Consider the following 144,179-nt stretch of genomic DNA (forward strand, 5'->3'; position numbering starts at 1 on the left):
TAATGAATTTTAATTACCTTTTTTCTTATGATATCTGAAAAGAAACAGGAATTTTAAGCACAACATATTAGGCAACACTAATAATAAATCAAAAAGCATAAAAATAAACAAGCTTTTGGCAGCTTTATAGATATTTCAAAATTATGATGCTATGATGCTAGATGTTAACATTATTTTGCCCAAGTCCTGTATATATGTATACATACATACATACATGTATATATATATGTATGTATGTATGTATGTATGTATGTGTGTGTATTTACTTATATACACATGTATATGTGTAGATATAGATACGTATATGTACATACACACATACATATTTATGCATAAAAATATATTTCGTCTCTAGTTATGAGACCTTTATTGTAACATACTGTGATATATGCTTAATGTTTATATGTATGTGTGTGTATGTATGCATGTAGGTACGTATATCGATATAAGCATTTCTTATATTTTCATGTATTATATACATGCATATTTATATTAAATTATTTTAGTGTATAATATAACCTATAATATCATATCATATACAAACTATATAATATTCATACATGTATGTACGTATGAATGTACGTACGTATGTATGTATGTATGTATGTATGTATGTATGTATGTGTGGGTATATATGTATGTATGTATGTATGTGTGTGTATGTATGTATGTATGCGTGTGTATGTATGTATGCATAATTTATTTTAGATTGTGCTTCCTTATTAATAAAAAAAATTTGTTATTCATATGCTGCGGGGTGAATGTTGGTAGAAATTTTATTTATGAATAACGATTTCTGTCAAAGAGAACCCGATATCAATAACACTGAATATTGTATATTTGAAAAATTTATTGCGGTTGAATCTGTATTTGTCCATCTTTCCTTCCCCTATTTCTCTTTTCATGTAACTAATGCCTACTCTCCACTGTCCCCACTGTTTTAATTATTTGACCGCTTTCAGTTTCTCAGCGAAAACTTTGCCAGTTCAAGTTTTTCACTTTCTTGCAGTCTATCTTCCACTATTTCTCATTCTCCATTTTCGTTTCTTTTTTCATTCTCACTATTTTACTGTTCTCTCTCTCTCTCTCTCTCTCTCTCTCTCTCTCTCTCTCTCTCTCTCTCTCTCTCTCTCTCTCTCTGTAATCTATTTCCCCCACCCTCTCTCTCTGGTATATATTTTCTTTTTCCTTATTTCCTACGCTTTTGCCCCACTTGCTTCCTTTTTCTTCCCTCTCCCAGTAGAAATCACTGCAAGTTAACCGTTTTACAGTTCTAGTGTAGAGCTGCTACTGATTATACCAGAATCAACTCAGTACAGACAACGAAGAAGATGCAATTATAACCAGAATTTCACTCATACAACACAACCCTTTCTATTTAGAGGACTACATTATCCAGTGCACTTCATGTCAATCAATTAATCCCACGAGTTAACATTGGCAGCTGCTGGACAACATCTCAGGAATACAACTAAGCTAATGACCAATTTTATGTAGGATACTAAAAAATAGTTGATAACACTATAAGCGTTGCATAGCTATGTGATAATATGGTAATGTTGCTAAGGTTCTGAGAGACAAAGATCAAAATTCATATAAGCTAAGGTTGATCGTAACTCTTATAGGATTTTTTTTTAGTCACAGAATCTATTGTAGTTCTATAAATTTAATGTGGGTGTTTCTTCCGCTTACCACACGTTACTCTTTACTCTTTACTCTTTTACTTGTTTCAGTCATTTGACTGCGGCCATGCTGGAGCACCGCCTTTAGTCGAACAAATCGACCCCAGGACTTATTCTTTGTAAGCCTAGTACTTATTCTATCGGTATCTGTTGCTGAACCGCTAAGTTACGGGGACGTAAACACACCAGCATCGGTTGCCAAGCGATGTTAGGGAGGGGGGAGACAAACACAGACACACAAACACACATATACATATACATATATACGACGGGCTTCTTTCAGTTTCCGTCTACCAAATCCACTCACAAGGCTTTGGTTGGCTCGAGGCTATAGTTGAAGACACTTGCTCAAGGTGCCACGCAGTGGGACTGAACCCGGAACCATGTGGTTGGTAAGCAAGCTACTTACCACACAGCCACAATAATTTCATTTTTCAGCGTGGTTTAACACTCGACAGTGCGCTTTTTATAAATTATCTTAAGAATGAAAGTACTTCAAGTATTTCTAGAATAAAAGAAAATATATTCAATGATAGATTTGAATAAAATAAAACTGCTTTCATAACTATTTAACCATGTGAACTTATTGTATATGCTCCATTTAGATAGTCATTCATTTAATTAAATTACAAAATAAATTACAAATATTGTGGAGGCGCGTGGCTTAGTGGTTAGGGTGTCAGCATCATGATCGTAAGATTGTAGTTTCGATTCCCGGACCGGGCGACGCGTTGTGTTCTTGAGCAAAACACTTCATTTCACGTTGCTCCAGTCCACTCAGCTGGCAAAAATGAGTAACGCTGCTATGGACTGGCGTCCCGTCCAGCTGCGGAACATATACGCCATTGAAACCAGGAAACCGGGCCCATGAGCCTCGCTAGGCTTTAAAAGGGCGCATTTATTTATTATTACAAATATTAGTTTCAAATTTTGGTACAAGGCTAGCAATGACAGTGTAAGGGTTAAGTCAGTTACTCAACTGATATTTATTATATCGACCCCGAAAGGATGAAAGACAAAGTCATCAACCTCAGTGCTTCATTGCTACTTACTTTACCAACACCAAAAGGATGAAAGGCAAAGTCGATCGCAACGGAATTTGAACATAAAGAGTGTAAAGAATCTAAAGAGACAGAAGAAATGGGGCCAAGTATTTTTTTCCTGCTCTCTTACGATTATACTTTTATTAAGAACAATTCTGCACTCTTTCTACCTACGTTTCAACTGAGGCAACGCCGGGTATCCTGATAGTACATCATATACACATCTAATTATATATTCATAAAATTGGCACACCTTCCTGTCTGAAATTTGTGATTGTTATAAATTGAAGAATTACATATTATGAAGTATTTTGTTCTGTACACATATTTACTGATCTGCAGCACCCTAGTATTATTTTAAAAGATGAAGCAAAATATATTCCATGAATTTTTTTCACAGAATATTATATGTCGGTTGCCATACAGACATTATTTGGTCTCTGCTTAATTGTATTGCACTATTCTCTTTGTAACATAACACATATGCTTAAAGTACATGTAATATCTAGATTTTAATGTATTTCATATACGTGTGTGGGCAAGCATGTGCATATGTCTGTAAATACATATTATATGGAGGCGCAATGGCCCAGTGGTTAGAGCAGCGGACTCACGGTCATAGGATCGCGATTTCGATTCCCAGACCGGGCGTTGTGAGTGTTTATTGAGCGAAAACACCTAAAGCTCCACGAGGCTCCGGCAGGGGATGGTGGCGAACCCTGCTGTACTCTTTCACTATAACTTTCTCTCACTCTTACTTCCTGTTTTCTGTTGTGCCTGTAATTCAAAGGACAACATTTTTTTCACAAACAAGGTATTCACTTAGCATTTTAATGGAACGAGAAAGTGTCTAACATTTCGGGTCTAAGTTTTTTATCTGGAGAAAGAGATGGACAGAAAAATTTGTCAGTGAAAAGAGAGCGGGCAAAGGTATAGAAACTAAGTTGGATGGGGGACTGTTTTATGAAGAAGGAAGGAAGGAAGCGGTGTGTAGATGCAAGTATAAGAGAATATACACATCTTCAAGCGGACATGGTGGAAGTAATGAGTGTGTGCAATGTGGTGTATGGATAAGTATAGAATTATGCAATCCTTGAAGTATAGGAGCGTCAATTTAACGGGTGCATCGGTGTGTGTGTGTGTGTAAGTATGTGAGGAAGTGTGTGTGTGTGTGTGTAGCCGTTAGGCGAGCAGTGTCAAACTGTTTATATAAGGTAGGAAAGAGGAGGTGAGGGAATAAAGATATTGGTGAAGTAAATGAGATGGCAAAAGTAATGTAAAAGATGTCATTGGTGGACGCGCAAGTTGTAATAAAAGTAAACGGGGGGGGGGCGGAAATGTTTTTCAACCATACAGGAAGGATTAAATCAAAATATGATAAAAGAGGAAACCTTCTGGGAAGAGAGGAAAAGTGAAATAATTGGTGAATATTACACTACAAAGTAAATGGTCATTTATATGTGTATGTATGTATGTATGTATACATGTACACTGTGTGTGTGTGTGTGTGTGTGTGTGTGTGTGTGTGTGTGTGTGTGTGTGTGTGTGTGTGTGTGTGTGTGTGCATTTGGCAAAACTGGCTGTAATGGATCCATGATAGTGTATACTTTGATTAATATATATGTAGTGAGTATGTATGTGTATATAGGCGCAGAAGTGGCTGTGTGATAAGTAGCTTGCTTACCAGCCACATGGTTCTAGGTTCAGTCCCACTGCGTGGCACCTTGGGCTAGTGTCTTCTACTATAGCCTCGGGCCGACACAAAGCCTTGTGAGTGGAAACTGAAAGAAGCCCGTCGTATATATATATATATATATATATATATATATATATATATATATATATATATATATATGTGTGTGTGTGTGTGTGTGTGTGTGTGTGTGTGTGTGTGTGTGTGTGTGTATGTGTGTGTGTGTGTTTGTGTGTCTGTGTTTGTCCTCCCCTAACTTCACTTGATAACCGATGCTGGTGTGTTTACGTCCCCGTAACTTAGCGGTTCGGAGAAAAGACCGATAGAATAAGTACCAGGCTTACAAAGAATAAGTCCTGGGGTCGATTTGCTCGATTAAAGGCGGTGCTCCAGCATGGCCGCAGTCAGATGACTGAAACAAGTAAAAGAGTAAAAGAGTAATATTTATCAGAGGCGACGCCAGGTCATCTGTGTCACTCGAGCTCATCACAGATTTCGCATAAGACACATACCTGCTCGAAGAATTTCACGTTTTTCCGCAATATTTCTAGCCCCAGATAGCTTTTTCTTTTTTATATCTAGCACTATGTATTTCTCCATTTCTAAGTTTAGGGTAAATATAAAGCAACTCTGAGAAACACAACTGATCTTTACACACAGATGCACAGAAAAACCACAATCAAATAACGACAGCGAAGTGCACAAGAAACTGTCGCCTGTACTCTTGCAAGAGATACCAGGCCCGTTCGTCTTCGCCCAAGTTGCTGGATAATTTTTCGTTCCTTTTAGAATATTGTAGAAGGGAAACTTTTCATAGATTGGAATTTAAATTCTAATCTCTATAGAAATTTATTGCTTCAAGAAACATTGAATTTGAATTATTCTAAATTTTTACGATTAACTTCTGAGCTAGAGTCAGGTGCGTGTGAACATTGTGGAGAGAGCGTCTGCTACAAATGATATTTTTTGACACAGGGCACCTCTAAGACGACCGGCAGACGCTGGACTAAAATAAATGAATTGCAACCAGTCACAATAAAAGGAGCCCGAGTTATTGGCTGCAATTACATACTTGAAGTCAGTGTTGGCAAAAATTAAATCAGCTTGCAAATACACATTCACTTTACTAAATTTATGTTCGGGCTAAGCCTGAACAGCCCGAGTGCCGGAGTCGCCACTGGTATATATGTACAGCCTTGGCCAAAAGTATTAGGCTACCCCAGTATTTTGGGGTTCTGCTTTTGGACAAGGCTGTATATATCGTTGCATACATGTATGTATGTATGTATGTATGTATGTATGTGTGTGTGTATTTATTGATATGTATATATATATATATATATATATATATATATATTCATGACGTCATACCAATAATCCCTTAAGTCCTTGAACATCAGCACTTTTAACTGGAGACAACTAGCTCTGAGTAGAAGCGTAATAGTGGCCTATGACTGGGAAGAAAAGTCTCTAGTTTAACAATAAAACACCGGATTTCCTATCGAATTGTGAAATGTATTGTTTGAAAAGCAAAGGCTTTAAATTCTCTGGGTTCAAAGACAATCTCGTCAGCAGTATTAGTGGTTACATTACACTTTCAAAAGTCAAACTTGTCATTTATGAAAGGTCAGTTATCGGGAGACCAATTCAGGAAGCTTATTGGTATGTTTGTTTTTTTTTTTTTATCAGAGTCTAAAGGAAGAGACCGTGCCTACTCGGAATGAGACAATTGGGCACAGCTGCTTTGGCGCTAGTGATTTGCCACAGCTAACTGGACGTTTCACCTGTTTTGGTAACAGTAGGTTTTGGCACCGGAAACAAATGCACACACACACACACACACACACAAACACACAGATAAACAAACAAACACATACACACACATACAGATAGAAAGACTGAGAGTGGGCAAAGAGAAGGAGAGCGTGTGGATTGAGGGGAGAGAGAAGGAGAGGAGTCGAGAAAGACCTAGGGAGAGAGAAAGCCCTAGGAAGAGAGAAAGGCTTAGGGAGAGAGAGAAAGGGAAAGAGAGATATTACAATCTACTGATTGAACACGACCGATAAACACTTTCTGACTACTCAAACACATAAAGGGAAATATATTCACACGCACAAACAGAGAGGGTGATGGAGGGAGGGAGAAGGCATGAGAAATATATAAATGTCTGATGTCAAAAAAGTCAGCGTCGAATGAGCAACATTAAATAAGCATCACCAGAACTGCTGTGCCAAGAAATCTCAAAGCCTTGAAGGAAACGATTCCAGCAAGAATGTTCCCAGTGTCTTTGTTATAAGGCAATATTAAAATGTTAGTTTACAGCTCACTGTATTGAGTGAAACTTTTAGGATGATTTTCGATAAACAGCAGCAAGTTAAGTAAGTCTGAGGTAAACGAAAGACTGAAAAAAAAAAACCAGAAAAAATATGCTAAGATGAAGAAAGGAGAAAAATATCTGCAACTGAATACGAAAGTGACAAAAGAATTTTCTGTTTATATTTTTAATGAATTAGGAAAAGACATGTTCAATGAGTTGAGAAAATAATGGGGAAAATAGAGAAAAACTGAAACGTGGAAAAATAAACATAATAACGATATAAATATAAATAGAATAATAAAACAAATTAACGACGAGAAAACTCGCATAGAAAATATTAAAAAACAGTTAGTTAGAAATAGTCAACGCTAGCAGATTTCGAAAATCGCAAAACATGCGAAACCACATTTTTTTTTCCAGCAGCATTAACTTAAAATACAATAAAAGTAAAGAAAAGAAACTATTATCAAATACAAACATTATAGAAACTCTTTTATTTTTTTTATTAAAAACATAAAAGGAAAATAAAGATTTTCAACATTCAGGGAAGCGACCTAGATTTTTTGAAATTTCTAAAGAACATAATAAAGTCAACGCATTAGTATCCGTCATTTTCGTTTTATTATCGTTTGTTTGTTTGTTTATTTCTTGTCTCTGCTGTTTTTTATTTTTTTGTTTATTTATTTATTGTACAGGACGCATTATAGAAAATAATTTAACAGTTATCGTGTTCAGGAATATCTTTTATCGAATTAAGAAAAAAAGTATATTATAAATTCATGAATACAAAAAAAAAATTAAATAAAAAATGAAGATGCGCTAATGGGAACATTTTGTTATTTTTTTATGTAGTTATTTAGCTATTGACTTATTTATTTATTTATTTTTGGATTGTGCTATATTTTACTCATTAAAAAGATATAATTCCTTTAATATTTCTTTTTGTGTATCCAATTGGATTTAACGGCCTTAATACTGAAATCGAAACATATATTTATCGATTTTCCTTCTTTTGTTCTTTAAGACATTTTGTTTTGCATAAATGTTTATATATTTTCTTGCCATGCTTTTTAATTTTATTCTTTAATACAGAAAAAGAGGGAGAGAGAGAGAGAGAGAGAGAGAGAGAGAGAGAGAGAGAGAGAGAGAGAGAGAGACAATCTGGTCGCTTTCTTTTCCTTTATGGTCTAGAGGGGATTTATTAATAATATAAAAGCCTTTTTTAACGCAGACACCGGTCTGGAAATCCTTTATTAATTTGTTTATTTATCCAACTAGCTATTTATTATTTTTTAAATTCTTGTCGAGGATACAGTAATCTTTTTCGATCCACTACGTGAATAATCCTTTCTGTTATAGGCACAAGAGCTGAAGTTTTGGCAAGGGCTCTTTTCGGTTACATCGGCCACACTGCTTCAGTGGAATTTATTTCATCGACTCCGAAAGTCGACCTCGACAGAATTTGATCTTAGAACGCCTCATCCCGAAGAAATGTCTAAGTATATTGTACAATGTGATAACGATACTGCAAGCTCGCCGCTTTCCACTATGGGAATAATATTATTTCTTTTGCCCCAAGAGAGATGAAAGGAATAGTCGCCCTTGATAGGACCTGAACTCTAGACGCAAAAAAGCAAATCATAATAAATACCACGTGGTATTTTGTCAGTTGCTTCGCTGATTTTATTCCGAGCAAACTGCTACATTTTATTGGATTCAGAGATTAGTCGAAGATTAAGGATTTTCTTTATCTGTTGGGTCGGATAGCGAAATCTGGAAGTCAATCTATGGCCAAAACCTTTCCTTATGAAAATAAACTCCGCAGTTTATATTATTTATTGAGTGCGTTTTTAACTGAAGTTTGGTTGCCTTTCTGTACATTTATGCGCGCGCGCACACACGCACAGACACACACACACACACACACACACATATATATATATTCTTTTACTCTTTTACTTGTTTCAGTCATTTGACTGCGGCCATGCTGAAGCACCGCCATTTAGTCGAGCAAATCGACCTCAGGACTTATTCTTTGTAAACCTAGTACTTATTCTAATCGGTCTCTGTTGCTGAACCGCTAAATTACGGGGACGTAAACACACCAGCATTGGTTGTCAAGCGATGTTAGGGGGGACAAACACAGACACACAAATATATACGCACACACATACATATATACGACGGGCTTCTTTCAGTTTCCATCTACCAAATCCACTCACAAGGCTTTGGTCGACCCGAGGCTATAGTGGAAGACACTTGCCCAAGGTGCCACGCAGTGGGACTGAATCCGGAACTATGTGGTTCGTAGGCAAGCTACCTACCACACAGTCACTCCTACGCAATAAGTCCCCCCGTGTCCCTCCCCCGTTATATAAGCGCAGGAGTGGCTGTGTGGTAAAAAGCTTGCTTCTCAACCACATTGTTCCTGGTTCAATCCGACTGCATGGCACCTTGGGAAAGTGTCTTCTACTATAGCCTCGGGTCGGCCAAAACCTTGTGAGTGGATTTGGTAGACGGAAACTGAAAGAAGCCCGTCATATATACTAGCAGTACTACCTGCTGTTGATCGAGTAATTACTTCTACTTTTTCTCGGGAGCCACATTCAATGTGTTATTATATAAATATATAGATTTACTCCTCCCGTATGTGTGTATTTTATAAGAAAAAATATGTAATAATTGAAGTAGGAAAAAGATCAATTTCATACACGAACTTTTGTTTGTTTATTATATGATAATAATGAGCTGTGTTATTTTATATATCAATACAATAATGGCGATTATATAATACACAAGGTTTTGGTCGACACGGTGCTGTAATGAAAGAGAATTATCCAACGTGTCGCACAGTGGGACTGAACGCAAGGCGACATGGTTGGAAAGCAAGCTTCTCAACAACACAGCCACGCCTATAAATGAGAAATACATTTTGGATAATATACTCCTTGATATAATATGCTTCACAAAAAGATGGGATGTTTTCGGCAAGAAGACATTTAATTTTAATATTTACTAGAGCAACACAAGGACTAACAACGCTACACCATACAGGGTGTTCCAGAATTAACTATCTGTTTGAATGAAATTGGGCAAATTTTTAAAAAATACTGACGGAATTTTATGTTTATTACCAAAACAAATAGATTTATAAATCTTACGACAAACTTTTATTGAAAATTTTCAACATGTCTGTATATCTGCATACTTCAAATCTCTCCTTAGCGTTGTGAAACACATTTTGAAGCATTTCAGGAGTTAGATCCTGCACTGCTAACTGAATGTGTTCTTTAAGCTCAGCTAAACGATTGCTCCACCATAGGATGGAGGTAAAGAAAATGATTGCTGCCAAATTAAAAAAAAAAAACTGTCATGGACAAATAAGAGGGGTCCAACTGGAATGAAAATAAAATTATTTACAAAATTCAAAATTTATACACTTTTAACACATATTAAATATAACATAAATAAAAGTGAGTTTTTTTTTTAAATGCATCCGATTTCACTCAAATCCTCATTAATTCTGGGACACCCTGTAATTACTCGTCCGACTAAACGGGGGAGGGACACGGGGGGGGGGCCTAATTGCAAGTGGTGAGCGTGGCTTCTGGAAGTGATCACCCGGTCAAACTTGAATGGCTGTGAGCCACAACAGTTAGCAGTTTGTGTTTTTGTATGAACATTTTGCATTATATAATTCAGACACCGATGACATAGAAAGCAGACATGCAGCCGGGCCATGCTGCGTTGCGCAGGATTGGAAACGTGAAACAGCAACAGGGCACTTCTGGAGAATGGATAAATGGGTTTGCTGTGCCTTTATCCAGCTACACACACACGTACATAGCCTGGTGGTGCGTGGGATGGTAACATGAAGCATTAACAGGGCGCTGACAAAACTTTTAATATTCTTCTCATTCCCTCTGCTAAATTGCCAAGAGTTTCCATGAAATATTATACGCTACTTATAATGCATGAGTAGTGTCAATATTTTATCGTCGGAAAATGGCCTAAAACAAAGAATAAACCCAGTGCAGAATACTTAAATCGGATTAATCTGCATTTCGGGGTGGGGGACATAGTCGGTGTCAGAAATTTGTTTTAGTCAACAGCAATTCGAGGAGCTTGATTAATGTTTGTTGCAAATTTGGAGGAAAGCGACTGGATACTATTCAAGTTACAGGCCTTAACGCTAAGAAAATGCTTTAAAATGCAGGTTATCTGCTCCTGAGCCTACATTAGGCAAAAAGTTGAATATCATTTTGACCAATGATACTCCAGGGACCCTATGTAATGCATGTATAAAATTTCATTAAAATCGGTTTGGTGGATCTCGAGTTTTAACGACATGACAAACACACAAACAGACACACATATATAGACATATATGTATGTATTTGTGTGTCTGTGTTTGTCTCCCATCATCGCTTTACAACCGGTGTTGGTGTGTTTACGTCCCGTAAGTTAGTGGTTCGGCAAAAGACCTTAATAGAATAACTGTTACGCTTACAAAGAATAAGTCTTGGGGTCAATTTATTCGACTAAAGGCAGTGCTCCACCACGGCCGCTGTCAAATGACTAAAACAAAATAAAAGAGTAAAAGAATATATGTGTCTGTAGGTATATATATATAATTTCCAGGATTCAAGAGAATCAGGTACTCAAATAATAAAGCACCAACTCTCTGGCCGAATTTGGGTCGCTCGAGTCAAATTCTTCTGTTCATCAATAAAAGAAAACACGTCTGAAACAGCTGTAGTGAACCACAATCCATCTGTTGTTATTTGTTTATATGTATGTATATATGTATGTATGTATGCTAGGAATATCATTGCAAGAGCATATCCGAAATGAAATAATTCGAGAAGAGAACGGAGTGGGTGACGTGATTGCAGAATACTCAAAGCCCAGTTCCTTTGAGCCGGTCATGTCACATGGTTAACTGACAACAGGTGGATCCGTACAGTTGCCGAGTGATAGACAAGAGATAGCAAGAGGCCTCTTGGAAGGCCTCTACGACGATGGGAATACAATTTAATTAAACTATTTGGACCAAGATGGAAAGAAATAGACCAATAAAAAAAAAATTGGAACCGCATCGTGACCAGCGATGAATAATATCACTCGATAATCTGGTTGAATTAGGTTATCAGATTTTCATAACATCATAATTACATATAATCTTTACGTGTGTTTCATTGGAGATTACTTGTATGTTTTGCAGTAATCATTACGTAGACATTTGCATAATCATATTGAAACGCCGGATCCTCAGTATATATATATGTGTGTATTTACATATAATAGGTAAACGTACACAAGCACACACACGCACAAACGAAAGAAGAAACACTCAACACATGTTTTGAGAGTTACATGCATTGATTAAAACAGTCTGATTCGGGTTCCGTTGTACTTAAAGTTTCAAGGCCCCAAACGGAAATGCCTCCTGTTAGGGGCTTTGAAACTTTATGCAGCACGGAACCCGAATTAAACTGTTTTGAACAGTATATATATATATATATATATATATATATATATATATATACAGTTCAAAATATATACATATAGGCGTAGGAGTGGCTGTGTGGTAAGTAGTTCCGGGTTCAATCCCACTGCATGGTACCTTGGGCAAGTGTCTTCTATTATAGCCTCGGGCCGACCGAGGCCTTGTGAGTGGATTTGGTAGACAGAAACTGAAAGAAGGCCGTCGTATATATGTATATATGTATGTGTGTGTATATGTTTGTGTGTCTGTGTTTGTCCTCTCAACATCACTTGACAACCGATGCTGATATGTTTACGTCCCCGTAACTTGGCGGTTCGGCAAAAGAGACCGATAGAATAAGTACTAGGCCTACAAAGAATAAATCCTGTGGTCAATTTACTCGACTGAAGGTGGTGCTCCAGCATGGCTACAGTCAAATGATTGAAACAAGTAAAAGAGTAAAAGAGTAAAAGAGATATATATACGTACATGCATGCGTAACTACATATACATAAATATATGTATATACGTGTTTTCAGTTTGTATGTTTGTGTGTATGCATGCATGTACGTATATATCTCTGTAAACTAGTGTGAACACATTATCTGAAGCATGCTGCATCCAGCTGTGAGATTACACTTTATAAATAGTGGTTAATAAAAGATGTACTTTTTAAATGTTTGTGTATCTTTAACGTTTTTTATTAGTAACACAGCTATGTTCCAGTTTAATTGCATAAGAAAGTGTTTTTTTTTTCTATAAGACTTGAGCAGTTTGTTTGGAACAATATATTTCTAAATTCATTTTTTGTCGACATTCTTAAACTTATCATTAGGATAAAGAGTGGTGTTGATTTCTATAATGCTTCTTTCATAGCAAGCGATATTAATTTCTTTTTACGTAGACTTTTCCCACCAGATTTAGAACGTTAAATTTCCACATTACCAGCCATATTTTTTTACTATCAAAATTGCGTATCTGTAGTCACGTGCTTATGCTGTTTGTGACGCGTGTATTTTCCATACACATTGTTTTAGCTCTTTGTTTTAGCATCGTGTTGTACTTCACGATGAGTCTACGAGAGAGAGTATATGTATTATGCCCTTATGGCCAATATAATATCATAAATGACATTGTTTATTTGTTGCTTGTTCTCGGGTTTACATGCGTGTTGTATATTGTTAATAATGAGACTTTAGATTTTTATGTTTTCGTAATGTACTAAATGTCAGTTTATAACTCAGTGTTATACGCTTAGTGTTTCATTTTATGAGATTTCTGATGCGTTCGTCTGTTCTATGCATTTAGTTCACATCATACAGTTAAGTAATTTGTCTATTTTAGTAGTAGTAACACATGGTATGATTGGTGCACAGCATTTTTGTCTATATTCATCAGCAACTTGATGACTGGTTTATAAGAATATTCGTTGTTAATTAGTGTTTAGTTCTATTCTGTATGTTCCTTTATCTAATGGTTCATATGTGAAAGAGAATCTAATTGCTCTCCTAAATAGCGATTTTACTTATAAGTGCATTCGCTATCTCCAAGTAGATATATGCATTTATTTGTGTTTTTGATGTATATTGACGTAATAGAAATTGGTTTGAAATTTTAGAACAAATCCAGCAGTTTCGGGATTTGGAGTAAGTCTATTACATGGACGCCAGATCACAACTGGTACGTATTTTATCGATCCCGACAAGATGAAATGCAATGTCGACCTCGACGGAATTTGTTCTCTTAGCATAAAGATGGACAAATTGCCACAATGCATTTTACCCGGCGGGGCTAACGATTCTGCCAGCTCGCCGCCTATTGCCGTAATACATATTGACTTATAGGGCGGCGAGCTGGCAGAATGGTTAGCACGCTGGGCAAAATGCTGAGCGGTATTTCGTCTGCCGTTACGTTCAGAGTTCAAATTCCGCCGAGGTCGATTTGGCTTTCATCCTTTCTCAGTCGATTAAATAAGTACCAGTTACGCACTGGGGTCGATGTAAGCGACTTAATTCCTTTGTCTGTCCTTGCTTGTCCCCTCTATTTTTAGCCCATTGTGGGCAACAACGAAATAAATATATATTGATTTATGATATGTAAATCTTACGGTTTAATTACGGGCCTCGTAGCTTCAGCGCTAATCTTCAAAAATCCTAATTGCAAAGTCTGCATGAAAAAAAAAAAACTGCTTACTATGAAAGACGTAGTGCAGATGCCAACGCTCATTCATATTCTGATTGGGTGTTTTGAGATAATTTAAAAGCATTGATTAAAATGCAGCAAATAAGTTGCGACGGTTTTATACGGATATATGAAAAAAAAAATTATAAAATTATTTAACTTGAATGCACTCAAGTTTATAATTTAAAAAAATGTCTAAAAGAAAAGCTGCTAGGCATGTGCACACACACACACACACACACACACACACACACATACACACACACATTTTAAAACCGGTAGTCAGGATGGCCACGTGGCCTAATGGATAAGGCGTCTGACTTCGAATCAGAAGATGGCGAGATCGTGTCTTGTTGTGGTCGGCCAATTTCTTTTATTGCAGAATATCTGATTAATTTGGTAATTAGATTACTGTTATATGTTGCACGTCTATAATTACTTTCTATTTTTGTTCTGCGAACCATAAGAAGATTTTCTGAGCTTGGAACCAGCTATTCCGAAGACAAATTTGTTGTCATTGTTTTTACCGATTAGCCGTATACTAATTTTGATTGTGAAGAATTGTGATCAAAATCTTTCGCTATGTCCAACATGACTTTTGTTCCGACGGTTTATCTTTGATTATATTACTCAACCTATTTAAATTATTTTATTTTAAAAGATAAACTAAGATGATACGTCGATTTGGTTGCTTAGAGATATCTACAGCAAGGATGAACGACACCACTGAAGGTCTCTCAATGATATGAAATACCACCATTGTGACAAGGCTCGTGACCAAGATTATAAAGGTTGGGGGTTAAATTCCTGAATTGGGCGGCGCGTTATGACCTTCATTAAAGCAGTTCATTTCCTGTTGCTCCAATTTATTCAGCTGTAGCCTACAAGCCAAGTACTGATACAGCCGTTTCTTACTCCAACTGTCACATCCTTAATATTTCACAGGATCAAGAGTGGGAGGAGCAAGATGGTATCTATGTATGGCCACAACAAAATAGTCCCATAAAATGATGAGCAAAAGTACTGTACATATTATGGAACTATAGTGGGTCGAGAGTGAACTTTCGCGGTACCACTTCAGCGAGTAGTTAAAAAGAAAGACAAAAAAATGACTCGATCACGGCGAGACTCGAGCTTTCAATCTACTCATTCGAAGTTAGACGCCTTATCCATTGGGCTAAGCGGCAGACATATTTGCACTTTAGCCTGTAGCCTACAAGTCAAGTACTGATGCGGCCGTTCTACAACTGTCACATCCTTAATGTTCCACAAGGTCAAGGGCGAGCGGATGGAGATGGTGTCTATGAATGGCCACAATTAAATAGGCTGCTAACAGGATGAGCGGAGGTACCGTAGTACCACTTTAGCGAGAGGTTTATAAAACAAGAAGAATTTCGACCACGACGAGACTCGAACTCGCAATCTTCTGATTCGAAGTCAGACGCCTTATCCATTAGGCCACGCGGCCGTCGGTATTAGCAGGTCTAGAATAATATATATATTTCATAAAATAAATTACGCATGTGGGCGTGTTTGTTGCTTGAGGAGTAACTGAGAGAAGTACTCCGCTTGTGAAAGGTTCCAAATGTTTCGGACGCTATACACTTAGTAGACACTAGTCACAGACTCGGGTCTCTACCGAGTGTTTTCTCCGCTGGACAAAGTTACAATTCTTTTCCCATAACAGGAAAAGTCACTACCATATCACCGATCAATATGCCAAACTCGGCTGACACCAGTCTCGTTCGGCAGCATTGATGTGTTGTGTTGAGCTGAGATCCAACAAAGAAAACTCCCTTTTCAAGCTTAGATTACATGTAATTGGTGGCGTGACTAAACGTTCATCTCTAGCACCGTATACCAACTAATTTCATTCTTTCTTCTTACCACTAAATCCATTAACATCAGGATTTACACACTACAAATTTATCGCTATCTACCTTTGTCTAAACTTTATAAAGCCAACAACCGTGACTGTTCTCTCGTCCTCGCTGGTATTACCATACACAACTCTTATCTGTTTGCTTTCACCCACGCTAGAGACGTAGCTAGAGTGTCTGGCACGTGAGGCAGGCTTGATCCCATTTCCTCCTCGACTAGAGGCTTATACATGAGACCCAGAACGGTTGACCTTATAAAAGCGTCGCTCGGTGTGGACCACCCCTCTGACTTCACTACAACGGTATTACTGGCTTTTATATCCTATTTGGTCATTGTCCCCTTTCCTATGTCTCTGACACCAACAATGTATTTTGCTTATTGTTATTGCCCTCCAATTGCTTTCAAACCCGCCTGTAGTCCTACATAGTCAACCATTTTAACGATGAATTCCAGATTCTACAATTTTTTCTTCATTGAAGTACCATATTAGAACTTTTGACCCTTATGTCTCTGCATCTCACTGACCTGATCCCTCGCCTCCATTGCTTTTCTTTTTCCGATGAATTACACCATCTGATCACTTAGTTATAAGCAACTCAATTCTTTCAACTTCTACATTATCTACAAACGTTGATTAAAATGTAGCAAATAAGTTGCGGAATGCACTCACGGTTTTAATTTTAATAAAATGTCTAAAAGAAAAGCTTCTCCACATGTGCACAAACACACACACACACACACACACACACACACACACACACACACACACACACACACACACACACACATTGTAAAACAGGTAGTCAGGCTGGCCACGTGGCCTAATGGATAGGGCGTCTGACTTCGAATCAAAAGATAGCGAGATTGTGTCTCGTCGTGGTCGGACAATTTCTTTTATTGCAGAATCTCTGATTAATTTGGTAATTAGATTACTGTTATATGTTGCACGTCTATAATTACTTTCTATTTTTGTTCTGCAAACCATGAGAAGATCTTCTAATCTTGGGACCAGCTCTTCCGAAGACGAATTTGTTGTCATTGTTTTTACCGATTAGCCGTATACTAACTTTGATTGTGAAGAATTGTGATCAAAATCTTTCGCTATGTCCAACATGACTTTTGTTCCGACGGTTTATCTTTGATTATATTACTCAACCTATTTAAATTATTTTATTTTAAAAGATAAACTAAGATGATACGTCGAGTTGGTTGCTTAGAGATATCTACAGCAATCATGAACGACACCATTGAAGGTCTCTCAATGATATGAAATGCCACCTTTGTGACAAGGCTCGTGACCAAGATTAAAAAGGTTGGGGGTTAAATTCCTGAATTGGGCGGCGCGTTGTGACCTTCATTAAAGCAGTTCATTTCCTGTTGCTCCAAGTTATTCAGCTGTAGCCTACAAGCCAAGTACTGATACAGCCGTTTCTTACTCCAACTGTCACATCCTTAATATTTCGCAGGATCAAAAGTGGGAGGACGAAGATGGTATCTATGTATAGCCATAACTAAATAGTCCCCTAACATTATGAGCAAAATTACTGTACATATTATGAAACTATAGTCGGTCGAGAGTGAACTTTCGAGGTACCACTTCAGCGAGACTCGAGCTTTCAATCTACTCATTCGAAGTTAGACGCCTTATCTATTGGGCTAAGCGGCAGACATATTTGCACTTTAGCCTACAAGTCAAGTACTGATGCGGCCGTTCTACAACTGTTACATCCTTAATGCTCCACAAGGTCTAGGGCGAGCGGACGGAGATGGTGTCTATGAATGGCCACAACTAAATAGGCCCCTAACAGGATGAGCGGAGGTACCGTAGTACCACTTTAGCGAAAGGTTTATAAAAGTAAAAGAATTTCGACCACGACGAGACTCGAACTCGCAATCTTCTGATTCGAAGTCAGACGCCTTATCCATTAGGCCACCCGGCCGTCTGTATTAACAAGTTTAGAATAATACATATATTTCATAAAATAAATTACGCATGTGGGCGTGTTTGTTGCTTGAGGAGTAACTGAGAGAAGTACTCCGCTTGTGAAAGGTTCCAAATGTTTCGGCCGCTATACACTTAGTAGACACTAGGCACAGACACGGGTCTCTACCGAGTGTTTTCTCCGCTGGACAAAGTTACAATTCTTTTCCCATAACAGGAAAAGTCACTACCATATCACCGATCAATATGCCAAACTCGGCTGACACCAGTCTCGTTCGGCAGCATTGATGTGTTGTGTTGAGCTGAGATCCAACAAAGAAAACTCCCTTTTCAAGCTTAGATTACATGTAATTGGTGGCGTGACTAAACGTTCATCTCTAGCACCGTATACCAACTAATTTCATTCATTCTTCTTACCACTAAATCCATTAACATCAGGATTTAGACACTACAAATCTATCGCTATCTACCGTTGTCTAAACTTTATAAAGCCAACAACCATGACTGTTCTCTCGTCCTCGCTGGTATTACCATACACAACTCTTATCTGTTTGATTTCACCCACGCTAGAGACGTAGCTAGAGTGTCTGGCACGTGAGGCAGGCTTGATCCCATTTCCTCCTCGACTAGAGGCTTATACATGAGACCCAGAACGGTTGACCTTATAAAAGCGTCGCTCGGTGTGGACCACCCCTCTGACTTCACTACAACGGTATTACTGGCCTTTATATCCTATTTGGTCATTGTCCACTTTCCTATGTCTCTGACACCAACAATGTCTTTTGCTTATTGTTATTGCCCTCCAATTGCTTTCAAACCCGCCTGTAGTCCTACATAGTCAACCATTTTAACGATGAATTCCAGATTCTACAATTCTTTCTTCATTGAAGTACCATATTAGAACTTTTGACCCTTATGTCTCTGCATCTCACTGACCTGATCCCTCGCCTCCATTGCTTTTCTTTTTCCGATGAATAACACCATCTGATCACTTAGTTATAAGCAACTCACTTCTTTCAACTTCTACATTATCTACAAACGTTGATTAAAATGCAGCAAATAAGTTGCGGAATGCACTCACGGTTTTAATTTTAATAAAATGTCTAAAAGAAAAGCTTCTCCGCATGTGCACAAACACACACACACACACACATTTTAAAACAGGTAGTTAAGCTGGCCACGTGGCCTAATGGATAGGGCGTCTGACTTCGAATCAAAAGATGGCGAGGTCGTGTCTCGTCGTGGTCGGCCAATTTCTTTTATTGCAGAATCTCTGATTAATTTGGTAATTAGATTACTGTTATATGTTGCACGTCTATAATTACTTTCTATTTTAGTTCTGCAAACCATGAGAAGATTTTCTAATCTTGGGACCAGCTATTCCGAAGACGAATTTGTTGTCATTGTTTTTACCGATTAGCCGTATACTAAATTTGATTGTGAAGAATTGTGATCAAAATCTTTCGCTATGTCCAACATGACTTTTGTTCCGACGGTTTATCTTTGATTATATTACTCAACCTATTTAAATTATTTTATTTTAAAAGATAAACTAAGATGATACGTCGATTTGGTTGCTTAGAGATATCTACAGCAAGGATGAACGACACCATAGAAGGTCTCTCAATGATATGAAATACCACCTTTGTGACAAGGCTCGTGACCAAGATTATAAAGGTTGGGGGTTAAATTCCTGAATTGGGCGGCGCGTTGTGACCTTCATTAAAGCAGTTCATTTCCTGTTGCTCCAAGTTATTCAGCTGTAGCCTACAAGCCAAGTACTGATACAGCCGTTTCTTACTCCAACTGTCACATCCTTAATATTTCGCAGGATCAAAAGTGGGAGGACGAAGATGGTATCTATGTATAGCCATAACTAAATAGTCCCCTAACATTATGAGCAAAAGTACTGTACATATTATGAAACTATAGTGGGTCGAGAGTGAACTTTCGAGGTACCACTTCAGCGAGTAGTTAAAAAGAAAGAAAAAATGACTCGATCACGGCGAGACTCGAGCTTTCAATCTACTCATTCGAAGTTAGACGCCTTATCTATTGGGCTAAGCGGCAGACATATTTGCACTTTAGCCTGTAGTCTACAAGTCAAGTACTGATGCGGCCGTTCTACAACTGTTACATCCTTAATGCTCCACAAGGTCAAGGGCGAGCGGACGGAGATGGTGTCTATGAATGGCCACAACTAAATAGGCCCCTAACAGGATGAGCGGAGGTACCGTAGTACCACTTTAGCGAAAGGTTTATAAAAGAAAAAGAATTTCGACCACGACGAGACTCGAACTCGCAATCTTCTGATTCGAAGTCAGACGCCTTATCCATTAGGCCACGCGGCCGTCGGTGTCAGCAGGTTTAGAATAATATATATATTTCATAAAATAAATTACGCATGTGGGCGTGTTTGTTGCTTGAGGAGTAACTGAGAGAAGTACTCCGCTTGTGAAATATTCCAAATGTTTCGGCCGCTATACACTTAGTAGACACTAGTCACAGACTCGGGTCTCTACCGAGTGTTTTCTCCGCTGGACAAAGTTACAATTCTTTTCCCATAACAGGAAAAGTCACTACCATATCACCGATCAATATGCCAAACTCGGCTGACACCAGTCTCGTTCGGCAGCATTGATGTGTTGTGTTGAGCTGAGATCCAACAAAGAAAACTCCCTTTTCAAGCTTAGATTACATGTAATTGGTGGCGTGACTAAACGTTCATCTCTAGCACCGTATACCAACTAATTTCATTCTTTCTTCTTACCACTAAATCCATTAACATCAAGATTTACACACTACAAATCTATCGCTATCTACCTTTGTCTAAACTTTATAAAGCCAACAACCATGACTGTTCTCTCGTCCTCGCTGGTATTACCATACACAACTCTTATCTGTTTGCTTTCACCCACGCTAGAGACGTAGCTAGAGTGTCTGGCACGTGAGGCAGGCTTGATCCCATTTCCTCCTCGACTAGAGGCTTATACATGAGACCCAGAACGGTTGACCTTATAAAAGCGTCGCTCGGTGTGGACCACCCCTCTGACTTCACTACAACGGTATTACTGGCCTTTATATCCTATTTGGTCATTGTCCACTTTCCTATGCCTCTGACACCAACAATGTCTTTTGCTTATTGTTATTGCCCTCCAATTGCTTTCAAACCCGCCTGTAGTCCTACATAGTCAACCATTTTAACGATGAATTCCACATTCTACAATTCTTTCTTCATTGAAGTACCATATTAGAACTTTTGACCCTTATGTCTCTGCATCTCACTGACCTGATCCCTCGCCTCCATTGCTTTTCTTTTTCCGATGAATTACACCATCTGATCACTTAGTTATAAGCAACTCACTTCTTTCAACTTCTACATTATCTACAAACGTTGATTAAAATGCAGCAAATAAGTTGCGGAATGCACTCACGGTTTTAATTTTAATAAAATGTCTAAAAGAAAAGCTTCTCCGCATGTGCACAAACACACACACACACACACACACACACACACACACACACACACACACACACACACACACGCACACACACATTTTAAAACAGGTAGTTAAGCTGGCCACGTGGCCTAATGGATAGGGCGTCTGGCTTCGAATCAAAAGATGGCGAGGTCGTGTCTCGTCGTGGTCGGCCAATTTCTTTTATTGCAGAATCTCTGATTAATTTGGTAATTAGATTACTGTTATATGTTGCACGTCTATAATTACTTTCTATTTTAGTTCTGCAAACCATGAGAAGATTTTCTAATCTTGGGACCAGCTATTCCGAAGACGAATTTGTTGTCATTGTTTTTACCGATTAGCCGTATACTAAATTTGATTGTGAAGAATTGTGATCAAAATCTTTCGCTATGTCCAACATGACTTTTGTTCCGACGGTTTATCTTTGATTATATTACTCAACCTATTTAAATTATTTTATTTTAAAAGATAAACTAAGATGATACGTCGATTTGGTTGCTTAGAGATATCTACAGCAAGGATGAACGACACCATAGAAGGTCTCTCAATGATATGAAATACCACCTTTGTGACAAGGCTCGTGACCAAGATTATAAAGGTTGGGGGTTAAATTCCTGAATTGGGCGGCGCGTTGTGACCTTCATTAAAGCAGTTCATTTCCTGTTGCTCCAAGTTATTCAGCTGTAGCCTACAAGCCAAGTACTGATACAGCCGTTTCTTACTCCAACTGTCACATCCTTAATATTTCGCAGGATCAAAAGTGGGAGGACGAAGATGGTATCTATGTATAGCCATAACTAAATAGTCCCCTAACATTATGAGCAAAAGTACTGTACATATTATGAAACTATAGTGGGTCGAGAGTGAACTTTCGAGGTACCACTTCAGCGAGTAGTTAAAAAGAAAGAAAAAATGACTCGATCACGGCGAGACTCGAGCTTTCAATCTACTCATTCGAAGTTAGACGCCTTATCTATTGGGCTAAGCGGCAGACATATTTGCACTTTAGCCTGTAGCCTACAAGTCAAGTACTGATGCGGCCGTTCTACAACTGTTACATCCTTAATGCTCCACAAGGTCTAGGGCGAGCGGACGGAGATGGTGTCTATGAATGGCCACAACTAAATAGGCCCCTAACAGGATGAGCGGAGGTACCGTAGTACCACTTTAGCGAAAGGTTTATAAAAGAAAAAGAATTTCGACCACGACGAGACTCGAACTCGCAATCTTCTGATTCGAAGTCAGACGCCTTATCCATTAGGCCACCCGGCCGTCTGTATTAACAAGTTTAGAATAATACATATATTTCATAAAATAAATTACGCATGTGGGCGTGTTTGTTGCTTGAGGAGTAACTGAGAGAAGTACTCCGCTTGTGAAAGGTTCCAAATGTTTCGGCCGCTATACACTTAGTAGACACTAGGCACAGACACGGGTCTCTACCGAGTGTTTTCTCCGCTGGACAAAGTTACAATTCTTTTCCCATAACAGGAAAAGTCACTACCATATCACCGATCAATATGCCAAACTCGGCTGACACCAGTCTCGTTCGGCAGCATTGATGTGTTGTGTTGAGCTGAGATCCAACAAAGAAAACTCCCTTTTCAAGCTTAGATTACATGTAATTGGTGGCGTGACTAAACGTTCATCTCTAGCACCGTATACCAACTAATTTCATTCATTCTTCTTACCACTAAATCCATTAACATCAGGATTTAGACACTACAAATCTATCGCTATCTACCGTTGTCTAAACTTTATAAAGCCAACAACCATGACTGTTCTCTCGTCCTCGCTGGTATTACCATACACAACTCTTATCTGTTTGATTTCACCCACGCTAGAGACGTAGCTAGAGTGTCTGGCACGTGAGGCAGGCTTGATCCCATTTCCTCCTCGACTAGAGGCTTATACATGAGACCCAGAACGGTTGACCTTATAAAAGCGTCGCTCGGTGTGGACCACCCCTCTGACTTCACTACAACGGTATTACTGGCCTTTATATCCTATTTGGTCATTGTCCACTTTCCTATGTCTCTGACACCAACAATGTCTTTTGCTTATTGTTATTGCCCTCCAATTGCTTTCAAACCCGCCTGTAGTCCTACATAGTCAACCATTTTAACGATGAATTCCAGATTCTACAATTCTTTCTTCATTGAAGTACCATATTAGAACTTTTGACCCTTATGTCTCTGCATCTCACTGACCTGATCCCTCGCCTCCATTGCTTTTCTTTTTCCGATGAATAACACCATCTGATCACTTAGTTATAAGCAACTCACTTCTTTCAACTTCTACATTATCTACAAACGTTGATTAAAATGCAGCAAATAAGTTGCGGAATGCACTCACGGTTTTAATTTTAATAAAATGTCTAAAAGAAAAGCTTCTCCGCATGTGCACAAACACACACACACACACACATTTTAAAACAGGTAGTTAAGCTGGCCACGTGGCCTAATGGATAGGGCGTCTGACTTCGAATCAAAAGATGGCGAGGTCGTGTCTCGTCGTGGTCGGCCAATTTCTTTTATTGCAGAATCTCTGATTAATTTGGTAATTAGATTACTGTTATATGTTGCACGTCTATAATTACTTTCTATTTTAGTTCTGCAAACCATGAGAAGATTTTCTAATCTTGGGACCAGCTATTCCGAAGACGAATTTGTTGTCATTGTTTTTACCGATTAGCCGTATACTAAATTTGATTGTGAAGAATTGTGATCAAAATCTTTCGCTATGTCCAACATGACTTTTGTTCCGACGGTTTATCTTTGATTATATTACTCAACCTATTTAAATTATTTTATTTTAAAAGATAAACTAAGATGATACGTCGATTTGGTTGCTTAGAGATATCTACAGCAAGGATGAACGACACCATAGAAGGTCTCTCAATGATATGAAATACCACCTTTGTGACAAGGCTCGTGACCAAGATTATAAAGGTTGGGGGTTAAATTCCTGAATTGGGCGGCGCGTTGTGACCTTCATTAAAGCAGTTCATTTCCTGTTGCTCCAAGTTATTCAGCTGTAGCCTACAAGCCAAGTACTGATACAGCCGTTTCTTACTCCAACTGTCACATCCTTAATATTTCGCAGGATCAAAAGTGGGAGGACGAAGATGGTATCTATGTATAGCCATAACTAAATAGTCCCCTAACATTATGAGCAAAAGTACTGTACATATTATGAAACTATAGTGGGTCGAGAGTGAACTTTCGAGGTACCACTTCAGCGAGTAGTTAAAAAGAAAGAAAAAATGACTCGATCACGGCGAGACTCGAGCTTTCAATCTACTCATTCGAAGTTAGACGCCTTATCTATTGGGCTAAGCGGCAGACATATTTGCACTTTAGCCTGTAGTCTACAAGTCAAGTACTGATGCGGCCGTTCTACAACTGTTACATCCTTAATGCTCCACAAGGTCAAGGGCGAGCGGACGGAGATGGTGTCTATGAATGGCCACAACTAAATAGGCCCCTAACAGGATGAGCGGAGGTACCGTAGTACCACTTTAGCGAAAGGTTTATAAAAGAAAAAGAATTTCGACCACGACGAGACTCGAACTCGCAATCTTCTGATTCGAAGTCAGACGCCTTATCCATTAGGCCACGCGGCCGTCGGTGTCAGCAGGTTTAGAATAATATATATATTTCATAAAATAAATTACGCATGTGGGCGTGTTTGTTGCTTGAGGAGTAACTGAGAGAAGTACTCCGCTTGTGAAATATTCCAAATGTTTCGGCCGCTATACACTTAGTAGACACTAGTCACAGACTCGGGTCTCTACCGAGTGTTTTCTCCGCTGGACAAAGTTACAATTCTTTTCCCATAACAGGAAAAGTCACTACCATATCACCGATCAATATGCCAAACTCGGCTGACACCAGTCTCGTTCGGCAGCATTGATGTGTTGTGTTGAGCTGAGATCCAACAAAGAAAACTCCCTTTTCAAGCTTAGATTACATGTAATTGGTGGCGTGACTAAACGTTCATCTCTAGCACCGTATACCAACTAATTTCATTCTTTCTTCTTACCACTAAATCCATTAACATCAAGATTTACACACTACAAATCTATCGCTATCTACCTTTGTCTAAACTTTATAAAGCCAACAACCATGACTGTTCTCTCGTCCTCGCTGGTATTACCATACACAACTCTTATCTGTTTGCTTTCACCCACGCTAGAGACGTAGCTAGAGTGTCTGGCACGTGAGGCAGGCTTGATCCCATTTCCTCCTCGACTAGAGGCTTATACATGAGACCCAGAACGGTTGACCTTATAAAAGCGTCGCTCGGTGTGGACCACCCCTCTGACTTCACTACAACGGTATTACTGGCCTTTATATCCTATTTGGTCATTGTCCACTTTCCTATGTCTCTGACACCAACAATGTCTTTTGCTTATTGTTATTGCCCTCCAATTGCTTTCAAACCCGCCTGTAGTCCTACATAGTCAACCATTTTAACGATGAATTCCACATTCTACAATTCTTTCTTCATTGAAGTACCATATTAGAACTTTTGACCCTTATGTCTCTGCATCTCACTGACCTGATCCCTCGCCTCCATTGCTTTTCTTTTTCCGATGAATTACACCATCTGATCACTTAGTTATAAGCAACTCACTTCTTTCAACTTCTACATTATCTACAAACGTTGATTAAAATGCAGCAAATAAGTTGCGGAATGCACTCACGGTTTTAATTTTAATAAAATGTCTAAAAGAAAAGCTTCTCCGCATGTGCACAAACACACACACACACACACACACACACACACACACACACACACACACACACACACACACACACACACACACACACATTTTAAAACAGGTAGTTAAGCTGGCCACGTGGCCTAATGGATAGGGCGTCTGGCTTCGAATCAAAAGATGGCGAGGTCGTGTCTCGTCGTGGTCGGCCAATTTCTTTTATTGCAGAATCTCTGATTAATTTGGTAATTAGATTACTGTTATATGTTGCACGTCTATAATTACTTTCTATTTTAGTTCTGCAAACCATGAGAAGATTTTCTAATCTTGGGACCAGCTATTCCGAAGACGAATTTGTTGTCATTGTTTTTACCGATTAGCCGTATACTAAATTTGATTGTGAAGAATTGTGATCAAAATCTTTCGCTATGTCCAACATGACTTTTGTTCCGACGGTTTATCTTTGATTATATTACTCAACCTATTTAAATTATTTTATTTTAAAAGATAAACTAAGATGATACGTCGATTTGGTTGCTTAGAGATATCTACAGCAAGGATGAACGACACCATAGAAGGTCTCTCAATGATATGAAATACCACCTTTGTGACAAGGCTCGTGACCAAGATTATAAAGGTTGGGGGTTAAATTCCTGAATTGGGCGGCGCGTTGTGACCTTCATTAAAGCAGTTCATTTCCTGTTGCTCCAAGTTATTCAGCTGTAGCCTACAAGCCAAGTACTGATACAGCCGTTTCTTACTCCAACTGTCACATCCTTAATATTTCGCAGGATCAAAAGTGGGAGGACGAAGATGGTATCTATGTATAGCCATAACTAAATAGTCCCCTAACATTATGAGCAAAAGTACTGTACATATTATGAAACTATAGTGGGTCGAGAGTGAACTTTCGAGGTACCACTTCAGCGAGTAGTTAAAAAGAAAGAAAAAATGACTCGATCACGGCGAGACTCGAGCTTTCAATCTACTCATTCGAAGTAAGACGCCTTATCTATTGGGCTAAGCGGCAGACATATTTGCACTTTAGCCTGTAGCCTACAAGTCAAGTACTGATGCGGCCGTTCTACAACTGTTACATCCTTAATGCTCCACAAGGTCAAGGGCGAGCGGACGGAGATGGTGTCTATGAATGGCCACAACTAAATAGGCCCCTAACAGGATGAGCGGTGGTACCGTAGTACCACTTTAGCGAAAGGTTTATAAAAGAAAAAGACTTTCGACCACGACGAGACTCGAACTCGCAATCTTCTGATTCGAAGTCAGACGCCTTATCCATTAGGCCACGCGGCCGTCGGTATGCGCAGGTTTAGAATAATATATATATTTCATAAAATAAATTACGCATGTGGGCGTGTTTGTTGCTTGAGGAGTAACTGAGAGAAGTACTCCGCTTGTGAAAGGTTCCAAATGTTTCGGCCGCTATACACTTAGTAGACACTAGTCACAGACTCGGGTCTCTACCGAGTGTTTTCTCCGCTGGACAAAGTTACAATTCTTTTCCCATAACAGGAAAAGTCACTACCATATCACCGATCAATATGCCAAACTCGGCTGACACCAGTCTCGTTCGGCAGCATTGATGTGTTGTGTTGAGCTGAGATCCAACAAAGAAAACTCCCTTTTCAAGCTTAGATTACATGTAATTGGTGGCGTGACTAAACGTTCATCTCTAGCACCGTATACCAACTAATTTCATTCTTTCTTCTTACCACTAAATCCATTAACATCAAGATTTACACACTACAAATCTATCGCTATCTACCTTTGTCTAAACTTTATAAAGCCAACAACCATGACTGTTCTCTCGCCCTCGCTGGTATTACCATACACAACTCTTATCTGTTTGCTTTCACCCACGCTAGAGACGTAGCTAGAGTGTCTGGCACGTGAGGCAGGCTTGATCCCATTTCCTCCTCGACTAGAGGCTTATACATGAGACCCAGAACGGTTGACCTTATAAAAGCGTCGCTCGGTGTGGACCACCCCTCTGACTTCACTACAACGGTATTACTGGCCTTTATATCCTATTTGGTCATTGTCCACTTTCCTATGTCTCTGACACCAACAATGACTTTTGCTTATTGTTATTGCCCTCCAATTGCTTTCAAACCCGCCTGTAGTCCTACATAGTCAACCATTTTAACGATGAATTCCAGATTCTACAATTCTTTCTTCATTGAAGTACCATATTAGAACTTTTGACCCTTATGTCTCTGCATCTCACTGAACTGATCCCTCGCCTCCATTGCTTTTCTTTTTCCGATGAATTACACCATCTGATCACTTAGTTATGAGCAACTCACTTCTTTCAACTTCTACATTATCTACAAACGTTGATTAAAATGCAGCAAATAAGTTGCAGAATGCACTCACGGTTTTAATTTTAATAAAATGTCTAAAAGAAAAGCTTCTCCGCATGTGCACAAACACACACACACACACACACACATTGTAAAACAGGTAGTCAGGCTGGCCACGTGGCCTAATGGATAGGGCGTCTGACTTCGAATCAAAAGATGGCGCGATTGTGTCTCGTCGTGGTCGGCCAATTTCTTTTATTGCAGAATCTCTGATTAATTTGGTAATTAGATTACTGTTATATGTTGCACGTCTATAATTACTTTCCATTTTTGTTCTGCAAACCGTGAGAAGATCTTCTAATCTTGGGACCAGCTCTTCCGAAAACGAATTTGTTGTCATTGTTTTTACCGATTAGCCGTATACTAACTTTGATTGTGAAGAATTGTGATCAAAATCTTTCGCTATGTCCAACATGACTTTTGTTCCGACGGTTTATCTTTGATTATATTACTCAACCTATTTAAATTATTTTATTTTAAAAGATAAACTAAGATGATACGTCGATTTGGTTGCTTAGAGATATCTACAGCAATCATGAACGACACCATTGAAGGTCTCTCAATGATATGAAATGCCACCTTTGTGACAAGGCTCGTGACCAAGATTATAAAGGTTGGGGGTTAAATTCCTGAATTGGGCGGCGCGTTGTGACCTTCATTAAAGCAGTTCATTTCCTGTTGCTCCAAGTTATTCAGCTGTAGCCTACAAGCCAAGTACTGATACAGCCGTTTCTTACTCCAACTGTCACATCCTTAATATTTCGCAGGATCAAAAGTGGGAGGACGAAGATGGTATCTATGTATAGCCATAACTAAATAGTCCCCTAACATTATGAGCAAAAGTTCTGTACATATTATGAAACTATAGTGGGTCGAGAGTGAACTTTCGAGGTACCACTTCAGCGAGTAGTTAAAAAGAAAGAAAAAATGACTCGATCACGGCGAGACTCGAGCTTTCAATCTACTCATTCGAAGTTAGACGCCTTATCTATTGGGCTAAGCGGCAGACATATTTGCACTTTAGCCTGTAGCCTACAAGTCAAGTACTGATGCGGCCGTTCTACAACTGTTACATCCTTAATGCTCCACAAGGTCAAGGGCGAGCGGACGGAGATGGTGTCTATGAATGGCCACAACTAAATAGGCCCCTAACAGGATGAGCGGAGGTACCGTAGTACCACTTTAGCGAAAGGTTTATAAAAGAACAAGAATTTCGACCACGACGAGACTCGAACTCGCAATCTTCTGATTCGAAGTCAGACGCCTTATCCATTAGGCCACACGGCCGTCTGTATTTACATGTTTAGAATAATATATATATTTCATAAAATAAATTACGTATGTCCGTGTTTGTTGCTTGAGGAGTAACTGAGAGAAGTACTCCGCTTGTGAAAGGTTCCAAATGTTTCGGCCGCTATACACTTAGTAGACACTAGTCACAGACTCGGGTCTCTACCGAGTGTTTTCTCCGCTGGACAAAGTTACAATTCTTTTCCCATAACAGGAAAAGTCACTACCATATCACCGATCAATATGCCAAACTCGGCTGACACCAGTCTCGTTCGGCAGCATTGATGTGTTGTGTTGAGCTGAGATCCAACAAAGAAAACTCCCTTTTCAAGCTTAGATTACATGTAATTGGTGGCGTGACTAAACGTTCATCTCTAGCACCGTATACCAACTAATTTCATTCTTTCTTCTTACCACTAAATCCATTAACATCAAGATTTACACACTACAAATCTATCGCTATCTACCTCACGTCTAAACTTTATAAAGCCAACAACCATGACTGTTCTCTCGTCCTCGCTGTTATTACCTCACAAAACTCTTATCTGTTTACTTTCACCCACGCTAGGGACGTAGCTAGAGTGTCTGGCACGTGAGGCAGGCTTGATCCCATTTCCTCCTCGACTAGAGGCTTATACATGAGACCCAGAACGGTTGACCTTATAAAAGCGTCGCTCGGTGTGGACCACCCCTCTGACTTCACTACAACGGCATTACTGGCCTTTATATCCTATTTGGTCATTGTCCACTTTCCTATGTCTCTGACACCAACAATGTCTTTTGCTTATTGTTATTGCCCTCCAATTGCTTTCAAACCCGTCTGTAGCCCTACATAGTCAACCATTTTAACGATGAATTCCAGATTCTACAATTCTTTCTTCATTGAAGTACCATATTAGAACTTTTGACCCTTATGTCTCTGCATCTCACTGAACTGATCCCTCGCCTCCATTGCTTTTCTTTTTCCGATGAATTACACCATCTGATCACTTAGTTATAAGCAACTCACTTCTTTCAACTTCTACATTATCTACAAACGTTGATTAAAATGCAGCAAATAAGTTGCGAAATGCACTCACGGTTTTAATTTTAATAAAATGTCTAAAAGAAAAGCTTCTCCGCATGTGCACAAACACACACACACACACACACACACACACACACACACACACACACACACACACACATTTTAAAACAGGTAGTAAAGCTGGCCACGTGGCCTAATGGATAGGGCGTCTGACTTCGAATCAAAAGATGGCGAGGTCGTGTCTCGTCGTGGTCGGCCAATTTCTTTTATTGCAGAATCTCTGATTAATTTGGTAATTAGATTACTGTTATATGTTGCACGTCTATAATTACTTTCTATTTTTGTTCTGCAAACCATGAGAAGATTTTCTAATCTTGGGACCAGCTATTCCGAAGACGAATTTGTTGTCATTGTTTTTACCGATTAGCCGTATACTAACTTTGATTGTGAAGAATTGTGATCAAAATCTTTCGCTATGTCCAACATGACTTTTGTTCCGACGGTTTATCTTTTATTATATTACTCAACCTATTTAAATTATTTTATTTTAAAAGATAAACTAAGATGATACGTCGATTTGGTTGCTTAGAGATATCTACAGCAAGGATGAACGACACCATAGAAGGTCTCTCAATGATATGAAATACCACCTTTGTGACAAGGCTCGTGACCAAGATTATAAAGGTTGGGGGTTAAATTCCTGAATTGGGCGGCGCGTTGTGACCTTCATTAAAGCAGTTCATTTCCTGTTGCTCCAAATTATTCAGCTGTAGCCTACAAGCCAAGTACTGATACAGCCGTTTCTTACTCCAACTGTCACATCCTTAATATTTCGCAGGATCAAAAGTGGGAGGACGAAGATGGTATCTATGTATAGCCATAACTAAATAGTCCCCTAACATTATGAGCAAAAGTTCTGTACATATTATGAAACTATAGTGGGTCGAGAGTGAACTTTCGAGGTACCACTTCAGCGAGTAGTTAAAAAGAATGAAAAAATGACTCGATCACGGCGAGACTCGAGCTTTCAATCTACTCATTCGAAGTTAGACGCCTTATCTATTGGGCTAAGCGGCAGACATATTTGCACTTTAGCCTGTAGCCTACAAGTCAAGTACTGATGCGGCCGTTCTACAACTGTTACATCCTTAATGCTCCACAAGGTCAAGGGCGAGCGGACGGAGATGGTGTCTATGAATGGCCACAACTAAATAGGCCCCTAACAGGATGAGCGGAGGTACCGTAGTACCACTTTAGCGAAAGGTTTATAAAAGAAAAAGAATTTCGACCACGACGAGACTCGAACTCGCAATCTTCTGATTCGAAGTCAGACGCCTTAACCATTAGGCCACGCGGCCGTCTGTATTAACAGGTTTAGAATAATATATATATTTCATAAAATAAATTACGCGTGTGGGCGTGTTTGTTGCTTGAGGAGTAACTGAGAGAAGTACTCCGCTTGTGAAAGGTTCCAGTCTCGTTCGGCAGCATTGATGTGTTGTGTTGAGCTGAGATCCAACAAAGAAAACTCCCTTTTCAAGCTTAGATTACATGTAATTGGTGGCGTGACTAAACGTTCATCTCTAGCACCGTATACCAACTAATTTCATTCTTTCTTCTTACCACTAAATCCATTAACATCAAGATTTACACACTACAAATCTATCGCTATCTACCTTTGTCTAAACTTTATAAAGCCAACATCCATGACTGTTCTCTCGTCCTCGCTGGTATTACCATACACAACTCTTATCTGTTTGCTTTCACCCACGCTAGAGACGTAGCTAGAGTGTCTGGCACGTGAGGCAGGCTTGATCCCATTTCCTCCTCGACTAGAGGCTTATACATGAGACCCAGAACGGTTGACCTTATAAAAGCGTCGCTCGGTGTGGACCACCCCTCTGACTTCACTACAACGGTATTACTGGCCTTTATATCCTATTTGGTCATTGTCCACTTTCCTATGTCTCTGACACCAACAATGTCTTTTGCTTATTGTTATTGCCCTCCAATTGCTTTCAAACCCGCCTGTAGTCCTACATAGTCAACCATTTTAACGATGAATTCCAGATTCTACAATTCTTTCTTCATTGAAGTACCATATTAGAACTTTTGACCCTTATGTCTCTGCATCTCACTGACCTGATCCCTCGCCTCCATTGCTTTTCTTTTTCCGATGAATTACACCATCTGATCACTTAGTTATAAGCAACTCAATTCTTTCAACTTCTACATTATCTACAAACGTTGATTAAAATGCAGCAAATAAGTTGCGGAATGCATTCACGTTTTTAATTTTAATAAAATGTCTAAAAGAAAAGCTTCTCCGCATGTGCACAAACACACACACACACACACACACACACACACACACACACACACACAACTCTTATCTGTTTGCTTTCACCCACGCTAGAGACGTAGCTAGAGTGTCTGGCACGTGAGGCAGGCTTGATCCCATTTCCTCCTCGACTAGAGGCTTATACATGAGACCCAGAACGGTTGACCTTATAAAAGCGTCGCTCGGTGTGGACCACCCCTCTGACTTCACTACAACGGTATTACTGGCCTTTATATCCTATTTGGTCATTGTCCACTTTCCTATGTCTCTGACACCAACAATGTCTTTTGCTTATTGTTATTGCCCTCCAATTGCTTTCAAACCCGCCTGTAGTCCTACATAGTCAACCATTTTAACGATGAATTCCAGATTCTACAATTCTTTCTTCATTGAAGTACCATATTAGAACTTTTGACCCTTATGTCTCTGCATCTCACTGACCTGATCCCTCGCCTCCATTGCTTTTCTTTTTCCGATGAATTACACCATCTGATCACTTAGTTATAAGCAACTCACTTCTTTCAACTTCTACATTATCTACAAACGTTGATTAAAATGCAGCAAATAAGTTGCGGAATGCACTCACGGTTTTAATTTTAATAAAATGTCTAAAAGAAAAGCTTCTCCGCATGTGCACAAACACACACACACACACACACACACACACACACGCACACACACACACACACACATTTTAAAACAGGTAGTAAAGCTGGCCACGTGGCCTAATGGATAGGGCGTCTGACTTCGAATCAAAAGATGGCGAGGTCGTGTCTCGTCGTGGTCGGCCAATTTCTTTTATTGCAGAATCTCTGATTAATTTGGTAATTAGATTACTGTTATATGTTGCACGTCTATAATTACTTTCTATTTTTGTTCTGCAAACCATGAGAAGATTTTCTAATCTTGGGACCAGCTATTCCGAAGACGAATTTGTTGTCATTGTTTTTACCGATTAGCCGTATACTAACTTTGATTGTGAAGAATTGTGATCAAAATCTTTCGCTATGTCCAACATGACTTTTGTTCCGACGGTTTATCTTTTATTATATTACTCAACCTATTTAAATTATTTTATTTTAAAAGATAAACTAAGATGATACGTCGATTTGGTTGCTTAGAGATATCTACAGCAAGGATGAACGACACCATAGAAGGTCTCTCAATGATATGAAATACCACCTTTGTGACAAGGCTCGTGACCAAGATTATAAAGGTTGGGGGTTAAATTCCTGAATTGGGCGGCGCGTTGTGACCTTCATTAAAGCAGTTCATTTCCTGTTGCTCCAAGTTATTCAGCTGTAGCCTACAAGCCAAGTACTGATACAGCCGTTTCTTACTCCAACTGTCACATCCTTAATATTTCGCAGGATCAAAAGTGGGAGGACGAAGATGGTATCTATGTATAGCCATAACTAAATAGTCCCCTAACATTATGAGCAAAAGTTCTGTACATATTATGAAACTATAGTGGGTCGAGAGTGAACTTTCGAGGTACCACTTCAGCGAGTAGTTAAAAAGAATGAAAAAATGACTCGATCACGGCGAGACTCGAGCTTTCAATCTACTCATTCGAAGTTAGACGCCTTATCTATTGGGCTAAGCGGCAGACATATTTGCACTTTAGCCTGTAGCCTACAAGTCAAGTACTGATGCGGCCGTTCTACAAGTGTTACATCCTTAATGCCCCACAAGGTCAAGTGCGAGCGGACGGAGATGGTGTCTATGAATGGCCACAACTAAATAGGCCCCTAACAGGATGAGCGGAGGTACCGTAGTACCACTTTAGCGAAAGGTTTATAAAAGAAAAAGAATTTCGACCACGACGAGACTCGAACTCGCAATCTTCTGATTCGAAGTCAGACGCCTTATCCATTAGGCCACGCGGCCGTCGGTGTCAGCAGGTTTAGAATAATATATATATTTCATAAAATAAATTACGCATGTGGGCGTGTTTGTTGCTTGAGGAGTAACTGAGAGAAGTACTCCGCTTGTGAAATATTCCAAATGTTTCGGCCGCTATACACTTAGTAGACACTAGTCACAGACTCGGGTCTCTACCGAGTGTTTTCTCCGCTGGACAAAGTTACAATTCTTTTCCCATAACAGGAAAAGTCACTACCATATCACCGATCAATATGCCAAACTCGGCTGACACCAGTCTCGTTCGGCAGCATTGATGTGTTGTGTTGAGCTGAGATCCAACAAAGAAAACTCCCTTTTCAAGCTTAGATTACATGTAATTGGTGGCGTGACTAAACGTTCATCTCTAGCACCGTATACCAACTAATTTCATTCTTTCTTCTTACCACTAAATCCATTAACATCAAGATTTACACACTACAAATCTATCGCTATCTACCTCACGTCTAAACTTTATAAAGCCAACAACCATGACTTTTCTCTCGTCCTCGCTGTTATTACCTCACAAAACTCTTATCTGTTTACTTTCACCCACGCTAGGGACGTAGCTAGAGTGTCTGGCACGTGAGGCAGGCTTGATCCCATTTCCTCCTCGACTAGAGGCTTATACATGAGACCCAGAACGGTTGACCTTATAAAAGCGTCTCTCGGTGTGGACCACCCCTCTGACTTCACTACAACGACATTACTGGCCTTTATATCCTATTTGGTCATTGTCCACTTTCCTATGTCTCTGACACCAACAATGTCTTTTGCTTATTGTTATTGCCCTCCAATTGCTTTCAAACCCGCCTGTAGTCCTACATAGTCAACCATTTTAACGATGAATTCCAGATTCTACAATTCTTTCTTCATTGAAGTACCATATTAGAAATTTTGACCCTTATGTCTCTGCATCTCACTGACCTGATCCCTCGCCTCCATTGCTTTTCTTTTTCCGATGAATTACACCATCTGATCACTTAGTTATAAGCAACTCACTTCTTTCAACTTCTACATTATCTACAAACGTTGATTAAAATGCAGCAAATAAGTTGCGGAATGCACTCACGTTTTTAATTTTAATAAAATGTCTAAAAGAAAAGCTTCTCCGCATGTGCACAAACACACACACACACACACACACACACACACACACACACACACACACATTGTAAAACAGGTAGTCAGGCTGGCCACGTGGCCTAATGGATAGGGCGTCTGACTTCGAATCAAAAGATGGCGCGATTGTGTCTCGTCGTGGTCGGCCAATTTCTTTTATTGCAGAATCTCTGATTAATTTGGTAATTAGATTACTGTTATATGTTGCACGTCTATAATTACTTTCTATTTTTGTTCTGCAAACCGTGAGAAGATCTTCTAATCTTGGGACCAGCTCTTCCGAAGACGAATTTGTTGTCATTGTTTTTACCGATTAGCCGTATACTAACTTTGATTGTGAAGAATTGTGATCAAAATCTTTCGCTATGTCCAACATGACTTTTGTTCCGACGGTTTATCTTTGATTATATTACTCAACCTATTTAAATTATTTTATTTTAAAAGATAAACTAAGATGATACGTCGATTTGGTTGCTTAGAGATATCTACAGCAATCATGAACGACACCATTGAAGGTCTCTCAATGATATGAAATGCCACCTTTGTGACAAGGCTCGTGACCAAGATTATAAAGGTTGGGGGTTAAATTCCTGAATTGGGCGGCGCGTTGTGACCTTCATTAAAGCAGTTCATTTCCTGTTGCTCCAAGTTATTCAGCTGTAGCCTACAAGCCAAGTACTGATACAGCCGTTTCTTACTCCAACTGTCACATCCTTAATATTTCGCAGGATCAAAAGTGGGAGGACGAAGATGGTATCTATGTATAGCCATAACTAAATAGTCCCCTAACATTATGAGCAAAAGTTCTGTACATATTATGAAACTATAGTGGGTCGAGAGTGAACTTTCGAGGTACCACTTCAGCGAGTAGTTAAAAAGAAAGAAAAAATGACTCGATCACGGCGAGACTCGAGCTTTCAATCTACTCATTCGAAGTTAGACGCCTTATCTATTGGGCTAAGCGGCAGACATATTTGCACTTTAGCCTGTAGCCTACAAGTCAAGTACTGATGCGGCCGTTCTACAACTGTTACATCCTTAATGCTCCACAAGGTCAAGGGCGAGCGGACGGAGATGGTGTCTATGAATGGCCACAACTAAATAAGCCCCTAACAGGATGAGCGGAGGTACCGTAGTACCACTTTAGCGAAAGGTTTATAAAAGAAAAAGAATTTCGACCACGACGAGACTCGAACTCGCAATCTTCTGATTCGAAGTCAGACGCCTTATCCATTAGGCCACGCGGCCGTCTGTATTTACAGGTTTAGAATAATATATATATTTCATAAAATAAATTACGCGTGTGGGCGTGTTTGTTGCTTGAGGAGTAACTGAGAGAAGTACTCCGCTTGTGAAAGGTTCCAGTCTCGTTCGGCAGCATTGATGTGTTGTGTTGAGCTGAGATCCAACAAAGAAAACTCCCTTTTCAAGCTTAGATTACATGTAATTGGTGGCGTGACTAAACGTTCATCTCTAGCACCGTATACCAACTAATTTCATTCTTTCTTCTTACCACTAAATCCATTAACATCAAGATTTACACACTACAAATCTATCGCTATCTACCTTTGTCTAAACTTTATAAAGCCAACATCCATGACTGTTCTCTCGTCCTCGCTGGTATTACCATACACAACTCTTATCTGTTTGCTTTCACCCACGCTAGAGACGTAGCTAGAGTGTCTGGCACGTGAGGCAGGCTTGATCCCATTTCCTCCTCGACTAGAGGCTTATACATGAGACCCAGAACGGTTGACCTTATAAAAGCGTCGCTCGGTGTGGACCACCCCTCTGACTTCACTACAACGGTATTACTGGCCTTTATATCCTATTTGGTCATTGTCCACTTTCCTATGTCTCTGACACCAACAATGTCTTTTGCTTATTGTTATTGCCCTCCAATTGCTTTCAAACCCGCCTGTAGTCCTACATAGTCAACCATTTTAACGATGAATTCCAGATTCTACAATTCTTTCTTCATTGAAGTACCATATTAGAACTTTTGACCCTTATGTCTCTGCATCTCACTGGCCTGATCCCTCGCCTCCATTGCTTTTCTTTTTCCGATGAATTACACCATCTGATCACTTAGTTATAAGCAACTCAATTCTTTCAACTTCTACATTATCTACAAACGTTGATTAAAATGCAGCAAATAAGTTGCGGAATGCACTCACGGTTTTAATTTTAATAAAATGTCTAAAAGAAAAGCTTCTCCGCATGTGCACAAACACACACACACACACACACACACACGCACACACACACACACACACACACACACACACACACACACACACATTTTAAAACAGGTAGTAAAAAGAAAGAAAAAATGACTCGATCACGGCGAGACTCGAGCTTTCAATCTACTCATTCGAAGTTAGACGCCTTATCTATTGGGCTAAGCGGCAGACATATTTGCACTTTAGCCTGTAGCCTACAAGTCAAGTACTGATGCGGCCGTTCTACAACTGTTACATCCTTAATGCTCCACAAGGTCAAGGGCGAGCGGACGGAGATGGTGTCTATGAATGGCCACAACTAACTAGGCCCCTAACAGGATGAGTGGAGGTACCGTAGTACCACTTTAGCGAAAGGTTTATAAAAGAAAAAGAATTTCGACCACGACGAGACTCGAACTCGCAATCTTCTGATTCGAAGTCAGACGCCTTATCCATTAGGCCACGCGGCCGTCTGTATTTACATGTTTAGAATAATATATATATTTCATAAAATAAATTACGTATGTCCGTGTTTGTTGCTTGAGGAGTAACTGAGAGAAGTACTCCGCTTGTGAAAGGTTCCGAATGTTTCGGCCGCTATACACTTAGTAGACACTAGTCACAGACTCGGGTCTCTACCGAGTGTTTTCTCCGCTGGACAAAGTTACAATTCTTTTCCCATAACAGGAAAAGTCACTACCATATCACCGATCAATATGCCAAACTCGGCTGACACCAGTCTCGTTCGGCAGCATTGATGTGTTGTGTTGAGCTGAGATCCAACAAAGAAAACTCCCTTTTCAAGCTTAGATTACATGTAATTGGTGGCGTGACTAAACGTTCATCTCTAGCACCGTATACCAACTAATTTCATTCTTTCTTCTTACCACTAAATCCATTAACATCAAGATTTACACACTACAAATCTATCGCTATCTACCTCACGTCTAAACTTTATAAAGCCAACAACCATGACTGTTCTCTCGTCCTCGCTGTTATTACCTCACAAAACTCTTATCTGTTTACTTTCACCCACGCTAGGGACGTAGCTAGAGTGTCTGGCACGTGAGGCAGGCTTGATCCCATTTCCTCCTCGACTAGAGGCTTATACATGAGACCCAGAACGGTTGACCTTATAAAAGCGTCGCTCGGTGTGGACCACCCCTCTGACTTCACTACAACGGTATTACTGGCCTTTATATCCTATTTGGTCATTGTCCACTTTCCTATGTCTCTGACACCAACAATGTCTTTTGCTTATTGTTATTGCCCTCCAATTGCTTTCAAACCCGCCTGTAGTCCTACATAGTCAACCATTTTAACGATGAATTCCAGATTCTACAATTCTTTCTTCATTGAAGTACCATATTAGAACTTTTGACCCTTATGTCTCTGCATCTCACTGACCTGATCCCTCGCCTCCATTGCTTTTCTTTTTCCGATGAATTACACCATCTGATCACTTAGTTATAAGCAACTCACTTCTTTCAACTTCTACATTATCTACAAACGTTGATTAAAATGCAGCAAATAAGTTGCGGAATGCACTCACGGTTTTAATTTTAATAAAATGTATAAAAGAAAAGCTTCTCCGCATGTGCACAAACACACACACACACACACACACACACACACACGCACACACACACACACACACATTTTAAAACAGGTAGTAAAGCTGGCCACGTGGCCTAATGGATAGGGCGTCTGACTTCGAATCAAAAGATGGCGAGGTCGTGTCTCGTCGTGGTCGGCCAATTTCTTTTATTGCAGAATCTCTGATTAATTTGGTAATTAGATTACTGTTATATGTTGCACGTCTATAATTACTTTCTATTTTTGTTCTGCAAACCATGAGAAGATTTTCTAATCTTGGGACCAGCTATTCCGAAGACGAATTTGTTGTCATTGTTTTTACCGATTAGCCGTATACTAACTTTGATTGTGAAGAATTGTGATCAAAATCTTTCGCTATGTCCAACAAGACTTTTGTTCCGACGGTTTATCTTTTATTATATTACTCAACCTATTTAAATTATTTTATTTTAAAAGATAAACTAAGATGATACGTCGATTTGGTTGCTTAGAGATATCTACAGCAAGGATGAACGACACCATAGAAGGTCTCTCAATGATATGAAATACCACCTTTGTGACAAGGCTCGTGACCAAGATTATAAAGGTTGGGGGTTAAATTCCTGAATTGGGCGGCGCGTTGTGACCTTCATTAAAGCAGTTCATTTCCTGTTGCTCCAAGTTATTCAGCTGTAGCCTACAAGCCAAGTACTGATACAGCCGTTTCTTACTCCAACTGTCACATCCTTAATATTTCGCAGGATCAAAAGTGGGAGGACGAAGATGGTATCTATGTATAGCCATAACTAAATAGTCCCCTAACATTATGAGCAAAAGTTCTGTACATATTATGAAACTATAGTGGGTCGAGAGTGAACTTTCGAGGTACCACTTCAGCGAGTAGTTAAAAAGAATGAAAAAATGACTCGATCACGGCGAGACTCGAGCTTTCAATCTACTCATTCGAAGTTAGACGCCTTATCTATTGGGCTAAGCGGCAGACATATTTGCACTTTAGCCTGTAGCCTACAAGTCAAGTACTGATGCGGCCGTTCTACAAGTGTTACATCCTTAATGCCCCACAAGGTCAAGTGCGAGCGGACGGAGATGGTGTCTATGAATGGCCACAACTAAATAGGCCCCTAACAGGATGAGCGGAGGTACCGTAGTACCACTTTAGCGAAAGGTTTATAAAAGAAAAAGAATTTCGACCACGACGAGACTCGAACTCGCAATCTTCTGATTCGAAGTCAGACGCCTTATCCATTAGGCCACGCGGCCGTCGGTGTCAGCAGGTTTAGAATAATATATATATTTCATAAAATAAATTACGCATGTGGGCGTGTTTGTTGCTTGAGGAGTAACTGAGAGAAGTACTCCGCTTGTGAAATATTCCAAATGTTTCGGCCGCTATACACTTAGTAGACACTAGTCACAGACTCGGGTCTCTACCGAGTGTTTTCTCCGCTGGACAAAGTTACAATTCTTTTCCCATAACAGGAAAAGTCACTACCATATCACCGATCAATATGCCAAACTCGGCTGACACCAGTCTCGTTCGGCAGCATTGATGTGTTGTGTTGAGCTGAGATCCAACAAAGAAAACTCCCTTTTCAAGCTTAGATTACATGTAATTGGTGGCGTGACTAAACGTTCATCTCTAGCACCGTATACCAACTAATTTCATTCTTTCTTCTTACCACTAAATCCATTAACATCAAGATTTACACACTACAAATCTATCGCTATCTACCTCACGTCTAAACTTTATAAAGCCAACAACCATGACTGTTCTCTCGTCCTCGCTGTTATTACCTCACAAAACTCTTATCTGTTTACTTTCACCCACGCTAGGGACGTAGCTAGAGTGTCTGGCACGTGAGGCAGGCTTGATCCCATTTCCTCCTCGACTAGAGGCTTATACATGAGACCCAGAACGGTTGACCTTATAAAAGCGTCTCTCGGTGTGGACCACCCCTCTGACTTCACTACAACGACATTACTGGCCTTTATATCCTATTTGGTCATTGTCCACTTTCCTATGTCTCTGACACCAACAATGTCTTTTGCTTATTGTTATTGCCCTCCAATTGCTTTCAAACCCGCCTGTAGTCCTACATAGTCAACCATTTTAACGATGAATTCCAGATTCTACAATTCTTTCTTCATTGAAGTACCATATTAGAAATTTTGACCCTTATGTCTCTGCATCTCACTGACCTGATCCCTCGCCTCCATTGCTTTTCTTTTTCCGATGAATTACACCATCTGATCACTTAGTTATAAGCAACTCACTTCTTTCAACTTCTACATTATCTACAAACGTTGATTAAAATGCAGCAAATAAGTTGCGGAATGCACTCACGTTTTTAATTTTAATAAAATGTCTAAAAGAAAAGCTTCTCCGCATGTGCACAAACACACACACACACACACACACACACACACACACACACACACACACACACATTGTAAAACAGGTAGTCAGGCTGGCCACGTGGCCTAATGGATAGGGCGTCTGACTTCGAATCAAAAGATGGCGCGATTGTGTCTCGTCGTGGTCGGCCAATTTCTTTTATTGCAGAATCTCTGATTAATTTGGTAATTAGATTACTGTTATATGTTGCACGTCTATAATTACTTTCTATTTTTGTTCTGCAAACCGTGAGAAGATCTTCTAATCTTGGGACCAGCTCTTCCGAAGACGAATTTGTTGTCATTGTTTTTACCGATTAGCCGTATACTAACTTTGATTGTGAAGAATTGTGATCAAAATCTTTCGCTATGTCCAACATGACTTTTGTTCCGACGGTTTATCTTTGATTATATTACTCAACCTATTTAAATTATTTTATTTTAAAAGATAAACTAAGATGATACGTCGATTTGGTTGCTTAGAGATATCTACAGCAATCATGAACGACACCATTGAAGGTCTCTCAATGATATGAAATGCCACCTTTGTGACAAGGCTCGTGACCAAGATTATAAAGGTTGGGGGTTAAATTCCTGAATTGGGCGGCGCGTTGTGACCTTCATTAAAGCAGTTCATTTCCTGTTGCTCCAAGTTATTCAGCTGTAGCCTACAAGCCAAGTACTGATACAGCCGTTTCTTACTCCAACTGTCACATCCTTAATATTTCGCAGGATCAAAAGTGGGAGGACGAAGATGGTATCTATGTATAGCCATAACTAAATAGTCCCCTAACATTATGAGCAAAAGTTCTGTACATATTATGAAACTATAGTGGGTCGAGAGTGAACTTTCGAGGTACCACTTCAGCGAGTAGTTAAAAAGAAAGAAAAAATGACTCGATCACGGCGAGACTCGAGCTTTCAATCTACTCATTCGAAGTTAGACGCCTTATCTATTGGGCTAAGCGGCAGACATATTTGCACTTTAGCCTGTAGCCTACAAGTCAAGTACTGATGCGGCCGTTCTACAACTGTTACATCCTTAATGCTCCACAAGGTCAAGGGCGAGCGGACGGAGATGGTGTCTATGAATGGCCACAACTAAATAAGCCCCTAACAGGATGAGCGGAGGTACCGTAGTACCACTTTAGCGAAAGGTTTATAAAAGAAAAAGAATTTCGACCACGACGAGACTCGAACTCGCAATCTTCTGATTCGAAGTCAGACGCCTTATCCATTAGGCCACGCGGCCGTCTGTATTAACAGGTTTAGAATAATATATATATTTCATAAAATAAATTACGCGTGTGGGCGTGTTTGTTGCTTGAGGAGTAACTGAGAGAAGTACTCCGCTTGTGAAAGGTTCCAGTCTCGTTCGGCAGCATTGATGTGTTGTGTTGAGCTGAGATCCAACAAAGAAAACTCCCTTTTCAAGCTTAGATTACATGTAATTGGTGGCGTGACTAAACGTTCATCTCTAGCACCGTATACCAACTAATTTCATTCTTTCTTCTTACCACTAAATCCATTAACATCAAGATTTACACACTACAAATCTATCGCTATCTACCTTTGTCTAAACTTTATAAAGCCAACATCCATGACTGTTCTCTCGTCCTCGCTGGTATTACCATACACAACTCTTATCTGTTTGCTTTCACCCACGCTAGAGACGTAGCTAGAGTGTCTGGCACGTGAGGCAGGCTTGATCCCATTTCCTCCTCGACTAGAGGCTTATACATGAGACCCAGAACGGTTGACCTTATAAAAGCGTCGCTCGGTGTGGACCACCCCTCTGACTTCACTACAACGGTATTACTGGCCTTTATATCCTATTTGGTCATTGTCCACTTTCCTATGTCTCTGACACCAACAATGTCTTTTGCTTATTGTTATTGCCCTCCAATTGCTTTCAAACCCGCCTGTAGTCCTACATAGTCAACCATTTTAACGATGAATTCCAGATTCTACAATTCTTTCTTCATTGAAGTACCATATTAGAACTTTTGACCCTTATGTCTCAGCATCTCACTGACCTGATCCCTCGCCTCCATTGCTTTTCTTTTTCCGATGAATTACACCATCTGATCACTTAGTTATAAGCAACTCAATTCTTTCAACTTCTACATTATCTACAAACGTTGATTAAAATGCAGCAAATAAGTTGCGGAATGCATTCACGTTTTTAATTTTAATAAAATGTCTAAAAGAAAAGCTTCTCCGCATGTGCACAAACACACACACACACACACACACACACACACATTGTAAAACAGGTAGTCAGGCTGGCCACGTAGCCTAATGGATAGGGCGTCTGACTTCGAATCAAAAGATGGCGAGATTGTGTCTCGTCGTGGTCGTCCAATTTCTTTTATTGCAGAATCTCTGATTAATTTGGTAATTAGATTACTGTTATATGTTGCACGTCTATAATTACTTTCTATTTTTGTTCTGCAAACCATGAGAAGATCTTCTAATCTTGGGACCAGCTCTTCCGAAGACGAATTTGTTGTCATTGTTTTTACCGATTAGCCGTATACTAACTTTGATTGTGAAGAATTGTGATCAAAATCTTTCGCTATGTCCAACATGACTTTTGTTCCGACGGTTTATCTTTTATTATATTACTCAACCTATTTAAATTATTTTATTTTAAAAGATAAACTAAGATGATACGTCGATTTGGTTGCTTAGAGATATCTACAGCAAGGATGAACGACACCATAGAAGGGCTCTCAATGATATGAAATACCACCTTTGTGACAAGGCTCGTGACCAAGATTATAAAGGTTGGGGGTTAAATTCCTGAATTGGGCGGCGCGTTGTCACCTTCATTAAAGCAGTTCATTTCCTGTTGCTCCAAGTTATTCAGCTGTAGCCTACAAGCCAAGTACTGATACAGCCGTTTCTTACTCCAACTGTCACATCCTTAATATTTCGCAGGATCAAAAGTGGGAGGACGAAGATGGTATCTATGTATAGCCATAACTAAATAGTCCCCTAACATTATGAGCAAAAGTTCTGTACATATTATGAAACTATAGTGGGTCGAGAGTGAACTTTCGAGGTACCACTTCAGCGAGTAGTTAAAAAGAAAGAAAAAATGACTCGATCACGGCGAGACTCGAGCTTTCAATCTACTCATTCGAAGTTAGACGCCTTATCTATTGGGCTAAGCGGCAGACATATTTGCACTTTAGCCTGTAGCCTACAAGTCAAGTACTGATGCGGCCGTTCTACAACTGTTACATCCTTAATGCTCCACAAGGTCAAGGGCGAGCGGACGGAGATGGTGTCTATGAATGGCAACAACTAAATAGGCCCCTAACAGGATGAGCGGAGGTACCGTAGTACCACTTTAGCGAAAGGTTTATAAAAGAAAAAGAATTTCGACCACGACGAGACTCGAACTCGCAATCTTCTGATTCGAAGTCAGACGCCTTATCCATTACGCCACGCGGCCGTCTGTATTAACAGGTTTAGAATAATATATATATTTCATAAAATAAATTACGCGTGTGGGCGTGTTTGTTGCTTGAGGAGTAACTGAGAGAAGTACTCCGCTTGTGAAAGGTTCCAGTCTCGTTCGGCAGCATTGATGTGTTGTGTTGAGCTGAGATCCAACAAAGAAAACTCCCTTTTCAAGCTTAGATTACATGTAATTGGTGGCGTGACTAAACGTTCATCTCTAGCACCGTATACCAACTAATTTCATTCTTTCTTCTTACCACTAAATCCATTAACATCAAGATTTACACACTACAAATCTATCGCTATCTACCTTTGTCTAAACTTTATAAAGCCAACATCCATGACTGTTCTCTCGTCCTCGCTGGTATTACCATACACAACTCTTATCTGTTTGCTTTCACCCACGCTAGAGACGTAGCTAGAGTGTCTGGCACGTGAGGCAGGCTTGATCCCATTTCCTCCTCGACTAGAGGCTTATACATGAGACCCAGAACGGTTGACCTTATAAAAGCGTCGCTCGGTGTGGACCACCCCTCTGACTTCACTACAACGGTATTACTGGCCTTTATATCCTATTTGGTCATTGTCCACTTTCCTATGTCTCTGACACCAACAATGTCTTTTGCTTATTGTTATTGCCCTCCAATTGCTTTCAAACCCGCCTGTAGTCCTACATAGTCAACCATTTTAACGATGAATTCCAGATTCTACAATTCTTTCTTCATTGAAGTACCATATTAGAACTTTTGACCCTTATGTCTCAGCATCTCACTGACCTGATCCCTCGCCTCCATTGCTTTTCTTTTTCCGATGAATTACACCATCTGATCACTTAGTTATAAGCAACTCAATTCTTTCAACTTCTACATTATCTACAAACGTTGATTAAAATGCAGCAAATAAGTTGCGGAATGCATTCACGTTTTTAATTTTAATAAAATGTCTAAAAGAAAAGCTTCTCCGCATGTGCACAAACACACACACACACACACACACACACATTGTAAAACAGGTAGTCAGGCTGGCCACGTGGCCTAATGGATAGGGCGTCTGACTTCGAATCAAAAGATGGCGAGATTGTGTCTCGTCGTGGTCGGCCAATTTCTTTTATTGCAGAATCTCTGATTAATTTGGTAATTAGATTACTGTTATATGTTGCACGTCTATAATTACTTTCTATTTTTGTTCTGCAAACCATGAGAAGATCTTCTAATCTTGGGACCAGCTCTTCCGAAGACGAATTTGTTGTCATTGTTTTTACCGATTAGCCGTATACTAACTTTAATTGTGAAGAATTGTGATCAAAATCTTTCGCTATGTCCAACATGACTTTTGTTCCGACGGTTTATCTTTGATTATATTACTCAACCTATTTAAATTATTTTATTTTAAAAGATAAACTAAGATGATACGTCGATTTGGTTGCTTAGAGATATCTACAGCAATCATGAACGACACCATTGAAGGTCTCTCAATGATATGAAATGCCACCTTTGTGACAAGGCTCGTGACCAAGATTATAAAGGTTGGGGGTTAAATTCCTGAATTGGGCGGCGCGTTGTGACCTTCATTAAAGCAGTTCATTTCCTGTTGCTCCAAGTTATTCAGCTGTAGCCTACAAGCCAAGTACTGATACAGCCGTTTCTTACTCCAACTGTCACATCCTTAATATTTCGCAGGATCAAAAGTGGGAGGACGAAGATGGTATCTATGTATAGCCATAACTAAATAGTCCCCTAACATTATGAGCAAAAGTTCTGTACATATTATGAAACTATAGTGGGTCGAGAGTGAACTTTCGAGGTACCACTTCAGCGAGTAGTTAAAAAGAAAGAAAAAATGACTCGATCACGGCGAGACTCGAGCTTTCAATCTACTCATTCGAAGTTAGACGCCTTATCTATTGGGCTAAGCGGCAGACATATTTGCACTTTAGCCTGTAGCCTACAAGTCAAGTACTGATGCGGCCGTTCTACAACTGTTACATCCTTAATGCTCCACAAGGTCAAGGGCGAGCGGACGGAGATGGTGTCTATGAATAGCCACAACTAACTAGGCCCCTAACAGGATGAGCGGAGGTACCGTAGTACCACTTTAGCGAAAGGTTTATAAAAGAAAAAGAATTTCGACCACGACGAGACTCGAATTCGCAATCTTCTGATTCGAAGTCAGACGCCTTATCCATTAGGCCACGCGGCCGTCTGTATTTACAAGTTTAGAATAATATATATATTTCATAAAATAAATTACGTATGTCCGTGTTTGTTGCTTGAGGAGTAACTGAGAGAAGTACTCCGCTTGTGAAAGGTTCCAAATGTTTCGGCCGCTATACACTTAGTAGACACTAGTCACAGACTCGGGTCTCTACCGAGTGTTTTCTCCGCTGGACAAAGTTACAATTCTTTTCCCATAACAGGAAAAGTCACTACCATATCACCGATCAATATGCCAAACTCGGCTGACACCAGTCTCGTTCGGCAGCATTGATGTGTTGTGTTGAGCTGAGATCCAACAAAGAAAACTCCCTTTTCAAGCTTAGATTACATGTAATTGGTGGCGTGACTAAACGTTCATCTCTAGCACCGTATACCAACTAATTTCATTCTTTCTTCTTACCACTAAATCCATTAACATCAAGATTTACACACTACAAATCTATCGCTATCTACCTCACGTCTAAACTTTATAAAGCCAACAACCATAACTGTTCTCTCGTCCTCGCTGTTATTACCTCACAAAACTCTTATCTGTTTACTTTCACCCACGCTAGGGACGTAGCTAGAGTGTCTGGCACGTGAGGCAGGCTTGATCCCATTTCCTCCTCGACTAGAGGCTTATACATGAGACCCAGAACGGTTGACCTTATAAAAGCGTCGCTCGGTGTGGACCACCCCTCTGACTTCACTACAACGGCATTACTGGCCTTTATATCCTATTTGGTCATTGTCCACTTTCCTATGTCTCTGACACCAACAATGTCTTTTGCTTATTGTTATTGCCCTCCAATTGCTTTCAAACCCGCCTGTAGTCCTACATAGTCAACCATTTTAACGATGAATTCCAGATTCTACAATTCTTTCTTCATTGAAGTACCATATTAGAACTTTTGACCCTTATGTCTCTGCATCTCACTGACCTGATCCCTCGCCTCCATTGCTTTTCTTTTTCCGATGAATTACACCATCTGATCACTTAGTTATAAGCAACTCACTTCTTTCAACTCCTACATTATCTACAAACGTTGATTAAAATGCAGCAAATAAGTTGCGGAATGCACTCACGGTTTTAATTTTAATAAAATGTCTAAAAGAAAAGCTTCTCCGCATGTGCACAAACACACACACACACACACACACACACACACACACACACACACACATTTTAAAACAGGTAGTAAAGCTGGCCACGTGGCCTAATGGATAGGGCGTCTGACTTCGAATCAAAAGATGGCGAGGTCGTGTCTCGTCGTGGTCGGCCAATTTCTTTTATTGCAGAATCTCTGATTAATTTGGTAATTAGATTACTGTTATATGTTGCACGTCTATAATTACTTTCTATTTTTGTTCTGCAAACCATGAGAAGATTTTCTAATCTTGGGACCAGCTATTCCGAAGACGAATTTGTTGTCATTGTTTTTACCGATTAGCCGTATACTAACTTTGATTGTGAAGAATTGTGATCAAAATCTTTCGCTATGTCCAACATGACTTTTGTTCCGACGGTTTATCTTTTATTATATTACTGAACCTATTTAAATTATTTTATTTTAAAAGATAAACTAAGATGATACGTCGATTTGGTTGCTTAGAGATATCTACAGCAAGGATGAACGACACCATAGAAGGGCTCTCAATGATATGAAATACCACCTTTGTGACAAGGCTCGTGACCAAGATTATAAAGGTTGGGGGTTAAATTCCTGAATTGGGCGGCGCGTTGTCACCTTCATTAAAGCAGTTCATTTCCTGTTGCTCCAAGTTATTCAGCTGTAGCCTACAAGCCAAGTACTGATACAGCCGTTTCTTACTCCAACTGTCACATCCTTAATATTTCGCAGGATCAAAAGTGGGAGGACGAAGATGGTATCTATGTATAGCCATAACTAAATAGTCCCCTAACATTATGAGCAAAAGTTCTGTACATATTATGAAACTATAGTGGGTCGAGAGTGAACTTTCGAGGTACCACTTCAGCGAGTAGTTAAAAAGAAAGAAAAAATGACTCGATCACGGCGAGACTCGAGCTTTCAATCTACTCATTCGAAGTTAGACGCCTTATCTATTGGGCTAAGCGGCAGACATATTTGCACTTTAGCCTGTAGCCTACAAGTCAAGTACTGATGCGGCCGTTCTACAACTGCTACATCCTTAATGCTCCACAAGGTCAAGGGCGAGCGGACGGAGATGGTGTCTATGAATGGCCACAACTAAATAGGCCCCTAACAGGATGAGCGGAGGTACCGTAGTACCACTTTAGCGAAAGGTTTATAAAAGGAAAAGAATTTCGACCACGACGAGACTCGAACTCGCAATCTTCTGATTCGAAGTCAGACGCCTTATCCATTAGGCCACGCGGCCATCTGTATTAACAGGTTTAGAATAATATATATATTTCATAAAATAAATTACGCATGTGGGCGTGTTTGTTGCTTGAGGAGTAACTGAGAGAAGTACTCCGCTTGTGAAAGGTTCCAAATGTTTCGGCCGCTATACACTTAGTAGACACTAGTCACAGACTCGGGTCTCTACCGAGTGTTTTCTCCGCTGGACAAAGTTACAATTCTTTTCCCATAACAGGAAAAGTCACTACCATATCACCGATCAATATGCCAAACTCGGCTGACACCAGTCTCGTTCGGCAGCATTGATGTGTTGTGTTGAGCTGAGATCCAACAAAGAAAACTCGCTTTTCAAGCTTAGATTACATGTAATTGGTGGCGTGACTAAACGTTCATCTCTAGCACCGTATACCAACTAATTTCATTCTTTCTTCTTACCACTAAATCCATTAACATCAAGATTTACACACTACAAATCTATCGCTATCTACCTCACGTCTAAACTTTATAAAGCCAACAACCATGACTGTTCTCTCGTCCTCGCTGTTATTACCTCACAAAACTCTTATCTGTTTACTTTCACCCACGCTAGGGACGTAGCTAGAGTGTCTGGCACGTGAGGCAGGCTTGATCCCATTTCCTCCTCGACTAGAGGCTTATACATGAGACCCAGAACGGTTGACCTTATAAAAGCGTCGCTCGGTGTGGACCACCCCTCTGACTTCACTACAACGGTATTACTGGCCTTTATATCCTATTTGGTCATTGTCCACTTTCCTATGTCTCTGACACCAACAATGTCTTTTGCTTATTGTTATTGCCCTCCAATTGCTTTCAAACCCGCCTGTAGTCCTACATAGTCAACCATTTTAACGATGAATTCCAGATTCTACAATTCTTTCTTCATTGAAGTACCATATTAGAACTTTTGACCCTTATGTCTCTGCATCTCACTGACCTGATCCCTCGCCTCCATTGCTTTTCTTTTTCCGATGAATTACACCATCTGATCACTTAGTTATAAGCAACTCAATTCTTTCAACTTCTACATTATCTACAAACGTTGATTAAAATGCAGCAAATAAGTTGCGGAATGCATTCACGTTTTTAATTTTAATAAAATGTCTAAAAGAAAAGCTTCTCCGCATGTGCACAAACACACACACACACACACACACACACACACACACACACACACACACACACACAACTCTTATCTGTTTGCTTTCACCCACGCTAGAGACGTAGCTAGAGTGTCTGGCACGTGAGGCAGGCTTGATCCCATTTCCTCCTCGACTAGAGGCTTATACATGAGACCCAGAACGGTTGACCTTATAAAAGCGTCGCTCGGTGTGGACCACCCCTCTGACTTCACTACAACGGTATTACTGGCCTTTATATCCTATTTGGTCATTGTCCACTTTCCTATGTCTCTGACACCAACAATGTCTTTTGCTTATTGTTATTGCCCTCCAATTGCTTTCAAACCCGCCTGTAGTCCTACATAGTCAACCATTTTAACGATGAATTCCAGATTCTACAATTCTTTCTTCATTGAAGTACCATATTAGAACTTTTGACCCTTATGTCTCTGCATCTCACTGGCCTGATCCCTCGCCTCCATTGCTTTTCTTTTTCCGATGAATTACACCATCTGATCACTTAGTTATAAGCAACTCAATTCTTTCAACTTCTACATTATCTACAAACGTTGATTAAAATGCAGCAAATAAGTTGCGGAATGCACTCACGGTTTTAATTTTAATAAAATGTCTAAAAGAAAAGCTTCTCCGCATGTGCACAAACACACACACACACACACACACACACACACACACACACACACACACACACACATTTTAAAACAGGTAGTAAAAAGAAAGAAAAAATGACTCGATCACGGCGAGACTCGAGCTTTCAATCTACTCATTCGAAGTTAGACGCCTTATCTATTGGGCTAAGCGGCAGACATATTTGCACTTTAGCCTGTAGCCTACAAGTCAAGTACTGATGCGGCCGTTCTACAACTGTTACATCCTTAATGCTCCACAAGGTCAAGGGCGAGCGGACGGAGATGGTGTCTATGAATGGCCACAACTAACTAGGCCCCTAACAGGATGAGTGGAGGTACCGTAGTACCACTTTAGCGAAAGGTTTATAAAAGAAAAAGAATTTCGACCACGACGAAACTCGAACTCGCAATCTTCTGATTCGAAGTCAGACGCCTTATCCATTAGGCCACGCGGCCGTCTGTATTTACATGTTTAGAATAATATATATATTTCATAAAATAAATTACGTATGTCCGTGTTTGTTGCTTGAGGAGTAACTGAGAGAAGTACTCCGCTTGTGAAAGGTTCCGAATGTTTCGGCCGCTATACACTTAGTAGACACTAGTCACAGACTCGGGTCTCTACCGAGTGTTTTCTCCGCTGGACAAAGTTACAATTCTTTTCCCATAACAGGAAAAGTCACTACCATATCACCGATCAATATGCCAAACTCGGCTGACACCAGTCTCGTTCGGCAGCATTGATGTGTTGTGTTGAGCTGAGATCCAACAAAGAAAACTCCCTTTTCAAGCTTAGATTACATGTAATTGGTGGCGTGACTAAACGTTCATCTCTAGCACCGTATACCAACTAATTTCATTCTTTCTTCTTACCACTAAATCCATTAACATCAAGATTTACACACTACAAATCTATCGCTATCTACCTCACGTCTAAACTTTATAAAGCCAACAACCATGACTGTTCTCTCGTCCTCGCTGTTATTACCTCACAAAACTCTTATCTGTTTACTTTCACCCACGCTAGGGACGTAGCTAGAGTGTCTGGCACGTGAGGCAGGCTTGATCCCATTTCCTCCTCGACTAGAGGCTTATACATGAGACCCAGAACGGTTGACCTTATAAAAGCGTCGCTCGGTGTGGACCACCCCTCTGACTTCACTACAACGGTATTACTGGCCTTTATATCCTATTTGGTCATTGTCCACTTTCCTATGTCTCTGACACCAACAATGTCTTTTGCTTATTGTTATTGCCCTCCAATTGCTTTCAAACCCGCCTGTAGTCCTACATAGTCAACCATTTTAACGATGAATTCCAGATTCTACAATTCTTTCTTCATTGAAGTACCATATTAGAACTTTTGACCCTTATGTCTCTGCATCTCACTGACCTGATCCCTCGCCTCCATTGCTTTTCTTTTTCCGATGAATTACACCATCTGATCACTTAGTTATAAGCAACTCACTTCTTTCAACTTCTACATTATCTACAAACGTTGATTAAAATGCAGCAAATAAGTTGCGGAATGCACTCACGGTTTTAATTTTAATAAAATGTCTAAAAGAAAAGCTTCTCCGCATGTGCACAAACACACACACACACACACACACACACACACACGCACACACACACACACACACATTTTAAAACAGGTAGTAAAGCTGGCCACGTGGCCTAATGGATAGGGCGTCTAACTTCGAATCAAAAGATGGCGAGGTCGTGTCTCGTCGTGGTCGGCCAATTTCTTTTATTGCAGAATCTCTGATTAATTTGGTAATTAGATTACTGTTATATGTTGCACGTCTATAATTACTTTCTATTTTTGTTCTGCAAACCATGAGAAGATCTTCTAATCTTGGGACCAGCTCTTCCGAAGACGAATTTGTTGTCATTGTTTTTACCGATTAGCCGTATACTAACTTTGATTGTGAAGAATTGTGATCAAAATCTTTCGCTATGTCCAACATGACTTTTGTTCCGACGGTTTATCTTTTATTATATTACTGAACCTATTTAAATTATTTTATTTTAAAAGATAAACTAAGATGATACGTCGATTTGGTTGCTTAGAGATATCTACAGCAAGGATGAACGACACCATAGAAGGTCTCTCAATGATATGAAATACCACCTTTGTGACAAGGCTCGTGACCAAGATTATAAAGGTTGGGGGTTAAATTCCTGAATTGGGCGGCGCGTTGTCACCTTCATTAAAGCAGTTCATTTCCTGTTGCTCCAAGTTATTCAGCTGTAGCCTACAAGCCAAGTACTGATACAGCCGTTTCTTACTCCAACTGTCACATCCTTAATATTTCGCAGGATCAAAAGTGGGAGGACGAAGATGGTATCTATGTATAGCCATAACTAAATAGTCCCCTAACATTATGAGCAAAAGTTCTGTACATATTATGAAACTATAGTGGGTCGAGAGTGAACTTTCGAGGTACCACTTCAGCGAGTAGTTAAAAAGAATGAAAAAATGACTCGATCACGGCGAGACTCGAGCTTTCAATCTACTCATTCGAAGTTAGACGCCTTATCTATTGGGCTAAGCGGCAGACATATTTGCACTTTAGCCTGTAGCCTACAAGTCAAGTACTGATGCGGCCGTTCTACAAGTGTTACATCCTTAATGCTCCACAAGGTCAAGTGCGAGCGGACGGAGATGGTGTCTATGAATGGCCACAACTAAATAGGCCCCTAACAGGATGAGCGGAGGTACCGTAGTACCACTTTAGCGAAAGGTTTATAAAAGAAAAAGAATTTCGACCACGACGAGACTCGAACTCGCAATCTTCTGATTCGAAGTCAGACGCCTTATCCATTAGGCCACGCAGTCGTCTGTATTTACATGTTTAGAATAATATATATATTTCATAAAATAAATTACGTATGTCCGTGTTTGTTGCTTGAGGAGTAACTGAGAGAAGTACTCCGCTTGTGAAAGGTTCCAAATGTTTCGGCCGCTATACACTTAGTAGACACTAGTCACAGACTCGGGTCTCTACCGAGTGTTTTCTCCGCTGGACAAAGTTACAATTCTTTTCCCATAACAGGAAAAGTCACTACCATATCACCGATCAATATGCCAAACTCGGCTGACACCAGTCTCGTTCGGCAGCATTGATGTGTTGTGTTGAGCTGAGATCCAACAAAGAAAACTCCCTTTTCAAGCTTAGATTACATGTAATTGGTGGCGTGACTAAACGTTCATCTCTAGCACCTTATACCAACTAATTTCATTCTTTCTTCTTACCACTAAATCCATTAACATCAAGATTTACACACTACAAATCTATCGCTATCTACCTCACGTCTAAACTTTATAAAGCCAACAACCATGACTGTTCTCTCGTCCTCGCTGTTATTACCTCACAAAACTCTTATCTGTTTACTTTCACCCACGCTAGGGACGTAGCTAGAGTGTCTGGCACGTGAGGCAGGCTTGATCCCATTTCCTCCTCGACTAGAGGCTTATACATGAGACCCAGAACGGTTGACCTTATAAAAGCGTCTCTCGGTGTGGACCACCCCTCTGACTTCACTACAACGACATTACTGGCCTTTATATCCTATTTGGTCATTGTCCACTTTCCTATGTCTCTGACACCAACAATGTCTTTTGCTTATTGTTATTGCCCTCCAATTGCTTTCAAACCCGCCTGTAGTCCTACATAGTCAACCATTTTAACGATGAATTCCAGATTCTACAATTCTTTCTTCATTGAAGTACCATATTAGAACTTTTGACCCTTATGTCTCTGCATCTCACTGACCTGATCCCTCGCCTCCATTGCTTTTCTTTTTCCGATGAATTACACCATCTGATCACTTAGTTATAAGCAACTCACTTCTTTCAACTTCTACATTATCTACAAACGTTGATTAAAATGCAGCAAATAAGTTGCGGAATGCACTCACGTTTTTAATTTTAATAAAATGTCTAAAAGAAAAGCTTCTCCGCATGTGCACAAACACACACACACACACACACACACACACACACACACACACACACACACACACACATTGTAAAACAGGTAGTCAGGCTGGCCACGTGGCCTAATGGATAGGGCGTCTGACTTCGAATCAAAAGATGGCGCGATTGTGTCTCGTCGTGGTCGGCCAATTTCTTTTATTGCAGAATCTCTGATTAATTTGGTAATTAGATTACTGTTATATGTTGCACGTCTATAATTACTTTCTATTTTTGTTCTGCAAACCGTGAGAAGATCTTCTAATCTTGGGACCAGCTCTTCCGAAGACGAATTTGTTGTCATTGTTTTTACCGATTAGCCGTATACTAACTTTGATTGTGAAGAATTGTGATCAAAATCTTTCGCTATGTCCAACATGACTTTTGTTCCGACGGTTTATCTTTGATTATATTACTCAACCTATTTAAATTATTTTATTTTAAAAGATAAACTAAGATGATACGTCGATTTGGTTGCTTAGAGATATCTACAGCAATCATGAACGACACCATTGAAGGTCTCTCAATGATATGAAATGCCACCTTTGTGACAAGGCTCGTGACCAAGATTATAAAGGTTGGGGGTTAAATTCCTGAATTGGGCGGCGCGTTGTGACCTTCATTAAAGCAGTTCATTTCCTGTTGCTCCAAGTTATTCAGCTGTAGCCTACAAGCCAAGTACTGATACAGCCGTTTCTTACTCCAACTGTCACATCCTTAATATTTCGCAGGATCAAAAGTGGGAGGACGAAGATGGTATCTATGTATAGCCATAACTAAATAGTCCCCTAACATTATGAGCAAAAGTTCTGTACATATTATGAAACTATAGTGGGTCGAGAGTGAACTTTCGAGGTACCACTTCAGCGAGTAGTTAAAAAGAAAGAAAAAATGACTCGATCACGGCGAGACTCGAGCTTTCAATCTACTCATTCGAAGTTAGACGCCTTATCTATTGGGCTAAGCGGCAGACATATTTGCACTTTAGCCTGTAGCCTACAAGTCAAGTACTGAAGCGGCCGTTCTACAACTGTTACATCCTTAATGCTCCACAAGGTCAAGGGCGAGCGGACGGAGATGGTGTCTATGAATGGCCACAACTAAATAAGCCCCTAACAGGATGAGCGGAGGTACCGTAGTACCACTTTAGCGAAAGGTTTATAAAAGAAAAAGAATTTCGACCACGACGAGACTCGAACTCGCAATCTTCTGATTCGAAGTCAGACGCCTTATCCATTAGGCCACGCGGCCGTCTGTATTAACAGGTTTAGAATAATATATATATTTCATAAAATAAATTACGCGTGTGGGCGTGTTTGTTGCTTGAGGAGTAACTGAGAGAAGTACTCCGCTTGTGAAAGGTTCCAGTCTCGTTCGGCAGCATTGATGTGTTGTGTTGAGCTGAGATCCAACAAAGAAAACTCCCTTTTCAAGCTTAGATTACATGTAATTGGTGGCGTGACTAAACGTTCATCTCTAGCACCGTATACCAACTAATTTCATTCTTTCTTCTTACCACTAAATCCATTAACATCAAGATTTACACACTACAAATCTATCGCTATCTACCTTTGTCTAAACTTTATAAAGCCAACATCCATGACTGTTCTCTCGTCCTCGCTGGTATTACCATACACAACTCTTATCTGTTTGCTTTCACCCACGCTAGAGACGTAGCTAGAGTGTCTGGCACGTGAGGCAGGCTTGATCCCATTTCCTCCTCGACTAGAGGCTTATACATGAGACCCAGAACGGTTGACCTTATAAAAGCGTCGCTCGGTGTGGACCACCCCTCTGACTTCACTACAACGGTATTACTGGCCTTTATATCCTATTTGGTCATTGTCCACTTTCCTATGTCTCTGACACCAACAATGTCTTTTGCTTATTGTTATTGCCCTCCAATTGCTTTCAAACCCGCCTGTAGTCCTACATAGTCAACCATTTTAACGATGAATTCCAGATTCTACAATTCTTTCTTCATTGAAGTACCATATTAGAACTTTTGACCCTTATGTCTCAGCATCTCACTGACCTGATCCCTCGCCTCCATTGCTTTTCTTTTTCCGATGAATTACACCATCTGATCACTTAGTTATAAGCAACTCAATTCTTTCAACTTCTACATTATCTACAAACGTTGATTAAAATGCAGCAAATAAGTTGCGGAATGCATTCACGTTTTTAATTTTAATAAAATGTCTAAAAGAAAAGCTTCTCCGCATGTGCACAAACACACACACACACACACACACACACACACACACACACACACACACACACACACACACTCACATTGTAAAACAGGTAGTCAGGCTGGCCACGTGGCCTAATGGATAGGGCGTCTGACTTCGAATCAAAAGATGGCGCGATTGTGTCTCGTCGTGGTCGGCCAATTTCTTTTATTGCAGAATCTCTGATTAATTTGGTAATTAGATTACTGTTATATGTTGCACGTCTATAATTACTTTCTATTTTTGTTCTGCAAACCGTGAGAAGATCTTCTAATCTTGGGACCAGCTCTTCCGAAGACGAATTTGTTGTCATTGTTTTTACCGATTAGCCGTATACTAACTTTGATTGTGAAGAATTGTGATCAAAATCTTTCGCTATGTCCAACATGACTTTTGTTCCGACGGTTTATCTTTGATTATATTACTCAACCTATTTAAATTATTTTATTTTAAAAGATAAACTAAGATGATACGTCGATTTGGTTGCTTAGAGATATCTACAGCAATCATGAACGACACCATTGAAGGTCTCTCAATGATATGAAATGCCACCTTTGTGACAAGGCTCGTGACCAAGATTATAAAGGTTGGGGGTTAAATTCCTGAATTGGGCGGCGCGTTGTGACCTTCATTAAAGCAGTTCATTTCCTGTTGCTCCAAGTTATTCAGCTGTAGCCTACAAGCCAAGTACTGATACAGCCGTTTCTTACTCCAACTGTCACATCCTTAATATTTCGCAGGATCAAAAGTGGGAGGACGAAGATGGTATCTATGTATAGCCATAACTAAATAGTCCCCTAACATTATGAGCAAAAGTTCTGTACATATTATGAAACTATAGTGGGTCGAGAGTGAACTTTCGAGGTACCACTTCAGCGAGTAGTTAAAAAGAAAGAAAAAATGACTCGATCACGGCGAGACTCGAGCTTTCAATCTACTCATTCGAAGTTAGACGCCTTATCTATTGGGCTAAGCGGCAGACATATTTGCACTTTAGCCTGTAGCCTACAAGTCAAGTACTGATGCGGCCGTTCTACAACTGTTACATCCTTAATGCTCCACAAGGTCAAGGGCGAGCGGACGGAGATGGTGTCTATGAATGGCCACAACTAAATAAGCCCCTAACAGGATGAGCGGAGGTACCGTAGTACCACTTTAGCGAAAGGTTTATAAAAGAAAAAGAATTTCGACCACGACGAGACTCGAACTCGCAATCTTCTGATTCGAAGTCAGACGCCTTATCCATTAGGCCACGCGGCCGTCTGTATTAACAGGTTTAGAATAATATATATATTTCATAAAATAAATTACGCGTGTGGGCGTGTTTGTTGCTTGAGGAGTAACTGAGAGAAGTACTCCGCTTGTGAAAGGTTCCAGTCTCGTTCGGCAGCATTGATGTGTTGTGTTGAGCTGAGATCCAACAAAGAAAACTCCCTTTTCAAGCTTAGATTACATGTAATTGGTGGCGTGACTAAACGTTCATCTCTAGCACCGTATACCAACTAATTTCATTCTTTCTTCTTACCACTAAATCCACTAACATCAAGATTTACACACTACAAATCTATCGCTATCTACCTTTGTCTAAACTTTATAAAGCCAACATCCATGACTGTTCTCTCGTCCTCGCTGGTATTACCATACACAACTCTTATCTGTTTGCTTTCACCCACGCTAGAGACGTAGCTAGAGTGTCTGGCACGTGAGGCAGGCTTGATCCCATTTCCTCCTCGACTAGAGGCTTATACATGAGACCCAGAACGGTTGACCTTATAAAAGCGTCGCTCGGTGTGGACCACCCCTCTGACTTCACTACAACGGTATTACTGGCCTTTATATCCTATTTGGTCATTGTCCACTTTCCTATGTCTCTGACACCAACAATGTCTTTTGCTTATTGTTATTGCCCTCCAATTGCTTTCAAACCCGCCTGTAGTCCTACATAGTCAACCATTTTAACGATGAATTCCAGATTCTACAATTCTTTCTTCATTGATGTACCATATTAGAACTTTTGACCCTTATGTCTCAGCATCTCACTGACCTGATCCCTCGCCTCCATTGCTTTTCTTTTTCCGATGAATTACACCATCTGATCACTTAGTTATAAGCAACTCAATTCTTTCAACTTCTACATTATCTACAAACGTTGATTAAAATGCAGCAAATAAGTTGCGGAATGCATTCACGTTTTTAATTTTAATAAAATGTCTAAAAGAAAAGCTTCTCCGCATGTGCACAAACACACACACACACACACACACACACACATTGTAAAACAGGTAGTCAGGCTGGCCACGTGGCCTAATGGATAGGGCGTCTGACTTCGAATCAAAAGATGGCGAGGTTGTGTCTCGTCGTGGTCGTCCAATTTCTTTTATTGCAGAATCTCTGATTAATTTGGTAATTAGATTACTGTTATATGTTGCACGTCTATAATTACTTTCTATTTTTGTTCTGCAAACCATGAGAAGATCTTCTAATCTTGGGACCAGCTCTTCCGAAGACGAATTTGTTGTCATTGTTTTTACCGATTAGCCGTATACTAACTTTGATTGTGAAGAATTGTGATCAAAATCTTTCGCTATGTCCAACATGACTTTTGTTCCGACGGTTTATCTTTGATTATATTACTCAACCTATTTAAATTATTTTATTTTAAAAGATAAACTAAGATGATACGTCGATTTGGTTGCTTAGAGATATCTACAGTAATCATGAACGACACCATTGAAGGTCTCTCAATGATATGAAATACCACCTTTGTGACAAGGCTCGTGACCAAGATTATAAAGGTTGGGGGTTAAATTCCTGAATTGGGCGGCGCGTTGTGACCTTCATTAAAGCAGTTCATTTCCTGTTGCTCCAAGTTATTCAGCTGTAGCCTACAAGCCAAGTACTGATACAGCCGTTTCTTACTCCAACTGTCACATCCTTAATATTTCGCAGGATCAAAAGTGGGAGGACGAAGATGGTATCTATGTATAGCCATAACTAAATAGTCCCCTAACATTATGAGCAAAAGTTCTGTACATATTATGAAACTATAGTGGGTCGAGAGTGAACTTTCGAGGTACCACTTCAGCGAGTAGTTAAAAAGAAAGAAAAAATGACTCGATCACGGCGAGACTCGAGCTTTCAATCTACTCATTCGAAGTTAGACGCCTTATCTATTGGGCTAAGCGGCAGACATATTTGCACTTTAGCCTGTAGCCTACAAGTCAAGTACTGATGCGGCCGTTCTACAACTGTTACATCCTTAATGCTCCACAAGGTCAAGGGCGAGCGGACGGAGATGGTGTCTATGAATGGCAACAACTAAATAGGCCCCTAACAGGATGAGCGGAGGTACCGTAGTACCACTTTAGCGAAAGGTTTATAAAAGAAAAAGAATTTCGACCACGACGAGAATCGAACTCGCAATCTTCTGATTCGAAGTCAGACGCCTTATCCATTACGCCACGCGGCCGTCTGTATTAACAGGTTTAGAATAATATATATATTTCATAAAATAAATTACGCGTGTGGGCGTGTTTGTTGCTTGAGGAGTAACTGAGAGAAGTACTCCGCTTGTGAAAGGTTCCAGTCTCGTTCGGCAGCATTGATGTGTTGTGTTGAGCTGAGATCCAACAAAGAAAACTCCCTTTTCAAGCTTAGATTACATGTAATTGGTGGCGTGACTAAACGTTCATCTCTAGCACCGTATACCAACTAATTTCATTCTTTCTTCTTACCACTAAATCCATTAACATCAAGATTTACACACTACAAATCTATCGCTATCTACCTTTGTCTAAACTTTATAAAGCCAACATCCATGACTGTTCTCTCGTCCTCGCTGGTATTACCATACACAACTCTTATATGTTTGCTTTCACCCACGCTAGAGACGTAGCTAGAGTGTCTGGCACGTGAGGCAGGCTTGATCCCATTTCCTCCTCGACTAGAGGCTTATACATGAGACCCAGAACGGTTGACCTTATAAAAGCGTCGCTCGGTGTGGACCACCCCTCTGACTTCACTACAACGGTATTACTGGCCTTTATATCCTATTTGGTCATTGTCCACTTTCCTATGTCTCTGACACCAACAATGTCTTTTGCTTATTGTTATTGCCCTCCAATTGCTTTCAAACCCGCCTGTAGTCCTACATAGTCAACCATTTTAACGATGAATTCCAGATTCTACAATTCTTTCTTCATTGAAGTACCATATTAGAACTTTTGACCCTTATGTCTCAGCATCTCACTGACCTGATCCCTCGCCTCCATTGCTTTTCTTTTTCCGATGAATTACACCATCTGATCACTTAGTTATAAGCAACTCAATTCTTTCAACTTCTACATTATCTACAAACGTTGATTAAAATGCAGCAAATAAGTTGCGGAATGCATTCACGTTTTTAATTTTAATAAAATGTCTAAAAGAAAAGCTTCTCCGCATGTGCACAAACACACACACACACACACACACACACACACACACACACACACACATTGTAAAACAGGTAGTCAGGCTGGCCACGTGGCCTAATGGATAGGGCGTCTGACTTCGAATCAAAAGATGGCGCGATTGTGTCTCGTCGTGGTCGGCCAATTTCTTTTATTGCAGAATCTCTGATTAATTTGGTAATTAGATTACTGTTATATGTTGCACGTCTATAATTACTTTCCATTTTTGTTCTGCAAACCGTGAGAAGATCTTCTAATCTTGGGACCAGCTCTTCCGAAGACGAATTTGTTGTCATTGTTTTTACCGATTAGCCGTATACTAACTTTGATTGTGAAGAATTGTGATCAAAATCTTTCGCTATGTCCAACATGACTTTTGTTCCGACGGTTTATCTTTGATTATATTACTCAACCTATTTAAATTATTTTATTTTAAAAGATAAACTAAGATGATACGTCGATTTGGTTGCTTAGAGATATCTACAGCAATCATGAACGACACCATTGAAGGTCTCTCAATGATATGAAATGCCACCTTTGTGACAAGGCTCGTGACCAAGATTATAAAGGTTGGGGGTTAAATTCCTGAATTGGGCGGCGCGTTGTGACCTTCATTAAAGCAGTTCATTTCCTGTTGCTCCAAGTTATTCAGCTGTAGCCTACAAGCTAAGTACTGATACAGCCGTTTCTTACTCCAACTGTCACATCCTTAATATTTCGCAGGATCAAAAGTGGGAGGACGAAGATGGTATCTATGTATAGCCATAACTAAATAGTCCCCTAACATTATGAGCAAAAGTTCTGTACATATTATGAAACTATAGTGGGTCGAGAGTGAACTTTCGAGGTACCACTTCAGCGAGTAGTTAAAAAGAAAGAAAAAATGACTCGATCACGGCGAGACTCGAGCTTTCAATCTACTCATTCGAAGTTAGACGCCTTATCTATTGGGCTAAGCGGCAGACATATTTGCACTTTAGCCTGTAGCCTACAAGTCAAGTACTGATGCGGCCGTTCTACAACTGTTACCTCCTTAATGCTCCACAAGGTCAAGGGCGAGCGGACGGAGATGGTGTCTATGAATGGCCACAACTAAATAGGCCCCTAACAGGATGAGCGGAGGTACCGTAGTACCACTTTAGCGAAAGGTTTATAAAAGAAAAAGAATTTCGACCACGACGAGACTCGAACTCGCAATCTTCTGATTCGAAGTCAGACGCCTTATCCATTAGGCCACGCGGCCGTCTGTATTTACAGGTTTAGAATAATATATATATTTCATAAAATAAATTACGTATGTCCGTGTTTGTTGCTTGAGGAGTAACTGAGAGAAGTACTCCGCTTGTGAAAGGTTCCAAATGTTTCGGCCGCTATACACTTAGTAGACACTAGTCACAGACTCGGGTCTCTACCGAGTGTTTTCTCCGCTGGACAAAGTTACAATTCTTTTCCCATAACAGGAAAAGTCACTACCATATCACCGATCAATATGCCAAACTCGGCTGACACCAGTCTCGTTCGGCAGCATTGATGTGTTGTGTTGAGCTGAGATCCAACAAAGAAAACTCCCTTTTCAAGCTTAGATTACATGTAATTGGTGGCGTGACTAAACGTTCATCTCTAGCACCGTATACCAACTAATTTCATTCTTTCTTCTTACCACTAAATCCATTAACATCAAGATTTACACACTACAAATCTATCGCTATCTACCTTTGTCTAAACTTTATAAAGCTAACATCCATGACTGTTCTCTCGTCCTCGCTGGTATTACCATACACAACTCTTATCTGTTTGCTTTCACCCACGCTAGAGACGTAGCTAGAGTGTCTGGCACGTGAGGCAGGCTTGATCCCATTTCCTCCTCGACTAGAGGCTTATACATGAGACCCAGAACGGTTGACCTTATAAAAGCGTCGCTCAGTGTGGACCACCCCTCTGACTTCACTACAACGGTATTACTGGCCTTTATATCCTATTTGGTCATTGTCCACTTTCCTATGTCTCTGACACCAACAATGTCTTTTGCTTATTGTTATTGCCCTCCAATTGCTCTCAAACCCACCTGTAGTCCTACATAGTCAACCATTTTAACGATGAATTCCAGATTCTACAATTCTTTCTTCATTGAAGTACCATATTAGAACTTTTGACCCTTATGTCTCTGCATCTCACTGACCTGATCCCTCGCCTCCATTGCTTTTCTTTTTCCGATGAATTACACCATCTGATCACTTAGTTATAAGCAACTCAATTCTTTCAACTTCTACATTATCTACAAACGTTGATTAAAATGCAGCAAATAAGTTGCGGAATGCATTCACGTTTTTAATTTTAATAAAATGTCTAAAAGTAAAGCTTCTCCGCATGTGCACAAACACACACACACACACACACACACACACACACACATTGTAAAACAGGTAGTCAGGCTGGCCACGTGGCCTAATGGATTGGGCGTCTGACTTCGAATCAAAAGATGGCGAGATTGTGTCTCGTCGTGGTCGGCCAATTTCTTTTATTGCAGAATCTCTGATTAATTTGGTAATTAGATTACTGTTATATGTTGCACGTCTATAATTACTTTCTATTTTTGTTCTGCAAACCATGAGAAGATCTAATCTTGGGACCAGCTCTTCCGAAGACGAATTTGTTGTCATTGTTTTTACCGATTAGCCGTATACTAACTTTGATTGTGAAGAATTGTGATCAAAATCTTTCGCTATGTCCAACATGACTTTTGTTCCGACGGTTTATCTTTGATTATATTACTCAACCTATTTAAATTATTTTATTTTGAAAGATAAACTAAGATGATACGTCGATTTGGTTGCTTAGAGATATCTACAGCAATCATGAACGACACCATTGAAGGTCTCTCAATGATATGAAATGCCACCTTTGTGACAAGGCTCGTGACCAAGATTATAAAGGTTGGGGGTTAAATTCCTGAATTGGGCGGCGCGTTGTGACCTTCATTAAAGCAGTTCATTTCCTGTTGCTCCAAGTTATTCAGCTGTAGCCTACAAGCCAAGTACTGATACAGCCGTTTCTTACTCCAACTGTCACATCCTTAATATTTCGCAGGATCAAAAGTGGGAGGACGAAGATGGTATCTATGTATAGCCATAACTAAATAGTCCCCTAACATTATGAGCAAAAGTTCTGTACATATTATGAAACTATAGTGGGTCGAGAGTGAACTTTCGAGGTACCACTTCAGCGAGTAGTTAAAAAGAAAGAAAAAATGACTCGATCACGGCGAGACTCGAGCTTTCAATCTACTCATTCGAAGTTAGACGCCTTATCTATTGGGCTAAGCGGCAGACATATTTGCACTTTAGCCTGTAGCCTACAAGTCAAGTACTGATGCGGCCGTTCTACAACTGTTACATCCTTAATGCTCCACAAGGTCAAGGGCGAGCGGACGGAGATGGTGTCTATGAATAGCCACAACTAACTAGGCCCCTAACAGGATGAGCGGAGGTACCGTAGTACCACTTTAGCGAAAGGTTTATAAAAGAAAAAGAATTTCGACCACGACGAGACTCGAACTCGCAATCTTCTGATTCGAAGTCAAACGCCTTATCCATTAGGCCACACGGCCGTCTGTATTTACAGGTTTAGAATAATATATATATTTCATAAAATAAATTACGTATGTCCGTGTTTGTTGCTTGAGGAGTAACTGAGAGAAGTACTCCGCTTGTGAAAGGTTCCAAATGTTTCGGCCGCTATACACTTAGTAGACACTAGTCACAGACTCGGGTCTCTACCGAGTGTTTTCTCCGCTGGACAAAGTTACAATTCTTTTCCCATAACAGGAAAAGTCACTACCATATCACCGATCAATATGCCAAACTCGGCTGACACCAGTCTCGTTCGGCAGCATTGATGTGTTGTGTTGAGCTGAGATCCAACAAAGAAAACTCCCTTTTCAAGCTTAGATTACATGTAATTGGTGGCGTGACTAAACGTTCATCTCTAGCACCGTATACCAACTAATTTCATTCTTTCTTCTTACCACTAAATCCATTAACATCAAGATTTACACACTACAAATCTATCGCTATCTACCTCACGTCTAAACTTTATAAAGCCAACAACCATGACTGTTCTCTCGTCCTCGCTGTTATTACCTCACAAAACTCTTATCTGTTTACTTTCACCCACGCTAGGGACGTAGCTAGAGTGTCTGGCACGTGAGGCAGGCTTGATCCCATTTCCTCCTCGACTAGAGGCTTATACATGAGACCCAGAACGGTTGACCTTATAAAAGCGTCGCTCGGTGTGGACCACCCCTCTGACTTCACTACAACAGCATTACTGGCCTTTATATCCTATTTGGTCATTGTCCACTTTCCTATGTCTCTGACACCAACAATGTCTTTTGCTTATTGTTATTGCCCTCCAATTGCTTTCAAACCCGCCTGTAGTCCTACATAGTCAACCATTTTAACGATGAATTCCAGATTCTACAATTCTTTCTTCATTGAAGTACCATATTAGAACTTTTGACCCTTATGTCTCTGCATCTCACTGACCTGATCCCTCGCCTCCATTGCTTTTCTTTTTCCGATGAATTACACCATCTGATCACTTAGTTATAAGCAACTCAATTCTTTCAACTTCTACATTATCTACAAACGTTGATTAAAATGCAGCAAATAAGTTGCGGAATGCATTCACGTTTTTAATTTTAATAAAATGTCTAAAAGAAAAGCTTCTCCGCATGTGCACAACACACACACACACACACACACACACACACACACACACACACACACACACACACATTGTAAAACAGGTAGTCAGGCTGGCCACGTGGCCTAATGGATAGGGCGTCTGACTTCGAATCAAAAGATGGCGAGATTGTGTCTCGTCGTGATCGGCCAATTTCTTTTATTGCAGAATCTCTGATTAATTTGGTAATTAGATTACTGTTATATGTTGCACGTCTATAATTACTTTCTATTTTTGTTCTGCAAACCATGAGAAGATCTTCTAATCTTGGGACCAGCTCTTCCGAAGACGAATTTGTTGTCATTGTTTTTACCGATTAGCCGTATACTAACTTTGATTGTGAAGAATTGTGATCAAAATCTTTCGCTATGTCCAACATGACTTTTGTTCCGACGGTTTATCTTTGATTATATTACTCAACCTATTTAAATTATTTTATTTTAAAAGATAAACTAAGATGATACGTCGATTTGGTTGCTTAGAGATATCTACAGCAATCATGAACGACACCATTGAAGGTCTCTCAATGATATGAAATGCCACCTTTGTGACAAGGCTCGTGACCAAGATTATAAAGGTTGGGGGTTAAATTCCTGAATTGGGCGGCGCGTTGTCACCTTCATTAAAGCAGTTCATTTCCTGTTGCTCCAATTTATTCAGCTGTAGCCTACAAGCCAAGTACTGATACAGCCGTTTCTTACTCCAACTGTCACATCCTTAATATTTCGCAGGATCAAAAGTGGGAGGACGAAGATGGTATCTATGTATAGCCATAACTAAATAGTCCCCTAACATTATGAGCAAAAGTTCTGTACATATTATGAAACTATAGTGGGTCGAGAGTGAACTTTCGAGGTACCACTTCAGCGAGTAGTTAAAAAGAAAGAAAAAATGACTCGATCACGGCGAGACTCGAGCTTTCAATCTACTCATTCGAAGTTAGACGCCTTATCTATTGGGCTAAGCGGCAGACATATTTGCACTTTAGCCTGTAGCCTACAAGTCAAGTACTGATGCGGCCGTTCTACAACTGTTACCTCCTTAATGCTCCACAAGGTCAAGGGCGAGCGGACGGAGATGGTGTCTATGAATGGCCACAACTAAATAGGCCCCTAACAGGATGAGCGGAGGTACCGTAGTACCACTTTAGCGAAAGGTTTATAAAAGAAAAAGAATTTCGACCACGACGAGACTCGAACTCGCAATCTTCTGATTCGAAGTCAGACGCCTTATCCATTAGGCCACGCGGCCGTCTGTATTTACAGGTTTAGAATAATATATATATTTCATAAAATAAATTACGTATGTCCGTGTTTGTTGCTTGAGGAGTAACTGAGAGAAGTACTCCGCTTGTGAAAGGTTCCAAATGTTTCGGCCGCTATACACTTAGTAGACACTAGTCACAGACTCGGGTCTCTACCGAGTGTTTTCTCCGCTGGACAAAGTTACAATTCTTTTCCCATAACAGGAAAAGTCACTACCATATCACCGATCAATATGCCAAACTCGGCTGACACCAGTCTCGTTCGGCAGCATTGATGTGTTGTGTTGAGCTGAGATCCAACAAAGAAAACTCCCTTTTCAAGCTTAGATTACATGTAATTGGTGGCGTGACTAAACGTTCATCTCTAGCACCGTATACCAACTAATTTCATTCTTTCTTCTTACCACTAAATCCATTAACATCAAGATTTACACACTACAAATCTATCGCTATCTACCTTTGTCTAAACTTTATAAAGCTAACATCCATGACTGTTCTCTCGTCCTCGCTGGTATTACCATACACAACTCTTATCTGTTTGCTTTCACCCACGCTAGAGACGTAGCTAGAGTGTCTGGCACGTGAGGCAGGCTTGATCCCATTTCCTCCTCGACTAGAGGCTTATACATGAGACCCAGAACGGTTGACCTTATAAAAGCGTCGCTCGGTGTGGACCACCCCTCTGACTTCACTACAACGGTATTACTGGCCTTTATATCCTATTTGGTCATTGTCCACTTTCCTATGTCTCTGACACCAACAATGTCTTTTGCTTATTGTTATTGCCCTCCAATTGCTTTCAAACCCGCCTGTAGTCCTACATAGTCAACCATTTTAACGATGAATTCCAGATTCTACAATTCTTTCTTCATTGAAGTACCATATTAGAACTTTTGACCCTTATGTCTCTGCATCTCACTGACCTGATCCCTCGCCTCCATTGCTTTTCTTTTTCCGATGAATTACACCATCTGATCACTTAGTTATAAGCAACTCAATTCTTTCAACTTCTACATTATCTACAAACGTTGATTAAAATGCAGCAAATAAGTTGCGGAATGCATTCACGTTTTTAATTTTAATAAAATGTCTAAAAGAAAAGCTTCTCCGCATGTGCACAAACACACACACACACACACACACACACACACATTGTAAAACAGGTAGTCAGGCTGGCCACGTGGCCTAATGGATTGGGCGTCTGACTTCGAATCAAAAGATGGCGAGATTGTGTCTCGTCGTGGTCGGCCAATTTCTTTTATTGCAGAATCTCTGATTAATTTGGTAATTAGATTACTGTTATATGTTGCACGTCTATAATTACTTTCTATTTTTGTTCTGCAAACCATGAGAAGATCTAATCTTGGGACCAGCTCTTCCGAAGACGAATTTGTTGTCATTGTTTTTACCGATTAGCCGTATACTAACTTTGATTGTGAAGAATTGTGATCAAAATCTTTCGCTATGTCCAACATGACTTTTGTTCCGACGGTTTATCTTTGATTATATTACTCAACCTATTTAAATTATTTTATTTTAAAAGATAAACTAAGATGATACGTCGATTTGGTTGCTTAGAGATATCTACAGCAATCATGAACGACACCATTGAAGGTCTCTCAATGATATGAAATGCCACCTTTGTGACAAGGCTCGTGACCAAGATTATAAAGGTTGGGGGTTAAATTCCTGAATTGGGCGGCGCGTTGTGACCTTCATTAAAGCAGTTCATTTCCTGTTGCTCCAAGTTATTCAGCTGTAGCCTACAAGCCAAGTACTGATACAGCCGTTTCTTACTCCAACTGTCACATCCTTAATATTTCGCAGGATCAAAAGTGGGAGGACGAAGATGGTATCTATGTATAGCCATAACTAAATAGTCCCCTAACATTATGAGCAAAAGTTCTGTACATATTATGAAACTATAGTGGGTCGAGAGTGAACTTTCGAGGTACCACTTCAGCGAGTAGTTAAAAAGAAAGAAAAAATGACTCGATCACGGCGAGACTCGAGCTTTCAATCTACTCATTCGAAGTTAGACGCCTTATCTATTGGGCTAAGCGGCAGACATATTTGCACTTTAGCCTGTAGCCTACAAGTCAAGTACTGATGCGGCCGTTCTACAAATGTTACATCCTTAATGCTCCACAAGGTCAAGGGCGAGCGGACGGAGATGGTGTCTATGAATGGCCACAACTAAATAGGCCCCTAACAGGATGAGCGGAGGTACCGTAGTACCACTTTAGCGAAAGGTTTATAAAAGAAAAAGAATTTCGACCACGACGAGACTCGAACTCGCAATCTTCTGATTCGAAGTCAGACGCCTTATCCATTAGGCCACGCGGCCGTCTGTATTAACAGGTTTAGAATAATATATATATTTCATAAAATAAATTACGCGTGTGGGCGTGTTTGTTGCTTGAGGAGTAACTGAGAGAAGTACTCCGCTTGTGAAAGGTTCCAGTCTCGTTCGGCAGCATTGATGTGTTGTGTTGAGCTGAGATCCAACAAAGAAAACTCCCTTTTCAAGCTTAGATTACATGTAATTGGTGGCGTGACTAAACGTTCATCTCTAGCACCGTATACCAACTAATTTCATTCTTTCTTCTTACCACTAAATCCATTAACATCAAGATTTACACACTACAAATCTATCGCTATCTACCTTTGTCTAAACTTTATAAAGCCAACATCCATGACTGTTCTCTCGTCCTCGCTGGTATTACCATACACAACTCTTATCTGTTTGCTTTCACCCACGCTAGAGACGTAGCTAGAGTGTCTGGCACGTGAGGCAGGCTTGATCCCATTTCCTCCTCGACTAGAGGCTTATACATGAGACCCAGAACGGTTGACCTTATAAAAGCGTCGCTCAGTGTGGACCACCCCTCTGACTTCACTACAACGGTATTACTGGCCTTTATATCCTATTTGGTCATTGTCCACTTTCCTATGTCTCTGACACCAACAATGTCTTTTGCTTATTGTTATTGCCCTCCAATTGCTCTCAAACCCGCCTGTAGTCCTACATAGTCAACCATTTTAACGATGAATTCCAGATTCTACAATTCTTTCTTCATTGAAGTACCATATTAGAACTTTTGACCCTTATGTCTCTGCATCTCACTGACCTGATCCCTCGCCTCCATTGCTTTTCTTTTTCCGATGAATTACACCATCTGATCACTTAGTTATAAGCAACTCAATTCTTTCAACTTCTACATTATCTACAAACGTTGATTAAAATGCAGCAAATAAGTTGCGGAATGCAGTCACGTTTTTAATTTTAATAAAATGTCTAAAAGAAAAGCTTCTCCGCATGTGCACAAACACACACACACACACACACACACACACACACATTGTAAAACAGGTAGTCAGGCTGGCCACGTGGCCTAATGGATTGGGCGTCTGACTTCGAATCAAAAGATGGCGAGATTGTGTCTCGTCGTGGTCGGCCAATTTCTTTTATTGCAGAATCTCTGATTAATTTGGTAATTAGATTACTGTTATATGTTGCACGTCTATAATTACTTTCTATTTTTGTTCTGCAAACCATGAGAAGATCTAATCTTGGGACCAGCTCTTCCGAAGACGAATTTGTTGTCGTTGTTTTTACCGATTAGCCGTATACTAACTTTGATTGTGAAGAATTGTGATCAAAATCTTTCGCTATGTCCAACATGACTTTTGTTCCGACGGTTTATCTTTGATTATATTACTCAACCTATTTAAATTATTTTATTTTGAAAGATAAACTAAGATGATACGTCGATTTGGTTGCTTAGAGATATCTACAGCAATCATGAACGACACCATTGAAGGTCTCTCAATGATATGAAATGCCACCTTTGTGACAAGGCTCGTGACCAAGATTATAAAGGTTGGGGGTTAAATTCCTGAATTGGGCGGCGCGTTGTGACCTTCATTAAAGCAGTTCATTTCCTGTTGCTCCAAGTTATTCAGCTGTAGCCTACAAGCCAAGTACTGATACAGCCGTTTCTTACTCCAACTGTCACATCCTTAATATTTCGCAGGATCAAAAGTGGGAGGACGAAGATGGTATCTATGTATAGCCATAACTAAATAGTCCCCTAACATTATGAGCAAAAGTTCTGTACATATTATGAAACTATAGTGGGTCGAGAGTGAACTTTCGAGGTACCACTTCAGCGAGTAGTTAAAAAGAAAGAAAAAATGACTCGATCACGGCGAGACTCGAGCTTTCAATCTACTCATTCGAAGTTAGACGCCTTATCTATTGGGCTAAGCGGCAGACATATTTGCACTTTAGCCTGTAGCCTACAAGTCAAGTACTGATGCGGCCGTTCTACAACTGTTACATCCTTAATGCTCCACAAGGTCAAGGGCGAGCGGACGGAGATGGTGTCTATGAATGGCCACAACTAAATAGGCCCCTAACAGGATGAGCGGAGGTACCGTAGTACCACTTTAGCGAAAGGTTTATAAAAGAAAAAGAATTTCGACCACGACGAGACTCGAACTCGCAATCTTCTGATTCGAAGTCAGACGCCTTATCCATTAGGCCACGCGGCCGTCTGTATTTACATGTTTAGAATAATATATATATTTCATAAAATAAATTACGTATGTCCGTGCTTGTTGCTTGAGGAGTAACTGAGAGAAGTACTCCGCTTGTGAAAGGTTCCAAATGTTTCGGCCGCTATACACTTAGTAGACACTAGTCACAGACTCGGGTCTCTACCGAGTGTTTTCTCCGCTGGACAAAGTTACAATTCTTTTCCCATAACAGGAAAAGTCACTACCATATCACCGATCAATATGCCAAACTCGGCTGACACCAGTCTCGTTCGGCAGCATTGATGTGTTGTGTTGAGCTGAGATCCAACAAAGAAAACTCCCTTTTCAAGCTTAGATTACATGTAATTGGTGGCGTGACTAAACGTTCATCTCTAGCACCGTATACCAACTAATTTCATTCTTTCTTCTTACCACTAAATCCATTAACATCAAGATTTACACACTACAAATCTATCGCTATCTACCTCACGTCTAAACTTTATAAAGCCAACAACCATGACTGTTCTCTCGTCCTCGCTGTTATTACCTCACAAAACTCTTATCTGTTTACTTTCACCCACGCTAGGGACGTAGCTAGAGTGTCTGGCACGTGAGGCAGGCTTGATCCCATTTCCTCCTCGACTAGAGGCTTATACATGAGACCCAGAACGGTTGACCTTATAAAAGCGTCGCTCGGTGTGGACCACCCCTCTGACTTCACTACAACGGCATTACTGGCCTTTATATCCTATTTTGTCATTGTCCACTTTCCTATGTCTCTGACACCAACAATGTCTTTTGCTTATTGTTATTGCTCTCCAATTGCTTTCAAACCCGTCTGTAGCCCTACATAGTCAACCATTTTAACGATGAATTCCAGATTCTACAATTCTTTCTTCATTGAAGTACCATATTAGAACTTTTGACCCTTATGTCTCTGCATCTCACTGACCTGATCCCTCGCCTCCATTGCTTTTCTTTTTCCGATGAATTACACCATCTGATCACTTAGTTATAAGCAACTCAATTCTTTCAACTTCTACATTATCTACAAACGTTGATTAAAATGCAGCAAATAAGTTGCGGAATGCATTCACGTTTTTAATTTTAATAAAATGTCTAAAAGAAAAGCTTCTCCGCATGTGCACAAACACACACACACACACACACACACACACACACACACACACACACACACACACATTGTAAAACAGGTAGTCAGGCTGGCCACGTGGCCTAATGGATAGGGCGTCTGACTTCGAATCAAAAGATGGCGAGATTGTGTCTCGTCGTGATCGGCCAATTTCTTTTATTGCAGAATCTCTGATTAATTTGGTAATTAGATTACTGTTATATGTTGCACGTCTATAATTACTTTCTATTTTTGTTCTGCAAACCATGAGAAGATCTTCTAATCTTGGGACCAGCTCTTCCGAAGACGAATTTGTTGTCATTGTTTTTACCGATTAGCCGTATACTAACTTTGATTGTGAAGAATTGTGATCAAAATCTTTCGCTATGTCCAACATGACTTTTGTTCCGACGGTTTATCTTTGATTATATTACTCAACCTATTTAAATTATTTTATTTTAAAAGATAAACTAAGATGATACGTCGATTTGGTTGCTTAGAGATATCTACAGCAATCATGAACGACACCATTGAAGGTCTCTCAATGATATGAAATGCCACCTTTGTGACAAGGCTCGTGACCAAGATTATAAAGGTTGGGGGTTAAATTCCTGAATTGGGCGGCGCGTTGTCACCTTCATTAAAGCAGTTCATTTCCTGTTGCTCCAATTTATTCAGCTGTAGCCTACAAGCCAAGTACTGATACAGCCGTTTCTTACTCCAACTGTCACATCCTTAATATTTCGCAGGATCAAAAGTGGGAGGACGAAGATGGTATCTATGTATAGCCATAACTAAATAGTCCCCTAACATTATGAGCAAAAGTTCTGTACATATTATGAAACTATAGTGGGTCGAGAGTGAACTTTCGAGGTACCACTTCAGCGAGTAGTTAAAAAGAAAGAAAAAATGACTCGATCACGGCGAGACTCGAGCTTTCAATCTACTCATTCGAAGTTAGACGCCTTATCTATTGGGCTAAGCGGCAGACATATTTGCACTTTAGCCTGTAGCCTACAAGTCAAGTACTGATGCGGCCGTTCTACAACTGTTACCTCCTTAATGCTCCACAAGGTCAAGGGCGAGCGGACGGAGATGGTGTCTATGAATGGCCACAACTAAATAGGCCCCTAACAGGATGAGCGGAGGTACCGTAGTACCACTTTAGCGAAAGGTTTATAAAAGAAAAAGAATTTCGACCACGACGAGACTCGAACTCGCAATCTTCTGATTCGAAGTCAGACGCCTTATCCATTAGGCCACGCGGCCGTCTGTATTTACAGGTTTAGAATAATATATATATTTCATAAAATAAATTACGTATGTCCGTGTTTGTTGCTTGAGGAGTAACTGAGAGAAGTACTCCGCTTGTGAAAGGTTCCAAATGTTTCGGCCGCTATACACTTAGTAGACACTAGTCACAGACTCGGGTCTCTACCGAGTGTTTTCTCCGCTGGACAAAGTTACAATTCTTTTCCCATAACAGGAAAAGTCACTACCATATCACCGATCAATATGCCAAACTCGGCTGACACCAGTCTCGTTCGGCAGCATTGATGTGTTGTGTTGAGCTGAGATCCAACAAAGAAAACTCCCTTTTCAAGCTTAGATTACATGTAATTGGTGGCGTGACTAAACGTTCATCTCTAGCACCGTATACCAACTAATTTCATTCTTTCTTCTTACCACTAAATCCATTAACATCAAGATTTACACACTACAAATCTATCGCTATCTACCTTTGTCTAAACTTTATAAAGCTAACATCCATGACTGTTCTCTCGTCCTCGCTGGTATTACCATACACAACTCTTATCTGTTTGCTTTCACCCACGCTAGAGACGTAGCTAGAGTGTCTGGCACGTGAGGCAGGCTTGATCCCATTTCCTCCTCGACTAGAGGCTTATACATGAGACCCAGAACGGTTGACCTTATAAAAGCGTCGCTCGGTGTGGACCACCCCTCTGACTTCACTACAACGGTATTACTGGCCTTTATATCCTATTTGGTCATTGTCCACTTTCCTATGTCTCTGACACCAACAATGTCTTTTGCTTATTGTTATTGCCCTCCAATTGCTTTCAAACCCGCCTGTAGTCCTACATAGTCAACCATTTTAACGATGAATTCCAGATTCTACAATTCTTTCTTCATTGAAGTACCATATTAGAACTTTTGACCCTTATGTCTCTGCATCTCACTGACCTGATCCCTCGCCTCCATTGCTTTTCTTTTTCCGATGAATTACACCATCTGATCACTTAGTTATAAGCAACTCAATTCTTTCAACTTCTACATTATCTACAAACGTTGATTAAAATGCAGCAAATAAGTTGCGGAATGCATTCACGTTTTTAATTTTAATAAAATGTCTAAAAGAAAAGCTTCTCCGCATGTGCACAAACACACACACACACACACACACACACACACACATTGTAAAACAGGTAGTCAGGCTGGCCACGTGGCCTAATGGATTGGGCGTCTGACTTCGAATCAAAAGATGGCGAGATTGTGTCTCGTCGTGGTCGGCCAATTTCTTTTATTGCAGAATCTCTGATTAATTTGGTAATTAGATTACTGTTATATGTTGCACGTCTATAATTACTTTCTATTTTTGTTCTGCAAACCATGAGAAGATCTAATCTTGGGACCAGCTCTTCCGAAGACGAATTTGTTGTCATTGTTTTTACCGATTAGCCGTATACTAACTTTGATTGTGAAGAATTGTGATCAAAATCTTTCGCTATGTCCAACATGACTTTTGTTCCGACGGTTTATCTTTGATTATATTACTCAACCTATTTAAATTATTTTATTTTAAAAGATAAACTAAGATGATACGTCGATTTGGTTGCTTAGAGATATCTACAGCAATCATGAACGACACCATTGAAGGTCTCTCAATGATATGAAATGCCACCTTTGTGACAAGGCTCGTGACCAAGATTATAAAGGTTGGGGGTTAAATTCCTGAATTGGGCGGCGCGTTGTGACCTTCATTAAAGCAGTTCATTTCCTGTTGCTCCAAGTTATTCAGCTGTAGCCTACAAGCCAAGTACTGATACAGCCGTTTCTTACTCCAACTGTCACATCCTTAATATTTCGCAGGATCAAAAGTGGGAGGACGAAGATGGTATCTATGTATAGCCATAACTAAATAGTCCCCTAACATTATGAGCAAAAGTTCTGTACATATTATGAAACTATAGTGGGTCGAGAGTGAACTTTCGAGGTACCACTTCAGCGAGTAGTTAAAAAGAAAGAAAAAATGACTCGATCACGGCGAGACTCGAGCTTTCAATCTACTCATTCGAAGTTAGACGCCTTATCTATTGGGCTAAGCGGCAGACATATTTGCACTTTAGCCTGTAGCCTACAAGTCAAGTACTGATGCGGCCGTTCTACAAATGTTACATCCTTAATGCTCCACAAGGTCAAGGGCGAGCGGACGGAGATGGTGTCTATGAATGGCCACAACTAAATAGGCCCCTAACAGGATGAGCGGAGGTACCGTAGTACCACTTTAGCGAAAGGTTTATAAAAGAAAAAGAATTTCGACCACGACGAGACTCGAACTCGCAATCTTCTGATTCGAAGTCAGACGCCTTATCCATTAGGCCACGCGGCCGTCTGTATTAACAGGTTTAGAATAATATATATATTTCATAAAATAAATTACGCGTGTGGGCGTGTTTGTTGCTTGAGGAGTAACTGAGAGAAGTACTCCGCTTGTGAAAGGTTCCAGTCTCGTTCGGCAGCATTGATGTGTTGTGTTGAGCTGAGATCCAACAAAGAAAACTCCCTTTTCAAGCTTAGATTACATGTAATTGGTGGCGTGACTAAACGTTCATCTCTAGCACCGTATACCAACTAATTTCATTCTTTCTTCTTACCACTAAATCCATTAACATCAAGATTTACACACTACAAATCTATCGCTATCTACCTTTGTCTAAACTTTATAAAGCCAACATCCATGACTGTTCTCTCGTCCTCGCTGGTATTACCATACACAACTCTTATCTGTTTGCTTTCACCCACGCTAGAGACGTAGCTAGAGTGTCTGGCACGTGAGGCAGGCTTGATCCCATTTCCTCCTCGACTAGAGGCTTATACATGAGACCCAGAACGGTTGACCTTATAAAAGCGTCGCTCAGTGTGGACCACCCCTCTGACTTCACTACAACGGTATTACTGGCCTTTATATCCTATTTGGTCATTGTCCACTTTCCTATGTCTCTGACACCAACAATGTCTTTTGCTTATTGTTATTGCCCTCCAATTGCTCTCAAACCCGCCTGTAGTCCTACATAGTCAACCATTTTAACGATGAATTCCAGATTCTACAATTCTTTCTTCATTGAAGTACCATATTAGAACTTTTGACCCTTATGTCTCTGCATCTCACTGACCTGATCCCTCGCCTCCATTGCTTTTCTTTTTCCGATGAATTACACCATCTGATCACTTAGTTATAAGCAACTCAATTCTTTCAACTTCTACATTATCTACAAACGTTGATTAAAATGCAGCAAATAAGTTGCGGAATGCATTCACGTTTTTAATTTTAATAAAATGTCTAAAAGAAAAGCTTCTCCGCATGTGCACAAACACACACACACACACACACACACACACACACATTGTAAAACAGGTAGTCAGGCTGGCCACGTGGCCTAATGGATTGGGCGTCTGACTTCGAATCAAAAGATGGCGAGATTGTGTCTCGTCGTGGTCGGCCAATTTCTTTTATTGCAGAATCTCTGATTAATTTGGTAATTAGATTACTGTTATATGTTGCACGTCTATAATTACTTTCTATTTTTGTTCTGCAAACCATGAGAAGATCTAATCTTGGGACCAGCTCTTCCGAAGACGAATTTGTTGTCGTTGTTTTTACCGATTAGCCGTATACTAACTTTGATTGTGAAGAATTGTGATCAAAATCTTTCGCTATGTCCAACATGACTTTTGTTCCGACGGTTTATCTTTGATTATATTACTCAACCTATTTAAATTATTTTATTTTGAAAGATAAACTAAGATGATACGTCGATTTGGTTGCTTAGAGATATCTACAGCAATCATGAACGACACCATTGAAGGTCTCTCAATGATATGAAATGCCACCTTTGTGACAAGGCTCGTGACCAAGATTATAAAGGTTGGGGGTTAAATTCCTGAATTGGGCGGCGCGTTGTGACCTTCATTAAAGCAGTTCATTTCCTGTTGCTCCAAGTTATTCAGCTGTAGCCTACAAGCCAAGTACTGATACAGCCGTTTCTTACTCCAACTGTCACATCCTTAATATTTCGCAGGATCAAAAGTGGGAGGACGAAGATGGTATCTATGTATAGCCATAACTAAATAGTCCCCTAACATTATGAGCAAAAGTTCTGTACATATTATGAAACTATAGTGGGTCGAGAGTGAACTTTCGAGGTACCACTTCAGCGAGTAGTTAAAAAGAAAGAAAAAATGACTCGATCACGGCGAGACTCGAGCTTTCAATCTACTCATTCGAAGTTAGACGCCTTATCTATTGGGCTAAGCGGCAGACATATTTGCACTTTAGCCTGTAGCCTACAAGTCAAGTACTGATGCGGCCGTTCTACAACTGTTACATCCTTAATGCTCCACAAGGTCAAGGGCGAGCGGACGGAGATGGTGTCTATGAATGGCCACAACTAAATAGGCCCCTAACAGGATGAGCGGAGGTACCGTAGTACCACTTTAGCGAAAGGTTTATAAAAGAAAAAGAATTTCGACCACGACGAGACTCGAACTCGCAATCTTCTGATTCGAAGTCAGACGCCTTATCCATTAGGCCACGCGGCCGTCTGTATTTACATGTTTAGAATAATATATATATTTCATAAAATAAATTACGTATGTCCGTGCTTGTTGCTTGAGGAGTAACTGAGAGAAGTACTCCGCTTGTGAAAGGTTCCAAATGTTTCGGCCGCTATACACTTAGTAGACACTAGTCACAGACTCGGGTCTCTACCGAGTGTTTTCTCCGCTGGACAAAGTTACAATTCTTTTCCCATAACAGGAAAAGTCACTACCATATCACCGATCAATATGCCAAACTCGGCTGACACCAGTCTCGTTCGGCAGCATTGATGTGTTGTGTTGAGCTGAGATCCAACAAAGAAAACTCCCTTTTCAAGCTTAGATTACATGTAATTGGTGGCGTGACTAAACGTTCATCTCTAGCACCGTATACCAACTAATTTCATTCTTTCTTCTTACCACTAAATCCATTAACATCAAGATTTACACACTACAAATCTATCGCTATCTACCTCACGTCTAAACTTTATAAAGCCAACAACCATGACTGTTCTCTCGTCCTCGCTGTTATTACCTCACAAAACTCTTATCTGTTTACTTTCACCCACGCTAGGGACGTAGCTAGAGTGTCTGGCACGTGAGGCAGGCTTGATCCCATTTCCTCCTCGACTAGAGGCTTATACATGAGACCCAGAACGGTTGACCTTATAAAAGCGTCGCTCGGTGTGGACCACCCCTCTGACTTCACTACAACGGCATTACTGGCCTTTATATCCTATTTTGTCATTGTCCACTTTCCTATGTCTCTGACACCAACAATGTCTTTTGCTTATTGTTATTGCTCTCCAATTGCTTTCAAACCCGTCTGTAGCCCTACATAGTCAACCATTTTAACGATGAATTCCAGATTCTACAATTCTTTCTTCATTGAAGTACCATATTAGAACTTTTGACCCTTATGTCTCTGCATCTCACTGACCTGATCCCTCGCCTCCATTGCTTTTCTTTTTCCGATGAATTACACCATCTGATCACTTAGTTATAAGCAACTCAATTCTTTCAACTTCTACATTATCTACAAACGTTGATTAAAATGCAGCAAATAAGTTGCGGAATGCATTCACGTTTTTAATTTTAATAAAATGTCTAAAAGAAAAGCTTCTCCGCATGTGCACAAACACACACACACACACACACACACACACACATTGTAAAACAGGTAGTCAGGCTGGCCACGTGGCCTAATGGATAGGGCGTCTGACTTCGAATCAAAAGATGGCGAGATTGTGTCTCGTCGTGGTCGGCCAATTTCTTTTATTGCAGAATCTCTGATTAATTTGGTAATTAGATTACTGTTATATGTTGCACGTCTATAATTACTTTCTATTTTTGTTCTGCAAACCATGAGAAGATCTAATCTTGGGACCAGCTCTTCCGAAGACGAATTTGTTGTCATTGTTTTTACCGATTAGCCGTATACTAACTTTGATTGTGAAGAATTGTGATCAAAATCTTTCGCTATGTCCAACATGACTTTTGTTCCGACGGTTTATCTTTGATTATATTACTCAACCTATTTAAATTATTTTATTTTGAAAGATAAACTAAGATGATACGTCGATTTGGTTGCTTAGAGATATCTACAGCAATCATGAACGACACCATTGAAGGTCTCTCAATGATATGAAATGCCACCTTTGTGACAAGGCTCGTGACCAAGATTATAAAGGTTGGGGGTTAAATTCCTGAATTGGGCGGCGCGTTGTGACCTTCATTAAAGCAGTTCATTTCCTGTTGCTCCAAGTTATTCAGCTGTAGCCTACAAGCCAAGTACTGATACAGCCGTTTCTTACTCCAACTGTCACATCCTTAATATTTCGCAGGATCAAAAGTGGGAGGACGAAGATGGTATCTATGTATAGCCATAACTAAATAGTCCCCTAACATTATGAGCAAAAGTTCTGTACATATTATGAAACTATAGTGGGTCGAGAGTGAACTTTCGAGGTACCACTTCAGCGAGTAGTTAAAAAGAAAGAAAAAATGATTCGATCACGGCGAGACTCGAGCTTTCAATCTACTCATTCGAAGTTAGACGCCTTATCTATTGGGCTAAGCGGCAGACATATTTGCACTTTAGCCTGTAGCCTACAAGTCAAGTACTGATGCGGCCGTTCTACAACTGTTACATCCTTAATGCTCCACAAGGTCAAGGGCGAGCGGACGGAGATGGTGTCTATGAATGGCCACAACTAAATAGGCCCTTAACAGGATGAGCGGAGGTACCGTAGTACCACTTTAGCGAAAGGTTTATAAAAGAAAAAGAATTTCGACCACGACGAGACTCGAACTCGCAATCTTCTGATTCGAAGTCAGACGCCTTATCCATTAGGCCACGCGGCCGTCTGTATTTATAGGTTTAGAATAATATATATATTTCATAAAATAAATTACGTATGTCCGTGTTTGTTGCTTGAGGAGTAACTGAGAGAAGTACTCCGCTTGTGAAAGGTTCCAAATGTTTCGGCCGCTATACACTTAGTAGACACTAGTCACAGACTCGGGTCTCTACCGAGTGTTTTCTCCGCTGGACAAAGTTACAATTCTTTTCCCATAACAGGAAAAGTCACTACCATATCACCGATCAATATGCCAAACTCGGCTGACACCAGTCTCGTTCGGCAGCATTGATGTGTTGTGTTGAGCTGAGATCCAACAAAGAAAACTCCCTTTTCAAGCTTAGATTACATGTAATTGGTGGCGTGACTAAACGTTCATCTCTAGCACCGTATACCAACTAATTTCATTCTTTCTTCTTACCACTAAATCCATTAACATCAGGATTTACACACTACAAAACTATTACTATCTACCTCATGTCTAATCTTCATGAAGACAACAACCATGACTGTTCTCTCGTCCTCGCTGTTATTACCTCACAGAACTCTTATCTGTTTACTTTCACCCACGCTAGGGACGTAGCTAGAGTGTCTGGCACGTGAGGCAGGCTTGATCCCATTTCCTCCTCGACTAGAGGCTTATACATGAGACCCAGAACGGTTGACCTTATAAAAGCGTCGATCAGTGTGGACCACCCCTCTGACTTCACTACAACGGCATTACTGCCCATTATATCCTATTTGGTCATTGTCCACTTTCCTATGTCTCTGACACCAACAATGTCCTTTGCTTATTGTTATTGCCCTCCAATTGCTTTCAAACCCGCCTGTAGTCCTACATAGTCAACCATTTTAACGATGAATTCCAGATTCTACAATTCTTGCTTCATTGAAGAACCATATTAGAACTTTTGACCCTTATGTCTCTGCACCTCACTGAACTGATCCCTCGCCTCCATTGCTTTTCTTTTTCCGATGAATTACACCATCTGATCACTTAGTTATAAGCAACTCACTTCTTTCAACTTCTACATTATCTACAAACGTTGATTAAAACGCAGCAAATAAGTTGCGGAATGCACTCACGTTTTTAATTTTAATAAAATGTCTAAAAGAAAAGCTTCTCCGCATGTGCACAAACACACACACACACACACGCGCGCACACACACACACACACACACACACACACATTTTAAAACAGGTAGTTAAGCTGGCTACGTGGCCTAATGGATAGGGCGTCTGACTTCGAATCAAAAGATGGCGAGGTCGTGTCTCGTCGTGGTCGGCCAATTTCTTTTATTGCAGAATCTCTGATTAATTTGGTAATTAGATTACTGTTATATGTTGCACGTCTATAATTACTTTCTATTTTTGTTCTGCGAATCATGAGAAGATTTTCTAATCTTGGGACCAGCTATTCCGAAGACGAATTTGTTGTCATTGTTTTTACCGATTAGCCGTATACTAACTTTGATTGTGAAGAATTGTGATCAAAATCTTTCGCTATGTCCAACATGACTTTTGTTCCGACGGTTTATCTTTGTTTATATTACTCAACCTATTTAAATTATTTTATTTTAAAAGATAAACTAAGATGATACGTCAATTTGGTTGCTTAGAGATATCTACAGCAAGGATGAACGACACCACAGAAGGTCTCTTAATGATATGAAATACCACCTTTGTGACAAGGCTCGTGACCAAGATTATAAAGGTTGGGGGTTAAATTCCTGAATTGGGCGGCGCGTTGTGACCTTCATTAAAGCAGTTCATTTCCTGTTGCTCCAAGTTATTCAGCTGTAGCCTACAAGCCAAGTACTGATACAGCCGTTTCTTACTCCAACTGTCACATCCATAATATTTCGCAGGATCAAGAGTGGGAGGAACAAGATGGTTTCTATGTATGGCCACAACTAAATAGTCCCCTAACATGATGAGCAAAAGTACTGTATATATTATGAAACTATAGTGGGTCGAGAGTGAACTTTCGCGGTACCACTTCAGCGAGTAGTTAAAAAGAAAGAAAAAGAATAACTCGATCACGGCGAGACTCGAATCTTGCAATCTACTCATTCGAAATCAGACGCCTTATCCATTGGGCTACGCGGTGGACATATTTGCACTTTAGCCTGTAGCCTACAAGCCAAGTACTAATACGGCCGTTCAACAACTGTCACATCCCTAATGTTCCACAAGGTCAAGGGCGAGTGGACCGAGATGGTGTCTAGGAATGGTCACCACAAAATAGGGCCCTAACAGGATGAGCGAAGGTACTGTAGTACCACTTTAGCGAGAGGTTTTTAAAAGAAAAAAAATTTCGACCACGACGAGACTCGAACTCGCAATCTTCTGATTCGAAGTCAGACGCCTTATCCATTAGGCCACGCGGCCGTCTGTATTAACATGTTTAGAATAATATATATATTTCATAAGATAAATTACGCATGTGGGCGTGTTTGTTGCTTGAGGAGTAACTGAGAGAAGTACTCCGCTTGTGAAAGGTTCCAAATGTTTCGGCCGCTATACACTTACTAGACACTAGTTGCAGACTCGGATCTCTACCGAATGTTTTCTCCGGTGCACAAAGTTACCATGCTTTTCTCATGAGAGGAAAAATCACTACCGCACCACCGATCAATATGCCAAACCCGGATGACTCCAGTCTCGTACAGCAGGGTTGATGTATTGCGTTGAGCTGTGATCCACAGTTATAAGATGATCCGACAAAGCAGCAACTCCCTTTTCAAGCTTAGATTACATGTAGTGGAGATTTAGTCGTTCATCTCTAGCACCGTACACCAACTAATTTCATTCTTTCTTCTTAGCACTAAATCCATTAACATCAGGATTTACACACTACAAAACTATTACTATCTACCTCATGTCTAATCTTCATGAAGACAACATCCATGACTGTTCTCTCGTCCTCGCTGTTATTACCTCACAGAACTCTTATCTGTTTACTTTCACCCACGCTAGGGACGTAGCTAGAGTGTCTGGCACGTGAGGCAGGCTTGATCCCATTTCCTCCTCGACTAGAGGCTTATACATGAGACCCAGAACGATTGACCTTATAAAAGCGTCGATCAGTGTGGACCACACCTCTGACTTCACTACAACGGCATTACTGCCCTTTATATCCTATTTGGTCATTGTCCACTTTCCTATGTCTCTGACGCCAACAATGTCCTTTGCTTATTGTTATTGCCCTCCAATTGCTTTCAAACCCGCCTGTAGTCCTACATAGTCAACCATTTTAACGATGAATTTTAGATTCTACAATTCTTTCTTCATTGAAGAACCATATTAGAACTTTTGACCCTTATGTCTCTGCACCTCACTGAACTGATCCCTCGCCTCCATTGCTTTTCTTTTTCCGATGAATTACACCATCTGATCACTTAGTTATAAGCAACTCAATTCTTTCAACTTCTACATTATCTACAAACGTTGATTAAAACGCAGCAAATAAGTTGCGGAATGCACTCACGTTTTTAATTTTAATAAAATGTCTAAAAGAAAAGCTTCTCCGCATGTGCACAAACACACACACACACACACACGCGCGCACACACACACACACACACACACACACATTTTAAAACAGGTAGTTAAGCTGGCTACGTGGCCTAATGGATAGGGCGTCTGACTTCGAATCAAAAGATGGCGAGGTCGTGTCTCGTCGTGGTCGGCCAATTTCTTTTATTGCAGAATCTCTGATTAATTTGGTAATTAGATTACTGTTATATGTTGCACGTCTATAATTACTTTCTATTTTTGTTCTGCGAATCATGAGAAGATTTTCTAATCTTGGGACCAGCTATTCCGAAGACGAATTTGTTGTCATTGTTTTTACCGATTAGCCGTATACTAACTTTGATTGTGAAGAATTGTGATCAAAATCTTTCGCTATGTCCAACATGACTTTTGTTCCGACGGTTTATCTTTGATTATATTACTCAACCTATTTAAATTATTTTATTTTGAAAGATAAACTAAGATGATACGTCGATTTGGTTGCTTAGAGATATCTACAGCAATCATGAACGACACCATTGAAGGTCTCTCAATGATATGAAATGCCACCTTTGTGACAAGGCTCGTGACCAAGATTATAAAGGTTGGGGGTTAAATTCCTGAATTGGGCGGCGCGTTGTGACCTTCATTAAAGCAGTTCATTTCCTGTTGCTCCAAGTTATTCAGCTGTAGCCTACAAGCCAAGTACTGATACAGCCGTTTCTTACTCCAACTGTCACATCCTTAATATTTCGCAGGATCAAAAGTGGGAGGACGAAGATGGTATCTATGTATAGCCATAACTAAATAGTCCCCTAACATTATGAGCAAAAGTTCTGTACATATTATGAAACTATAGTGGGTCGAGAGTGAACTTTCGAGGTACCACTTCAGCGAGTAGTTAAAAAGAAAGAAAAAATGACTCGATCACGGCGAGACTCGAGCTTTCAATCTACTCATTCGAAGTTAGACGCCTTATCTATTGGGCTAAGCGGCAGACATATTTGCACTTTAGCCTGTAGCCTACAAGTCAAGTACTGATGCGGCCGTTCTACAACTGTTACATCCTTAATGCTCCACAAGGTCAAGGGCGAGCGGACGGAGATGGTGTCTATGAATGGCCACAACTAAATAGGCCCCTAACAGGATGAGCGAAGGTACTGTAGTACCACTTTAGCGAGAGGTTTTTAAAAGAAAAAAAAATTTCGACCACGACGAGACTCGAACTCGCAATCTTCTGATTCGAAGTCAGACGCCTTATCCATTAGGCCACGCGGCCGTCTGTATTAACATGTTTAGAATAATATATATATTTCATAAGATAAATTACGCATGTGGGCGTGTTTGTTGCTTGAGGAGTAACTGAGAGAAGTACTCCGCTTGTGAAAGGTTCCAAATGTTTCGGCCGCTATACACTTACTAGACACTAGTTGCAGACTCGGATCTCTACCGAATGTTTTCTCCGGTGCACAAAGTTACCATGCTTTTCTCATGAGAGGAAAAATCACTACCGCACCACCGATCAATATGCCAAACCCGGATGACTCCAGTCTCGTACAGCAGGGTTGATGTATTGCGTTGAGCTGTGATCCACAGTTATAAGATGATCCGACAAAGCAGCAACTCCCTTTTCAAGCTTAGATTACATGTAGTGGAGATTTAGTCGTTCATCTCTAGCACCGTACACCAACTAATTTCATTCTTTCTTCTTAGCACTAAATCCATTAACATCAGGATTTACACACTACAAAACTATTACTATCTACCTCATGTCTAATCTTCATGAAGACAACATCCATGACTGTTCTCTCGTCCTCGCTGTTATTACCTCACAGAACTCTTATCTGTTTACTTTCACCCACGCTAGGGACGTAGCTAGAGTGTCTGGCACGTGAGGCAGGCTTGATCCCATTTCCTCCTCGACTAGAGGCTTATACATGAGACCCAGAACGATTGACCTTATAAAAGCGTCGATCAGTGTGGACCACACCTCTGACTTCACTACAACGGCATTACTGCCCTTTATATCCTATTTGGTCATTGTCCACTTTCCTATGTCTCTGACGCCAACAATGTCCTTTGCTTATTGTTATTGCCCTCCAATTGCTTTCAAACCCGCCTGTAGTCCTACATAGTCAACCATTTTAACGATGAATTTTAGATTCTACAATTCTTTCTTCATTGAAGAACCATATTAGAACTTTTGACCCTTATGTCTCTGCACCTCACTGAACTGATCCCTCGCCTCCATTGCTTTTCTTTTTCCGATGAATTACACCATCTGATCACTTAGTTATAAGCAACTCAATTCTTTCAACTTCTACATTATCTACAAACGTTGATTAAAACGCAGCAAATAAGTTGCGGAATGCACTCACGTTTTTAATTTTAATAAAATGTCTAAAAGAAAAGCTTCTCCGCATGTGCACAAACACACACACACACACACACGCGCGCACACACACACACACACACACACACATTTTAAAACAGGTAGTTAAGCTGGCTACGTGGCCTAATGATAGGGCGTCTGACTTCGAATCAAAAGATGGCGAGGTCGTGTCTCGTCGTGGTCGGCCAATTTCTTTTATTGCAGAATCTCTGATTAATTTGGTAATTAGATTACTGTTATATGTTGCACGTCTATAATTACTTTCTATTTTTGTTCTGCGAATCATGAGAAGATTTTCTAATCTTGGGACCAGCTATTCCGAAGACGAATTTGTTGTCATTGTTTTTACCGATTAGCCGTATACTAACTTTGATTGTGAAGAATTGTGATCAAAATCTTTCGCTATGTCCAGCATGACTTTTGTTCCGACGGTTTATCTTTGTTTATATTACTCAACCTATTTAAATTATTTTATTTTAAAAGTTAAACTAAGATGATACGTCAATTTGGTTGCTTAGAGATATCTACAGCAAGGATGAACGACACCACAGAAGGTCTCTCAATGATATGAAATACCACCTTTGTGACAAGGCTCGTGACCAAGATTATAAAGGTTGGGGGTTAAATTCCTGAATTGGGCGGCGCGTTGTGACCTTCATTAAAGCAGTTCATTTCCTGTTGCTCCAAGTTATTCAGCTGTAGCCTACAAGCCAAGTACTGATACAGCCGTTTCTTACTCCAACTGTCACATCCATAATATTTCGCAGGATCAAGAGTGGGAGGAACAAGATGGTTTCTATGTATGGCCACAACTAAATAGTCCCCTAACATGATGAGCAAAAGTACTGTATATATTATGAAACTATAGTGGGTCGAGAGTGAACTTTCGCGGTACCACTTCAGCGAGTAGTTAAAAAGAAAGAAAAAGAATAACTCGATCACGGCGAGACTCGAATCTTGCAATCTACTCATTCGAAATCAGACGCCTTATCCATTGGGCTACGCGGTGGACATATTTGCACTTTAGCCTGTAGCCTACAAGCCAAGTACTAATACGGCCGTTCAACAACTGTCACATCCCTAATGTTCCACAAGGTCAAGGGCGAGTGGACCGAGATGGTGTCTAGGAATGGTCACCACAAAATAGGGCCCTAACAGGATGAGCGAAGGTACTGTAGTACCACTTTAGCGAGAGGTTTTTAAAAGAAAAAAAATTTCGACCACGACGAGACTCGAACTCGCAATCTTCTGATTCGAAGTCAGACGCCTTATCCATTAGGCCACGCAGCCGTCTGTATTAACATGTTTAGAATAATATATATATTTCATAAGATAAATTACGCATGTGGGCGTGTTTGTTGCTTGAGGAGTAACTGAGAGAAGTACTCCGCTTGTGAAAGGTTCCAAATGTTTCGGCCGCTATACACTTACTAGACACTAGTTGCAGACTCGGATCTCTACCGAATGTTTTCTCCGGTGCACAAAGTTACCATGCTTTTCTCATGAGAGGAAAAATCACTACCGCACCACCGATCAATATGCCAAACCCGGCTGACTCCAGTCTCGTACAGCAGGGTTGATGTATTGCGTTGAGCTGTGATCCACAGTTATAAGATGATCCGACAAAGCAGCAACTCCCTTTTCAAGCTTAGATTACATGTAGTGGAGATTTAGTCGTTCATCTCTAGCACCGTACACCAACTAATTTCATTCTTTCTTCTTACCACTAAATCCATTAACATCAGGATTTACACACTACAAAACTATTACTATCTACCTCATGTCTAATCTTCATGAAGACAACAACCATGACTGTTCTCTCGTCCTCGCTGTTATTACCTCACAGAACTCTTATCTGTTTACTTTCACCCACGCTAGGGACGTAGCTAGAGAGTCTGGCACGTGAGGCAGGCTTGATCCCATTTCCTCCTCGACTAGAGGCTTATACATGAGACCCAGAACGGTTGACCTTATAAAAGCGTCGATCAGTGTGGACCACCCCTCTGACTTCACTACAACGGCATTACTGCCCTTTATATCCTATTTGGTCATTGTCCACTTTCCTATGTCTCTGACACCAACAATGTCTTTTGCTTATTGTTATTGCCCTCCAATTGCTTTCAAACCCGCCTGTAGTCCTACATAGTCAACCATTTTAACGATGAATTCCAGCTTCTACAATTCTTTCTTCATTGAAGTACCATATTAGAACTTTTGACCCTTATGTCTCTGCATCTCACTGAACTGATCCCTCGCCTCCATTGCTTTTCTTTTTCCGATGAATTACACCATCTGATCACTTAGTTATAAGCAACTCACTTCTTTCAACTTCTACATTATCTACAAACGTTGATTAAAACGCAGCAAATAAGTTGCGGAATGCACTCACGTTTGTAATTTTAATAAAATGTCTAAAAGAAAAGCTTCTCCGCATGTGCACAAACACACACACACACACACACGCACACACACACACACACACACACATTTTAAAACAGGTAGTTAAGCTGGCTACGTGGCCTAATGGATAGGGCGTCTGACTTCGAATCAAAAGATGGCGAGGTCGTGCCTCGTCGTGGTCGGCCAATTTCTTTTATTGCAGAATCTCTGATTAATTTGGTAATTAGATTACTGTTATATGTTGCACGTCTATAATTACTTTCTATTTTTGTTCTGCGAATCATGAGAAGATTTTCTAATCTTGGGACCAGCTATTCCGAAGACGAATTTGTTGTCATTGTTTTTACCGATTAGCCGTATACTAACTTTGATTGTGAAGAATTGTGATCAAAATCTTTCGCTATGTCCAGCATGACTTTTGTTCCGACGGTTTATCTTTGTTTATATTACTCAACCTATTTAAATTATTTTATTTTAAAAGATAAACTAAGATGATACGTCAATTTGGTTGCTTAGAGATATCTACAGCAAGGATGAACGACACCACAGAAGGTCTCTCAATGATATGAAATACCACCTTTGTGACAAGGCTCGTGACCAAGATTATAAAGGTTGGGGGTTAAATTCCTGAATTGGGCGGCGCGTTGTGACCTTCATTAAAGCAGTTCATTTCCTGTTGCTCCAAGTTATTCAGCTGTAGCCTACAAGCCAAGTACTGATACAGCCGTTTCTTACTCCAACTGTCACATCCTTAATATTTCGCAGGATCAAGAGTGGGAGGAACAAGATGGTTTCTATGTATGGCCACAACTAAATAGTCCCCTAACATGATGAGCAAAAGTACTGTATATATTATGAAACTATAGTGGGTCGAGAGTGAACTTTCGCGGTACCACTTCAGCGAGTAGTTAAAAAGAAAGAAAAAGAATAACTCGATCACGGCGAGACTCGAATCTTGCAATCTACTCATTCGAAATCAGACGCCTTATCCATTGGGCTACGCGGCGGACATATTTGCACTTTAGCCTGTAGCCTACAAGCCAAGTACTAATACGGCCGTTCAACAACTGTCACATCCTTAATGTTCCACAAGGTCACGGGCGAGTGGACCGCGATGGTGTCTAGGAATGGTCACCACAAAATAGGCCCCTAACAGGATGAGCGAAGGTACTGTAGTACCACTTTAGCGAGAGGTTTATAAAAGAAAAAAAATTTCGACCACAACGAGACTCGAACTCGCAATCTTCTGATTCGAAGTCAGACGCCTTATCCAATAGGCCACGCGGCCGTCTGTCTTAACAGGTTTAGAATAATATATATATTTCATAAAATAAATTACGCATGTGGGCGTGTTTGTTGCTTGAGGAGTAACTGAGAGAAGTACTCCGCTTGTGAAAGGTTCCAAATGTTTCGGCCGCTATACACTTACTAGACACTAGTTGCAGACTCGGATCTCTACCGAATGTTTTCTCCGGTGCACAAAGTTACAATGCTTTTCTCGTGAGAGGAAAAGTCACTACCGCACCACCGATCAATATGCCAAACCCGGCTGACACCAGTCTCGTACAGCAGGGTTGATGTGTTGCGTTGAGCTGTGATCCACAGTTATAAGATGATCCGACAAAGCAGCAACTCCCTTTTCAAGCTTAGATTACATGTAGTGGAAATTTAGTCGTTCATCTCTAGCACCGTACACCAACTAATTTCATTCTTTCTTCTTACCACTAAATCCATTAACATCAGGATTTACACACTACAAAACTATTACTATCTACCTCATGTCTAATCTTCATGAAGACAACAACCATGACTGTTCTATCATCCTCGCTATTATTACCTCACAGAACTGTTTACTTTCATCCTCGCTTGACTCCCATTTCCTCCTCGAATAGAGGCTTATTTATACAGGAGACCCAGAACGGTTGACCTTATAAAAGCTTTGCTCGGTGTGGACCACCCCTCTGACTTCACTACAACGGTATTACTGGCCTTTATATCCTATTTGGTCATTGTCCACTTTCCTATGTCTCTGACACCAACAATGTCTTTTGCTTATTGTTATTGCCCTCCAATTGCTTTCAAACCCGCCTGTAGTCCTACATAGTCAACCATTTTAACGATGAATTCCAGGTTCTACAATTCTTTCTTCATTGAAGTACCATATTAGAACTTTTGACCCTTATATCTCTGCATCTCGCTGAACTGATCCCTAGCCTCCATTGCTTTTCTTTTTCCGATGAATTACACCATATGGTGTGAGTTGCTTATGAGTAAGTGATCATATGATCACTTACTCATAAGCAACTCACTTCTTTCAACTTCAACATTATCTTCTCCTCTTTCCATAACAGTTTAGAATTCACTTCACCATCTCCAACGCTACCATCAATATTCTGGACATCGTTTTCATTGGCAAATCTCAACTCTCCAACATAGCTCTTTACAAACCCACCATCTTCCTTTCTCCATCCTAACCAAATCCACCCTCTGCAACACCTGTCCTTTTTACTGCTATCACACTGTCATTAATATCACAAGTCTATTTGGTCTTAAGCCTAAAATATAAACTGCCAATGATTTTACTTCTATCATCGTAAACATAATATTCTGAATTAAATGCCGACAGTAATTTACAATGCATTTAAACTTTTGGATTTCTGCGTTCTGAGTTCAAATCCCACCAGAATCAACGTTGCCTTTCATCCCGCCGGAGTCGATGAAATAAAATACTACTCAAATATGTGGAGTCGATGTAATCGAGTAATCCTTCACACTGGTGTTATGATTGAATTACAAATCTATTAGTTATTTAGGCTCTCACTCTCAATCAAGACATAAACCATCGAAAATACAATGCGGTTACCTACACTCTCTGGATCTTTCCTTATCATCGGATCATGCCGTATAAATCCCCATCAGGATGTGTCACCGGTGCGTCGCGGAATTACTCATTTTTACCAGCTTAATGGACTAGATCAACGTGAAATGAATACTACGCGTCACCCAGTCCAGTAACAGAAACCTCAATCTTACGATAATGAGTCCAACACCCTTACCACTAAGCCACGCGCCTCCGTATTTCGTATCATCCATATCTCTTAGCTCACCATCAAATGTATTACACCTATGCCCTTTGCTCTCTACTTTTTCACTTTCCAGACAGTAACCATCTTATCATTACATTTGGTAACCCGTCCTTGTCTATTCTGAGTGCATAGCCAAGCCATTTGAGCCGAGGGAATTTTATTTCCAAGACCACAGGATTGCAAACAGTTTGGTGACATAGCTTGTCATTTCATCTTTTACTGGGTCAGAAGGTGCGACTGATTTTACACATGTACTCAAGATGGAAAACATTGATCTGAATCACATCACTTTCTACAATTCACCAGCGTTCTAAGCCATATTTATTAAGCAGATAAGGTGGAATCCAATCTTAGTCCTAAAATTGTATTGTACAGATTTCAAGATCAACTGAAGTCTTTGCCAGGTCATTTACATACACGAGTAGTTAATCGTAATCAGTAATAAATGCAGGGCTTTTGGAATTTTTAGACATAACTGTATTTTTGAGATATCGATATTAAGTCAGTAGTAGGTAGGTTCGTATGTATGTATGTATATATGTATGTATGTATCTATGTATGTATGCATGTATGTATGTGTGTGTGTATATATGAATGTAGGTAGGTAGGTAGGTAGGTAGGTAGGTAAGGAGGGAGGGAGGTCTATCTATATATTTATATGTATAATCATTCAACAAAAGGGTTCGATTTGCATAAGTGTTCAGCCTGCAATTTTCTCGCGTACATTTATCTGTCGAAAAGAAGGCACCAAAGCATCCACATAAGAAATATACTTTTAAATCTGATGGTGGCTGGTACGTTCACTGTGTAAAATATTGGGTGCTCAGAGCGAGCCCCCACCGGCTTGCATATAAAAATCTCACAGGATACACCTAGCCCTACCCTTTGTTGTCTTATACAAGATTTAGACTGCTTGTGCGAGGACCAACATGATGTTGGTCAGAACTCTCCCAATTTCCCTCAAACCTTTGGTTAGTCTCATTTCCTTTCCCAAAGCCATTAACGCTACGGTATTTCTTTCTTCTCTTCGCTACAATTCCATGGACTCCATTTTACGTGACAACTTCTCGAACAAATGATGTCTATTCAACGCCGCGAATTGTCTGTTCCTCGATGCATTGAAGAGTACTAAACTTCCTCTACTCCTACCCATATTCGGATATATTCACGCGCGCGCGCGCGCAGACTCAGACGCGCGCAATCGCTATCGCACACACACACACACACTTAAGTTGTTTATTGTATTGTTGGCACTCCGTCGCTTACGACGTCGAGGGTTCCAGTTGATCCGATCAACGGAACAGCCTGCTCGTGAAATTAACGTGCAAGTGGCTGAGAGTTCTCGGGGATATTCAGTGTGACAAGGCTGACCCTTTGAATAACAGGCACAACAGAAACAGGAAGTAAGAGCGAGAGAAAGTTGTGGTGAAAGAGTACAGCAGGGTTCACCACCATCCCCTGCCGGAGCCTCGTGGAGCTTTTAGGTGTTTTCGCTCAATAAACACTCACAACGCCCGGTCTGGGAATCGAAACCGCGATCCTATGACCGCGAGTCCGCTGCCTTAACCACTGGGCCATTGCGCGTCCACAACTCGCTCAAACAGAGACACTTGTGTACTCACATATATATTCTTGTCGACCTATCCTCCTACGCACCAACCTTGTTCTTTTCTTCTATTCCTGTTGCGCAGGTCTGACATTTCCTCTATACGTGACACACCTCAACACTCTTCTCAGCGACTTCTTATTTTCTTGACCCAATTTCTACCTTTTATTCCAGAATAAACATTGACAATAACATACAGAAGATTTTCTCATATTTTTTCGATGAATTAAAAACCAATGCTACGAAAATATTTTCTTCGCTCATTTATGTAAAATAGCATGCTTCCTTTTTAATTATTTCCGATTCTGAACTTTACTTTATATCAACATATGAATCATTCAACAAACGCTGTTTAGATATTCATATATTTTTAACATAAAGGCTATCTGACGAAGTCGAAACAGAACGGCCGCGTGGCCTAATGGATAAGGCGTCTGACTTCGAATCAGAAGATTGCGAGTTCGAGTCTCGTTGTGGTCGAATCGTTTTTTTCTTTTTTTTACACACAAGTGTGTTGATGCATAATATTGCATTATATAACATGTAATTTATACATTACATACGTAATAAACTAGTTTCTTTATATTTTGATTATACCACAAATTACGAGATTGTATACCATCAAGTATTTCCCCACTGTTCATCTTCTCAGTCTTCCGCATAACTCAAGTAAATTGATCAGTAAATCCATTGATTAGCCCCAGTTCAACCAGAAGGGGCAAACCAGTGATCACAGGAATTTTATTCGTAACCAATTGTTCCTTCTATTCCAGCTATTTGTCTAATGTGCCCGTAGCTGCTAGATTTACCCAAAAGAAAAAGATTAAACCTTTGGAAAAGAATAACGAGACTCTTCTCCATTCTGCTATGTGGTTATCCTCTATTCGTGGTTTGTGATATAATCTTTATATTTAGGATTATTGACAGCTTATCCTAAACAATATTAGTAACAATATTGTGAATGGACAGCTGCTAGAATTGTATTTGTTGCTCGAACAGCAGCTGGGAAAAGTAGATGATATTCATACATTGTTATTACTGTTACCTGAATACAGGTACCAACATTGTGAATGGATAGAATATATATATATATATATATATATATATATATATATATATATATATATATCATTATGACATAGAATTTAACACACACACACACATACATACACATACACACACTCTCACGTACATACATGTATACGTGCATTCATATATGTATGCAAGTAACCAGATATGTAAAAGAAGACGGTAGGTAAATACGTAGGTAAGTAAGTAGGAAGGTAGGTAGGTAGGTAGGTAGGTAGGTAGGTCTATTTATATATTTATGAATGTATTGTACTGATGACACCTATTGATACAGTGACACGTGGCCGCAGCTGTCCACATGCCACTAGAAAAAACATCAGAAAGTCTTTTTCTTAATGGTAAATATCAATATCGGAGAATTGTTAATTGTTAACATTATGTATCTTTCTTACTCGGAGCCGGTTGCAGCTACCACTGCATATTCGCTTACCTATTTCCGAAGCAAAGATGTTTTCATTAAATCAAGAATTTATTTTGCATGGAATTTCATATATATTTTGTCACTAAACAGAAAATAGTAAGAGGAAAACCCTGATTTAGATAGATCCACTGTGCAAATTCTTTCGGTTGGCTTCAAGGAAATAAGATCACCCGGAAGTCTAGGGTTTAATACCCTCTGAAAGCAGCATTTTGAAAACAGCAGGACACCTAGGAGTCATCACTTCAGTGGGCTCGAATCTCTCAGAGTATCGGGAACACACCGGCCGAAACCACTCGCTTGACGGGAGTGTTTCTGAAGATTGTTCTTTCTGTCTGCTCGCCCCATAGCCAGTTTCCATTTACCATTCGTTTTTTGTTGTCCAAACTAATGTCTCTGGCCACTATGATTTATTTCTCTTGGACTATTTTTACTTCAAGAATTAGGCTAAATTATATTTATTAGGCTGAATTGTACAGAAATATAATTCTGTTTCAACACATCTTTCCACAGCAATTAATGTAAAGTACACATATACATATATATTTATATATATATATATATATATATATATATATATATATATATATATATATATATATATATATATATATATTTCTATGGGTTTTTTTTGTCTCTTTCGTGAATTGTTTTTCCTTGACAACTCAATTATGATATTTTTTCATGAAAGACCTTGTCTTTAAGATGAGGAATTTGTCACGTGACCCATGCACACCTGAGTGTAGTAAACTATACTTAAACGTATTGAGTGCTATCGGAGCTCTTTTTATGTATGGTTGCAAAATACACTCATTAACATGTGTGTGTATATGTGTGTGTGCGTGTGTGTGTGTGTGTGTGTGTGTGTGTGTGTGTGTGTGTGTGTGTGTGTGTGTGTGTGTGTGTGTGTGTGTGTGTGTGTGTGTAAAGGGGCTATAGTAGAAGACGTTTTCCTATGGTACCACTCGGAGAGACTGAAACCGAAAGAAAGTGGTTGTAAAGCGATTTTCTTAACCGCACAGCTATGTCTGCGCTTATATGTATATATAATTGTTAAAGAGGACAACAAACGTTAAGGCAAGGCAAACATCTCAAGTCATATACATTATTATTATTATTGGGAAAAAGATTCAAAATCTTACAGCTGTTACTGGGATATGCCAGAGTATAGGACATTCCGTCACTGGAGACAAAATGAGAAGAGCATAGATTAATGAAATGACGACATAGAGGACAGGAGTAAAGGAATAAGGAGATGAAGTAAGAGAAGAAAAAAGAATTATAAAAGTTCGCAAGTTCAAAATTCCGAGCGTATAGAAGTAAGTCCATAAGTCCTTAGGTGCAATCCTGCGTAAATCCATCTAAGTTAAAGTCCTAATAGTGTAAATATCCAGAAAAAGACGAGAACATATCAACGTTCAATGACATGTATTTACGCAGAATTTCACTTATGGACTTACTTCTACACGATCGGAAAGTTGAACTGTGAACTTTAATGCTTCTTTTTTCTTCTCTTTCTTCATCTTGTTATTCCTTTACTCTGGGTTATCTCATACTCTGGGATATCCCAGAAACAGTTGTAAGACTTCGAATTTTTTCCCAATAATGATAATGTATATGACTTGAGATGTTTGCCTTACCTTAACGTTTGCTGTCCTCTTTAACAATTATATATCCGCTATATCGGAAATCTGCAATAGCTCCATAACTACCGTCTCGGCTTTAACCTTGGAGCTCTAGTAATCCATTACATTTACTAAGCGTACCTAGTCGTTTAGATCACCTGTTAACTAAACCCCCACATTTTGCATACATACATACATATATATATATATATATATATATATATATATATATATATATATATATATATATATATATATATATATATATATATATATATATATATATATATATATATATATATATATATATATATATATATATATATATATATATATATATATATACATATATATATATATATATATATATATATATATATATATATATATATATATATATATATATATATATATATATATATATATAATTATTACGAATAAAAAGGTAAAGGATTATTAATTTATTAATAAATTAATAATTAATATTTTTTACCAAGCCCTTCGGTATGTAAACACCATTATCGGTGAAGAACTTATTTAAAAGTTCTTATACATTTATAAGCATAATTAAGGGATCAGTAACAATTGCTTCACCACATACCGAAGTTCAGAAATAGCAGCTAAAGTGCTGAAACTCCAACAGATAGCAATACTTGTAACTCACAAAGGCAAAACAAGAAGAAAAATAACGAAACTAACCAGCACTTTAGCTGCTATTTCTGAACTTCGGTATGTGGTGAAGCAATTGTTGCTGATCCCTTATGTATATATATATACATAATACATACATACATACATACATAAACACACACACGTACATATAGCCCTATATATGTATATATGTAAATATAAATATGACTATATGTGTGCGTATGTGCGCGCGAGCACGTGTGTCTTTGAGTTTATTCCCCCCCCCCCCAACCTCTTGTATTTATATATTTATATCCATAAATGAGATATAAAGCAGTGCAAACAACCCGGAGGTGCAAAGAACTTGATACGAAGATGTAGACTAATTCATAAATTTTATATTCAGCTGAAATTACATAGATTGAGGCTATAAATATCAAGTTTTACTTATTCTCAAGTAATCAATGAAATAAAAGAAATCATCATATATTTATTAATATCGGAGATAAAACATAAAATCTTAGAATACGCACGTTTATGACTTATCAAATCTTTTGTTGTCGCTGTAACGTGTTATATTATTGCAGAAACCGGCTGCCTTTCACCTTCGAGTCTTTTTGATAGAAGACGATAGAAATGATGAGTATTCGGTGTAGATTGACTTCATAAAATATTTGAGATTTTGAAGCATTCTTTAGTGTATTATGCGACACTTCGGTTTTCAACAGGTGGCTGATATAAAATATTATAATAAATATTTTGATTTGTAGTAACGGAAAGAAACAAAATTGAATTGGGGCGTAGGACTAGCTGTGTGGTTCAAAATGCTTCCATTGCATAGAAGCAATTATTGGGATACATATGAAAGTTTCCACCTTTTGTTTTGCATATATACCTATATACATATTTTGTAATTAATGTACTTAATATATTTAATATATTTGCTTATCCCAGTAATTGCTTATATATTTCGCTTAGGCATACCGATACTAATAACCTGGTATTAGAACCTAATATGCATATGCTTCAGAACGAAGTGTCAATCGAGTACAGAGCAGTAATAAGAAATTGGGATGACAAATAAATAAATAATTGTTATAAACTTCATTACTTAATGAAGTTCATAACAATAATTGTTTATTGCCTGTTCATCCCAGTTTCTTATATATAAATAGATATCTATACATACATAGGCGCAGGAGTGGCTGTGTGGTAACTAGCTTGCTTACCAACCACATGACTCCGGGTTCATTCCCACTGTGTGGCACCTTGAGCAAGTGTCTTCTACTATAGCCTCGGACCGACCAAAGCCTTGTGAGTGAATTTGGTAGACGGAAACTGAAAGAAGCCCGTCGTATATATGTATATATATATATATATATATATATATATATATATATATATGTATGTATGTATGTATGTATATATGGGTGTGTGTGTGTGTGTGTGTGTGTATGCTTGTGTGTCTGTGTTTTCCCCCAACATCGCTTGACAACCGATGGTGGTGTGTTTACGTCCCCGTAACTTAGCGGTTCGGTACAAGGATCCGATAGAATAAGTACTAGGCTTCCAAAGAATAAGTCCTGGGGTCGATTTGCTCGACTAAAGGCGGTGCTCCAGCATGGCCGCAGTCAAATGACTGAAACAAGTAAAAGAGAGTAAAGAGAGACACATGTACATATTCGTACGCACTCAACACACACATACACACGCGCAAATACACAGAGTGCGAGAGATATTTAGAGGATAAATATCATAATTTATTAAAACAACTCTAATCTAATAAAAACCAAATGCATTAAAAAAAAACTGTGCCCATGTTCTCGATAAGTTTCCTTTTAAGACTATATTATGAATCTATAATAAGTTTCGATGGCAGCTTCAATGCTAGACCGGGAACTTTGAAGTATCTGTACTATATGTCATTATTAGTTTCAGAGATCAGGAGGCGCAATGGCCCAGTGGTTTCGACTCCCAGACCAGGCGTGGTGAGTGTTTATTGAGCGAAAACACCTAAAGCTCCACGAGGCTCCGGCAGGGGATGGTGGCGAACCCTGCTGTACTCCTCCACCACAACTTTCTCTTACTTCTTGTTTCTGTTGTGCTTGTAATTCAAAGGGTCAGCCTTGTCACACTGTGTCACGCTTAATTTCCCCGAGAAGTACGTTAAGGGTACACGTGTCTGTGGAGTGCTCAGCCACTTGCACGTTAATTTCACGAGCAGGCTATTCCGTTGATCCGATCAATTGGAACCCTCGACGTCGTAAGCGACGGAGTGCCAACAACAGTTTCAGAGATCACAGGACACTTGGATCCTTCAGTAAAGTTATAGTATTATGAAGATGTCTATGAGTCTCCATCTCAAAAACGTTCCAAATGTTACAGCCAATGGGATTTAAATCTATCGAGTTTGAGCGCAACGAGTTTGATGTTATATATCGTAAAATTGTGTGATTTCAATTCTTCGTTCAAGTTGGTTTTGTGAGAATGTCCTGAGTCATGTTGAAAAACTTATCATCTGTCTCTAGTACCTCATCCTATCCACCAGCATTAATTCTATGAGTCTGTGGAAAGAGATGAGCTGGTATGATATGACTTTTCTTACTTACCACTACTAATACAAGAACAGACGCTGGAAACGTAGTGTGTATTATCGCGGGACATGAGAATGATCTACACGTAACTCACATGTTTAGGTTATCTTTACTCTTTTACTTGTTTCAGTCATTTGACTGCGGCTATGCTGGAGCACCGCCTTTAGTCGAGCAAATCGACCCCAGTACTTATTCTTTGTTAGCCTAGTACTTATTCTATCGGTCCGTCTTGCCGAACCGCTAAGTTACGGGGACGTAAACACACCAGCATCAGTTGTCAAGCGATGTTGGGGGGACAAACACAGACAAACACACACACATACATATATATATATATATATATATATATATATATATATATATATATATATATATATATATATATATATATATATATATATATATATACAACGGACTTCTTTCAGTTTCTGTCTACCAATTCCACTCACAAGGCTATGGTCGGCCCGAAGCTATAGTAGAAGACACTTGCCCAAGGTGCCACGCAGTGGGACTGAACCCGGAACCATGTGGTTGGTAAGCTATACAAATTATAGCCAGCACTGATTTGTTACGACGTTTCGTATCCGAATACGTTTAATGTAAACAATGATGCGATCGAAGATGGAAAAACAGAGATAGCGTCAACATGCGATTTAATAGCATTGCTAACACAGTAAAACACGATATTGACTTACAAAGCGTTTAATACACTTTCTGGTATATTATGGTTGCATAACGAAATACAGTTTCCCTACATGTAATTATGTACGTACGAGTTTGTTTAATATGTAAAACTGTTATATCCAGTAATGATACACCACTATATTTAGTGGTTATTTAAGCAATGAGTTTGTGGATTGTTAATGGGTTGGATGTAATGTTGAAGAAGGAACAAGAACTATACAAATATGAATTTTCATCTAATACTCATTTTTACCCTGCACGCGTAAGCGAAAGCGAGCTATTGTAATCACTCGTCTTCGACTTCTGTTTCTCTGTGTGCTTGCGAAATTGCTAGAAAATGGCTGAACGGATTTTCATCACATTTAGCAGAAATACTCTTTGGGTGAGTGGCTCAAAATGATGAAAATTCGGTTTGATTATCTTCAAACAAACATAAATACATACATAGATATGCGACTGTGTGTGTGTGTGTGTGTGTGTTACAATGATGGATTCGAGGGTTTCGTTTATTTACGAGTTGATTTCTTAATTCCATCGGAGTATAAATACCTATGATGGTCAAACTTCAAAAAAAAAAAAATTTAATCATACTTACATATTTCCCGATAACCAAATTTAGTCAAACACTTACAAAATTTAATTCAATTCAATTAAAAAGCATGGGTGAGCAACGCAGAGTAAGCCAGACTATATTTTGCGAAACGATTTATTTGCAGGCAGGGTATGCATCGCCTCCACGGTGCCTTTATTTCATTCCCTTTCGATCGCTTTGTTTACGTCAGACGCATTCGGATACGTATGTGTGTATGTGTGTGTGTGTTAAATTCTATGACATAATGATATATATTCTATCCATTCACAATGTTGGTACCCGTATTCAGGTAACAGTAATAACAATGTATGAATATCATCTACTTTTCCCAGCTGCTGTTCGAGCAACAAATACAATTCTAGCAGCTGTCCATTCACAATATTGTTACTAATATTGTTTAGGATAAGCTGTCAATAAAACTAAATATAAAGATTATATCGCAAACCAGGAATAGAGGATAACCACATAGCAGAATGGCGAAGAGTCTCGTTATTCTTTTCCAAAGGTTTAATCTTTTTCTTTTGGCTAAATCTAGCAGCTACGGGCACATTAGACAAATAGCTGGAATAGAAGGAACAGTTGGTTACGAATAAAATTCCTGTGATCATTGGTTTGCCCCTTCTGGTTGAACTGGGGCTAACCAATGGATTTACTGATCAATTTACTCGAGTTATGCGGAAGACTGAGAAGATGAGCAATGGGGAAATACTTAATGGTGTACAATCTCGTAATTTGTGGCATAATCAAAATACAGATACGAGTTTATTACGTATGTAATATATAAATTACATGTTATATAATGCAACATTATGTATGAGCACACTTGTGTTTTAAAAAGAATACGAAACAAAAGTTAACAATTCGACCACGACGAGACTCGAACTCGCAATCTTCTGATTCGAATTCAGACGCCTTATCCATTAGGCCACGCGGCCGTACTACTTCGGTTTCATCAGATAGCCTTTATGTTAAAAAACGTTTAGATCTAAACCGTGTTTGTTGAATAGTTTATATGTTGATATAAAGTGTGGAGGCGCAATGGCCCAGTGGTTAGGGCAGCGGACTTGCGGTCATAGAATCGCGGTTTCGACTCCCAGACCAGGCGTGGTGAGTGTTTATTGAGCGAAAACACCTAAAGCTCCACGAGGCTCCGGCAGGGGATGGTGGCGAACCCTGCTGTACTTTTTCACCACAACTTTCTCTCACTCTTACTTCCTGTTTCAGTTGTGCCTGTAATTGAAAGGGTCAGCCTTGTCACGCTGAATATCCCCGAGAACTACGTTAAGGTTACACGTGTCTGTGGAGTGCTCAGCCACTTCCACGTTAATTTCACGAGCAGGCTGTTCCGTTGATCGGATCAATTGGAACCCTCGACGTCGTAAGCGACGCAGTGCCAACAATGTATAAGCACACTTGTGTGTAAAAAAAAAAAGCAAAAAAGAAAGGAAAGTTTCGACCACGACGAGACTCGAACTCGCAATCTTCTAATTCGAAGTCAGACGCCTTATCCATTAGGCCACGCGGCCGACGTGCTGAAATCTCCTCAGATAGCCTATGTTAAAGAATGTTAAGATCTAAACCGTGTCTGTTGAATAGTTTATATGTTGATATAAAGTAAAGTTCAAGATCAGAAGTAAAAAGAAAGCATGTTAGTTTAAATAAATGAGCGAAGAAAATATTTTCGTAGCGTTAGTCTTAGTCTTTCATCGAGCAGGAGAAGGAAGCCTTCTTTATATTGTCGACGTGTATTTGGGAGTAGTGGTAGGGATTGTGTCAAGAAAATAAGAATTTTCTGAGTAGAAGAGTGTTGAGGTGTATCATATAGGGGAAATGTCAGACCCGCGCAACAGGAATGGAAGTAGGGTACAAGGTTGGTATGCAGGAGGATAGGTCGACAAGTTAGTACACAGGTGTCTCTGTTTGAGCGAGTTAGCTGGAGGGTCTAGCAGTGTGTGTGTGTGTGTGTGTGTGTGTGTGTGTGTGGACATGGGAAAGGAAATGAGACTAACCAAAGGTTTGAGGAAACTTAGGAGTGTTCTAACCAACATGTTGGTCTTCGCACAAGCAGTCTAAGTCCTGTATAAGACCACAAAAGATAAAGTTAGGGATATCCTATGAGATTTTTGTATGCAAGCCGGCGGCGCTCTCTCTGAGCACTAATTTTGTTTCACAGTGAACGTACCAGCCACCATCTTAAAAGTATCTTTCTTATGTGGATGATTTGGTGTCTTTTCGACAGATAAATGTACGGGAGAAAATTGCAGGCTCAACACTTATGCAAACTGAATCCTTCCTAAAATCGATAACTCAAAAAATACAAGTCATGCCTGAAAATTCCAAAAGTTCCGCACTTATTAGTGTATATGGGGCGGGGGGCTTGTCAGGGGCTTCAGTTGATCTTGAAATCTAGACAAAACAATCTTAGGATTAAGATTGGATTCTATCCTATTTGTTCAAATAAATATGGCTCAGAACGCTGGTGAATTGTAGAAAGTGATGTTATTCAGATCAATGTTTTCCATCTTGAGTACCTGTGTAAAATCTGTCGCACCTTCTGACCCAGTAAAAGATGAAATGACAAGCTATGTCACCAAACTGTTTGCAGTCCTGTGGTCTTTGAAATAAAATTCCCTCGGCTCAAATGGCTTGGCTATGCACTCAGAATAGACAAGGACGGGTTACCAAATGTAACGTTAAGATGGCTATTGACTGGAAAGTGAAAAAGTAGAGAGCAAAGGGCATAGGAGCAGTAGATTTGATGGCAAGCTGAGAGACATAGATGATAAGGAAAATAGAGGCACGTGGCTTAGTGGTAAGGGTGTTGGACTCATTATCGTAACATTCATGTTTCTATTTCTGGACTGGGTGACGCGTTGTGTTCGTTTCACGTTGATCTAGTCCATTAAACTGGCAAAAATGAGTAATTCCGCGACGCACCGGTGACACATCCTGGTGGGGAATTTATACGTCATGAAAACCGGAAAACCAGGAAAACTGATGATAAGGAAAGATCCAGAGAGTGTAGATAACGGCATCGAATTTTCGAAGGCTTATGTCTTGATTGAGAGTGAGAGCCTAAATAAATAATGCTTTTGTAATTCAATCACAAGACCAGTATGAAGGATTAGTCGATTACATCGACTCCAGGCCAAATAGACTTGTGATATTAATGACAGTGTGATAGCAGTAAAAAGGACAGGTGTTGCAGAGGGTGGATTTGGTTAGGATGGAGAAAGGAATAATAATAATAATAATGATGATGATGATGATGATGATGATGATGATGATAATAATAATAGGAAGCCGGACATAGTCTTAATTGAGAAAGAAAGCAGACCATGCTGGATCATAGACATAGCATACCCAGCTGATAACAAGTTATGCGGTAAGGAAGAAAGAAAAGTCGAGAGATCTGACAGGTTAGATAGGGAAGTTAAACAGTTGTGGTCGATGAAAAAGGTAGCATTAATACCAGTAATTGTCGGAGCCCTATGAACAGTGAGAAAAAACTTAGAGAAGTACGTGGAACAAATAGGGGCTTAATAAGGGTGGAACACGTGCAGAAAACAGCACTGCCTGGAACCGCTCGAATACTCCAGAAGGTGCTCGAAAAATAAAAGGTGTTACCTTAGTTCCCTGGTACTGAACAGCTGTCACTGTAGTACATCTCCAGCGTTAGAAGCTCTGATAATAATAATAATAATAATAATAATAATAATAATAATAATAATAATAATAATAATAATAATAATAATAATAATAATAATAATAACAGTAACCATAAGAGCATCACAGCAAACCACAGCACATACCCAAGGCACACAGAGCTGCGCTCGGTAGTGAAGTGAAAGCACGTTATAAAAATAAAACTACTAGGAATGATAAATAAAAAAAAAAGGTACTGAAACCTATTTGAAAATGATACCAGGCTTACCATCCCTACAGGAAGTGCAAAAAATCGTGCTAACTGGAACGACTCATGTACTGAGAAGAGCATTATCGCTGTGAAAACAACATCCATTCATGAATTTTTTTTTTTCTTAAATACATGTTTTACCTGTGAATTTGCGTGTGTAAACTGGGAATGCATACAACGAGTTTCTCTGCCCTAGGTGTACGGAAAACAATCGGCGAGAAATGGAAGAAAATTTGAAGAAAGAAGAAAAAAAAACAACATAATAATAATAACAATAATATCGAAAAATACCTTAGGAATGAGAACCTAGGTTCGAATTTTCCCCAAGACACCTGATGAAGGCTGTATATTAGCTGAAACGTTGTGTCAACAACAAATATGATGAGGACAAATATCCGTCAAATGTAAATAATGTACATAATTCCTCATCTCTTAAATATAGAACTGAAGATTTTGTTCATCATTCTGCACAAACAAAGTTAGCATACGGCTCATCGGTAAAAGCAACAACAGCTAATTCGTCTCCGGAGTAACTGGTTCTAAGTATAGAAAATACTCAAATGTATTCGAAGAATATAAATAGAAAGTAACGACAGACGTGCAACGTATTACAGTAATCTAAGAACCAAATTAATAAGAGACTTTGCGATAAAAGAAATAATTCGACCACGACGAGACTCGAACTCGCAATCTTCTGATTCGAAGTCAGACGCCTTATCCATTAGGCCACGCGGCCAGCCTGGCTGCCTGTTTTAAAATAAGCATTATATTTAGAAAACGAGCCAGTGTTTGTTGAGTGATTTATATTCGGCCTTAATTTTAAGTATATAGGATAAAGAAGCACGCATGCAGGCAAGCAGAATAACATACGCAGGGCATACGGAAGTATAAGGACATATGTACGCATATCTATATATATATATATATATATATAGATATATATATGTGTGTGTTTACATGCACACGCTCACATGGGCGTGTGTGAGTGTGTGTATGTATGTATTATCCACACATACACACAAACACACACACACACACACACACATACACAATCATATTAATCTACACTAACTTGCTTCTCCCTATACATACAATTTCTCATCGTCCAACCTCACTCATTCTTTCTAATTGCTCTTTCACTCACTCACTCAGTCTCTTTCTTTCACTCTCTCTTTCTGTGTCTCTTTCTCTTTCGCCAACACTGTCTGCTTCTCTCTCTCTCTCTCTCTCTCTCTCTTCCTCTCTTTCTTTCTCTCTTTCTCTCTTCTGTCACGCTCACACTCATGCGCTCGCGCCTGCACACACACACACACACACACACACACACACACACACACACACACACACACACACACACGGATGTGTTGCCTGTATGTGTGTCCGTTCCGCTATGATACTCCATGATTCTATTAGCATTTTCGAACAGAGGTTGCGGCCGGGCTGGAGCACCCACATTAGAAATAGCATCTACTTTGTGGCAGAGCGGAGTTTCGATCTACGGACCACTAAATTATGAGCCTAGCCCGCACTCACTGAGCCACTCTACTTCACATACATACATGCATATACACACACATATACATACATATATACATACATACAAACATACATACAAACATGTTTGTATATCTGTATGTATATATACATATATGTATATATTATTACATGCTACATATATAAGTAACGTTGTCACTCTGTATTTCACCTCCGAAGAGGAGGGGTCCCCACATCGAAAACGGTAGAGGAGTAGGGACCGAAACCGGACGTGGTTCCTCCTGATGATGTCTTTAGTCACTGGATCCTCTAATGGAGCTGTTGCGGTGGCGAACCACGAAACGTTGTTGGAATTCCTTACGTAGGCGCAGGAGTGGCTGTGTGGTAAATAGCTTGCTTATCAAGCACATGGTTCCGGGTTCAGTCTCACTGCGTGGCTCTTTGGGCAAATGTCTTCTACTATAGCCTCGGACCGACCAAAGCCTTGTGAGTGGATTTGGTAAACGGAAACTGAAAGAAGCCCGTCGTATGTATGTATATGTATGTATATATGTGTGTGTGTGTTTGTGTTTGTCCCTCTAACATCGCTTGGCAACCGATGCTGGTGTGTTTACGTCCCCGTAACCTAGCGGTTCGGCAAAAGAAACCGATAGAATAAGTACTAGGCTTACAAAGAATAAGTCCCGGGGTTGATTTGCTCGACTAAAGGCGGTGCTCCAGCATAGCCGCAGTCAAATGACTGAAACAAGTAAAAGAGTAAAGAGTATACATACATAGATACATATTCTTTTATATGTATGTTTGTGTGTATTTGTATGTATGTATGTATGCATGTATGCATGTATGTATGTATGTATGTATGTATGTATGCATGTATGCATGTATGCATGTATGTATGTATGTATGTATGTATGTATGCATGTATGTATGTATGTATGTACAGCAGAAATTTCTGGTCAATTTACCTATCAAATTATGCCGTGTGACAAAATGTAAAATTAAAAGAGAACTTTGATGACGTACCAGTCTCCGTGTTCTTTATATTTATTTGATGTGTGTGTGTGTGTGTGTGTGTGTGTGTGTGCTATTTAAAGCTATTAAATGTTTCATTATATTCTTAACTGACGAATTCCAAATTAATTTATTCGTCTTGTTTCACTCATATATCAATTGAATTATAATTTCAAAAGCTATTGCGAGGGTGTGAGAGAATATATTTTGCTCCTGTTTGCGTTTGAACTGTGTATGTTTGTCTCTGTGCCTTCGCTGAATATCGTGCACAAATTTACGCTTCACCAAATAGAGGCGATATCACATCACGAGCCTTCAAGCGTTTCCTCGACGTGCTAGAAATAAACACCAACTTTTCTCAGATCGAACGCTATCGTCTCAGGGAAAGAACACATTAGATAAGGTGATCTGGAGGTAGGAAGGTCAGTGCAGCTGGAATGTATTTCAAAATAGGTTTAGTCTAGTGCAGTGATTCCCAAACTATGAGTCGCGACCCACTGATGGGTCGCGAACGTAATCCTAGTGGGTTGCAAAAAGTTATAAAATTATGCATTAGCTTTGATTAACTGCTGTCTATCGAGATAGTTCAAGACCCATGTTTTCAATATCAGACTGGTTGTTTTATCAAGCAGTAGGCTTTTTTCACGAACTTAACAAATCAGAGGTGGTCATTTTCTCAAGTTATTTATTCGTACGTAATCGTAAAAAGGAAAAGTATGTTTTTACCTATTTATAGAGAACTTTAACTAGGCGCAGTACAACACTAATAGAGCCGATAACAGTTACTGTTTCGTCCTTGGCGTCTCTTCAAACCCCGTACCCAATCATTTCCACCGAAGCATTAAAAGTACTTCTCCCTTTCGCGTCATCTTATAATTGTGAAACTGGATTTTCAGCAATGGTTGGGATTAAAAGCGAATTTCGAAATAAACTGCAGCTCTTAAATTCTTTACGGCAGAAACTATCACGCATTGAACCTGATGTTAATTCTATTATTCAGCGTAGCAAGAAACAGGCTCATCCTTCTCACAGGCCTCAATGAATATGTAATCTGAAATAAATTTGTTTCTTTCATTAATGTTTTTACCCAGTAGAGTTAAGTGGGTCGCCATAAACTGGTGTCATAAATAGTGGGTCGCGTCTCTAAAAAGTTTGGGAACCACTGGTCTAGTGGTTACTCTTTTCTCTCTCTTTACTCTTTTACTTGTTTCAGTCATTTGACTGCAGCCATGCTGGAGTACTGCCTTTAGTCGAGCAAATCGACAGTACTTATTCTTTGTAAGCCTAGTACTTATTGTATCGGTCTCTTTTGCCAAACCGCTAAGTTACGGAGACGTAAACACACTGGCATCTGTTGTCAAGCGATGTTATGGGGACAAACACAGACACCCAAACACACACACACACACACACACATACACACACACACGCACACGCACGCACACACACACACACACACAAATATATATATATATATATATATATATATATATATATATATATATATATATATATATACGACGGGCTGTGTGTGTGTCTGTGTTTGTCCCCCCACCATCGCTTGACAACCGATGCTGGTGTGTTTACGTCCCCGTAACTTAGCGGTTCGGCAAAAAGAGACCGATAGAATAAGTACTAGGCTTACAAAAGAATAAGCCCTGGGGTCGATTTTCTCGACTAAAGCTGGTGCTCCAGCATGGCCGCAGTCAAATGACTGAAACAAGTAAAAGAGTAAAAGAGTAAGAGTATGTGTGTGTGTGTGTGTGTGTGTGTGTGTTTGTTTGTTTGTTTGTGTGTGTGTATGTGCTTGCGTGTGCGCGCGCGTGTTAACGTATGCATGTGTGAATGCGTGAATTTGTGATGAGTTACAATGAAGACGGACTATTTCTAAATTAGGCTAAAATTAGGCCTTGCTTTACATCTTAGAGTGTTAGTCAAGCAGAACTAATTAATGACCAGATGGTAAATCGTTTCCTAAGAATAAAAAGAAAGATGATTGTAGCAACTGGGTAATGTAGATAATGAAAAGATGATGAATAAGTATTCTATTACTGAGAGTTTTCATCATTACTTATGAAAGACGATAAGGTTAAGCAAAGCGTTTTTATCGCTGAAAGGAAAGCCGGTTTAAGGTAACAGAAATAAATCAAATACCTGTTGCAAACCGGAAAATAAATAAATAAATAAAATATATGAAATAATAAAAAAAAAATATAAAAAAGAGTTTCGAATTTTAGCAGAAGTACTGAAATGATTTTAAGAGATGGTGTAAGTCGATTATATTGACTCCTCAAGAGATCCGCTGGTATTTATTTTAGCGACGCCGAAAAGATGTAAAGGCAAAGCTGACCCCGATGGAATTTGAAAGTAGAAAGTAGAGAACTAGAAGATATGCTTACGAAGCATTTTGTCCAACGCGCTAACGATTCCACCAGCTACTACTACTACTACTACTACTACTACTACTACTACTACTACTACTACTACTACTACTACTATTACTACTGATAATAATAATAATAATAATAATAATAATAATAATAATAATAATAATAATAATAATAATAATAAATCATATTATCTCTGGCTGCCCAGTCCTGGCTAAGAAGGAATATATTCACAGACACGACAGAGCTAGGACCTATATACACTGGAAGCTATGCCAACAATGTGGAATAACAACAGAAAAAAAAAGGTCACAGAAAACGAGAAAGCAACCCTACTATGGGATATGCCAATACACACAGATAGAGAAATTAAGGCCAATAGACCAGATATAGTTGTCAGAGATCATGAAAAAAAATGCTTTCTAATTGATGTATCAATACCAGCAGATGACAACGTTTCCCTAAAAGAAATGGAGAAACTTTCAAATTACAAAGACCTGGAAATAGAGGTAACTCGAATGTGGAATCTAAAAACAGAAACAATTCCTATCATAGTGGGCGCCTTAGATATGATAAAAAAATATTCAGACAAATACATAACAAAAACACCAGGACTTACAAATATATATAACATACAGAAAATTGCACTACTGGGCACTGCACACATCCTACGCAAAACACTTTCAATACAGTAACCATAAGAGCATCACAGCAAACCACAGCACATACCCAAGGCACACAGAGCTGCGCTCGGTAGTGAAGTGAAAGCACGTTATAAAAATAAAACTACTGAATAATAATAATAATAATAATAATAATAATAATCTTTTCTACTCTAGGCATAAGGCCCGAAATTTTTGGGGAGGGGTCCATTCGATTAGATCGACTCTAGTACACAACTGGTACTTAATTTATCGACTTCGAAAAGATGAAAGGCAAAGTGAACCTCGGCGGAATTTGAACTCAGAACATAAAGATAGACGAAATACCGCCAAGCATTTCACCTAGCGTGCTAAAGATTCCGCAGCTCACCGCCTTATAGTAATAATAATAATAATGATAATAAATAGAAGAAGAAGAAGAAGAAGAAGAAGAAGAAGAAGAAGAAGAAGAAGAAGAAGAAGAAGAAGAAGAAGAAGAAGAAGAAGAAGAAGAAGAAGAAGAAGAAGAAGAAGAAGAAGAATGAGGTCTTTGTGACTTGACATCAGGATATAGCCAGAATTGAAACTCGCATTGTGGATCTGCAGAAAAGTACCATCCTATATTCTTCAAGAATACTAAGAAAGAATCTGCAGAAAAGTACCAACTTATATTCTACAAGAAAAACCCGGATGTCTAAAACGCAGCCGATCCACCAACTAACAACACACACACACACACACACACACACACACACACACACCATGTGTATGTGTGTTCGACTATGTTTATATGCATCGATCTGCTTTTAATTCACATCTGAAGTTTTTCCGTAGCACGAAACGTTGGGATATATCAGTAGATGGTTCTCAGACTATTTAGCATATAGTCATAGTCGGCGATATAGCTTGTGGCAGACCTTCTTCGCTACACAACAATGACGAAACATCGACGTCTGTCGCTGCGGACAGGGACCTGCTGTGAGTTGTCTCACTTGCCTACGACTTACTTTCAGGTGTTTTTAACAAAAGGCACATTGAGAATATATTCCCTTACGGTTAAAACATAGCCGACCCATGAACTAACAACACCCTCATCTTGTGTATGCGTGTTCGATTTTGTTTATATATCTCGAGCTGCTTACGCTTAAAAATGCAATCATGTTTTGAGTTGGTTTATTTTTGAAAATTCGACCATTCACGCCATAGAAACACGTTGCACAACCGATCAAACTCAATCAAAATCATAGGCATACGTATGTGCCTGCCTGCCTGCCTACCTGCCTACCTACCTACCTACATACATACATACACAGATACATACAAACATAATACATACACAGATACATACACACAACATACATACATACATACATACATACATACATACATACATACAAACATACATGCAGTACACACTGCCTAATTACCAATTTTGCGAAATTAGGCTTCTCAAAACCAGAAAAGAGGAAGCTAATTTGAAGACTACAGATCCAATCCATCACTGGACCTGTAAAAATCTGTAAAACTTTCCAGTTTATCATTTAAATATATATTAGCATGTCTAAATATGTAACTCTATGCATGAGAATACATACATAAAACAAGACATACAAATCTGCACACATACATATACATTCATACAAAAATTCTCTGTTGATGTGGTTGAAATTCCAATGAAGGATCCTTTAGTCTAGGCTAGAAACCGGATCGCTCTCGCTCTCTCTATCTTGAAATAAACTGAATAATGACATACATACATACATACATACATACATACATACATACATACAAACATGCATACATACGCACATACATACTTGTATCGTTAGATCCAGTGTTACTTTTATTACTTATTACATTATATATTATATGCTTTTTATATTTATGAGGATGTGTAGTCAGACGATATTGTTCTCTCAGAAGTCACGTCAACCATCTAACATTCAGCTAGTTTATTTATCGCTTCACGCGTAGCGAAGCATAAATTTTTTTTTTTTTTTTTTCTGTATGACGCCAGTTGTGACATGTAATGTGTTCGTTGCCCGAAATTTTTTTTTTTTTTTACCTGAAATGGGCCCTAGAAATCAGCTTTTCCTGTTTCGTGTTCAGTTGCAGAAAGGACTGCAAAGAAGGTAAGACTCCAAAGACAATCAATGATGGTAAACACTACTAGAAGATGCGAACTATTTTGTGTTCTCTGAAGAATTTTCATACATATATCTTACATATTTTTCTTCGTTTTCTACACATTCAGGTTTTCTTTTGTGACAAAGAAATAGCAATGAGCACTGTCCTGCTATTTCTAGCAGAAAATTATTCTCATCTCATTTGCCAACTCGAACATTTTCTCAAGTAACAAAAGTGACATCGAGTATCGTATTATTAGGCTTAATATAACTTCTTCTACGTCTCGTTAAATAGCACGAACCTATGTTTTCGTAGCAAAAGATGACCATGTGTAGCTGACTGCTATTTCAGGCAGAAATTTCTTACTTCCTAATTTTTGCTTTTGGAATAAAAGATGACCATGTATGTTCTTCATCTCATTTGCCAAATTAGTTTATTTTATTTTACTTTATTATTATTATTCTTTTTTTTTTTTTTGGCAGATAGACTGCATACCCTGTGAGTGAAATTGGGTTGACGAATAGTTTATAGAAGGTAAATAATCCGTTGGATTTTATTCGCCAACCGGAATTGAGGATGGCTGAGTATTATTACCTTGTACTAAGCTTTTGGTTGTAGCTGCCTACGTAACCGAGAACAGACTCAGACAACCTTGTCGGTTCCCACTCTATTGACCCAGCAGCGCATCCTGGTAAAAAAAAAAAGGACTGACAGATACAAAGAGAGAGGGGGGTTGCACCAGCATTTCTCTGATACTTTATTTATCGGCCTCAAAAGGGCGAAAGGCAAAGATGACCTGACTGGTATTTGAACTCGGCACACTGAGAGCTGGAACAAATGTTGCATCGTATTTTTCCGACGCTTTAACAACTATATCAATCGATACAAACCTACCCACATAAATGTATATGTGCGTGCGTGTGTGTGTGTGTGTGTGTGTGTGTGTGTGTGTTTAAATACATATACACGTATATGTATGAATATGTGTGTATGTATGTGTGTATATATGTATGATGAAAGCAATGAACGCCAAATGAATGGAGACAACGCAAGTAGGATAAATGTTAACAAGTATTGTATAAGCATAACGCTTAAAAAGGAAGGTAAAATCTATATGTCTGTCTGTCTGTCTGTCTGTATGTATGTATGTATGTATGTATGTATGTATGTATTTGTGTGTGTGTGTGTGTGTGTGTGTGTGTGTGTGTGTGTGTGTGTGTGTGTGTGTGTGTGTGTGTGTGTGTGTGTGTGTACATGCATGCATCTATTCTATAGTGTAAAATAATTTTGTCTTTTAAACGAAGAAAAATAACTTATACTTAAAGGCTGCAGTGATTGAAATAAACAACAATATTTTTGCTCCGCTTCTAATACCTAACGTATACTTTTAAGCTCTATTATGCTTTCTTGTGTGGTCTAGTGGTTAGAATTCATGACTTTCATCCAAGCGCCCCGCTTCAATTCCCAGCATGGAAACGGTAAAACTTTTCTTTCAAAAATTACATCTCAGATATTTTTCATAGCACACCAACCAATTGTGCATGAGACAAATTTAACAACTATTTATTTATTTTGCAATTCTGAATATTACTAGTTTGATGGCAACATACGTCTAAGTAACTAAAGACCGCGATTCAGTTATTTACAATATTTATCCGCCATGTATTACAAACACTTCCTTGACATTCTTGCCACCAAGTAAGCCATGAACGTGTTATCTGACCATGAGAAACCTGCAGCTAACGACGCTATTGTTCGATAATTAATATATATATAATTAATTGACGCAGCAATTACCTGTATTGATCTTATCCGTTACAGCTTTTCCTGTGGGGTTATATGTCATTGTAAGAAATCTTAATTATGTGGTTAAGAAGCTTGCTTCAAAACTGTGTGGTTTTTGGATCAGTTTACTGCATAGCACCTTGGGCGAGTGTCTTCTACTATAGCCCCCTGGCCATTCAATGCCTTGTGAGTGGATTTGGTAGATGGAAACTGAAAGAATCCGGTCACATATGTGTGTATGTGTGTGCACGCATGCCTGCGTGTGTGTTTGTATGTGTGTATGCATGTGAGTGTGTGGGTGGATGTGGGCGTGTGGGTGTGGGTGTGTGGGTGTATGGGTGTGTGTGTGTGGGTGTGGGTGTGTGGGTGTATGGGTATGTGTGTGTGTGTGTGTGTGTGTGTGTGTGTGTGTGTGTGTGTGTGTGTACACGTCCTTGTGCTTGTGTTTGTACCTCTTGACCGGTGCTAATTTGATTTCAACCCCATAATTTAGTGGTTCAACAAGAGACATGGAAAAAGTACTATGCTTCAAAAATAAGTAATTGGATCGATTTATCCGACGAATTTCCTGAAGACATTGCATCAGCATGGCTGCTATCCAATAACTGAAATCACTAAAAGATAAAATATGATATATATATATATATATATATATATATATATATATATATATATATATATATATATATATATATATAATTAAGGGATCAGCTAACAGTTGCTTCACCACATACCGAAGTTCAAAGGGATCAGCTAACAGTTGCTTCACCACATACCGAAGTTCAGAAATAGCAGCTAAAATGCTGTGAAGCAACTGTTAGCTGATCCCTTAATTATATTTATAAATGTATAAGAACTTTTAAATAAGTTCTCCACCGATAATGGTGTTTACATACCGGAGGGCTTGGTAAAAATTATTAATTGTTAATTTATTAATAAATTAATAAATTGATAAACCTTAACCCTTTTAATTGTAATAATTATTCACTCCCTGACAGTAAACCGCAGATTTTCTGCGGCATTGCTTGTGACGCACATGGTAATTTTCTTGAGGAGGAATAGTGGGCTGGCTGGCCTATGTAGGTTCGGAGGTGTTTTCAAGTTGTGCCGATGCATGATGTTCACTCTGTCATGCATGCACAATTGCTAGCACCGTCGAATATACAACTAGAATATCATACTGATGAGGAAATGGAGTGTTATCGCTCCTAAGCCAGAAACGCGTCTATGATTAACTTCGACTGGTTAGTTTTCATTGTTTTTTCTTCTTGTTTTGCCTTTGTGAGTTACAAGTAATGCTATTTGTTGGAGTTTCAGCATTTTAGCTGCTATTTCTGAACTTCGGTATGTGGTGAAGCAACTGTTAGCTGATCCCTTAATTATATTTATAAATGTATAAGAACTTTTAAATAAATTCTCCACCGATAATGGTGTTTACATACCGAAGGGCTTGGTAAAAATTATTAATTGTTAATTTATTTATAAATTAATAAATTGATAAACCTTTACCCTTTTAATTGTAATATATATATATATATATATATATATATATATATATATATATATATATATTTGTATAAATAAGGATAAGATTGTTATTTAAAATACCGATCATATCAGGTGGCTAACATGGGAATAAAAACCTCATAGGTAATAATTATTATTAAAATTATAATTAAGGGTATCTAAGAGATACCAGCATGCTAGATATACCAGCCAAAACTAAACTCTAAAACCACATTAAATGTTCATACAGGAGAGAAGACAAGGAGACAAAATAAACTGCTATATGAACATTTTGGCTGCTATATCTAGCATGGTGGTATCTCTTAAATATCCTTAATTATAATTTTACATATATATATACATATATAATGATACATATACATATATATGATACATATATATATATATATAATGTATCATACGTACATAATGTATGTATATGTATGTATGTGTGTGTATTTATATATATATGTGTGTGTGTATCTGTGTGTATGCAAACACATATATGTATGTATGTATGTATGTATGCATGCATGTATGTATGTATGTAAGCATATCATTTTATCTGAGAAGTTGAAAATGCGTCAAAATTTTCTTTTATACATATATCGTGTCATTAAACCAAGTCTAACTTTTTGACATAAATATTGAATAAGTTTATTCAACGTATTTAAATGCATGAAAAATAAAAATATAAAGATACAATTTCAAAGAAAAGAAGTTTTCATATAATTCAACAGAAAATATATTAGCATATTCTTCAGGTGAATTTGACATATATAATTTATGTAAATATTTATAACAAAAGAAAGATGGAAGGAAGCAAGGAAAAATAAGAAGGCACATGTTACTTCAACTCCTTTGTAGAAAGAGGTTTTAGTATATGCATTCTTTAGTTTTGCACCCAAGAGAGGGTTTTTTCCCGTAGTATAGGAAAAATTCATGTCTAAATTACCTGGATCATCTTTCGCTGATTTCACTTCGCAAAGTTTTACGTAATTTTTCCATATTTAGAACCATGCTTGGTATAATCATTAAATAGGTATTGTGTGAATGTAAGCATGCATACACACACAAGCAAACAAACACACACACACACACACACACAGAGAGAGAGAGAGAGAGAGAGAAAAGAGAAAGAGAAAGAGAGAGGGAGAAAGTGAAAGAGAGAGAGAGATTCAACTACTCAGTATTGATTGTTTAAATGAACTTCGAGGAGAAGAAAATGAAGTAAATTTGCAAGCACTTTTGTAAGTAGTGTTAGCTTCGTTTCATAGAAGAATTTAAAAATCAGACTAAATTTATGCAATTAAGTGTAAGAAACTCAAATAGAATTAGTAGTAATGATTTTTTAGTATTAAATAAAGTAAGATCAGCTTAAGAAATTCTTTGACAATATTTGTATGAATATTCAAGTTAAAATATGTTATACACCACAGAATATTCTTATTTGTATTTCTAAATGACTGGATATAAATATTCCGTATCAGGACAATTGCCCATCAAGGACAATTGCACCCTGCCCATAGGACAATTACCCCCGACGACAACTACCTCCTAGGATAATTACCCCCCTTGGTTAATTACCCTTTCTCCTATATATTAAGAAGTTTTAAAATCATCATCTGTTATCCTCAGCTGTAATTGTCCTTGTGGGGTTATTGTTCATAGAGGATAAATGCCCTAGATTCAAATATTCTATATTATTTGGAAATCTTCTGTAGTTGAATACTGCGTTACTGAATTGTAAAGCCTTTGTAAATGTAGCTACATCTGAAGATAAAGATGTGATACATCTACTAACTTTAGCAATTAAATTACGGATATTAGTTAGATGATTAGAATTTTTGTCGACATAAAATAATCTTGGATAAGATTATTATAAAGAGATAGTTTATTTGCGTCTAAATCTAGCGTTCATTAAAAAAGAAAATAGCTTTGCAAAGTCTGCTCTCATCTGTAATTTTTAAATCTTATTCACTGAAAGCTAAAATGCTTTTTCTCAATCTGTTGGGTTGTCCGGAAAGTTCGTGCCGATTTATAGTAGCTAACCTTTCGACTTATTTGCCATGAAACCACCTCAATTCTGGGAAGAGGGTATTTCAAGTTAAAGGAAAGATGGAGACGCACTGTGCAACAAAATGGTTCATATTTGGCTGATTAAAAATGTAATGGCAACTTTTTATTGATCGTTTTCTTTCCTTTAAAAATCGGCACGAACTTTCCGGACAATCCAATATATTATACCCATTCATATTTTACAACAAAAATAATCCATCATCACTATGAAGTCCTCCGTCTATCATCGGGAAGCTTTTATGTGAGAAATCTAAAGCATCTAAGGCAATGATTCCACTCATGACCATCCTATCAAATGCATCCATAGGTACACTAAACAAACTCTCTCCAATATCTTTTTAATTTGGTGACATTTTTGGACTCAAAGAGACACCATCTAGTATACAAAATAATATTAATATTTACATCACTCTGTAATGTTTTAACGATTGAGGAATAAAACCTCATTAAATCAAACTGAAAAAGTCCCCACTTACAAGTGTTTTTTGTCGTTGATGTTTTTTCATAAATATTATGAAACCATTATGAAAACTGACAAACTATTGTTCCTTCATTAAATTATTTTCGGACTTTAAAAATCACGGGGTCACGGCTTTTCTTGCTAGTTATATCTAAATCTGTTTTTGCAATGTTGATTAAAAGGCAATCATCGACATAAGAAAAGTAAATGGGAATAAATCCAGCTGATAAACTCAGCTTGTACTTACAAGAGGTAAGCTGTTCAAGGCTTTATGGATATACATCTTATAACTGAACTGACCACTATCTAAGCTGTCATATCATGTAGTTGAGGGTCAAAAACTTACGTCAGCCTGATGATTATAGGACTTCGCTCTGTTGCTGATTCCAGTTAGAAGTTATTAGTTGGGAAATGAAATGAAATGAAATTATTGATATTGGAATAAAAATCTCTATTGTGGACACACAATGTTAAAACTAGTTTTATGTCAACTCGTATTCGTTTTGAAAGCCTTAACTTCTGATAACGTTTGTAAAATACAGGGAATCTTGCAGAAATTAAATAAAATGTCAGCCAGTTCTAGAGACGGACTACTTGTTTGATTTTTTTTCCATAGTCATTTCTTGTCCTTTAGTGATGTAAAACTCCTTGACAAACATCAGGTTGCTTCTGTTTCAACGCACACATTATTAGTCACAAGATATTTAACTGCATATTACTTGAGAAGGGCATAAACATTACAATGATCCCTAACTCTTCCGTAAATAATACAGAAAAGGTCAGGGTTACCATCTTGATCTTTAAGGGCCATATTAAATTAAGGATGCGTTAAAGAAAATTTTATTAGAAACACAGGAAAATATAATTACAATTATTGTGAGAATGTAATTATAAATATTAAACTAAGTAATCTGGTTGATGATATGCTGAATGTAAATATATAATTGTTATTTCTCAACGCTACTGCTATCTAGCACCTTCGGATGATCTCTACTCAACCTTTACACAACTGCTACTTAACTGCTACTCAACACTCCTACCGCGGCCAGACTACCTCTAATTATATGTCTTGGGAGATCCTACTTCTTCGCCTGGGGGCGTCGACACAACAATAATAAAATAAAAATAAATTAAAATAGGAGTGAATTGGAAGACTCGGTAGATTGGCAGTTAAAATGTATTTCGTTACGTCCCCTTGTGTTATGAGGTCAGATTCTAATGGGTTTAACTTTTCATTTCATTTTTTAGGTAAATATAAATTAAGTCCAGATCACATACTGACATGGAGTTAATTGGTACACTGGCTACTTAACTGACGAAGTGCGAAAAGACTCGCTGATACCAATGAAAATGAGAACAAATGTAATTACAGTAATACCTCGCCATACCACGGTTCACCTATCGCGTCGATTCCTCCGTGGTGTTTTGCATTTATAATAATATAAATATATACAAATTATAAAAATAATTTTAAAAGATATACAGTACAGTACTGTTTCAATTTCACGGATTTTCACCTATCGCGGGGGTGGTGGGGTGGATTGGAACGTAACACCCACAATAGTCGAGGGACTACTGTATAGAGAACCTAGCAATTCTGCTGCTAGTCGCAATTACTTGATCAACGGAGTAGTATATAGAGATAAAATTCAAATCAGTAACAGGCCTACTTACAAAACTTACGACGAAAGTTTACCTGCACAGAAATTTTTATACTCCAAACTGGTCCTGAACAACGCTATCCAATGATTCAAAACAATTGAAAAGATCTGGTTCGATTCTCTTCAACATACACTGGTCGACTGTAGAAACAGAAATTCCATTCAGACATGGATTCTACCGAAATTCCATGAAATGCCCGTTATATAATAAGTCAAGTATATTTTATCTTATTTCAGGACATATAGGCTTTGAATTAAGAATTTAACGCATTGAACTATTACAGGCACTCTTCAAAATTTTTGGTTTCAAGGCCCCTTCCAGCGAACGGATGATATATAAAAGCATTTCTCTGTATTCAAAATTGTTACTAATATCATGGTTATTAAGTTGGATGCGTACTTGTTTTATCTCCGATTTATTGATTTCTTCTGGCCGTTGCATTTGATCATTATACGATCTTTTTGTAACGTTTACTGCATTTATATGGCTTTGCATCGATATCATGTCATATGCTATACGCATGACTTTTGTTATGTATAGATAGATAGAAATGGATACACGCACATATATGTGTGTGTGCGTGTATATATATATATATATATATATATATATATATATATATATATATATATATATATATTTATACACACACACACACACGTACATACACATATGCACACTCATGTAAGTGTGCACGCGCGCACACACCAGAATTGAGTAAAGTTTGATTCGACCGATTTACTGGTTGTTATCGGATCATGTGCCTCTGTGACAAATAAGCAAGAAAATACATTATAGAATTCTAAATGATAACAAAAAAAAAAAGAAAAACTTACACTTATCCACACTTATGTAACCGAAAAATATAATTAACGATATGCAGCGTATTCTTCCTTACTTTTCGATGAATTGGCAAGACTTGAAACGATGCTAAGTGTCTCCAACGAAGTACACATATCGCTTTAAGACTGTAATAGCATCACAAACGCTTCTTTGAGTAACTGTATTTATCTTAACACAAGCTCAAGGTGTGTGTGTGTGGGGGGGGGGGGGGTTTGTGTGTGCATGCTTTGATTTCCTTTCAACTTCCAGTCGCATGATCATGTCTTTAAAATTGAAATGCTCTCGTTTCATTTTCAAATAAATTCTATTGTTTTACAATCTATGCTATAAATTCGGCAATTCTATATATTTTGTTCTTAGGCAACATGTAATTGAACAGCGAATATATATATATATATATGTATATGTATGTATATATATATATATATTTACATTTAAACAAAGGCTTGGTGTCGAACATAATTGAAACTGCTGGTTCTCATACTTTTGTCCACACGGCATCGTTCATTGCCAGAAGAAAAACAACTTTATTCTTTCACAACCATTGACACAGTTGACGTATCTCTCTGTTCTATAGCCAACCGTATAACTAATGATCGCTGCTTGAGACTGTTTATACATTATCATGTGTCTTTGGTGTTAAATTTCATTCTTTATGAAAAGGAATTGAGAGAACATCTGCTGCCTGGGTCGCATCAAATTTGGAATTTGTTTTGATTCTGTACGTAAGAAATGCGTTTCTATATACTTATGTATTTACGTATGCATGCTTGCATATATTCATGTATGGGCGTATGTGTATATAGGTGCATGTATTATGAGTGTATGTGTATGTGTGTGTATAAGGACTATGTATATGTGTATGTCTCTGTCATACTTTTAACAGTATTCTTGCATTTTTCTGTCTTTTTGTCTTTCTATCCTTGTATTTGAGAGTTCGAGTGCTTATCTGTGAAATTAAATATCGATAGAATCAATGGTACGCGCACGTGTGTGCGTGTCTATGTGAGTGGGTGAGTGAGTGAGTGAGTAGAGTGAGTGAGTGAGTGAGTGAGTGAGTGAGTGAGTGAGTGAGTGAGCGAGTGAGTGCAGATATTCATCAAATACTTTGAGAATGTATTGGGTCATCCCATAAATAATGCGGTTTTTTTTTATACTTCTTATATTTTTCAAAATTAAGATAAGCAAAGTTCTTTTTGAACCTAAAATATACTCTCCTTCATTTTCTACAATGCTTTTCACTCTATCTGGTAGACTTGCAAGGCCCCTCTTCCAAAATTCACTTCTCTGTGACGAAAAATACTCCTCCAGTACTGTTCTGACCTCGTTTACAGAATTTATATTTTTCCCATCCAAATGATTTTGAAGACCGCGGAATAAATGATAATCAGATGAGGCAATGCCAGCGAATGTGGTGGGTGGAGCATCGCACCCCATTCAAATTGCTCCAGCCTTTGGAATATCATCCTTGCCATATGAGGCCAAGCATTATTCTAATGGAATAACATCTTTCGCCTTGAAACCAAAGATGGTTGTTTTACTTCAAGCGCTGACTTAAGCCACTCAAGCTGCTCAGAGTAGATCTCTTTTGTTATCGTTTGGTTTCTGTTTAAAAGTTCAAAGTGGACTAAACCTTTCATACCCCACCAAACAGATAACAACACCTTACGTGGATGAAGACCTTCCTTAGTCTGGGATGCTGGTGTTTCTCCTTTCTCTACGCACTGTCTTCAGCGCTTGACATTTTTATAGAGAATCCATTTTTCGTCACTGTTCGGTTCAAAAATGGTTCATTCGTGAGACGTGACAGCAAAGAAGAGACGACATTCACTCTTTGCGTGCAATTAGACTCGGAAAGTTTGTGAGGAGCCCATTGAGCTAATTTGCTGACTTTTCTGATGGCATACATGTGCCGATGAATGGTTGAATGACCAAATCTAAGCTTCTCAACAAGTTCCTCAACAGTTACTATGGGATTTTGTTACCCCAGCGTTTGTAGGACGTCCTCGTCGAGCTCTACAGATCTTCCACGACGAGGCTCGTCTTCTATGCTGTAGTTTCCGGCTCGGAATTTCTGAAACCACCGTTGACACTGGCTTTCGCCTATTGTCCGATCCGCATATACTGCATTAATATTCCTCGCGTTGCGTTGTTGCCTTTATTGAACTCATAAAGTAAAATATGCCGGATATGCTCCTTTCTAACTTCCATTACGGCTTTGAAAAAAGATAACTGTGAAAATCGAACTCTTCAAAACTTGCATTAAGAATAAGCACAAGGTAAAATTACTTCCTGCTTCTATAGCAAGTTTTATACCGACACCCACACCGACTTTTAGCTTATGCAATTGAAAAAAAAACGCATTATTTATGGGATGACCTAATATTTCAATGTAAAGTTTCCGGAAAGGATTCAATAGAAATAAGGTGAGGCTAGAAGGATAATATATATATATATATATATATGCACAAAATGTATACATACGTAAAAAATATGTGAATACATAAAATATATATACACACACACACATATATATTTATATATATATATGTATATATATATATATATATATATATATATATATATATATATATATATATATATATATATATATATATATATATATATATAAATTGTAAATCCCAAAAATAACAACAAAACTACAAAGAATTCCGCGGTACACGTGTTTCAAGCTTTATATGTATATAATTTACAATATAAAGCTATCCCCAGCCGCAAAATTATTTCTCTCCCAGGAAATTATACCACATCAGCGTTAAAGTAGGAAGAAAGGTGTGATGTAAGAGGTGAAGATCCTTTCGGTATTCTGTATAGTACTATACCTCGTATAATTCTCCACCCACACATAATCTCTCCGGTCCTCCGAAAACCTTCCATACCTTGCCACGATTCAGTGTACACACTGAATCGTGGCAAGGTACCGCGGAATCTTTTGTAGTTTTGTTGTTATTTTTTGGATTTACAATTTATTCTTTCACCGCAACCACTAGCTGGCATACACAGGTGCTTACAATTGTCAAGTATTACCTCTAAATTTTAATTTACCTTATAAATATATATATATATATATATATATATATATATATATATATATATATATATATATACACACACACACAATCGTGCATATGGTTCAATATTGCGCCTAACAGTTTATATTAAGTTTCTATATTTACATTAGCATTTCGCTAATTATAACCATAAAATTGTATAGTAAGTATATATATATATATATATATATATATATATATATATATATATATATATACTGACAGTCCGATTTAACCAAGTAAAGAGCGATTGAATAATCATTGCTGACGCACCTACAACTGATGAGCGTAACTAGACTAGTCCAGTGGTCTCTGGAGTCGTTCATGGGTGGTTATCTCCCCTGTCAGTGTATCTACATTGCGTGCTTCATACAGCATTAAGAGTTTTCAACTCTAGATGTTTCGGCACCCTCAATCACAGTCAGTAACGATTAAGGTTTTCGTCTTTGGTTTTATATTGCGCCTAGCTGTTTATATCAAGTTTTAATATGTGTATGTGGGTGTGCGTATGCGTGCGTGCGTGTGTGTGTGTGTGTGTGTGTGTGTGCGTGTGTGTGTGTAATATAAGGGAAGGTCAAAGATTATCCTCACTTTGATCGAAACCTTTTTTAGGTTGGCCGCACTGCGTAACAGAGGTTTGACCTTCATTGCTTTAGTTTTCTTTCTTGTGTTACAGAGTAAACATGGCTTCTCCGCTGGCTGTGTGTACCAAGTAGGAGCAGGGATCAGTGATCTGACTTCTCTGGTTTAAAGGTGACAGCGGCTGAAATTCTTCTAAGGCTTTCAATATAATAAGGAGACAGCGTCTCTACCGCATAGAAGTGTGAATAAGTGGATCGAGAAGATTTGAAATGACAAGACAAGGATGAAGCACGAAGAAGGAGTAGCACGCCCATCAACTGCCTTCACTGACGTGAAGATTCAACAAGCTCGAGAGATGTTTCTGCCAAACTGACCAATGACAACCGATGATGTGCTTTGTTTTCTGCACATTAGTCGTGGTTTTGCATAAGAAATCGTCCACGACAAGCGAGATGGGTTCCAAGAGAACTTAGTGAAACGCATAAGTTTGGGGTTCTATCAAACGCTTACTCGACCGCTACAACGATGAAGGCAAGCGTTTTTGGAGAGAATAGTCACAGGAGATGAGACCTGGTTCCATCATTTTGAGACAGAATCCTAAAGGCAGAGCATGGAGTGGAAAATCCCGAAATCACCAACGAAACGTAAATTCTCAACCTTCCACAGAAAAAGTGATGCTAACTGTCTTGGAGACGCAAAAGGGTCTCCTACTGAAACATTACCTGCAAAAAAGATCAACAGTTACCAATATAGGCTACAGTGAAATGCTGGCCAACAAACTGAAATCAGCAATTAGTAGAAAACGTCGAGGCCTATTGTCAAAGCAAGTGTCAATGTTGCACGACAATGCACGCCAACATACAGCCGCCTACACCGTTGAAACTATTAAAAAATTGGACTTCGAGTAGCTGAAACACTATGCATTCAGTTCAGATCTCATACTTTCCGACTATCACCTCTTTGGACCGCTCAAACATCCTTTACGAGGTTGGAGATTTGCTACGGAAGAAGAAGCAGTGGCTGCATGAACATTCGGAAACCTTCTTCTCCGAAGGAATAAGCAAGCTTGTGAATAAGATTGTGATGAAGAATTACGGACCTTCTGTTTATGTCTCCTGTTCGATTTCGCATTCAGTATACGTTACATCGTTTGTGCATACATTTTTTTTCATTTACCTCTCCATATTAAGAAATAGATGATGTTTTTTTTTATCTTTTACTTGTTTCTGTCTTTAGACAGAAACTAGAATGCAGAAATGCATCGAAAAGAAATACCTCGAAAAGCAAGAATGCTACATCAAAAAATCATGCAATTGTTTGACAACATTTGTTTGAAAAATTACAGAAATAAAGGTACGTATAATTTTTGACTTGCTCTCGTATAATGTAACGTGAATTAACAGAAGATTAATCAAACAGTGCAGATTTAAATCAAAATAATTACTTTCTGAAAACCTTGGACACATTAGTGTTTCAATCAGACAATACACACAGACAGACACACACACACGCACATACATACGCACAATTGCACACATGCACACACATTCACTTCATCAACATGAGTGCAAAATAGCAAGTTTATTGAAATAGTTTCGTTCGTATGCACTCGAGGATGACGGGTATATATGAACACAAGTTTTTGTAAACAAAGTTGAAATGTTATGTTGTAAGTTTCGAACAAGTCTCTGAGGGTAAATTCTCTGCATCAAAGTGATCTACAATTTCATGTATAAAATTTAGACTCTGTCATTGGAGTATATCTGTAAATATTCGTCAAATACATCAATAATGTGCGTAAGTATAGGCATGTACACATAATACACAACACAAGCAGAAGTATAGAAATGATTTTAATGTTTCGGACGTTGACTCTTTATCAGGAAGAAACAGATAGGGGAAAGGAGACAATAAAGGGGAGAACATTAGAAAAAACGAACGTGGTAACACATGTCTCTCGCAAGTATAAACTCTGTAGATTTATGAACATAGTTATCTGCAATCTTTTAGATATTCTTCTCAATAGTGTGTATGTGTGTGCGTGTGTGCGTGTGATTTGTGTCTGTTTGTCCCCGAACTACCGCTTGACAACTGGTATTGGTGTGTTTACGTCACTGCAATTCGCGGTTCAGCAAAATAAATCGATGGAATAAGTACCAGGATTAAAAAATGTACTAGGGGCGATTTATTCCATTAAAAATTCTTCAAAACGGTGTCCCAGTATGGCCATAATCAAAAGACAGAAACAAGTGAAAGATAAAGATATATCTTTTATTTCTTAACATGGGGAGGTAAATGAAAAAATGTATACACAAACGACGTAACGTATACTGAATGCAAAATCGAACGGGGGACAAAAACAGAAGGTCCGTAATTCTTCATCAGTTATCGACCAATTGATAATATTCAGTTTCACACCATGTGGGTAAGTGTGCGTGCATGCGTGCGTGTGTGTGTGTGTGTGTGCGTGCGTGCGTGCGTGCGTGTGTGTGTGTGAGTGCTTATTTCTATGTCAGGGTTGTGTTGGACGAATGATAGAGGAGAGCTCAGTACATGTTTTGAGGATATAGATGTTTTTCTTTTTTGAAATCGCAACTGAATGCTTGTTTCACGACCCGAGTGTCTTTACATACCTTCATACATGCATACGCACATACATACATACATACATACATACATACATACATACATACATACATACATACATACATACATATATACATACATAAACCCAGCGGATGTTAACATGAAGCTGAAGATCAGGGAAAAAGAGAAAACCTGTTCTGAACTGTTGAGAAATCTGCAGTTACTTTATCTAGATTACAAGTTCAGGTTTACACCTGTATTTATTGGGGCCCTGGGATATGTAACACACTGCCTAAATACCAATCTTGAGAAATTAAGCTTTTCAAAACCAGATTGGAGAAAGCTAATTCGAAGACTACAGATCCAATCCATCACTGGAACTGTAAAAATCTGTAAAACTTTCCAGAAGTTTATCATTTAAATATATATGAACATGTCTAGATATGTAACTATATGCATGAGAATGCCTACACAAAACATACAAATCTGCACATACATACATACATACATACATGCGTGCATGCAGACAGACAGACAGACAGACAGACAGACAGACAGACAGACAGACAGACAGACAGACAGACAGACAGACAGACAGATGTGTTTATGTATGTATGTTAGCTTCCTCTTATCACTAGAGAAAAAGCTTCTCCTTTACTTCAATGGTATGTCAATTTTGGACAAATATTGATACTTCTGATTATTTCGCCTTCTAGAGTGGATCTGGGCTTAACTGTTATTTGGTATCTATGATACAGCTTCTAGAGTTGGAAATAATTTTAATAAATCAAGAATTTATGTCGAATGCTATTTTATATACTTGTATGTATGAATGTGTGCATGTATGTATATATATATATATATATATATATATATATATATGTGTGTGTGTGTGTGTGTGTGTGTGTGTGTGTGTGTGTGTGTGTGTGTGTGTGTGTGTGTGTGTGTGTATGTATGTATGTATACAGTAATCTCTTGCCATATCCCGGTTCACTTCTCGCAGTTCACCTATCGTGGTTTATTATTTAAGCTTACGTCGATTCCGCCATGGTGTTGTTTTGCATTCACAATAAAACAAATATATACCATTATAAAAATAATAATAAAATACACAATACAGTACTGCTTCTACTTCGCGGATTTTCACCTCTCACATGGGGTTTTGGAACGTAACACACGCGTTAGTATATATATATATATATATATATATATATATATATATATATATATATATATATATATATATATATGACAGACATAGATAGATAGATAGATAGATAGATAGATAGATAGATAGATAGATAGATAGATAGATAGATAGATAGATAGATAGATAGATTCTTAAATAGATAGTTACATACATACGTTTGTATGAAAAAAGAGTGCTGGCTGACAACTGTCACATAAACAGACGTAGAATTTATCCGGAGTGACCTTTTCATAAATTTTCCTGCCAACATTTTCCTGTCGATTCCTGTTACCGTTTTTTTTTCTTTTTTTCTTTTGCCGCTTTTTGGAAATGAATGTTGATGACAATTCTTGAAATCGTATTCAGAGAAATACTGATAGACGATCCATCGGGACTGATAGTACGCAGTATTATAGGTTCTTTGAACTAGGCATTTAAAACGATATAGTGCATGCTATATGACTGCAACAGGGATATTCCACATACTTAATATGTCTTTCAGTCGTTGTAATCTATATTGCTGAATATAAGAATTGGTCGTCCACTTCTGTAAACTATGGATTTATTAAATGTTCTTGCTATATCTACTATTAAGGAAATTAATACCATTCAGTCTGATAGTGTTAGCTTCTATAGCTTCTATAGTCACTAATGCTGACAGATATAGCAGCCATATTTGCTTCAGATGACACTCTACCGTCTTGCAAAAGTGAGACAAGTTGGAGAATGTTGTTGCAGAGATATTTACCGGGCCATGGGCAGGGTTACCGTAGTTATAAGGGTTTCGGTCACGAGTCTATTCAGACAAGATTACTTTGGGGTGAGGAACTAAACTTCAGTAACAATACACCGACAACATAACAGCAAAAACAAAATATGAATTTAAGGAGAGGTCGTTGATATACCTTATATGGTGCCTTCAGGGGAGAAACACAAATGAAATAATGAGTGTTAATTATTCAATCTAATTTTTTATATTAGGAACAATGAATTTTAATGGATTCAAGGAACATATAGGTATATACGTTGGTCCTAATTAGATATACGTATTATCAAATGTTTTCGTGCTGTGACCATCCATAATTACGTTTAGGTATTTGTTTTGGAAGATTCCTGGTATGAAATCGTGTGTTGAATTAGATAGTTTTATTTAAGGATGGTCATATCTCTTGCCAATTAACCAATTAACCACACGCACGATATACGTGTTCTTCACTTCAGCTTTGATATTATTCTTATTTTAGTGTCCTTTGTCTGAAATCTTTCGTCACACATCCTGTGACCTCTTCAGCGACTCACATCCCACATGGAGACACGTGTGATGGAGATTCGTTGAAGAGGTCACAAGGTGTGTGACGAAAGATTTCAGGTACAGGACACTAAAATAAGAATAATAAAGTTGAAGTGATGAACAAGTATACGATGCGTCTGGTTATTTGGTAAAAAAAATTAAATGACCCCCACCACAAATATAACAACCTCCATAATTCTTATGCGAGTTACTCAAGGCCATAGATTTTTAGTACTAGGCCTGGTTGGAGTCAAAATATGGCATTTGATGCTGATGATGTCTATCAATCTAGGACCAAGTAGTCACAGAACTCTTGCCTTCAGAAAAATAGTCTTTACCACAATGGCCCATTAATTTCAGGGAAACGCACATTTCTTGAGATTATCTCCCCTTCTAATTCGGAGTCTGTCGCAATTGCCGCTAGATGCTTATTTACTCCTGCTCGAATCGAAGAAAATTTCAGCAAATGAAAAATTGACCATGTATCACATTTACCATCTTGTTATGTGCCCTTTGAAATTCCAAGACAGAGGGGGTGTTATAAAGGGAAGTAATGGTTGCTACTTTTAACAGACTGAGCAATTAGGTAGGGGTTCTGTCATTCGTTCGGTTTAGTGGAAGGGGAGTTAAGATAGATAAAGAATAAAACTAGGGAAGTGAAAATAAATGAAAGGTAATTAATATTTTAGATTATACAGACGCCTTGTGTATCTCTAGAAAAATGAGCGTGTGTGTGTGTGTGTGTGTGTGTGTGTGTGTGTGTGTGTGTGTGTGTGTGTGCGCGCGCGTGTGGATATAGAAATAAATTGATTAATAGGTAGGTAAGTAGGTAGATAGGTAGGTAGGTAGGTAGGTAGGTAGGTAGGTAGGTAGGTAGGTAGGTAGGTAGGTAGGTAGAGAAATAGATAGACTGACCGACAGACAGGTTGATACACAGACAGATAGACAGACAGACAGACGGACGGACGAACAGACGGACGTACGGACAGACAGACAGATAGACAGACAGACAGACAGATAGATAGATAGATAGATAGATAGATAGATAGATAGATAGATAGATAGATAGATAGATAGATAGATTCTGCTCTTAGTTCTTTTCATCTAAATTTAGTCTACACACAACAACGTCGATAACATTGGTAAAGTCGGCTCGCATGTAATTCCTGTAATTCATAAATTTTCCACAGCTTAGTTATTAGTACTACTGAGACATATACGAAGATAAAAGACTATTGGCTGGTGCTGCATAATAATTAGCTTAACTCTTGTTATATTTCATATTAGTGTACTAGCTGATTTGGTATTAATATTGAAACTAAAACATACGATTAACACTCTTATGTGTATCAACATTTATAATTGAAAATACGTAAAACGAACTTTAATTTTCTTTAGAAGTTATACAATTTATAGACACTATTCTTCTTAATTATAAGAACGAAAATATTACTTGATTCTGTTAATTAATAGCAAAATGAAACTACAATCTCAGCAGTCGTGTATAATTAATACTATTTTATTATTCAGATCGAACCAAAGGGGTCACGTGGAAGCATACGTGATAAGCTAAAATGTTATATGTAATTGAGAATATCTGAACCGAGCTGCTTGCAAGTCGATCAGCAGTCACGATCGAATGGCGAAATATTCATATGAACACGTAGACAAGTCATAACTTACAAGTCTAGAGGGATAAATACTCTGAGTGAAAAGCCATTATACACGAAACCTATGATTTTAGTGACTGGAGCTTTGATTCAGAAAATGTGTGTTCTTTGATCATGATATCACCTTCGTCCGTGATAAACAACTCAGTTAGTCATCTATATATAGTTCGCTTTTTCGCAAATTCTAAACACACATGCCAAACTGCGTGACGATGAGATCTTTCAAGTAAGAGAATAATTGCTTTTCATTCTGATAACTCTTTCCCTCATTACATATCCTACGTTATTAACGAAAATAAATGCTAATATTCTTAGAATGAGATGTTATCGTATGCTAAATTGTTATGCTTAATGGAGGAAATGTTACACCACCACGACTAGCTTCCTCTTCATAATATCTCTCTAGATCCTTGCTGTGTTTTCATTTTATTATTTCATTCTATTTTTTTAGTTTTTAGTTTTATAATTTCGAAATTGATCATTAGTTCAGTTCGAAGGGGAAATTATTTTCTCCTTGCTTTATATAACTCTTGCTATTTTCCCACCGGTTTCGGGTGACTCACTTCATATCAAGAGTGATGGTAGTTGAACAGCTTGTACACTTCATGTGTTATCGATACTTGGTTCAGAAATGGACTTAATGTTTTATTCATATTTTGTTCACCGTCTCACTTGTTTTATTCATTTTTCTTTTCATTACTTCGAAGATTGTTATTGATCTACATTCGGAAATAAAAAAAAAACAAGAATAATTAATGCACTAACTTATTTTAGGTTAAACACAAAGGCGTAATAACTTAGAGAGGTGTGACATTCATGCCTTTCTCGGGAGCATTGACTGTTTCAGTTAACTGAAAAAAAAAAATCAACGCGGAATCGAAACCAAGTCGCAGAATTTGGTTACTGAGGAATTTAGCAATTAGTGTGCACTATTCGCCACAGTACAATTAAAATATTTGATGCAGAAACAAAAACAAAGGAATGTGTTTACTTATTCTTCATCAAGAGAAAGTGATATTAATGTCTCTGTTATTACGAAATTCGTTTGAAAATGTGCTGTTTATGTGTAAATGAAGATTGCTGTTTGTGGCATTCGTTAAACGTATCATTTTCTCTTCCTCTAATTAAATAGTATATAATGTCACAGCTATACTCCAAAATAGCCTCATTTCTGCCAAATTCTGTCATAAAAGAACAACTATAAATGGAACTCTTTCAGGCAGATATTTAAACTTTCAAACACATAGTTAAGCTGAGCAAATAATGAGGGTATATATAGTAGATAAAACAGACAGCGATTCACATCATACTTTTATACAATTGCAACACATTTAGCGAGGCCAATCATTTTTTTTTTTTTCTATACACAAATATTGATTTCTTACACTGACAGAAGGCGACACAGTTACAAAACACTTTTATACGATCAAACCACTCTCCAGTATATTGCTGGTATATTTGTCATTGCTGCTGGTGGCATGAAAATCAAAATATATTACTGCATATCTTAACTTGAAACGTACATTTTCACTGTACTTTACTGATTGTGAAATTGACAGCCCCTTTCAAAACGGACCTCAGTATGCTAATGGTAGGTGTTGGACCCGGTGACCGGTAAATTCTACCGTGGTAAATTCCACCACGGAAAATTCCACCAGGTAAATTTCACCATAGGTAAATTCCACCACGGTATATTCCACCAAGGTAAATTTCACCATAGGTGAAATTATTATTGCTGTTATTATTATTTTTGTTATTATTAATGTTATTATTATTATTATTATTATTATTATTATCATTATTATTATTATTATTATCATTATTATTATTATTATTATTATTATTATTATTATTATTATTATTATTATTAAATGGGCTACGATATTATGGAAATAAATAGAAGAATGTATAAAAAAATAATATCAATAATGTCCATGAATACAAAAAATACGAGGGGAAAAAAATAATTAAGGAACAGCCAGACAAAGAAATACCAGGTGAATACTTTAAACACCTGAATGAGGAAGGGGTAACAAAAAGATACTCATTGAAATTTATAAAACAAAGCAAATACTCAATGAGAGATAAAAATATTATACAATATTTACAAGAGAGAAACGACTGTTATGGAAGAAAAAAAGACATGCAGATATTGCAAAAAAACAAAACAAAAAAGAAAAACAAAGGAAATATCGAACACAAGGCAATACAATGTGGAAAAATAGCAGAGACGAAAAGTAAAGAGAGACACGATGAGATAGCCATGACAATCTTTGCAAACTTACTGCAGCAATAGTGGAGGTGCAATGGCCCAGTGGCCCAGTGGTTAGGGCAGCGGACTCGCAGTCATAGGTTCGCGGTTTCGATTCCCAGACCAGGCGTTGTGAGTGTTTATTGAGCGAAAACACCTAAAGCTCCACGAGGCTCTGGCAGGGGATGGTGACGAACCCTGCTGTACTCTTTCACCACAACTTTCTCTCACTCTTACTTCCTCTTTCTGTTGTGCCTGTAATTCGAAGGGTCAGCCTTGTCACACTGTGTCACGCTGAATCTCCCCGAGAACTACGTCAAGGGTACACGTGTCTGTGGAGTGCTCAGCCACTTGCACATTAATTTCACGAGCAAGCTGTTCCGTTGATCGGATCAACTGGAACCCTCGACGTCGTAAGCGACGGAGTGCCAACAACTGCAGCAATGTAACATATCAAAAAAAAAAAAAAAAGCAGAAAATCAGAAACGTGCAAATAGAAAAGGTAACAACTGAAAAGGTTAAGATTTTAGTAAATAGCCCAGTAATGACACCAAACCATATAGAATTCAATAAACCCAATATTACAATATTTGACCACGAACGAAAAGAAACAATAATAATCGAAATTGAAATAACATCGACAAAAAACTGAACGAAGTGGAAATGACAAAAATACAAAAGTGTAATAGACTTGCTAAAGAAATTAAACAGATGAATGGATATAAGGTTAAAATAATACCATTTATAACGGAATGGTTTGAGACGGAATGGTTTCAAAGAGGGGAAAAAAAAGACGAAATGTACATTTGGTGCAGTGTAGTCAACAGGGACAGTGCCTAAGATGGGAGGAATATATGGTCAATCGCAAAATCACATGGAAAGAACTTTGGGCTTGGGAACAAGCAAGAACATCCTTCCTGATCAAGTCCATCTTCGACGTTTTGCCGTCACCGGTCAATTTAGTCCGGCTGATGAATGTAAATGCAGAGAGAAAGCGACAATGAGACATGTTCTGTAAAAACTGCTGGCTGGCACTGGACAGATATACATGGCGTCACAACCAAGTCCTCGGTGTTATAAGCACAGCACTCAAGGAGAAAATCGAGGAGTACAGTAGGGGGGAGTACTCGAAAGTGGAAAAGCGCGGAAGGATATACCTCTAGAAGGAAGGAAAAGGACATAAGACCAGGTATTGACCCACGGTCCAGAGAAACTGACCACGGTGATTATTAGCGGGAGCAGCTTATATTGGAAGTCTGTCCATAGCTGGAATTTACTATGGTGGAATATACCGTGGAATTTACCTATGGTGAAATTTACCTGGTGGAATTTTCCGTGGTGAAATTTTCCGTGGTGGAATTTACCTAGAACCGTTGGACCCCTTTGGGAGTAAACACAAACCCGGATGAGAAAAATACGCCTCAAGTGTTACTTTCCGATTATAATTCCATTCACATCTAGGAGGCGAATATTGTAGGAATATTAAATCAAACACTTTACTTGACCCGTACTTTACTTGGGGAAAGGTAAAGTTGAACTCAGAAGCAGTTCAATTCAAACAAAATGGGACGTGACTAAACCTCACAAACCATTTTGTCCACCGCTCTACCAATTCTGCTGGCGTTGACTAAACAGCGCTTGATAGTTTAATGATAATTTACCGCCCTATCATTCACCACCGTTTTCCTTATGAAAATGTAGTTCCCACCTCACTGCATTGTCACATTTTATATGCTCGTCAGTGGAGAGGAGCATGAATTGAACAAAGACTGTAAAAAGAGACGTGGCAAAGTACTTTAAGATTTTTAATCTAGCCTTCATCGTTTATTTACATTCCAGACACGTTGCGAATAACGAATGCAATTAATTAAAATTCTGAAAATTTGTGCCATTTTGTAAAAATAAATCAAACAGTCATTTGCCGAATGAAATATATTTGGTTGGTGCATAATTATTGCGGCTTTTTTTTTTCAATAAATTTTATTCAACAAAATTTTTTAACAAAACGCCAAGCAGAAATTGATGTAGATGGTGAACATGCTCCGGAATATTCATTTAAAATGTTTTTTTGTTAAATGTTATTGTTTTTGTGGAATAAAATTCAGTGAAAAAAAGCCACAATAATTATGCACCAGCAATAAAATTAACAGTTATGAAAAAAAATAAATAATGCTTTCTAATTTTGGCACAAAGCTAGCAATTTTAGTGAGAGGGAATAAAGGATGTAATTGACTCCAGTACTTGATTGGCGCTTTACTTCATCGCCCCTGAAAGGCAAGGATAGTCTCGCCGGAATTTGAACTCGAAATGTAAAGTGACAGAATAAATGCGACCATGTATTTTGTCCGGGTGTTAGCGATTCTGCCAATCCACCATTCTATAATGGTTCCTAATTCAGGTACAGGGCATAGCATTTTGGAGGGGCCACGTTAACCGACATCATCGACCACAGCATTTGATTGGTACTTTAGTTTATCGAGCCCAAAATAAAGAAAAGCAAGTTGACCTTTGCAGGATTTGAACTCAAAATGTAAAGAGTCGGAACAAATGCCGTAGAGTATTTTTTCCCAACACTTTTATGACTCAGCCCGTTGCCGCTTTTAATAGTAAGTTAGGCAAAAGCCGGGTATTTTAAGGGGTGGGTATTAGTCGATTATATCGACCCAAGTACTTGACTAACACTGTATTTTTTCAACGCCGGGAGGATGAAAGGCAAAACGACATCGGTAGGATTTGAACTCTGAATGCAAATGCAGAACAAATTGTGCAAAGTATTTTGTCCGATGCTCGAATAATTTCTTAATGGAGATACAATGAAATAGCAAAGCTGTTATATATAAGCCTAGCAATCAAATTTCAACTACTGCAAGAAAAGCTGTCTGATACTTATATGAGGCTCCACTGCCTTCGAAAATAATGATTTCAAATTTTAGCACAAGGCCAGCAATTTTGGAGTAGGGGGTTAAGTCGATTACATCAGCCCAAGTTTCCAACTGGTACTTATTTTATCAGCCCCGAAAGGATTAAAGGCAAAGTCGACCTCGACGAAATTTGAACTAAAAAACGTAAAGACAGACGAAATGCTGCTCAGCATGTTGCCCGGCGGTGTTAACGATTCTTATTTCTTTACTGCCCACAAGGGGTTACACACAGAAGGGACAGACAAGGACAGACAAAGGAATTAAGTCGATTACATCGACCCCAGTGCGTAACTGGTACTTAATTTATCGACCCCGAAAGGATGAAAGGCAAAGTCGACCCCGGCGAAATTTGAACTCAGAACGTAAAGACAGACGAAATACCGCTCAGCATTTCGCCCAGCGTGCTAACGATTCTGCCAGCTCGCAGTCTTTGTCATCAAAAATAGTAGCTGTGGAAGTTACAATACAGACCGCGCCATTAGATAGCATGTAATAAGATTGATGAAAATGACAGTGTATTAATTATTGGCATAGCAATAACAACTGATTATAACGCTCTACAGAAATGAACTGTTGAACTGAAAACATGGCAAGTTAAGGAACGTGTCTATCATTCCTTAACAACCAGAATGATATACAGCCATAGAGTAAGGACATAGATAATTTTTCTTACAAGGCTAGACATTGGTGCGTACCAGAAAATAGCTATATTAGAATCTATAATCATTTTTCAGTCATTCTTACACAGCACTTTTGTTAACCCTATACATTTTGTCATCCATAAGTTTTTTTTTAATCATAACATTAAGCATTTTGTTAAGCATAAACATTTTATTAATCCTCTGCATTTTGCTAATCCTCAGCATGTTCGTTAACTCTTAATCTTGAACGTTCTCTTTAATCTCTGACATCCTTGTCAACTCTAACTGTTTGTATAGATATGCAAACACTTATATCAAAAAGACCTGAAACTGAACAAAGGGTAGCTGCGTGATAAAAAGAAAACAACTTTGCAGTCACTCTCATGCGGTTATGAACCGTATTAGTCTGTACTATACTTTCACTAATTGTTTTGAGGTGCCTGTATAGCCTTGGGCAGACATATACATCCTTCAATCCTTGGCCCAACGGACCATCAAGCATGTCACAATAGGAGGATAGAACAGGATGCACCAGCACTAGGCTAGCACTCATTTTCAACAGAGTAGACTAAAACACAACGACGCAATACATCGCATGATCCAGAAATCAAATCCATCACCTTATGATCTTCAGCTAAACACTCTAACCGCTAGACCACCTGAGTTAAGCAGACAAAAAAGGAAGTTGATATCACATCGAAACATGAATAGTTAACAGTAGGTCGAGATTTTATTGATCGCATAAAAAAACATTCGTTATTATATGCGTCACATTACTATGATACTATGTGTGGAGACATTTGATATTTCCATCTCTTCAGTACCACATGTAGACAGATGTAGACGTGGATGTGAAGTAAACTTAACCACACAACCACGAATGATTTGACTGTTATCTCTAGCACGTCAATATCTCCATTGAAGCTAGTCTTTTATTATCATTATTTCCTACTCTAGGCACAAGGTCTGAAATTTTTAGGGAAGATTACCAGTCGATTAATTATCGACCCAAAAGGATGAAAGGCAAAGTCGACTTCGGCAGAATTTGAACTCAGAACGTAAAAACAGACGAAATACCGCTAAGCATTTTGACCGGCGTGCTAATGTTTCTCATTTATTTACTGCCCACAAGGGGCTAAACATAGAGGGGACAAACGAAGACAGACAAAGGGATTAAGTCGATTAGATCGACCACACTGCGTAACTGGTACTTAATTTATCGACCCTGAAAGGATGAAAGGCAAAGTCAACCTTGGCGGAATTTGAACTCAGAACGTAAAGACAGACAAAATACCGCTAAGCATTTCGCCCGGCATGCTAACGTTTCTTATTTCTGTATTGCCCACAAGGGGCTAAACATAGAGGGGACAAACAAAGGGATTAAGTCGATTAGATCGACCCAACTGCATAACTGGTACATCAATCCCGAAAAGATGAAAGAGCAAAGTCGACCTCGGTGGAATTTGAACTCAGAACGCAACGGCAGACGAAATGCCGCTAAGCATTTCGTCCAGCGTGCTAACGTTTCTGCCAGCTCGCAGCCTTCATCGAAACTCGTCTATTTTGCCTACGTATATCAACATATTTACATTACTAATGTCAGAAGTATGTATCTTTTTATCTTCACAACAGGTTATTTCAGAATTATTGGTTGTTGAAAATTCTAATTTCACGCATAGTGAATTCGGTCTTCAAGTCATAAATGACCTTTTCAGTTTTCCGGAACAAAAGCTTTACTCCGTCATTGCTTTCAAACCCCCACTCGCCTGCCTGCCTGCCTGCCTGCCTCCCTCCCACAGTCACCTACTATCTCTTTATCTCTTGCATAAAGTAGAAAGCCATGGAAAACTTTAATACCGACAGGCCAAGTGATTAGACATGATGAAAAAAGATAAACAATTTCGTATTTAAGGTTTAAACAAGCTTTTCACTCTTATAATATCAAAGGTTAGACATACTTCCGCTTTTGTGCCATGTCAAAATTCGAAACATGGATATAAACAAATTCTCTCTCTCTCTCTCTCTCACTCTCTCTCTCTCTCTCTCTTTCTCTCTCTCTCTCTCTCACTCTCTCACTCTCTCTCTCTCTTTCTCTTCTCTATTTCTCTCTCTCTCTCTCTCTCTTTCTCTCCCTCTCTCTTCTCTCTCTCTCTCTCTCTTCTCTCTCTCTCTCTCTCTCTCTCTCTCTCTCTTTCTCTCCTCTCTCTCTCTCTCTCTCTCTCTCTCTTCTCTCCCTCTCTCTCTCTCTCTCTCTCTCTCTCTCTTCTCTCTCTCTCTCTCTCTCTCTCTCTCTCTCTCTCTCTCTCTTTCTCTCCCTCTCTCTCTCTCTCTCTCTCTCTCTCTCTCTCTCTCTCTCTCTCTCTCTCTCTCTCTCGTACACACACGCACACATCTCGCCTTATCGTTCGATGTCATCGTTGTCATGATTCTCTTTCTACTCCTCCACTACCATACACTCTTATCTTCCTTTCACACTCCACTCTCTCTTTCTTTCTTTCTTACTCTCTCTCTCTCTCTTTCTCTCGTTCTCTCGCTCTCTCTTACACTCTCTTTCGTTCTCACGCGCTTTCTAACTTCTTACTCTCTTTCACTCACACACCCTTCACACTGTTACACACACTCTTTTTCCCTCTCCTTCTCTCTTTCCCTCTCTTTCTCTCTCTCTCTCTGTATCTGTCTCTCAATCTCACAGTGTCACAGTGTCATTCTTTCTCACATTCTGTCTTCCTCTTTTTCTTTCTCACCCACAGTCTCTCATCCCCCGTCTCTCTCACACTCTCTCTCTCTCTTTCACATGATTTTTACAGCATGGACCACAGACTAAATATGACAATTATTTATAATCATTCTGTTTTTATTTATTTGTATTTATTTTGATTTCAACATCTAGTTCTCCAATTGTCTCAAACGGTTCACAGATATTCATAACTTAAAGTTCCTCGTTCAAGTTCGGCTTGTGGATGCCGTTTTCTTATTGAAATAATCTTTTTTTTTTTAAATCATCGAGCAATGGCTGACACGATGAGCAAATCAAAGGGGCCGGTTAAACTTCTCCTGCTTTCGTCTCCATATTATCTCGTCTTCGACAAGACACTTAACCTTCTAGAAAATCAAAACAGAATTTATACAATTGTTATTAAGGAAAAAAAAATTAACGTTTTCTTTCCAAATTTTATACAAGCTAACAACAAACAAACAATGCATATATACATACATACATACATACACACACACACACACACACACACACACACACACACACACACACACACACACATACATACATATATATATATATAAATTTATATAAATAAGGATAAGATCGATATTTAAAATATTGATCTTATCAAGTGGCCAGCATGGGAATAAAAACCATCAAAGGTAACAATTATTTAAAAAATTATAATATAGGGGTATCTAAGAGATACCACCACGCTGAAAATAACAGTTAAATCTTGACTCTAAACCACAATAAATGTTCATATAGCACGAAGAGCGAAGACGAAAGATAAAATAAACTAGCAAAAATACTGAATAATTCCATCCGGATTTTCTGGCTTTGCATAATAAAATGCTTTGCCTTCATCAGTGGAAATACACTCAGAAAAGCACATAAATACAAATATATATATATAAACATACAATATACTTACATATACGAACGTATACATACATATATATGCACGTATGCACACGACCAGTTTAAAATGCCCGCCTAAAAACTCCTCGTGCGATATGGTCAGAATAATTACCGCAGTAAATATAATGACAAAATAAATTTATATAAATAAGGATAAGATCGATATTTAAAATATTGATCTTATCAAGTGGCCAGCATGGGAATAAAAACCATCAAAGGTAACAATTATTTAAAATTATTAATATAATATATATATATATATATATATATATATATATATAGGGAGAATTCACAACAAAAAAAAACAACAAACGAAGACAGATGGGATTGAAAATAAATAGATGTATTAGTTATAACGCTCGGGAATTGAGAAAGTCTTTAACGTTTCGAGCGTACGCTCTTCTACAGAAAGGAACACGGAAAGCAAGTGCAGATTAGAGAAAACAGAGTAAGAACATCCCGAGTAGGAAGAAACGACAGAAAAAAAGAACAGTAAGTACACACATATACATATATAAACTCGACTCAAAGCGAGCGCATAGTAGGAGAAATCTTCAGACGAAGAACTCCCATCCGACAAGTGTTTCGTTCCTTATACCTGACACTCTACGGGAACCAGGCCCACCTAGGTCATGTCTACTATGTGCCCTTCTGCTGCTTTCCAAAATATTGTCTCTAGCGAGATTTGAACCTGGGTCGTTCTTTTTGTGAACTTGTGTCC

The 144,179-nt window shown here is 38.9% G+C and overlaps 38 non-coding genes across 38 annotated transcripts; 1 reads left to right on the forward strand and 37 right to left on the reverse strand.

The window, feature by feature from the left end:
* Nucleotides 1-15,799: 15,799 nt before the first annotated feature.
* Nucleotides 15,800-15,872, reverse strand: Trnar-ucg (transfer RNA arginine (anticodon UCG)). Its single transcript has one exon. It is a non-coding gene; the product is annotated as a tRNA-Arg (tRNA).
* Nucleotides 15,873-18,152: 2,280 nt separating this feature from the next.
* Trnar-ucg (transfer RNA arginine (anticodon UCG)) lies at nucleotides 18,153-18,225 on the reverse strand. Its single transcript has one exon. It is a non-coding gene; the product is annotated as a tRNA-Arg (tRNA).
* Nucleotides 18,226-20,505: 2,280 nt separating this feature from the next.
* Trnar-ucg (transfer RNA arginine (anticodon UCG)) lies at nucleotides 20,506-20,578 on the reverse strand. The gene has a single exon. It is a non-coding gene; the product is annotated as a tRNA-Arg (tRNA).
* A 2,330-nt stretch (nucleotides 20,579-22,908) lies between these two features.
* Trnar-ucg (transfer RNA arginine (anticodon UCG)) lies at nucleotides 22,909-22,981 on the reverse strand. Its single transcript has one exon. It is a non-coding gene; the product is annotated as a tRNA-Arg (tRNA).
* A 2,280-nt stretch (nucleotides 22,982-25,261) lies between these two features.
* Nucleotides 25,262-25,334, reverse strand: Trnar-ucg (transfer RNA arginine (anticodon UCG)). The gene has a single exon. It is a non-coding gene; the product is annotated as a tRNA-Arg (tRNA).
* Nucleotides 25,335-27,670: 2,336 nt separating this feature from the next.
* Trnar-ucg (transfer RNA arginine (anticodon UCG)) lies at nucleotides 27,671-27,743 on the reverse strand. The gene has a single exon. It is a non-coding gene; the product is annotated as a tRNA-Arg (tRNA).
* Nucleotides 27,744-30,027: 2,284 nt separating this feature from the next.
* Trnar-ucg (transfer RNA arginine (anticodon UCG)) lies at nucleotides 30,028-30,100 on the reverse strand. The gene has a single exon. It is a non-coding gene; the product is annotated as a tRNA-Arg (tRNA).
* Nucleotides 30,101-32,415: 2,315 nt separating this feature from the next.
* Trnar-ucg (transfer RNA arginine (anticodon UCG)) lies at nucleotides 32,416-32,488 on the reverse strand. The gene has a single exon. It is a non-coding gene; the product is annotated as a tRNA-Arg (tRNA).
* A 2,800-nt stretch (nucleotides 32,489-35,288) lies between these two features.
* Nucleotides 35,289-35,361, reverse strand: Trnar-ucg (transfer RNA arginine (anticodon UCG)). Its single transcript has one exon. It is a non-coding gene; the product is annotated as a tRNA-Arg (tRNA).
* A 2,309-nt stretch (nucleotides 35,362-37,670) lies between these two features.
* Nucleotides 37,671-37,743, reverse strand: Trnar-ucg (transfer RNA arginine (anticodon UCG)). The gene has a single exon. It is a non-coding gene; the product is annotated as a tRNA-Arg (tRNA).
* Nucleotides 37,744-39,114: 1,371 nt separating this feature from the next.
* Nucleotides 39,115-39,187, reverse strand: Trnar-ucg (transfer RNA arginine (anticodon UCG)). The gene has a single exon. It is a non-coding gene; the product is annotated as a tRNA-Arg (tRNA).
* Nucleotides 39,188-41,500: 2,313 nt separating this feature from the next.
* On the reverse strand, nucleotides 41,501-41,573 carry Trnar-ucg (transfer RNA arginine (anticodon UCG)). Its single transcript has one exon. It is a non-coding gene; the product is annotated as a tRNA-Arg (tRNA).
* Nucleotides 41,574-43,886: 2,313 nt separating this feature from the next.
* Nucleotides 43,887-43,959, reverse strand: Trnar-ucg (transfer RNA arginine (anticodon UCG)). The gene has a single exon. It is a non-coding gene; the product is annotated as a tRNA-Arg (tRNA).
* Nucleotides 43,960-46,097: 2,138 nt separating this feature from the next.
* Nucleotides 46,098-46,170, reverse strand: Trnar-ucg (transfer RNA arginine (anticodon UCG)). The gene has a single exon. It is a non-coding gene; the product is annotated as a tRNA-Arg (tRNA).
* A 2,134-nt stretch (nucleotides 46,171-48,304) lies between these two features.
* Nucleotides 48,305-48,377, reverse strand: Trnar-ucg (transfer RNA arginine (anticodon UCG)). Its single transcript has one exon. It is a non-coding gene; the product is annotated as a tRNA-Arg (tRNA).
* A 2,305-nt stretch (nucleotides 48,378-50,682) lies between these two features.
* Trnar-ucg (transfer RNA arginine (anticodon UCG)) lies at nucleotides 50,683-50,755 on the reverse strand. Its single transcript has one exon. It is a non-coding gene; the product is annotated as a tRNA-Arg (tRNA).
* Nucleotides 50,756-52,911: 2,156 nt separating this feature from the next.
* On the reverse strand, nucleotides 52,912-52,984 carry Trnar-ucg (transfer RNA arginine (anticodon UCG)). Its single transcript has one exon. It is a non-coding gene; the product is annotated as a tRNA-Arg (tRNA).
* Nucleotides 52,985-55,297: 2,313 nt separating this feature from the next.
* Trnar-ucg (transfer RNA arginine (anticodon UCG)) lies at nucleotides 55,298-55,370 on the reverse strand. The gene has a single exon. It is a non-coding gene; the product is annotated as a tRNA-Arg (tRNA).
* A 2,315-nt stretch (nucleotides 55,371-57,685) lies between these two features.
* On the reverse strand, nucleotides 57,686-57,758 carry Trnar-ucg (transfer RNA arginine (anticodon UCG)). The gene has a single exon. It is a non-coding gene; the product is annotated as a tRNA-Arg (tRNA).
* Nucleotides 57,759-59,928: 2,170 nt separating this feature from the next.
* Nucleotides 59,929-60,001, reverse strand: Trnar-ucg (transfer RNA arginine (anticodon UCG)). Its single transcript has one exon. It is a non-coding gene; the product is annotated as a tRNA-Arg (tRNA).
* Nucleotides 60,002-62,137: 2,136 nt separating this feature from the next.
* Nucleotides 62,138-62,210, reverse strand: Trnar-ucg (transfer RNA arginine (anticodon UCG)). Its single transcript has one exon. It is a non-coding gene; the product is annotated as a tRNA-Arg (tRNA).
* Nucleotides 62,211-64,362: 2,152 nt separating this feature from the next.
* On the reverse strand, nucleotides 64,363-64,435 carry Trnar-ucg (transfer RNA arginine (anticodon UCG)). The gene has a single exon. It is a non-coding gene; the product is annotated as a tRNA-Arg (tRNA).
* Nucleotides 64,436-66,726: 2,291 nt separating this feature from the next.
* Nucleotides 66,727-66,799, reverse strand: Trnar-ucg (transfer RNA arginine (anticodon UCG)). Its single transcript has one exon. It is a non-coding gene; the product is annotated as a tRNA-Arg (tRNA).
* A 2,314-nt stretch (nucleotides 66,800-69,113) lies between these two features.
* Nucleotides 69,114-69,186, reverse strand: Trnar-ucg (transfer RNA arginine (anticodon UCG)). Its single transcript has one exon. It is a non-coding gene; the product is annotated as a tRNA-Arg (tRNA).
* A 2,287-nt stretch (nucleotides 69,187-71,473) lies between these two features.
* Nucleotides 71,474-71,546, reverse strand: Trnar-ucg (transfer RNA arginine (anticodon UCG)). Its single transcript has one exon. It is a non-coding gene; the product is annotated as a tRNA-Arg (tRNA).
* A 2,137-nt stretch (nucleotides 71,547-73,683) lies between these two features.
* On the reverse strand, nucleotides 73,684-73,756 carry Trnar-ucg (transfer RNA arginine (anticodon UCG)). Its single transcript has one exon. It is a non-coding gene; the product is annotated as a tRNA-Arg (tRNA).
* Nucleotides 73,757-76,069: 2,313 nt separating this feature from the next.
* Trnar-ucg (transfer RNA arginine (anticodon UCG)) lies at nucleotides 76,070-76,142 on the reverse strand. The gene has a single exon. It is a non-coding gene; the product is annotated as a tRNA-Arg (tRNA).
* A 2,289-nt stretch (nucleotides 76,143-78,431) lies between these two features.
* Trnar-ucg (transfer RNA arginine (anticodon UCG)) lies at nucleotides 78,432-78,504 on the reverse strand. Its single transcript has one exon. It is a non-coding gene; the product is annotated as a tRNA-Arg (tRNA).
* A 2,137-nt stretch (nucleotides 78,505-80,641) lies between these two features.
* Trnar-ucg (transfer RNA arginine (anticodon UCG)) lies at nucleotides 80,642-80,714 on the reverse strand. The gene has a single exon. It is a non-coding gene; the product is annotated as a tRNA-Arg (tRNA).
* Nucleotides 80,715-83,002: 2,288 nt separating this feature from the next.
* Nucleotides 83,003-83,075, reverse strand: Trnar-ucg (transfer RNA arginine (anticodon UCG)). Its single transcript has one exon. It is a non-coding gene; the product is annotated as a tRNA-Arg (tRNA).
* Nucleotides 83,076-85,391: 2,316 nt separating this feature from the next.
* Nucleotides 85,392-85,464, reverse strand: Trnar-ucg (transfer RNA arginine (anticodon UCG)). Its single transcript has one exon. It is a non-coding gene; the product is annotated as a tRNA-Arg (tRNA).
* A 2,331-nt stretch (nucleotides 85,465-87,795) lies between these two features.
* Nucleotides 87,796-87,868, reverse strand: Trnar-ucg (transfer RNA arginine (anticodon UCG)). The gene has a single exon. It is a non-coding gene; the product is annotated as a tRNA-Arg (tRNA).
* Nucleotides 87,869-90,198: 2,330 nt separating this feature from the next.
* Trnar-ucg (transfer RNA arginine (anticodon UCG)) lies at nucleotides 90,199-90,271 on the reverse strand. Its single transcript has one exon. It is a non-coding gene; the product is annotated as a tRNA-Arg (tRNA).
* Nucleotides 90,272-92,596: 2,325 nt separating this feature from the next.
* On the reverse strand, nucleotides 92,597-92,669 carry Trnar-ucg (transfer RNA arginine (anticodon UCG)). Its single transcript has one exon. It is a non-coding gene; the product is annotated as a tRNA-Arg (tRNA).
* Nucleotides 92,670-96,480: 3,811 nt separating this feature from the next.
* Trnar-ucg (transfer RNA arginine (anticodon UCG)) lies at nucleotides 96,481-96,553 on the forward strand. The gene has a single exon. It is a non-coding gene; the product is annotated as a tRNA-Arg (tRNA).
* Nucleotides 96,554-104,567: 8,014 nt separating this feature from the next.
* Nucleotides 104,568-104,640, reverse strand: Trnar-ucg (transfer RNA arginine (anticodon UCG)). Its single transcript has one exon. It is a non-coding gene; the product is annotated as a tRNA-Arg (tRNA).
* A 518-nt stretch (nucleotides 104,641-105,158) lies between these two features.
* On the reverse strand, nucleotides 105,159-105,231 carry Trnar-ucg (transfer RNA arginine (anticodon UCG)). Its single transcript has one exon. It is a non-coding gene; the product is annotated as a tRNA-Arg (tRNA).
* Nucleotides 105,232-108,284: 3,053 nt separating this feature from the next.
* Nucleotides 108,285-108,357, reverse strand: Trnar-ucg (transfer RNA arginine (anticodon UCG)). The gene has a single exon. It is a non-coding gene; the product is annotated as a tRNA-Arg (tRNA).
* Nucleotides 108,358-144,179: the final 35,822 nt, after the last annotated feature.

This window comes from Octopus bimaculoides, chromosome 1 (assembly GCF_046866305.1).
Source record: "Octopus bimaculoides isolate indiv1 chromosome 1, ASM4686630v1, whole genome shotgun sequence".
Lineage (NCBI taxonomy): Eukaryota > Metazoa > Mollusca > Cephalopoda > Octopoda > Octopodidae > Octopus > Octopus bimaculoides.